Source organism: Bufo bufo, chromosome 7, assembly GCF_905171765.1.
Source record: "Bufo bufo chromosome 7, aBufBuf1.1, whole genome shotgun sequence".
In the NCBI taxonomy this organism is placed as follows: Eukaryota; Metazoa; Chordata; class Amphibia; order Anura; family Bufonidae; genus Bufo; species Bufo bufo.
In genome coordinates, this window is record NC_053395.1 from 208515554 (window position 1) to 208659732 (window position 144179).

Consider the following 144179-nt stretch of genomic DNA (forward strand, 5'->3'; position numbering starts at 1 on the left):
GACAGATAGATAGATAGATAGATAGATATGAATAGATACATTAAAGAACAGTAAAATACCCTAGGCAGTGGTGACAACAAGAGGTCCAGTCCAAATACCGTATAAAGTGAAGCAAATATGAGATAGAAATTACCTGGTAGATAGATAGATAGATAGATAGATAGATAGATATGAGATAGATAGATAGATAGATAGATAGATATAGATGATAGATAGATAGATAGATAGATAGATAGATAGATAGATAGATAGATAGATAGAAATTAGCTGGTAGATAGATAGATAGATAGATAGATAGATAGATAGAGAGATAGAAGATAGATAGATAGATAGATAGATAGATAGATAGATAGATAATCAAATGCATGCTCTATTTGCATAAATTCCATTAGAAATGCATTGGGATGTAGCATGTAACACTGATGCGGCAGAAAGATAACATAAAGTATAGCAATGGCAATAATATTGCTGCGAGTTCCATGTATTTCGGTATAACATTCATAAGTGTTTAGTCTTCCCTGTAATGTAGAATTATGTCTTTACCTTTCAACATATTCTCATTTCAAAGAAGTCATCTACTGCCCCCATCATTTTCTTTAATAGTCTGCCATGGCATCATCCTTATTAATTTCAGAATTAGTCCATTATGAGCACATATTCTGCCTATGTGTTTGAAAAATCATGTTCATTATTGAAGCAGTGCAGTGACAGGTACGCCGGGGTTAGCAGACACTCCATCTCTTCTATTCAATAGGGAGCAGATGGGGACACGCTTTATTGCAAAGAATTTATCATAGCTTTGTGGGAAAACTGCATTCCAGGTAAGGTGACTATTGGCTTTACATTTTATGCAATTTTATGCCCAGCGCATTTTGTCCTATTCTTTAAACATCATCTCAAATACAGGGAATGGCCATAATCTATTGACCAGAAATAATCTTTATGTCAACATGGAGAAGACCACAGGCATTTTATGGGGAAAATGACATCTTCCTTTTTTGATAGTCACCTCATTGGTAATGGCGCTGCAGTAACCAGCTTCATCCACTGGTGGAGCTGTTCAGTTTTGGTGCCAGAACTACTGCAGAAGAGCTCATCAGTAGGAGTACAGGGTGTTGGACCCCCACTGATCAGATAGCTTATCCTGGGGATAGACCATCAATAGTAAAGGAATGGGCAACCCTTTTAAAGGGTTAATACCAAGCTAAAAACAGATCCCTTATTCATATGAGCACAGGGGTCCCGGCGCCCAGAATGAATAGAATTATAGATGAGCATGAGTGCTGCCATTCAAATCATTCTTTATGGGGAAATTGGGACCCTTTCTCATGATGGGTAGGGGTTTTACCTTGGTACAATCCCTTTAAATTAATTCAAAAAAAGCCAAAAAAGCAACAAACAAACAACTAACGTTCATTGAATAACAAGGCCTCCGTCAAGTGTTGTACATAGACAAAGGGAGTCCAACTGCTTTGATTAAAATTGGACCTTAAAATGGATTCCTTTATGGTGTCATTGGCATTTTTTCCTCTCCTTGCTGCTTGAGTCATTTCTCTTCTCCTTCTTTGCTAACAAAGCCTAGAGAGCGAGGAATCCGGATCTCGTCACCCAAAAGCAACCTACATAGGAAAAACCAAGCCTTGTCTCCATTCCTCAGTGGCACTACACACACTTGGCTGGACCGGTAAAGGGAAGATGACTAAGGCTACTTTCACACTAGCGGCACGGACCTCCGGCAGGCTGTTCTATCAGGTGAACAGCCTGTCGCATCCGTCCTGCCGCTAGTGACTGTGTGCCCCCGGACTGCTGCTCCGTCCCTTTTGACTATAATGGGGGCGGGGTTCCGGCGGAGGCACGGCAGTGCACGGCGAGAGAATAAAACTACGACATGTCCGACATCTATTCCGACAGCCTCTCACCATGCGCTGCCGTGCCTCCGCCGGAACTCCGCACCGCTCCCATTATAGTCAAAGGGGACGGAGCGGCAGTCCGGGGGCACATGGTCACTAGCGGCAGGAGGGATCCGACAGGCTGTTCACCTGACGGAACAGCTTGCTGGAGGTCCGTGCCGCTAGTGTGAAAGTAGCCTTAGTCATCTTCCCTTTACCGGTCCAGCCAAATGTGTGTAGTGCCACTGAGGAATGGAGACAAGGCTTGGTTTTTCCTATGTAGGTTGCTTTTGGGTGACGAAATCCGGATACCTAGCCTTACCTGCTTCCCAACAGAGATGAGCAAAGTTTTGAAAAATTTGATTCAGCAGCTTCGCTAAAGTTCCCCACGAAATTAATTTTTTTTACTAATTAATTTGTCACGACTCACAATAAATTAGGTATACCCAGGCCACTCTGCCTTTGGGTATGGCTTGCGGGTTGCGGCCATGCTGCGGTGAAGAACTGCACGGCCAATTAGCCCACAGCTGCCTTTCATTTAATGATCAAGATCGCACTGTATAGTCCTTCTTCATTGTTAATGGCTGAACTGCACCTTTAAATAGGGGATGTTGCTGGTATGGAGTTTGGCTAGTTAGGTGAAGGCACAATATGCATATTATTGCTGTTCTTGCCTGCAAAGGCTGCAATCTCCTGCAGGTTATTTGACTGTAAACACTGAATATTAATCAGCTGTGGCATACCCACTTCTCCAACCCCAGCGCTCCCTACAGGTGGGAGCCCTTCTTCTGCCATCTGCTTTTCCTCCTTTTCCTCATCATTTAATATGGATGAGAATATGTCGTTATGAACATCCAGCTCCTCCTCTCTCCGCATTTTGCTGACTTTTCTAGGACATGGAGACCAAGAAGGATGTCTTGGAAGAAGTAAAGCCAGCAAATGATGAGGATGGTCATCAACAAGACCTGGCCCCCCTAATGGGTGCAGACTTGATGGTATTGGTTGGCACGCTGCGCACTGGTATTAAATTCCTCTATTAATCGCTTTCAGTAACACTTTTCCTATCACATGAGCATTTGCCACGTCTCTCCGTATGCTCAGCTGACAGAACAATGGTGAAGACTGCATGGGATGACTGTTTTATAGAGCTGTGACATCATAGCAATGGCGTACTAAAAAGGGGGAGTGGGGGGGCGGTCCGCCCAAGCGCCGGTTCTCAGTGGGGTGCCAGAAGCAATGAGAGCTTCCATCAATACAGATGGAAGCGCTCATTGCTGGAGGGCTGGGAGCTGTGGTCCTGTCACTCACCGCTCAGCTCCCCGCGCTCCTCCGCTCCTTCAGGCCGGCGGCACACAGAGTGGTGAAGCAGGAAGACTTCTCCCCACTCCACCATTCAGCCTGTGTGGGTGGAGCCTGCAGCCTGGAAATCTGCATAAGCTCCGCCCACACAGTGCTGCAGAGCGATCTGTACCTGCAGGGAAGAGAGGACTGTGAGCTTCAGGAACGGGACAAGGTGAGTAGTTAGTGTGTTTTTTTTTTATTTTTTGGGGGGTTTTTTTAACAGAGGGGGCACAGAGGGCTTTATTACTATGGATGGGGCACAGAGGACTTTATTACTATGGAGGGGGCACAGAGGACTTTATTACTATGGAGGGGGCATAGAGGGCATTATTAATGTGAAGGGGGCACAATTAGCATTTCTACTATGCAGGGGGCACAGAGCCAGGGGGCATTACTACAATGAAGGGGGCACAGAGGGCATTATTACTGTGAAGGGGGCACAGTGCACAGTGGGCATTATTACTGTGAAGGGGGCACAGTGGGCATTATTACTGTGAAGGGGACACAATGGGGATTTATACTATGGAGGGGGCACAGAGGGCATTACTAGCACAGTGGCCATTACTACTATTAAGGGGGCACAGTGGGCATTATTACTGTGAAGGGGGCACAGTGCACAGTGGGCATTATTACTGTGAAGGGGGCACAGTGGGCATTATTACTGTGAAGGGGACACAATGGGGATTTATACTATGGAGGGGGCACAGAGGGCATTACTAGCACAGTGGCCATTACTACTATAAAGGGGGCACAGTGGGCATTATTACTATAAAAGGGGCACAATGGGGATTATTACTATGAAGGGGGCACAATGGGGATTATTACTATGAAGAGGGCACAATAGGTATTATTACTGTGAAGGGGGCACAAAGAGGGCATTACAACTGTGAAAGGGGCACAGAGAGGGCATAACTACTGTGAGAGGGCACATTGTTGGCATAACTACTGTGAGGGGGCACAATGTGGACATAACTACTGTGAAGGTTGTACAATGAGGGCAATACTACTGTGAGGGGGTACAATTTTTTCGAAGTATTGGGGGGGTACCAAAGATAGGCACCCTAGGCACGCCATTGCATCAAAGGGGGCAGCTATCGGCGTATTTGCTGGTTGCACAGCATTATGGTTGATCTTGTCTCCTCTGTACGTAAAATTTGGATTCATTGCAAATCAAAGTTTTCCTAAACTTCAGACCAAATTCAGCTTCGAAAAGTTTGGCTCAACACTACTTCCCAGCACTGGCTCCTCACTCTTTCTCATCCAGGCCTGGGCTGGTCCCCGGGGCTTCCTCGCTGCAAACATCTGGTTTGACCTGGCCAGAGCTAAGACCGCATTCCCGTCCGCCACGTGACCATTTTCTATGACGTAAGGGGAGCCGTCATTGCCAGTGTTTAGCTGCGGCATTATCAAACCGGATATTTACAACAAGCCCAACGGAGCATTGCAGGCCGGGAGGAGAAGAAGCCAACGGTAAGTAATCAAGCAATGCCTGATGGATGGAATAGCTGCATTTTACACCATCCGTTCTTTTCTATCGGTTTGATTGTTAAGGGAAGGTCTAGAGACTCTAGAATATTCCAAGTTAATAGAAGCCGTGCTATTCATTTTACCAGTTTGCAGACTGCAGCTTTAAAACTCCGCCGATGCAGCCCGGGTCTCTGACTAAAGCCAGCCATGCAATCTCTTTCCATTCTCCCAACGTCACCTGAGAACTGTGATGAATTCTTTTGGGTGGGTTCCTCTGCAAATGATGAGGATCAAAACCGAAGTGACCTCACTCTCTGGAGTGTTTAGGCGTTTCCTAGGCGGGTGACTTTCAAGTGAGGTAAATCTTCTTTCCGAAAGCTTCATTGTGAAATCTCTGCTCTAAGAAAATGTAGCCCAAATAATATATTAGGTTCGAGTAATTCCCATTTTCATAAATAATAGAAAACAGGACAACCTAGAAAACCCGCATTGTACGGTGAGTGGGCAACAGGTGGAAAAGGTTGAATAAAAGGAAATTATTAAAGAATGCAAGCTATTAACCCCTTGATCACCAGAATGCAGCTTGGCATGGACTCTAGGGGAGAATAAGATCATGCAACAGCGTACAGCATGCCAAAGTGTTGGTTATAGTGGCCAGTTTGGACTCCATGTTCTGTTACATAGGGTCCATGCATATAGCTACTTGGTAGCACGAAAAAATGTACCTCCCCTAGACTTCACCTCTTGATGCACACTATGAGATCTGCTGCTGGGTGCAGGCATTATGGCTGTCTGCCAGCTGTGGGTGACATCATTGCAAACTAGGTCCCTACTTTACTTGATGACATCATCATCAATGACTTCATCCCACATTCTGGAGCATTAAAAGGAACTTATGTCTCCGATATTACCGATCATGGCACAATCACCAGGTGACATTTTCAAACCTACAATGTCCTCATTTGCATTGCATCGTTGGAGGGGACTACCCTACAAAACTATATGCCCATCTGCTCTGCTCCTCCTGCTCTATAAGATGATGCCTGTAGCTCAGGTATCACATTAAATATGACAGGTTCCCTTTAAAACAGCATCAATTTTTAAAATCCTAAAAACGGACGATTGATTATTTTTCATGATGTGCTTACAATGATGATTAGTGATTGTTTCCACAAACCCTCAGCTCTGATTCTATCAGTGGAATTATCTGCGTCTATAAGAGAACTGTACGAATGAAAGATTAGGACAAGTCCACCATTTATCGGTAACATAATCCGGACCGCGAGCTGAAGGTAAAACTCTCCTGCCATACGATAAATGAAATTCTTCAAGTGAAGACGGCAGACAGATAAAACAGTTCTTCGGTCGGCTCCTTGTACAGAGAAGCGTATTCCCTATACTCGGATTTTTCCTTATACATATTAAGGAGATTGTACATCAAAAGGAGCGGTGACCGGCCAGGCTGCATGTCTTTATAGTAATTAAACCCAGTATAGCCCCCTGTGTATCGTTCCTCTGCTCTAGTGGACGCTCTGCAGAAATCAGCACTGCCACATGGGCACCGCCATAAATGACTATATTAAGGAAAGCTTTTTATCTTTTACTTTTTTTTCTCTCCTTTTTTCTTCTTTATCCTCTACACTGATGTTTCCACCTTTTACCTTCTCGCAAATTTATTGATTCCAATTTCTCAATATACTAATTTTATTCATTATGATGATAGGCAAGCAAAATCCTCCACAGGCTGCAATTCACATCACAGCCACTGGGTGGCCACACACAGACACATACAACATAAACAACTCCCAATGGAGTATCTCAAAATCATTTTTTTTTTTAAGTGTTGTGCCCCTCATCTTAGGATATGTCAAGCCAAGATCAAAAGTAACGAAGGACAGATCTATATAAACATTCTTCTAATAAAGACTAAACATCATCTCGTCACAACCGTAATACATACTGTAAATTATGAGGATGTTGCAGCCTTATGAAACCAGCCTACTGTAAGTGGTCACTGAAGTGAAGGGGATTTTTAGAATTCACATTCTCTCATGACTAACACCTAATGCATTTATCCTCTTCCATTAGATATAAACCCTTCCCTTAAAGGGGTTGTCCAGGATTAGAAAAAAACATGGCTACCAAAAATAGCCCCACACCTGTCCATAGGTTGTGTCTGCTCCATTGAAGTGAATGAGCTCAGTGGTAATACCAAACACAACCTGTGGACGGATGTGGAGCAGTTTTTGGAAGAAAGTGGTTATATTTTTCTAGTCCTGGAGAACCCCTTTAATAACAGAAATGCCAATAAATTGGGGGAAAAAATGCCTATTTTGGGGCACTTTTTCATCCACCCCGCTCCACATGAAGTCCATTTTGCAGGACTATCCCACCAAATTTGAGATATGAAATTTTGATCGCCGAAAGGCCGTCGCAACCATCTTAATTGAAGACACCACACGAAATCTCACGCGGTGACTTGATGACATCATCACCGGGCGCGGTGACGTTATCACTGATGACATCACCTCGCCCGACCAGCAAGGTGATGCGCACGTCACCCCGCAAGATATTTTGCGCAGTTCCTGCAATGAAGAAGGCGGCTGCAGCCTCTCCATGATCAAATGGATGAGGTGGGTATGTTTTTTTTTTTTCTTTTTACCGCCATTTCAAAAAAAATAATAGATTCACTACCACGAAACGCTAGGAAATTCGGCTTTGCGGCGAATCAAATTTTTCCTGAAATTCGGATCGACGTCCACTTCGGATACTTCGACTCGCTCAACACTAAATATAAGGTTCGGCCCGAACGCTATTCTTTTCAGTTCAAATGTGACATAAAATATGGTGACTGGGAACTTTCCGCAGTTCTGTGAACATCGGGGTGTTTTGCAGCGTTCATTCAGTAATCGGCTTTTCGTATTTTTGCTGTTTTGCAGCATTCGCAGCTTCTGGTTTCATTGTAAGCAACATCTGTATGAGGTTTGTATGAGCTCATGTCCTCATGTGGATTATCTCCAGGTACTGCTGTTTTCTTTCATAGTCTAAAAACATGTGGGTAGGTTTATTAGTGTGTTCTGAAACATTTTCAGTGTGTTTGTTTATATCAGCGCAGCATTGGGTAACATGTGTGCGCCACAGAAGGAATAATAAAACATCAATGATACTATTAATAATAACTAACAGCAATCATAATACAAGAATGTGAAATCTGGATTTTCTGAAATAGATAGATAGATAGATAAATAGATAGATAGATAGATAAATAGATAGATAATAGATAGATAGATAGATAGATAGATAGATAGATAGATAGATATGAGATAGACAGATAGATAGATAGATAGACAGACAGACAGATAGATAGATAGATAGATATCAGATAGATAGATAGATAGATAGATAGATATGAGATAGATAGATAGATAGATAGATAGATAGATAATAGATAGATAGATAGATAGATAGATATGAGAGAGATAGACAGATAGATAGATAGATAGATAGATAGATAGATAGAGAGATATTAGATAGATAGATAGATAGATAGATAGAGAGATAATAGATAGATAGATAGATAGATAGATAGATAGATAGATAGAGAGATAATAGATAGATAGATAGATAGATAGATAGATAGATAGATAGATAGAGAGAGAGATAATAGATAGATAGATTTAGAAAATAGGCAGACAGATAGGTAGATAGACGGATGGACGGACAGATATAGATAGATATGGATAGATAGATTTAGAAAATAGGGGTATATAATTACCTGGACTCTTCTATATGAATAAACCCACTGAGGAAGAAATAGGGATCTATTTCGAAACGCGTCTGAGACCTAAAGTTTTATTCACACTGGAGATAGAGACAGGGCGGCACAGACAGACATGGAAGCCCCGGGAGGAGAGACTGTGTAGACATTGTGACCAGGGGGCCCTGGAGGATGAGACCCACTTCCTGCTACACTGCAGCAAATACGCACCTGTGAGAACTGCCCACTTCCAGAGACTTTCCGCCCACATCCCGGATTTCACCTCCACAGATGAGGAAAGGAAACTCTACACCTACTGGGGGAAGAGGAAACAACCGTGCAAATAGCCACACGATACGTCGCTACCTGCCACCAACGGAGAGGAACATGATACCCCATGCACTGTATACCCCTTTTACTGCCCCCTATACCCTCCTCCCCTATGGACTATATATCCCAGCCCCCCATACTGTCCCATATATCCTCCACTCCCTTATGGACTGTAATACGCTAACTCCCTATACCCTTCCCTTATTCCCACAAACGAAACCCCCCCCCCCCCCGTTAATGCTTTGTTTTGCTCTGGCAATGCTAAATGTATTTGGTCCTCCCAATAAAGCTTTTGGATTTGGATTTGGAGTCCAGTATTTTAGCATGGCCATGCACTGTTGAAAGAATATCTACGAAAATACCTTCACTATAAAACTAGTAAAGACTCACTGTGGATCGAATTGACCTACGGCACTATACGAAAGTAAGGTAATTTCCTACTTCCGCGATAAAAAGATCGAAGATTCACTGCAATTTTCAGCCTTTTTAACTTAACTTACGAAAGAAAGGCAACAGCTCATCTCGCGAGAACAAGAGCAACTCATCGGGGCTCCGATCTATGTTATCAGTGAGCAACTATATTCTGCCGTATGTACCTGATCCATTCCACATGGAGGTAAGCGCTTTGACACGTGGGACGCCACTAGTACGCGCACTACCAAACAGTGAGTACCTAAGAGTCATATCATGTGATCGATTGCTACGAACTTTCACCAAATAGGATTTACCAGCATAATAGGACTTACCAATATAGCGGGACGTCATCTTTATACCTGCACACCATACTCGGTATATATCAAAGCAGCTGCAACAACGTACAGATTAGTATGCGGCATTGTGGATTCCATTTATGAGACAGCTCTTCTACGATCCCATATAGGAGACTGCGCATTTAGTATCCCACATTGATATTAATCTATGTTTAATGCCAATGGGTTTTATTGAATAATAAATTGCATCGTATTTTTATCATATATCCACTTACGTGAACCCATATGTTTGAGTGCCGGTCTATTTCAGTAGATTTAGAAAATAGGCAGACAGGTAGGTAGATAGAAAGATGGACGGACAGACATAGCTAGATAGATAGATAGATAGATAGATAGATAGATATGGATAGATATGGATAGAGATAGATAGGTAGATAGATAGATTTATAAAATAGGCAGACAGGTAGGTAGATAGAAAGATGGACGGACAGACATAGCTAGATAGATAGATAGATAGATAGATAGATAGATAGATTGATAGATAGATAGATATTATAGATAGATATGGATAGATATGGATAGAGATAGATAGGTAGATAGATTTATAAAATAGGCAGACAGGTAGGTAGATAGATGGACGGACAGACATAGATAAATAGATATTGGTTATCTTTGCATTAAAGATTTTGCACGCCGTGCAGCAGTGAGAATCTCCCTGAAGCCCATTTGGCTAGTGTGGCCGGGTTGCAGTACTGACGAGGGCCGCCCCGCCCTGGCATTGCTTCAGGTTACAAAAACACTTTGCCATTATTGGCTGTAAACTCCAATTTTATATTTTTCTAGAGTCACATTTTAGGTTCGGAAGTTCTCCCTGAAACAGCGTGTCCTAAACGTGAAATTACTATGAAGATTATTTACTCAGCTCCAGGAACCCTGCCATTACTTTCATATTATTTTTAAATAAGATCTTCTCAATTCGCAAAATATTTGGTTGACATCATATAACTGGCAGCTCAGCTCAGTTTGGGAAGTGTCACTTATATTCCCCGAGGGCCATTAAAGAGTGTAAAGTGGAATGATCCATGTCATAAAGTATTTTGAGATATTATACACCCTGTGTAAGGTATGATGTCAGACAATTATAGATATGCTATGCCAGTTCGAGGATGTTATGTGACGGTATTGTGCACTAATTAGGGTAGTATTTCACCCCTGTGGTTGGAATTCTGGATGCTGCTCTATTTACTTAGGTAGATGATATATCATTCCTTAACACGACCTTTGTATTATCAGCTCTCAGGATCTTTGCAAAATTAAATTTTATTCTTGGACTCTGTCTGGTCTACACAATGAGCATAGATGTATTTGAAGTGTTGCAATACTTTCAGATAACTTTTCAGAATACACCGCCATCTTTGTATACATGAGTTACTGACCATAAATAATAGGACTTGTCTCTGTGATTGTTTAGCAGTTTTCTCCCTTGTATCCGTCATCTACACAGTCGAGTCCCATTATTCTGACCACTTCCTACATTCGAGGTTGGCAGGGCGTAGCTGATGAAGAAAGTCGCATATGCTGAGCGGGCACGGTGGGTTTATAAGGTGTGCTGAGCTGGCTCGGTGGGTATATAAGGTGTGCTGATCGGGCTCGGTGGGTATATAAGGTGTGCTGAGCGGGCTCGGTGGGTATATAAGGTGTGCTGAGCTGGCTCGGTGGGTATATAAGGTGTGCTGAGCGGGCTCGGTGGGTATATAAGGTGTGCTGAGCTGGCTCGGTGGGTATATAAGGTGCGTGTGTGATAGGCTGTTTGCACACATATCTTTCATTGCTGTCATGGGTAAAAGGGCGATTTATCAGAGTTGTAAAAAGGGATGATTATTGGCTTTCACATGGCAGTATTTTTGAACCTGCGCAGTGTGAACTGTTCTTGCGTTATTGTGGTGAAAGTGTATGGTGAGTGGACAAATGGTACCATTGTGAATAAGTGACTTGGAAACTGCAGAGCACAACGCGCCATTGATGTGAGAGGTGAATGTCAGATATGATAGTGCTTGTGGATGGAAGTTGGCGTGTCAGACGAGAAACATCAGAGAAACACCCTTCAACTATTGCTGGAGGAACACAAGCTGGTGGTGGCAGCGTTATGGTCTGGGGAATGTTTTTGTGGCATTCTGTGAGTCACTCATCCATATGGAAGGCACTCTCAGCCGATTTGGGCATGAATCCCTCCTTTCAGATCACGTACACCCATACCATACATCATACGTCTAACTTTACCCCACATGACAGCACTTTCAAAACTGTAAATGCAAAATTGATATATTAACTAATAAAAAAATATCATGTTCTTAGTAAATATATCTTGATCAAACAATTTCTGCCACCTACCGGGGCAAGTTGACCTCATTCCAGGCAGGAACCTGCTCTATTTAATACCTATCTCTATGCCAGTGGGCATCTACAAATTCAGGAGAGCAGATCACGCACATAGACTGCAATCAAAGGAAGTGACATCTCAGCCATATGTATCGGCTAATGTAAATGCCCACTGGCATAGAGATAGGTATTAAACAGAGTAGGTTATTGCCTTGAATGAGGTCACCTTGCTGGGGTAGGTGGGCTAAGACATTTTTAAACAAAATATATTTAGAAGAACCTCATATTTCTATCAAATGCTGTATCAGTTTTGAGAGTATTATTGTGTACTTTCTTTAATTGTGGCATGTACATCTGTATATTTATTTGTCATAATCATGCAGAATGTTTTTATCACTTTTGAGTGTGTTTTTAACTCTATGCCACCTATAAGTTGGCATATTTGTATTTTAGTTTTATTTTGGCACACAGAGGCACATTAGACCACTCCCCTTTCTACCACCTTGTCAGACGAGGCGTAAAAAACTTAGAAAAGTGTGTAAATGTGATGCAAAGCATGCACGCCAGTTTTTTTAAGCAAAATGCGCCCAAAAACTCACACATTTTCAATAGTTAATGTGACCCAATATGACTTAAATCATGCATGCCCTGTGGATGCAAATATTGTACTTGCATTCAGATAAAAGGAGCGGTCTCCTTATAGACGGTCTCCTTATAGACATTCGAATTCGCGATATTTCACGAATATTTGGGCAAATGTTCATCATATATTCGAGAATTCGAGAATTTGCGATTATTTTCTTGATTGCGAAAATCGCCAATGTAATTTGCGCGTATTGAGCGCGCAATACAGGCGTGGGTCACTATAGCTGCATTTTGCAAGCTGCTAGAAGTTTCCTGAGACTGGAAAATGACAATAGCTTTATATGCAGATAGAGTGCTCCAATATATTCGCGATTGCGCAAATTGGCAATTAATGATGCGCATATTTTTGCACAATACGTGCAACTTCACATTTTAGCTGGTCTGACTACATATTACTGATTGGTGGACTAAGTATTGTCACACTACCTAACACCCTGCACTGGAACCTATCAGCTACACTGTATCAGGATATAACCTACACTGACTATCTCCCACTAACTATCTGTATTATATATAAGCTAACTATCTAACTAACTATTCTAATGTAATTAAACAGTAAAGCACAGGGCACAGCAATGACAATAAAACTACAGAAAAGGTTCTGATATAGTAAGGGGTAGGCAACTTTCCTATTAGTTGCTAGGGATGTTGCTAAGCTCAGACAAAGACATTGCAGCCTTCTCATTGGCCCACAAGCAAGAAGGGAGGTTACTGATAATAAAATAATCTAGAATATTCAAGAATACGAATATATTGCACTATATTCTAGATCTTTGCGAATTCTCGAAGTGGCGATATTCGCGATTAAAATTCGCAATTCGAAGTAAGGAAATCAGAATATGTTAGGCACTGTAAACCGCTTTAAATATCAATTTGGGTCTGATTCCACCAAACTGACCATCCAATTCAATTTGGGGCCAAATAAATTCTACTCAAATCAAAACTGCTCTGCTTTTCTTTCTCGCTATCACTCTCTTCGATTCTCAAAAATTGAATCACACAAATGCCGAATTTGATAAAATCAGAACTTTTTGAACAATTCCGATCGAATTTCCAAATTTTTGAATAAATTTGCTCATCTCTAATTAAGACCTGTTGACATCCTTCATCTTCTTATAGACAAGGTCTGCATGGCGACAAAAACGTTTTCTTAAACTGCGTCTACCTTTTTCTCAAACTGTTTTTCTAACCTTAAGCTGACCCAAGGCTCTTTGAATATATTACCCGTATAAATTACACCTCAGCTGTTGCTCATAAGTAAGTTACAGTACCTGGAATCTGTCTCCAAATCTCCAGTTGGGCAGTAAAACTGGTCACAGTTGCAACGTCCCCGCAACCTCTGTTTCGACTCACCAAGTCTGTAACATAAACCTAACAGCCCATTAAATAACTTGTCTATAAACACGTTCTAGATTTCTGAACTTTTTAAATACCCATCGTTCAAGGAAAAAAAAAAAATCAACAGTACACATGGTAAGAGGAATGGGGAAGGTGGAGGGGGTAAAGGGTTCAGAATCAGAACAACATGAAGCAAATGAGATTTTATGAGCTAACTCATTAGATCGTTTCTCGTAATTCCTATTTACTAACAACCAGCGCTACAAATTGTTTTCAGGGTACACACAGAGAGACTGCCATTCTACTTGCTTGTCTTAAAATCTGTTTTTGATTTTAAAAACTTTTGACATTTTATTTTTCACAATTAGTTTTCTTTTTTAATTTTGGTAATATATGGATTCTGTAACTGTAACTAACCATATGATAATGGTAGGAGCAATTTCCTTTCATTGTGTCTGATTATCGTCTGTGAAGGTTCTCATTCATCCAGGTCATGGTATATCAAGTAGTAATAACTCAGAGCAACTGGACTTGAAGATGTTTAGACTAGAATGGCTTGTGCGAGAATTCTCCTGCATTAAATACTGGTGACTAGGGGTTATCAGAACCCTACACCACCTATCTCAACCAGCATAGAGGCTAAGACAAGGGAATTTGAGCACATCAAAGGGGCCTTTAGAACTTGTGGGTATCCATACCAGGCTTTTGTCGAAACTGAGAAAAGTAGAAAAAAGAATGTCAAGAGTGCCATTGAAAGTGTGAAGAAGGTTCTTCCATACATAGCTAGGGTATCTGAAAAACTCAGATTTTTTTATAAACATCCCATCCCTGTCTGCTTTAAACCTGGAAACAAATAAACTACGGCTGGTACTGCTTCACCCAACAGACCCTACACCACAAAACACAAAAAGAGTCATATTGTGTGCGAAGTCCAGTGCAGTGAGGAGTTCCAAAAATATGCATACGGCCCAGCACAGAAGAGCCAGTACTTGTCATCAGGACTCATCATTAGTGTTGGGCGAGCATGCTCAGCTAAACACTAGTTCTGCTCGAGCATCGCGATGCTCGGCACATCGCAGTGTTCGGCCGAATACTGCGTGTGCTCGAGCGCGATGCTCGAGTCTCCTCCCCTCACATTTGTTGACTGCTACGCAGCCAATAAGCGTGCAGGTAAGTACTGCCCTCACTGTAGTGCCGTAGCCATGTTGACTGCTGGCATTACAGTGATTGGCTGGCCGGAACATGTCATCGGCTGCTATACAGCGATAACACGTGTTCGGCTCAGTATTAGTCAGGGAGAGCTGGAGAGCAGAAGGGAGATATAGTGTAGGGAGTGAAATAGGAATATTTTAGTTTTTATACTTGCTATAGACCCAAAAGTCATTTTAAGGACTATAGTTGTATCTGGCAACAATATATATTTTTAGTGCAACCTGCGCTAAATAGCTTGCAATTGTTTGGCCTCTGCAGACAGCGACATTATCTGCGCTACATCTCCTTTCTAACGTGTGCGCAGCCTAAAAATATCGGCCCTGTTACTTGCGCTATACCTCCTGTATAATGTTTGTGCATCCTAAATATCAGGATGCACAATCAGGATGCGCTATACCTCCTGTTTAACGTGTGCGCATCCTAAAATTATCTGTGACATTCTGTGTACTTTATTTGGGCATACACTTACAAAACCTGCGCTACTGTACGTGTGACATACAGTAGGTGAACCCGATTTTGTGTCAATCTCGCTGTATTTCTCGGCGAGATTGAGCACATCCGAGCCCCATCGCGGGAGCCAGCGCCGAGCTGGCTTGCCGCAATGGAGAGCAAGCGCGTCATAGAAGCGACGGGAGATCCGACTTGGATTCCCGCCAATTCTACACGTGTGCGGCGTTTGTTATGAATCCTGAGGGGGAAGTCCCCGCCGGATTTTAAATAAAAATCCGACCTGGGTCCCGCCCTCAGGAGCATACCGGGCCCTTAGGTCTGTTATGGGTTGTAAGGAGAGCCCCCCCTACGCCGAAAAAAACGGCGTAGGGGGTCCCCCTACAATCCATACCAGACCCGTATCCAAAGCACGCTACCCGGCCAGCCAGGAAGGGAGTGGGGACGAGCGAGCGCCCACCCCCCTCCTGAGCCGTACCAGGCTGCATGCCCTCAACATGGGGGGTTGGGTGCTCTGGGGCAGGGGGCGCACTGCGGCCCCCCCACCTCAGAGCACCCTGTCCCCATGTTGATGAGGACAGGGCCCCTTCCCGACAACCCTGGCCGTTGGTTGTCGGGGTATGCGGGCAGGAGGCTTATCGGAATCTGGGAGCCCCCTTTAATAAGGGGGCCCCCAGATACCGGCCCCCCACCCTAAGTGAATGAGTATGGGGTACATCGTACCCCTACCCATTCACCTGCAAGAAAAGTGGTAAAAACACAAATAAACCACACAGTGTATTAAAATATTTTATTTTTCTGCTCCGGAGGCCGCCCCCTGTCTTCTTTATTAGCTCTTTTACCAGGGGGGCTCTTCTTCTTCCGATATCCCGACGGGTCTTCTCCGCTATCCGGGGGGGTCTTCTCAACTCTCCGGGGTTCTCCTTCTGTCTTCTCCTTCTGTCTTGTTGTCTCCTTCTGTCTTCTGTCTCCGGGGGGGGCTCTTCTTTTTCCGATATCCCGACGGGTCTTCTCCGCTATCCGGGGGGGTCTTCTCAACTCTCCGGGGTTCTCCTTCTGTCTTCTCCTTCTGTCTTCTCCTTCTGTCTTGTTGTCTCGGCGCACCCCGATTCTTCGTCTTCTCTTCTTGTTTTCGCCTCTCTCTGTTGTTGACTCGGCGCACCCCGGTTCTTCGTCTCGCGAGACGAAGAATCGGGGTGCGCCGAGTCTCGCGAGACGAAGAATCGGGGTGCGCCGAGTCTCGCGAGACGAAGAACCGGGGTGCGCCGAGTCAACAACAGAGAGAGGCGAAAACAAGAAGAGAAGACGAAGAATCGGGGTGCGCCGAGACAACAAGACAGAAGGAGAAGACAGAAGGAGAAGACAGAAGGAGAACCCCGGAGAGTTGAGAAGACCCCCCCGGATAGCGGAGAAGACCCGTCGGGATATCGGAAGAAGAAGAGCCCCCCCCCGGAGACAGAAGACAGAAGGAGACAACAAGACAGAAGGAGAAGACAGAAGGAGAACCCCGGAGAGTTGAGAAGACCCCCCCGGATAGCGGAGAAGACCCGTCGGGATATCGGAAGAAGAAGAGCCCCCCCTGGTAAAAGAGCTAATAAAGAAGACAGGGGGCGGCCTCCGGAGCAGAAAAATAAAATATTTTAATACACTGTGTGGTTTATTTGTGTTTTTACCACTTTTCTTGCAGGTGAATGGGTAGGGGTACGATGTACCCCATACTCATTCACTTAGGGTGGGGGGCCGGTATCTGGGGGCCCCCTTATTAAAGGGGGCTCCCAGATTCCGATAAGCCTCCTGCCCGCATACCCCGACAACCAACGGCCAGGGTTGTCGGGAAGGGGCCCTGTCCTCATCAACATGGGGACAGGGTGCTCTGAGGTGGGGGGGCCGCAGTGCGCCCCCTGCCCCAGAGCACCCAACCCCCCATGTTGAGGGCATGCAGCCTGGTACGGCTCAGGAGGGGGGTGGGCGCTCGCTCGTCCCCACTCCCTTCCTGGCTGGCCGGGTAGCGTGCTTTGGATACGGGTCTGGTATGGATTGTAGGGGGACCCCCTACGCCGTTTTTTTCGGCGTAGGGGGGGCTCTCCTTACAACCCATAACAGACCTAAGGGCCCGGTATGCTCCTGAGGGCGGGACCCAGGTCGGATTTTTATTTAAAATCCGGCGGGGACTTCCCCCTCAGGATTCATAACAAACGCCGCACACGTGTAGAATTGGCGGGAATCCAAGTCGGATCTCCCGTCGCTTCTATGACGCGCTTGCTGGGATGTGCTGTCGCTATCCCAGTGAGTGCGAGATCTCGGCACCACGTCGCCGAGTATCAGCGCGACGCTGTCGTGCTGAAAACACAATCTCACAAACACCTACTGTACTTGCAAGCATATATACCATTTAATATGCGCAAGGCGAGCAGTAAGGGACGGGGAAGTCGCCGTGCTGCTGATGGTGCACGCCGAGGCCGTGGGCGCGGTGAAACTGTGCCTGCTGCCAGAGCACAAGAAACACACTCATCCACGATACCTAGCTTAATGTCCCAGTTTGCAGAGCGGCGCAGCACACCCAGGGCTGTCTTTAACAAGGGGCAAAAGGGGCAGCTGCCCCGGGCCCAGTTGCTCCTGGGGGGGCCCAAGGCAGCTGCCTCTTGAGCCCTGCTGGCCACTACCCCGGGTGTCAGGCTGTCAGCTACACAGGGGGTGCTGCCATGCCATGCCTGCCGTCACTCCAAGCAGCGTACTGTGAGAGCTGTGATTCTCTAGGACCTTAGATGACATCATCACCATGTGACCAGTAACCTAGCAATATTACTGGTCACATTGCTATGAGGTCATCAAAGGTCCTACCAGGAGTGTTGCTGTAGAAGTTTGCCTTAACTGTGGAGCTTTTTTTGTGAAGATTACATCAGAAAAAAGTGACAGGGGCTGTTATGCTAATATATTGTAAACTACTGTGTAGTGTGGTGCTGTATAGTGTGGGGTACTGTATACTGTGGGGTACTGTATACTGTGGGGTGCTGTATACTGTATACTGGGGGTGCTGTATATTGTGGAGTGCTATACTGCTGTACTGTATACTGTGGGGGGCTGTATAATGTATACTGTGGGTGCTGTATATTGTGGAGTGCTATACTGCTGTACTGTATAGTGTGGGGGGCTGTATAGTGTATACTGTGGGTGCTGTATATTGTGGAGTGCTATACTGCTGTACTGTATAGTGTGGGGGGCTGTATAGTGTAGGGTGCAGTATAATGTATAGTTTGGGGTGCTGTATACGGTGAGGTGCTATACTGCTCTACTGTATACTGTGAGGTGTTGTATACAGGGAGTGCAGAATTATTAGGCAAGTTGTATTTTTGAGGATTAATTTTATTATTGAACAACAACCACGTTCTCAATGAACCCAAAAAACTCATTAATATCAAAGCTGAATATTTTTGGAAGTAGTTTTTAGTTTGTTTTTAGTTTTAGCTATTTTAGGGGGATATCTGTGTGTGCAGGTAACTATTACTGTGCATAATTATTAGGCAACTTAACAAAAAACAAATATATACCCATTTCAATTATTTATTTTTACCAGTGAAACCAATATAACATCTCAACATTCACAAATATACATTTCTGACATTCAAAAACAAAACAAAAACAAATCAGTGACCAATATAGCCACCTTTCTTTGCAAGGACACTCAAAAGCCTGCCATCCATGGATTCTGTCAGTGTTTTGATCTGTTCACCATCAACATTGCGTGCAGCAGCAACCACAGCCTCCCAGACACTGTTCAGAGAGGTGCACTGTTTTCCCTCCTTGTAAATCTCACATTTGATGATGGACCACAGGTTCTCAATGGGGTTCAGATCAGGTGAACAAGGAGGCCATGTCATTAGATTTTCTTCTTTTATACCCTTTCTTGCCAGCCACGCTGTGGAGTACTTGGACGCGTGTGATGGAGCATTGTCCTGCATGAAAATCATGTTTTTCTTGAAGGATGCAGACTTCTTCCTGTACCACTGCTTGAAGAAGGTGTCTTCCAGAAACTGGCAGTAGGACTGGGAGTTGAGCTTGACTCCATCCTCAACCCGAAAAGGTCCTACAAGCTCATCTTTGATGATACCAGCCCAAACCAGTACTCCACCTCCACCTTGCTGGCGTCTGAGTCGGACTGGAGCTCTCTGCCCTTTACCAATCCAGCCACGGGCCCATCCATCTGGCCCATCAAGACTCACTCTCATTTCATCAGTCCATAAAACCTTAGAAAAATCAGTCTTGAGATATTTCTTGGCCCTGTCTTGACGTTTCAGCTTGTGTGTCTTGTTCAGTGGTGGTTGTCTTTCAGCCTTTCTTACCTTGGCCATGTCTCTGAGTATTGCACACCTTGTGCTTTTGGGCACTCCAGTGATGTTGCAGCTCTGAAATATGGCCAAACTGGTGGCAAGTGGCATCTTGGCAGCTGCACGCTTGACTTTTCTCAGTTCATGGGCAGTTATTTTGCGCCTTGGTTTTTCCACACGCTTCTTGCGACCCTGTTGACTATTTTGAATGAAACGCTTGATTGTTCGATGATCACGCTTCAGAAGCTTTGCAATTTTAAGAGTGCTGCATCCCTCTGCAAAATATCTCACTATTTTTGACTTTTCTGAGCCTGTCAAGTCCTTCTTTTGACCCATTTTGCCAAAGGAAAGGAAGTTGCCTAATAATTATGCACACCAGATATAGGGTGTTGATGTCATTAGACCACACCCCTTCTCATTACAGAGATGCACATCACCTAATATGCTTAATTGGTAGTAGGCTTTCGAGCCTATACAGCTTGGAGTAAGACAACATGCATAAAGAGGATGATGTGGTCAAAATACTAATTTGCCTAATAATTCTGCACGCAGTGTACTGTCGGGTGCTGTATACTGTGGACTGCTATACTGCTCTACTATATACTGTGGGGTGCTGTAAACTGTATAGTGTGGGGTGCTATACTGCATACTTTGTGGTGCTGTATACTATAGGGTGCTATACTGCATACTGTGGGGTGCTGTATACTATAGGGTGCTGTACTGCATACTGTGGGGTGCTGGGGTGCACTGTATCGCTAGGGTGAGCCGAGCCCTGGTCTCCTTCCTTCAGAGCGGTGCCCACTTCCAGCCTGAGCCCAGCTGCCCAGAGCACTGATCCTGAGCCGCTGGAGTCTTCAGAACTGGAAGTATTTACAGTCATTCACTGTACTCTACGAGGTGTGTGGATTTTTTGTGTGTGTGTTGTGGTGGAGTGTGTGATTGCATGCAAGGGTGTGGGAAGGCGGGATCCAGGGGGCCCAAGTAAATTTTTGCCCAGGGTCCAATCAATATTAAAGACGGCCCTGAGCACACCACTCAAAGTCAGACCAGTGCGACCAGGTGGTCAATTGGATTGCAGCAGATAATGCTTCCAGTTGGTTAAGCACCACCCTGTCGTCCAGTCTCAGTAGCCAAGAGTCTGGTCAACAGAATCCTCACCCTGATACTCCTTCCACCCACCATGGAGAGTCTTGCCAAACAAGTGATCCCACACTCGGATATTCCCAGGAGCTGTTTTCATCGTCATTCCTTAATTTGAGCCTCTCGACAAGCCCGCTTGAAGAGGGACATGAGGAGATCTTGTGCCCTGATTCCCAAACTCTGGAGCATCCACAGTCAGAAGAAGATGACGGTGGGAAACGGAAATTAGTGTTTCACGAGGTGGATGATGATGATGAGACACAGTTGCCAATAAGTCAACCGCAATTAGTGTCTCAAGAGGTTCAGGATGAGGATGAGACACAGTTGTCAATAACTGAGGTTGTTGTTAGGTCAACAAGTCAGGAGGATGATCAGAGTGAGGAAGTGAAAGAGGAGGTGCTGGACGAGGAACCTGGGATGGTGGCAAGCCGAGCGAGGACAGCAGTACAGAGGGGGAGGGATCCGCAGCACTGCAACAGACTAGAAGAGGCAGTGGGGTGGCAAAAGGGAGAAGGCGGGCCACACCAAACAGGCCCACAACTGTTCCCCCGGAACCCCCCTTTTGCGATAAAATAATTGTCATTTGCAATGTGTGCTGTACCAAAATGAGCAGAGTCGTGAACACTAGCAACCTCACCACCACCAGCATGATCCGCCACATGGCATCAAAGCACCCTAATAGATGGGCTGAACGCCTGGGTCCACAATCAGTGTCTGCGAGCCACACCACTGCCTCCTCTTCCCCTGTGTTACGTGCTGGCCAATCCCCTGTCCAAGGCGCAGGCCCGGATACCTCCCGCCATGCACCTGGACCTTCGCAGGCACCATCAGCTAGCACATCCCCACTTCTGTGTCCCAGCGTACAGATGTTTATACCCCAGGCCTTTGAACAAAAGCGCAAATTCCCCCAGCCACCCACCACAGACCATAGCACTAAATGTGCACCTTTCCAAATTGCTGGCCCTGGAAATGTTGCCATTTAGGCTTGTGGACACTGAGGCTTTCCGCAGCCTGATGGCGGCGGCTGGCCCGCGGTACTCTGTCTCTAGCCGCCACTATTTTTCACTGGGTGCAGTCCCCGCCTTATACCAGCAAGTGTCCCGTAACATCACCCATGCCCTGACCAACTCAGTTATTTGGAAGGTCCACTTAACGACTGACACATGGACAAGTGTTTTTGGCCAGAGACGCTACATTTCCCTGACGAGACACTGGGTGAACGTTGTGGAGGCCACGAGCAAGTCGTAGCCTGGGATGGCACAGGTGCTACCGATGCCAAGGATTGCGGGCCCTACTTCCATCAGGGTTTCCGCCGCCACCTACGTTAGTGGCTGCAACCCCCCCTTCTCCTCCTCCGCTTCCTCCTCCACTTCCACCTCTGAAATATCTGCGTGCAGCACCAGTCAGACATCAGTCAGTAGCTGGAAGCAGTGTAGCACTGCAGTGGGGAAGCGGCAACAAGCCGTGCTTAAACCCTTAGTGACCACCCATACGTGTTTTTACGGCAGTCACTAAGGGGCCTTGGGCTGGAGCGCCGCCTTTTTACTGCGGCACTTCAGCCCAAGTTAGCAATAATATCAAGCGCTGTAGCTCCATGCCCGTAGCTCCGTGCCCGGAGGTAACTGAGGGCTCGGGGCAGTGATCAGAGACCATGACAAGCGGTCTCTGATTACGTGATCGCCGTGATACACTTTATCACGGCGATCACAGAAAATGCCGGCAGCGGAGCTGCCCGCACTAAACTTTCTCCCTCCTCTCATGTAAGAGAGGACAGAGAAAGTCTCCGGTGCAGCGATCGGGTCCCCCAGCGCTTCTGGCCCTAAGCTTACCCTCAAGAAAGATGGCGACGGCGGCCCGGCGCATGCGCAGACTTAAAGCCGGCCGCCGCCGCTCACTGCCGCTCACCGCCGCTCACCGCTGCTCTCACTAAGGTCTCTCTCCTCAGGATAGGAGAGAGAAGTTCAAATTATGCCCCGATCGGGTCCCCCAGGACCCCAATCGGGGCAATATGGCCCCCAGATGTGTTAAATAAAGTTATTAGGGCGCCCCCCCCACATCTAAATAAAGTAAAGATGTGGAAATATATTTCTGATAAAAATATTGAATAGTATTTATGTATGTATGTGAAATATTGCAGTTGAAAATAGGAAAATGTGTGAATTTTTAAAAATTTTCATAAATTTTCACTTTTTAATAAAGATACGCATATTTTATCGGTAGAATTTTACCACCTAAGTAAAGTACAATATGTGACGAGAAAACCATGTCAGAATTACTTTGATGTGCAAAACCGTTACAAAGTTATTCTTCTTTCTTTAAAAATCTTTTTATTGATTTTTATAACATGAAGTGAAGTAATACAGACACTGGTGTACAAACCAATATGTATCATGTTCGATAAGAGAATATACACAAATAATGAGATTAGATGCAATAATTAACACAGTAGGGGGGCAAAGGCAAGAGAGAGAGAGAAACTGCACGTACACAGGATTAGGGCATAATATACGACCGGGGAGACTCTCCCATGGTTATCCACCCCAGACCCAGATCAAGGGGTCTGTTCCCCCAATGTGTGGGCGTGCCGAGTCCCTCAAAACAAGCAGGCCTTTAGCGTTACATAGTTATTCTAAGCTAAAATGACACATGTCCAAATTTTGGCTTGGTCATTAAGGCCCAAACAGGCTTGGTCACTAAGGGGTTAAACTGATCTGCTTAGGTGACAACAGCACACCGCTGCAAAGCTGTGGCAGGGGATAAGAAACCAGACTGAGCTGTGGCTCTCGCCACTCAACCTAGAACCAGGCATGGTTGTGTCTGATAATGGCCGTAACTTGGTGGCGGATTTGGAGCTTGGCAAGCTCACACACATACCATGCCTAGCCCACGTGTTCAACCTAGTGGTTCAGCGGTTTCTCAAAACCTACCCCAATTTGCCTGAGCTACTGGTGAAGGTGCGCCGCATGTGTGCCTATTTCCGCAAGTCATCGACAGCTTCCGCCGGTCTGGCAACGCTGCAGCAGCGCTTGTAATTGCCAGCTCACTGACTGTTGTGCGACGTGAGCATGCGCTGGAACTCCACGTTCCACATGTTGGCCAGGCTTTGTAGGCAGCAGAGGGCAGTAGTGGATTACCAGCTGTAACTTGGTCGTCGCCTTTCTAGTCAGCTTCCGCTTTTCACAAGTGAGAAGTGGACATTGATGTCTGACCTCTGTGAGGTTTTACGCAACTTTGAGGAATCAACACAGATGGTGAGCGGCGATAACGCTATTATCAGCGTAACCATCCCACTTCTGTGTCTACTCAAATGCTCCCTGCTCACAATTAAGGCGGACACTTTGCATGTGGAATAGGTGGAAATGAGGGAAGACATTACACAGGGTGATTGATAGATCACCCTCAGTTCATCTTCTCAGCGCAAATTGGATGATGATGAGGAGGAGGAGGAGCAGGAGACGGTTGCCTCCGCTACAGAGGGTAGTACCCATGGAAGTTTTATTCCATCTGTTTAGCCTGGATGGGTACAAGAGGAGAAAGAGGATGAGGAGATTGAGAGTCATCCTCCTGATGAGGACAGCGAAGTCTTGTATGTTGGGACTCATGGCTGACTTTATGTTAGGCTGCCTTTCCTCGAGTTGTACGCATTTTGGCCAACACCGATTACTGGTTGTTCACCCTTCTCTACCCCCGCTACAAAGAGAACTTCTTATCTCTCATTCCTGTGGTGGAGAGGACGAGCAAAATGGTGCAATACCAGAAGGTCCTTGTGGAAAGATTGCTCCAAAACTTTCCAGCTGACAACGCTGGCTGCAGAGTACGTAGTTCCTTGACCAATCGAGGAGGGGAGATGAGGGGAACGCACAGCAGTTCCAACAGAGGCAGGGCAACACTCTCCAAGGCCTGTGACAGTTTTATGACACCACGCCAGCACCCTCAACCTGATGCGCCGCCTAGTGTTACAAGGAGGGAAACATTTTGGAAGATGGTGAAGGAGTACGAAGCAGACCGTGTCAGCGTCCTCAATGATCCCTCTGTGCCTTACAACTATTGGATTTCCAAGCTGGACACGTGGCACGAACTGGCGCTCTATGCCTTGGAGGTGCTGGCCTGCCCCGCCGCCAGCGTTTTGTCAGAGCGTGTATTTAGTGCTGCTGGGGGCATAAAAACTGATAAGCGCATCCGCCTGTCAACTGAAAATGCTGACCGGTTGACTTTTATAAAAATGAACAAGGCCTGGATTGCCCTTGACTTCCCTACTCCACCAGAGGAAAGCAGCTGAACATAAAGGCACTCTAAATGTGGCTTTTATGGTATATTGAATACACTGTATTCCCATGCACCTCTTCCACCACTAAAAAGGGCATATGTTTCAATCTCCCTTTTCTCGTCCTCCTCCTCCATCATATCAACATGCTTATTAGCCTCGCTCCTAATGTTTTATAGCATCAGCTCAGCAGCGGGCCCTCAACCATAATGTTTTAGATGGTCACCAGCAGGCCCTCACCCATAATGTTTTTGAGGGTCACCAGCAGGCCCTCAATTATAATGTTTTAGAGGGTCAGCTCAGCATCAGACCCTCACTCCTAAATTTTTAGATGGTCAGCTCAGCAACAGGCCCTCGGCCACAACATTTTTTAGATGCTCAGCTCGGCAGCAGGCCCTCACCCACAACATTTTTAAGATGCTCAGCTCGGTAGCAGGCCCTCGACCACAACATTTTTTACATGGTCAGCTTGGCAGCAGGCCCTCGCCCATAATGTTTTAGATGCTCAGCTCGGCAGCAGGCCCTCACCCACAATTTTTTTTAGATGTTCAGCTTGGCAGAAGGTCCTCACCCCTAATGTTTTAGATGGTCAGCTCAGCAACAGACCCTCACCCCTAATGTTTTAGATGATCAGATCTGCAGCAGGCCCTTGCCCCTAATGTTTTAGAGGGTCACCAGCAGGCCCTTTCTCCTAATGTTTTTGAGGGTCACCAGCAGGCCATCAATCATAGTTTTTCAAGGGTGTGTATGATGCCCTCCTTTATGTGTAATAAATGGTGTATTGGAGTGCCAGTTCCTTGTAATTTTTGGCAGCCCTTTCCTTTAGTGCATAGGCTTTATGAGTGTAGGAGTCCCACTACCTGAACAATTGTACCACAATGTGAATGAGGCCCTCCTTTATGTGATATACAGGTTGTATCGGAGTGCCTCTTCCGTGTAATTTTTGCCAGCACTTGCACCTTATATACAAGAAAGAATGTGCACCTTATATACAGGAAAGAATGTTTCCTAACAATTTTTCCTCTAAAAAAATTTTTATCTTCGGTTTTGTGCGTATTATTCTCAGTCTGTAAAATGCCGTACTACTCGGACAACATCGTTCCCAGCAGCGACCTGGGAGTCCAAGATGCATCCAGACATCCTCCCTATGCTGTTCCCAAACCATTTCAGTGGTGTTTCTATCAATTTCTGACCTTTTACTATGAACCAGACACCCTCCCCTCTTCAGAGCAGGGGGTCCCTGGTTTAATGCTTGGGTTCTCCCATTGATTTCCATTGTGCTCGGGTACTCGGTAGAGCACCCGAGCATCCCGAGGTGTTCTACTCGAGCACCCGAGCACTTTGGTACTCGACCAACACTACTCATAATCTTAAGGACAGAGGACACTCATATGATGACATTAACATTTGCATCTTAGACACAGGACTGGTTCAAAGGAGATATGAAAGAAGCTATTTATGTTAAGTTGGACACGCTAATCTTGAATAGAAGGGGAGTGGTGTCTATCTATTGTCTGCCACTTACAATGCAGCTCAAACACATATCATAATGCAGTTCAAACACTCCTAATAGCTCCAGTCATGAGAATCCAATTACCTCCATGACTAAACACTTCCTGAACTTTATGGCGGCCATTATGGCGCATAACAGGTAGTATTTAGTGTTAGGACCCATCTTACAGAGATCGCCTTGACGTCCGGCAGACGGGCTCAGATGGTTTTGTACGAAATGCATTTGCCAAGCATCTCACTTTATAAATAAGCGTAGCATTAGCGCTATAATATTTTTTGTGAATATGGCATTATTGTACTTTGTCTGGTTTGCAGGGTGATGCTGCATTCCCCCTTTTTTTCTCGGTTTTCAGCCATGGCAGCGTGCACCTGCACATTGGGAGGTGCTGACTAATGCCCTTTTCTTTGCAGTAAAGCACGAGTCACCATTATTTAATGCAGGAGAATTCTCATACAAGCCATTCTAATTGAGAAAGCCAGTTGGATGACTAGCAAAACTTCTTTAAGAAACAAGTGAAAAAGTCCAGTAGCTCTGATTTATTACTACTGATATGTCTGATATGATTGTTACTGCTTTTATACTGTTTGTATTATTGTATTGTATTTTACTATATTATTGTTTAGGATCACACTGTTATGTATACTTATTTTCTTTTTTATTCAGAGCAAAAAGGTTTCCATGTTCATATGGGTCTTATGGTAATTTATTCTCTTAATAAACTGCAAAGAACATGTTTAGGTAAAATTTACCTTACAATGTTTGCCAAACACATGGAAATAGTGTAAACCACTGTGGAATAAAGGACTAACCATTCAACTGTAACATTAAAACCACCTGTCTAATATGGCATATATCCTCCTTGTGGTGCCAAAATAGCTATATTTGGTTGAGGTGTGGACACCACAGAACCTCTCAAGGTGTCCTGTGATATATCTGGCACCAAGATGGCAGCTCCTTTAAATTCTGTAAATTGTGGGGGAAAGCCTCCATGGATCAGACTTGTTTTTAAGCACATCCCCGAAATGAAGATTAGATTGAAATTTGATGGATGTAGAAGAAAAGTAAAAATCTTGAACTCTTTATTATGTTCCTTATTATCCTGGTGAAAGAATCCACTGCCATGAGGAGATACTGCCGCTATTAAGAGGTTTACTTGGTCTGTACAATTGTTAGGTAGGTGAGGTGTGTCACATTCACATGATGCCTGGAACCAAAGTTGCCCAGCAGGTCATTGTACAAAACATCACACTGTCTCCACCATCTTGTCTCCTTCCCACTGGGCATCCTGGTGCCATCTCCTCTCCATGTAAGGGACTCACATGCACCCATATGATTCATCATTCAGGTCCTGAATCAATTCTATCCTAATTGAAAGTCCTCCATTTGACCTGACATTTTTTGCATGATACTCTCTTGCTTCTCACTTTAATTTTTTTTTTATATATATATATATACAGTATATATTTTTTTTACTTTCTTTTTCTATCTCCAGAATTTACTCAAATCAAATTACCATGAATTCACATCCATCTAAACTATTTACAAAATTTGTTCTTTAAATCCCTGTGTCACGCACCTCCCCTTCAGCCTCTGCACTGTGCACAATACAGTATGTTCCTTTAAAAATGTACAAATATCACCTACAGCATTACCTACTACTAGCTCCTTACCAAATCTCTTTACTAATCCCTATCCACTTATCATCACTGACCTGGCATCACATTTACCATTTTTTTGCAGAAATTCTTCTTCCCCCCATTGGGCTTTCTGTTGTGCTGCACCATTTCTCTACAACCTTTTTCTTTCTCTCAGTGGAAACGCACAAATTTTAAAAAAACGTCCCAAATGGGAAACATATAGAAAGTATATCACCTCACACTCCGTGAAATTGTTCTGCATTTTTATTATATTTTTTTAACAATTTCGAAATGTTTTTTTGTATTAGTCAACATGAATCTTGGAGGTGTAGCTGTTCTCTCTGTACATAAAGTCCAACCCTACTCAGAGACCTTGTATAAACTTTGCTGACTTGTTTTCATACACGCACACATGCTGGTGTGCCCCTGTGTTTGGCTTGACCAAGGGGTTACACACAGTTGAATCTGTGCTGTTTTTTTCTGATGAGTAATGTGGCTGAAAATTTTATTTCTAACATTTGGTGGCAACAGCTCAAACATCTAGTGCCAGATAGCGAGGTGGAGCATTGAAATCTTGGCATTTGCTCACAAATACTTAATATTACAAATGTTGAAATGAGCTCAAGTATAAGGTGAGGTACATTTTCATACATATTTAAACGGAATGACCAAATTGTTCAGATTTTCCATGCAAGGAGGTTTTACTTTTATTGAGTATACACGTTATGGTTTTCCATTGTGTTAAGGTATAATGTAAGCTAAGCTTGTGTTCCTGTAGGGTCATGGAAATTCTTGGGGGTTCTTGATTGGAACTTCTCTTCCACTTATTAAAGGCTCTGCTTATGAAACAAATTATTTTTAATTTTTTTTGCATCATGTTTCGCTGTACAGAGATTTTCACACTTGCATCAGTCTTGCATTGGGGCTCACATTCCAACTTCCATTAAACACGTGTAGATTCAAGTAAGATATGCCCATTGATGTCAATTTTGGTGGGAACGACTAACCATCTAATGTATATGAGCTTGTCCTTACTGTTCTCTGATGGAAAAGGTGATGGAAAGAAGGGTCAGACATGTTGAATTTCAAAAGGGAGACTACCAGAAGTGTCTTGCAGGGTCTTAAGGCCCTCTTACATGTACCAACAATCATGACAATTATGGGAAGGAGTGTTCAGAAGTCATAGATGTCAGCCAAATGAATGATTGGCCAACAGCTGTTGAGTGAATTTCATAGACAGTCATTTAACCTCTCAGAATATTTTGGAGTCTGGGAAAGTACTGGAAAACTTGGTGGAAATCTACAAAAATATGGGGAGATAACACCTACGCCATGCAAATGTTGCCCTTAAATTCTAAACCAGGATCCAACATGAATCTTGAAAATGGCATTAATGTCTTTAAAGGAACTACTTTAATGATGGACATTAATATTAAATATTTTAATCTTTCCAACTTGGGAACCCTTCCAAGTTATAACTTATGCTGTCCATTGAATAGTTTACCACCAATGACCAAGAAAAATTTGGAAACATAAGCTACGCAACTAATGGAGTAAATTTGATAGGCACTAACATAGACAAAACATACAAATGCAGGTTAAAAGAACTGGGAAATGTGCATGTGTTTACAGTGATTTACAATCTGGAGTGGCAGAACGGGCAGGTTTTACCCAGATGGTTTTATTTTTGCCCTCCGCCTACATACTGTATATAAAATTTTCACATAATATATATGCAAAGAAATAACATTTTGCCTTGCAGGCTAATATATCTTTACTTTTCCATATATTACTGAAGAATATTTTTTGGAAATACATCAATGAACGCAATAATGGAAAGGACTAATTTCAGCACATGTCAGAGTGTAACAAGTAATTTCCTTTGCAGAAATGGTAGGTAAAGAGGTGACCATAGACTGACGATGTTTCCGAGACTAACACAGGCGTTGTTATGGGAGAACCTTGGAATATGAAGTGTAAGCCAAAAAATGTATTGTGTCACCTGAAAATTTATGTATTATATTCCATTGAAAAAAGTCATACAAAGCACATGGTATGAACCTGGCACCTGTAACATGTAATAGTTTCCAGTTGTGGGAATCGGATGGAATATGGAGGAGACAACATTTTTGGGGTTATGGTAGATATCAAAATTTGATTATGAAAGTGGTTTTCTAGTATTAAAACATTGATGGCTAATAAATGTTTGACAGGTGGGGTCTGACTCCTGAAAATAACCAGAACAGAGGGGCCACGGAAAATGGGGCACAGCCACACATACGGTTGAGCCACTATGCTGATGAGGGAGCCACTATGCTGATGTCGTAGCTTATGTAAGTTTAGGCAATCAGTGTTTTAGTCCTGGAAATTGCCTTTAAGTAATATTTTTACTTAACTGCAGTGCATGCCATAGAATTAAAGTCTTAATCCCTTAAAGATAATTTATTTAAATTAAAGTCTTGTCTTATTCTAGATATTATTAGGTCAGCTGTCTATGTCTGCTGCTGCCCTGCTTTCCCCTGTCAGCATGATACCTGAGTTACTCACCATGCTGCTGCCTCCATGCTTCTACATTGTGCTCCAACCTCTTTCTCCCCAGGGGTCACACTCACCTCTGGCCAGTGCGCAGCTTCCAAATCCTTCCTCAGCCAACAGCCTTGGGTACATGGCTATTTATGGTGTCCTTTCCAGGTGGAGGGTGCCTGAGCTTTAGGTTCCCTGATAACCAACAAAGGTGTTCTGATAGTCTTGTGCTATTGCGATTTACCTGTGTTTACCCTGTTCCATTTGTGCCATCAGTGCTCTAGCTTGTGCCTACCTTGCCTATGTTTTCCAGCACTTCCAGTTTCAGTTCTGTTAATATTTAAGTTAATCCTATCGATCTGTCTCATATGTTTTCCTGCCAAGCATCCTGCTTAGCATGTGTCTACCACCATGTATGCTTCAAGTGTGCTGTGTGGATCTCAGAAACCTGCATTCAAGTCTTAGTGACTGTTCAGACTATATGAAATAAACATTTACAAAAATAGGTGCACTACTGTGGTGGATGCAATCAATAAAACTGATTAAACCCTCACACTGATGATAAAATTAGACTTTAGCCAGTATATCCTTATATTAAGGACATACCAGAGCCTGCACACCCCGTTAAGGTATCTCAAGTGGCACGGGACCTAACGCTAACCTACCTGTGTAATATGGGCAGTACCAGGAGCCCCCGGGTATAGATGCACAACTGCATATGGGGTTGAGCAGTTCCTGCTTTTTGAGACCACGTTATTTTGGCATGTTGTTTAGGCTATACCTGCATGTTTCCTGGGTTTTTGGTGAATTTTCTGCATCCTGAGCTTCTGGTGCTTGCACTAAAGTCCTTGACCCTGTAGTTTAGCTGCCATCTACACCGGGACTTAGTGCTGGGCGAAGCGAGCTTCGGATCATAGATCCAAAGTCGCTTTGGTCAAAACGTTGTTTGAATGATGTATGGAGATCCCACCATCACACCCCGAGATCCAGAACCATATATTATTATCTCTCCTTTTCTTAGTAAGAAAAAAGGGCAGCAAGACATTTGCCTATCTCACTTTTTTATTCTTGTAGTGGGTCCATGGAGGTGAGCAGCCATTCCTAACCATTTTGCAGAGAGTGACCTGGGCTACTCCTCACGTGAGAAAACATGAACATACCATCAAGGACCTTGAAGAAGTGACAGGAAAAAGAATCTAAAAAATTGGAATTAGAAAAACAGAATTTTATTTTGTAAGAAGGTTGAACTCATTGGGCAGTATTTCCTAGTAATCCAACCTACATAAAAAATAGTCCCAATATCTTTAAGAGCTATAAATGGAGTATCTGTTTATAACAATCAATGGATGGGGTGAGTGCCCGTAAGGGGCATGTTTATAAAATGGTGCATGTGTCACACTCTCCATTGTTATGACCTGTGGGTGTGGATCCCCTGTGCAAACCACCCAGGAGCAGTCGGTTGCTACACCACGAGGTTCAGGGACTCTAGAGTAGCAATGGCATCAGTCTAACATGTAGTCAGGAATCGTCTGATGCCAATGTACAGGAAGGCCACTGTCAGTGTAGTGACAGGTAAATGGATTAGAGTGAGAGTGACAAGCAGGCATTTATGGGGGAACTAATTAGCAGCTCATAGAGAAAAGAGAGAAAGGATGTAACCGCAGCAGCGCTGAACCTGAGGTGAGATACACTGAACTAAGCTTCTGTTCGCACATATATGTAACATCCCAGAGTTATGTTACTAAACTCTCTTCCCCGCTTCTATTAGTTGGTAACACGTGCCTTGTCATCTAATGTGATTTTATTTAATATTCCTCACAAATGTGCATTGAAAGCCTTGTTTGAATATACTTTGCTGTAATTTCCATGTACACCAGCAGGTGGCAGCAATGTTTAGCAAGGCCTTAGGTCAGTTTAGCATATCAAGACTAGAATAGTACATTCCAGTTTAGCTCCCCCCTCTTTGAGCAGAGTGGGCTGGCCCATGTCCTGCCTCATGGGGAGGGAAGGAAGTTTCAGTTAGTGTGCCAGCCACCCCGGCTAGGGGAAGGCTGTGCTGTTAGGAGCTCCCAGTTCTAGGGATCCCAAGCAAAAATCTCGTCTCGGCTGAGACCAAAGATCTTCATTCCCAGTCTGAGCCCTTCAGCCTCAGCTGGTGACAAGCAAGCAGCCATCTCCAGAACTCCAGGAAGAACCATACCCTGTGAGCACAACTGTGAGTAACATCCAGAGACCAGGAGAAGCCAAATTCCTCCTCAGCTAGTCAGTCCCCAACGCAGCAGAAGATAGACAGAGCAGAAGATATAGATTCCTGCCACATATTACAGAGCCATAAGCAGACGACTAATCCTGCAAGAGAGCTCCAGGCACATGATAGAAGCAGAAGAGATAGTGATCGCTGCCATAAATTGCCAATATCTGCTGGGACCCAAGACTATTGCTGTATCTCGTGTGGATTAATGCTGCCTCCAGTAAAGACAAGTTGAATTATATTTCAAGTCTGGATCTCATTTACTGCTACCAAATCCCTCAATTACTCCTGCTAGCAACACACTAATTTATTGCAAGTGAGCCAGGATCCAGGAGTCCAGCCGTACCAAGGTAGGAGACACCGTTGACACTATTACTACTGCTACACAGAGACATTACCCCACTCTGGCATTCCTAACCTGGTACGTGAGTTGCAACATCTTAAAGGGCCCTGAGACTGTACCCTGCGCACGCTGCAGTTGGCGTCACAAACAAAAACAATAGACTTCTATACCCATATCTGGACCCACTGCATAATTTTGGCGTCCGCCTAACCGTACCATGGTCCGGCTCATTGCATATACACAGGAAAAACAGACACATAGCGAGTGGAACAGAGGGCACAGGCTGCCAGTGTAGCAGCCATCTTTGTCTTATGGGTCAAAATGACACTTATTTGTGCTAAAAATAAACCAACATCCATAACAAAGTATTTGTGTAAAGTTTGTCCATGCCCATTTTTTGCACCATTTTCTGAAATCCGTATAAATATCACAGATGTGCAGTTAACGACTACCTGTACGAACTCTGCGGCAGGACAGGTTCTGGGGAGCTTGGTTTTTTTCACCGCGCCAGTGGCCACTCATGCGCGACGCGTGTAGACTTCTGCAGCCATTTGATGAGATCACCAGACTGGTCAGTCACAGCCAGGGCGCCATCAGTGACATCGTACCTTACGCCTTCTTTCTGAAGCGTTCATTGTGTTGTGTCATTGATCAAGCTGTCTGTCACGGGGTTCCGAAGGTGCACTCGGTCCCCCATTGCCCGCAGAACTGTTGCTTAGCTTTTGGAATGAGGTTCTGTGTTTGACCTCATTCCCAGGGCGGCTTTACTAGCTGGGTGGCTCCTTGCTCCTAAGGCTGCCTTGAGCGCCGAGCTGATCACTCGGTGCTCGACTGGTTGGTCTGTCGGTCATGTGACGCTGGCCACGTCACATGACCCTCACTCCCCACTATAAATACAGGCAGCCTGCTGGCTACAGGTTGCCTGTTAATTTCTAGGTTCCTGGTATTTGTTGGACTGCTGAATACTTACCTGATCCTGTTCCTTGTACCATCCTTTTGCCTGATCCTCCTGTACTGCGCATCCGTCCTGGTATTGTGACCTCGGCTCCCACCTGACTACTCTCTTAGGACTCCTCTTGTACTTCTCTGCTCTCCTGGTATTTATGACCCCGGCTTCTCCTGACAATTCTCTGCTTGCTCCATTTGTACTTTGCAGCTTTCCTGGTATTGACTCGGTCCGTTCACGTCCTGTTGTTTGTCTGTCTGTCATCCCTGCACTTACTCCAAGTTAGGGATTGCCGTCCAGTTGTCCCCTGTCATTAGGACTCGCGAGGCAAGTAGGCAGGGCCAGGGGTAAGGGTGGAGCGCAGTGGTCACTTCCCTTCCCCCTGTGTGTGTGTGTACGCGACCGTTACACTGTCGAGGAGCAGGAGCAGGAAGATGAGGAAATTGCAATGCTGAATAAATTCCCAGGGGGGCTACTCCATCTGAGGCAAGTCAGCAGGAGTCTGAAGAGGAGTCAGAGGAGGATGGTGCCGGGGCAGGGGAGGAGCAAGAAGAGCATGCTTTAAACTTTTCTGGGATTTCTGGTGTTGTCCGTGGCTGGGGGGAGGAGAACGAGGACAACATTATCCTAGACGATGAGCAGGAGCCAGGCCACTCAACCGCTTCCAGTTTAGTGCAAATGGGGGCCTTCATGCTCCAGTGTTTGAAGAGGGAGCCCCGTATAAAAAGCATAAAGGGCAAGGACCAGTACTGGGAGGCAACGTACTTAGACCCCGGTACAAACACAAAATGGCGGACATGTTACAAGCATCACAGAGGGCTGTCAGAATGCAGCACTTCCAGGCCTTGCTTCGAGAAATGCTGCATTCTGCTTTTGCGGGCGCTGGCAGAGGAAGTTGGAGTTCCAGCGCATCAGGCACTCACAAATCAGACGTCTGACGGGCAAGTGGTGTAGCCGCTGAACGTCAGCAAGACGAGCCATGTTGGTGTAAGATCTTCTAAAATGGCCAGAGATTTTCTTGGCCTGCCGCAAAACGTCCTGGACCCCGCGGTATTTGACAACGAATCGCTGCACGACTAAGTTCAGGACGGGGCCATGCCCGGCACGTGGGTCATTTTGCCCTGTTTCAGTGCGCTCAGCAGATTGGCACCGTTGTCGCACACCACTTTACCAACTGTCAAATTGAGCGGGGTTAGCCACTGATCGGCCTGTGACTGCAGAGCTGTAAGCAGTGCAGGACCGGTGTGGCTCTTGGCTTCCAGGCACAACAGCCTCAGCACAGCATGGCAACGTCTCACCTGGCACATCGAATAGGTTCTGGGGAGCTTGGGGGGGTGCAGCAGAAGAGGCGGTAGCAGAGGAAAAGGAGGAGTCAGCCGAGGAGCAGACGGAGGATGGAGTAGGAGGAGGAGAAGAAGAGGCAGGCATGCATGGAATCCGTGGCGGTAACACCAAATCCACATGGGTGCCACGGGTTGCATGCTTGACGGCTGTCAGAAGGTTCACCCAGTGGGCAGTAAAAGTTATGTACCTTCCCTGCTAGTGTTTGCTAGACCACGTGTCTGTGGTCAGATGTATATGGGCACCGACACTGTGTGCCAGAGATACATTCACTTTCCGCTGAACGTCGCCATATAGCTCCGGGATGCCCTTCTGGGAGAAATATTTCCTTCTAAGGACCTTCCATTGTGGTGTGCGGGCTAGCAGTTCCTACAAGCCGGCAGTCAGCCGTTGGGCAAGAGGGTTATCCGGCGTCATCATCTTTTTACACTTGAACATTTGGGACACGGAAGCCTGCCTTTTGCCAGATGAACGCAAAGACGGCACGGTGGAACGTGGAGTGGAGGACAAATAGGAGGAGAGAAGGAGAAGAGGCAGGACGTGAAGCGCCGGGATTGTGGCTTTGTGGGTTCTGACGGCGTTTCTCCCATCGGGCTCGGTGATGGGAGGCCAGGTGCCTTCTTAAGGCGGTCGTCCCTAGGTGAGTGTTGGGCTTACCGCGACTTATGAGTTGACAGCACAGGCTGCAGATGGCAACACTATTGTCAGCAGCTGAAAAGTAAAAAAAAAAGCCCACACTGCTGAGCCATGTGCTGGCGTCCTGGGAGCGCAAGATGTGACCGTGCATAGTGGATGGCTCGCTCCAGATACATTAGCAGTCTGCTTTTTGCCTCCTGTGCACTGTAAGTTCTGCTTGCTTCTCCTCCTTCTCCTCCGTATGTGCTGCTCCGTCTCTCCCTCTGAACTCCACTCCCCTTTCACTCTTTTGGGCACCCAGGTGACGTCCATCGACACGTCATCATCGTCACCTTCACACCACTGACATTAGAGATCTCGGAGTAGGCAGCAACAGCGGGGACCACCCTCCTTGGCTGATCTGGGTACTGTCGTCAGACTGCTGGGTGACAACCGTTGATACCTCCTCCTCCTGATCCGACGCCACAAATGGCTGCGCATCGGTAAGGTCTTCAAATGGATGGGAAAATAATTCCTCTGACTCGAGCGGAGGGGATATGGTGGTGGTGGTGATGTCTTTAGGAGTGCACACAGCAGAGAGTGAAGAGGGTGCAAATACAGAGGATGAGGAGGGTGCAGAAGCGGAAGGCTGAGTGAGCCACTCAACCAAGTCTTGTGCGTCTTTTGATGTAATCGCACGCACCTTCTGCAACTTCCCAATTAGGCTTCGGCCTGGTGCACCTGCCCGACCCCTACAACCCCTGCGGAATGGCCTGCCTCTTCCTCTGCCTGTCATTTTCAAAATGACCCTGTGACAAAAGTCCCTATAGAAAAGCAGTATTTGTGGAAGAAGGTATATCACACCCCTGCCTCAATAAGTTTTTTTGGGGGGCAACTGGTATATCACACCAGTAGAAATTATTTGTTCCAATAGTGTTTGTCACTCTATATAGCTACGGTATCGCAGCAGAACCGCACACAACTGCCGCACAATACAAATACACTATAATATACTTTCTATGTTAGGTATGGTGTATGTCCATGTGCTGAAACGTCTCAATTGGCTGTCCTGTACCACCTGATGGATGTGTCATGGGTGAAAGTTCTTCACAATGTAAAAGAATATGGCGCTGGCGGACATCACCATATGTTCACCCATTCAGCGAACCACGAACGAGCAAAGTGCGCCACGAAACGACCGCCGAGCGAACCGCAAGGCCATCTCTATTGCTCATCTCTAGTCCATACTGTTCCATCGAGTAGAATGTAATGTAATATTTATTTTATGCCATATTGCAGAGACACTTGGAACGTCATTGGTCAGCAATATGGACCTGAACTCTGTGTGGGTCTTTGCCGTGTGTATATGGGTAGTTTTAAACATATTTGTTTGCAGTAGGTTTTGATCCTCAGTCAATGGAAAAATACTTTTAAATTGATTCTATGTAGATCTCATAATATGATAAGACAGTTTTTATTGCAGTAATATTATATGAAGGCGTAAAAAGAAGGGTAAAGGTGACGACGAGAAGAGAGGCCAAGGGGGAGGTGGTCCTTAGAGGATTAGTAAAGTGAACATTTCTTATTGAGTTGAAAAATTCACATTATTGTTTTGTAAAACGCCTGAAATGAAGGATAAATATTGATTTGGGCACAATGCACACACTCGCTCAGGAGTGGATAATTACATCCTTTCTATGCGAAACACACATTTCAAGAAGGCTTTCAGTTACTTTCCGTGCGGTGTACATTCTTTCGAGCATTCAAAATTATATGTTGTCCTGTACAGTGTCTACTCTGTAATTCCTGATGTCTCTACACTGCTGTCAATGTGTAATTTTAAGCTGCAAAACTTTCTGCCTATTAGTAGACAAGGTTTAACTCCTTTACTAGAAGAGGCATCAATCATGAATAAACTTCTTCACCTCTGTAGAAGATTATATTTGGCCATGCTACAGACAACCAAGGATAAAAGATCCCTCTGAGATACCTACAGTATCTGCAATATGCTAAATACAAATAATAAAACATGATAACTCCTTTTTACCCAGAAGAGAATGGGCTCAGTACGGGCATCAGAATTTTCGAGTCATCATTGATACATTTGTTGCAATATTCAGCTTAATCCATGTGAATCGGCACAGCTTTGACCTGATAATGTGAGACTATCTCTCAAAAACCTGGCCTTAAAGAGCATCTGTGAGCAGGATCAGCCTGGACCCCACTGATTAAAATGATACCTGGCTTATGAAAATTAGTTGTGGCATTCCTTGTCTTTTGCTTGAAGTAGGTTTATTAAAGGGGTTGTCCGAGTTATGAAAAAAAAAATATATAGCACTGTAAATCTGATGGGCAGCAATATACAGTATAACTAAGCTAAGCAAGTTTTCAGCAAAAAATATATATATATATTTTCTAATTTCCTTGGTTCTCCTCTGGCCCTTTGTTTACCTGCTATAACAACAGTCTCTGCCCCTCCCCCTGCTCTGCAAAGGGAGTGAATAAGTCTGCCCTAAGTGACATGTCTGACTGCTGGGATACTCAGCAGTATGTTGTATGTGTAGGACTACAAGTCCCAGCTGTATGATGCCACTGCTGATACAGGATCTTCCCCCTTCCTGTTCTTGTGCAATGCTCTGCATAAATCCTCTGCCAGCTCCTATGTCTCCTCACTGCCAGCAGCTATTCAGTAAAGCCTTCAGCCATGAGTCTGTGCTGCTGAAGGTGTTAAGAATACAGGGAGAGAGCAGACAGCAGCAGATGGCAGTGCAGGGGGCGGGGGCCAGCACAGTAACATATCGTGTACAGACTCATATCTGATCTCTCAGGCTTGTGCACAAAACATCATCAAAGCAGGAAGAGAAGCTGACATCACAGGTCAAGTGACTCTCAGTGAAATCTGAGAAAGCAGCAACTGGAGATGAAGTAAGTGAATTGTAAAGTCCTTACATTTGCCTAGTACATACAAAGTGCTCGTGTGCTCGAGTAGAACCCTTCCTGATGCTCGGGTGCTCTACAGAGCACCCGAGCACAATGGAAGTCAATGGGAGAACCCGAGCATTAAACTAGGCCCCCCCTGCTCTGAAGAGGGGAGGGCGTCGAGACTATAGTTCGGCTTAGGAGCCCCTGCTCTGTCTCCATATATAGCTATGTCCATATATAGAGTCAGTGCTTGGGGACACCTAGTGTATTTAAATCTAAATTAGCCTCTATTTCTGAAAAGTTTCTGGTGGGATTCGAACTCACAACCTTCTACACTACACTATAGAGCTGTATGGCCAGTTACTAAAAAAAATATAAAAAATATGAGACTTCTGATGTATAGGAATATTCTTTTTAGTAACTGACCATGCAGCTCTATAGTGTAGTGGTTAATATTTGTGGCTGTAATGTAGAAGGTTGTGAGTTCGAATCCCGCCAGAACATTTTCAGAAATAGAGGCTAAATTAGATTTAAATACACTGACTCGCCCAACACTAACAAAGCCAAAAAAATAACTCAAACAACCCTTTTAACCCCAAAACACGTTTTGTTTCAAACAAAAATAAATGTTCTTGTTTTATACTTAATTGAAGCCATTACATCTCGTTTTCTTGGGTGACAGCACAGCCGGGAATTTTTTGTACTTGTTATTGTTTCACCAGTACACTTCTCCAGCTGGATTCTTGACTGCAGCATACTTTTCTCCTTCTATGCCTACATAAGTGCTGTACCTTACCTTAAGGCAAGCCCCTGAGGAGCTGGTGCAGAGGATGGGTGTGAGAATAACTACTTATATTATTACATTATGATACATAAAATTAAAGGTACATTTTAAGGATCTTTCATGATGTAATGTGTGAAAGTAGCCTAAGGGGTTACAGTACATTCTTCACATGTTTCTTCTGTTGACTCTGGGTCATAAAATCCTGTTCTCCCAGGGTTAGATAAGATCACTGTGCCAGATCTTGTTCTCCATGTGTTAGACAAGATCATTCTACCAGATCTTGTTCCTCAAGATTCACATACCTCACAGGTTAGGCAAATGCCAATGTGACAGTTATTATGATGTATTTACACACTATAACTATAACTGTGGTTTATACTAGTTTTACTAGTTTAATGACTTGTTACATAACTACTGTAGAAGTATAAATAAAGCTGGACTTCTGTCCTACAAGCAGAGAACTGCTCTAAGGCAGGAGGACTCCATGTCTGTCTCCTGTGTCTGTTCTCTCCAGTATACTGTAGCACCTCCATTTGGCACCCAGAAGGGGAACTATCGGGGCTACCTTTCTGCTCTCCCAAACTGCTTGATTACTTTTACAATGGGAGTGGTAGTGACCTTGATGGAGTGTTGTGTCATGATGTACTCTCTCAGGCTGTTGCTTCCTGGGGATCGGTGCAGTGGAAATGTAGTTTGAAGAATCAGGCCAGAAGTGAATGTATAAATGTCTCTTTTTACTAATTACAAAATATAACGCGTGGTACATCCAGTAGCAGCAAAGTCAAAGTGCAGTTTCTGGCATCTGTTGAGCAGGTATGATGGCAGCTTGGATGACTATATATTGGCCCTTGTGGGTATAGATGTCCACTTTAAGGTTCAGACTTGAACTTTATCTGGCCTAGTGGTGGTTTTGGGGTCTGAGCCTTAGTCCCTCTCCTTGCAGTAGTGTCTGTAAAGCAGTTTTTCACTGATCATTCTGCTGTCTGGTCTCTTAAGTGCTTTCTTGAATCTGAATTGTGTTGGTCTCTATGGAAAATCATATATTGTTCCAGGAGCAGGAGCTCAGCAGTGTGCTTCCTCTCCTCTCTCTAGCTGGATAGCAACTCCCTTTCCTGGCAGGAAAAACCCACTCCTGCCAAGAGGGGAGGAACAGGGTGGTTAGTCCTGTTCCTGCCCAACTTTGCTATCTACTCCACCTCTGCTGGAACATTCGACCAAAATATGAAATACATAACATAACAATGCAAAACATAACTATTGTGGGGATTCTCTCTGGTAGACAGGACAAGCGGACGCATTATAGGGGCAAAGAACAGTTTGTAACTCAAAAAAACTTCAGTGTTTTATTCACACTTATGGCAACAAAACAGTACGACAGTCCATTTACAGTTTTGGTGTTCGTTCACACCTAGACAGTTCATACAGCAACACAGTCACTTGTTATCCTAGGTTTTAGTACACACCCAATCGGCGTTGTTCAGGACAAAGCAGACCTCCCAAACTCAGGACTCCAGCCTAGCACACGGCTCAGATCCTAATTCAGCGATTGCCAGAGCTCCTCTGTCAGAGAGAGAGGTAATCACACCCAACTGACACTGTCGGCTGAGTTTTTTATAGGCCAGTCAAGACCCGGCCTGGAACAAGGGAAGTAGTCACCGACACAGCACTTTGACTACTCCCAGTAAGAGCCGTCCCGGATCAGCTATGCAGCTATACTAAATAGCTTGGTGTCAAACAGCAACTGCTGCTGACACATGAAAACTGTATCTTACTTCACCGAGGCCAAAAACCTCGGTGACACATACCTTCCTTCAACGACGGACCCTTGCGCCTTACTAGACACATACTATATACAATAAATTTGCAGATACTTCCAGATCTGGGATACTGCACCTTGCACAACACACTAAGGTGAGCATATAAGCTATTGCTCCTGTCTGTCAGCCAATATTACAGTACGGATATACTGCTCGATGAGGAGCTTCTTTCTTGTTTTTTTCTATCTAGTGCCAAGGGTAAACACATGGTTGCTGGGGGGTAACAAACAGCTTCTTTAAAAATAAACTACACCATAGGATTTATGTTTAAAAAAAATGCCCAAAACTGTTTTTAGGGGGCAAATGCCTGCCAATATGTTAACACACACACACACACACACACACACACACACTACCTGGGGTCCTCCTTCCTTATCTTTTCTATCTTCTGATCTGAAAAATTGCTGATGCCAGTTTGAAAATTGATAAATTGAATTTTGGATTTGACCTCAATTGGTAAAATTTGTAAAATTTGGGTTGAATTTGTTTTGTTTAAATCAATTCACTCATCTTTATACAAGAGCTCAAAATATGGCTTATGTACCTTGCTTAAGTTGGAAACATACATGAAGTTTTGGCGGCAGTTTCCTGAGAAAAAGCCAGGAAGGATTAAAAAATGAGGACAAATATAAATGTAAGGCTACTTTCACACGAACGTTTTTGCTGGATCCGTCATGGATCACCAAAAACGCTTTCATCATAATAATACAACCTTCTGCATCCGTTCTGAATGGATCCAGTTGTATTATCTCTAAAATAGCCAAGACGGATCCGGCACCAAAACCATTGTGAGTAAATGGGGGACGGATCTGTTTTCTTTTGTGTCCGAGACTTACATTGTGTGTCATGACGGATCCATCTTGCTCTGCATCATATTGCGGACAGAAAAACGCTGCTTGCAGTGGTTTTCTGTCTGCAATGGGGACGCAACCAAATGGAACGGAGTGCATTTGTTCAGTTCATTTTTGTCCCCATTGACAATGAATTGGGAAGAAAATGAAGCGTTTTCCTCCATTATTGAGATTCTATGACGGATCTCAATAGCGGAAGGGGATAGCGCAGATGTAAAAGTTTTTTAACCCATTTCTGTATTTGGTTTTAAAAAATGTGCCAAGAACTCAATGTGTCTCTGCACAGTCAGTGGTATAATCTGTGTCTTACGTGGTGCTGAGAATGTATAGTGTATCCAGCTTCTAAAAACATACACACAGAGAATTTGTCCATAGGTATAAATCTTGTAAATTCTTGTTTTTTATTTTTTGGGGTAGAAGTGGATTAGCACTCACTTTTTGATGTTAATAAAATCACTTTATTGCCATAAAATACAGGCAGATGACTGCTGATCCACTTCTACTTAGATGTGTGGGCCTGCAACCCAGGATACGAGCACCACCTTCTTCCAGAGTGCCTACTGATTATTTCTACAAATTGTTTTTTTTTGGGGGGAAAATGCTCTTTAAAACAAAAACATTCCTACTCAATGTAATGCACTATTCTGCCTACAACAAACTACTGTATTTCTCAATAAACTTTTTTTGAAGCTTTATTACTATAGGTTCCTTTTCTCCATGTGATGTCCAGGTAATTAGGTCACTATTCCATTTTAAAATGCTAGAAATAAAATAAAAAATAACAAAAATATTCTTTGTAACTGTAAAATTACAAGTCATAAATCTGAATTTTATTAGAAGTTGCGTTTTGTGGTCCAGAAAAAGAAACGACATGTAGTGGTGAGGGGTCACTAATCATGATGAACATTTTACTTTTAATCCTTTCTTGGAATGCCAAGTCCAATTATTTGTGTGAGTAAAATTACATGCTTGATTTTGTTTCAGACCACAGATTCCCCAGGGGACGTGAACAAGACTCAAGTGGTCCAGTTGTAAAAGAGGCCAAAGTTACACCCAATCCTTCATCATTAAACTTGTGCAGGCATTAAAAACTGCACTTCTCCCACACGTGGGCACTGCTGGTGATAAAATGGATGTTTTTGTAATTTCCACATTCCGTAACTGAGCAGATTGAGTCACCGGCTAAATTAAACAGTTACAAATAGCACCTGCAGCTATGCTTATAAGGCTTTAAAATAGTTTTTAACCCCTTAATGACCAGGCCTGAAAAACCTAGATGACCAGCATTTTTTTTTGTGCCTCTGCATTTTAGCATCCATACCTTTTTTCTTTTTTTTTCATTGATGTGGCTCTCTGAGTCTGAGGCCTTGTTTTATGTAGGAGAAATGTTATTATTTTGGATATTGTTCAGGGGTACATAAACGCAACACTTTCGGTTTTGCTCCTATTTTTCATGAGCTGAACTCAAAGATGTGAAACATTTTCTACATACACAAAAGACCCATTACTCTCAAATATTGTTCACAAATCTGTCTAGATCTGTGTTAGTGAGCACTTCTCCTTTGCCGAGATAATCCATCCCACCTCACAGGTGTGGCATATCAAGGTGCTGATTAGACAGCATGAATATTGCACAGGTGTGCCTTAAACTGCCCACAATAAGAGGCCACTCTGAAATGTGCACAGTTTTGCCTTACTGGGGTGGGTGGGGGGGTCAGTATCTGGTGTGGCCACCATTTGCCTTACCCAGTGCAACACATCTCCATCGCATAGAGTTGATCAGGTTGTTGATTGTGGCCTGTGGAATGTTGGTCCACTCCTCTTCAATAGCTGTGCGATGTTGCAGAATATTGGCAGGAACTGGAACACGCTGTCATATACGCCGATCCAGAGCATTCCAAACATGCTCAATGGGTGACATGTCCGGTGAGTATGCTGGCCATGCAAGAACTAGGATGTTTTCAGCTTCCAGGAATTGTGTACAGATCCTTACAATATGGGGCCGTGCATTATCATGCTGCAACATGAGGTGATGGTCGTCGATGAATGGCACAACAATGGGCCTCGGGATCTCGTCACGGTATATCTGTGCATTCAAAATGCCATCCATAAAATGCACCTGTGTTCGTTGTCCATAACATACGCCTGCCTATACCATAACCCCACAGATACCATGGGCCACTCGATCCACAACGTTGACGTCAGCAAACTGCTCACCCACACGACGCCACACACGCTGTCTGCCATCTTCCCTGAACAGGGAAAATCGGGACTCATCCGTGCCCACTCAAGTCGGTTACGACGACTAACTGCAGTCAGGTCCAGACCCTGATGAGGACGACGAGCATGCAGGTGAGCTTCCATGAGACGGTTTCTGACAGTTTGTGCAGAAATTCTTTGGTTATGAAAACCGATTGTTGCTGCAGCTGTCCGGGTGGCTGGTCTCAGATTATCATGGAGGTGAACATGCTGGATGTGGAGGTCCTGGGCTGGTGTGGTTACACGTGGTTTGCGGTTGTGAGGCCGGTTGGATGTGCTGCCAAATTCTCTGAAACGCCTTTGGAGACGGCTTATGGTAGAGAAATGAACATTAATTGCATGGGCAACAGCTCTGGTAGACATTCCTGCAGTCAGCATGCCAATTGCCCGCTCACTCAAACGTTGCAACATCTGTGGCATTGTGCTGTGTGATCAAACTGCACATTTCAGAGTGGCCTTTTATTGTGGGAAGTCTAAGGCACACCTGTGCAATATTCATGCTGTCTAATCAGCACTATTGTTGAGCGGGAGGTGCCATATTCGATTTCGCGATATTTCGCGAATATTTGCTTGAATATTCGTCTTATATTAGTCTAAATCGAATATTCGTCATTATTGTATTTATCGCGATTAATATGCGATTTAATGATTCGCATATTGTGATTTTTAAGCTAAGAATTAGAAGTTATAAATTCTAACTTCTAATTGCCTTATAACTTAATAATAAGGCAACTTTCCTATTCTTTAATCTTGGAGATCTAGATTTAACACGAATATAGCGCTATTTTCTATGTCTTTGTTAATAAAAGAATCAAGATAGCGAAGTATTCTTTATTCTACTTCAACGAAGATAGCGAAGTATTCTACATTAACGAAGATAGCAAAGTATTCTACATCAGCGAAGATAGCAAAGTATTCGACATCTTCCTCAATTTAAGTTATTATCGCATTGCGATTACAACTTAGGTGATTTTGATAATGGTGGTATTGGGAGAATTAACGGTCGGATATAACGAATATAGTACTATATCTAAGAATAGTGGATTATAAAAGTTGGATTCGCAATGCGGTTAATAATAATGGCAAATATTATCGCATTGCAATTACAAATTAGCACTGCTAGATTCCATATTCGTTAACTTCGTTAATTCTAGCAAGCTGACCCATTCCATTAGAGAGTCGAGACCCAGCAGCAGCTACAAGTTAAAATCGCAATGCGATTAATATAACTTGAATTAATCGCATTGCGATTTCAACTTAGACCTGGTTTACTAAATTACTTTAAATTAGCGAGGATGACGAATATATTTATTAGTCAAAACGAAATATTCTCCATCTTCGCTAATTCAAGAAAGTCAACCATTGTAAACCAGGTACAAGTTAAAATCGTTATGGGATTTATTCAAGTTATATTATTGGCATTGCGATTGCAACTTGATTCTCACATCCGACAGTACATTCTAGCATGGAGGCGTTCCCATGGTGATGGGGACGCTCCATGCGCACGGGAAGTAGATAGAGACGGCAACGGGCACTGACTTGAGCGGGCAGGGAGCAAGGAATCCTCTCTTAAAAGTACTGCTTTTGGACAAAGCTAGGGTAACAATAAAAAAATAAAAAATAAACGAATATTCGAAATAACGAATATATAGCACTATATTCAAAATATTTGCGAATTAGCGAAGTGCCAATATTCGCAAAAATTTTTTGATATTCTAATATTCGCGCTGAACACTAATCAGCACCTTGATATGCCACACCTGTGAGGTGGGATGGATCATCTCGGCAAAGGAGAAGTGCTCACTAACACAGATTTAGACAGATTTGTGAATTGGGTCTTTTGTGTATGTAGAAAATGTTTCAGATCTTTGAGTTTAGCTCATGCAAAATGGGAGCAAAACTAAAAGTGTTGCATTTATATTTTTGTTCAGTGTATATTATTATAGTAAAAAAAAAATTTTTTTGCTGGACAAATATAGAAAATTGTGATTTTAGTATTTTTTTTTTGCGCCTTTCTTTTTTTTTTGTTGGTCCTGTTTTAAGCTAAAGAACCTGACCATTAATTTTTTCCAGTTATTGGTTATTAATGGTCATAAGGCTACCTAATGCACTTTTTTAATTTATATTTAAGATGTGCACAATGCAATTTGTTTTGCACTAAACAATGGTGATATTTATTTGTTGGGGGGGGGCGAATTTTTTAAAATTAAAATATTTATAAAAATAAAAAAAAATACCAATATGGGATTACTGTGTTATAACTTTATTTTACTTTTATAATGTATTAGCATACTCCAGTATGGTAATACATTATGCTCTGTGTCTCTATGACACAGGCTGCTGTTAGAGGAACACTAGTGTGTCCTCACAGGAAGTCTACAGAGCGGACAGCCCTTGGGTCCTTCATAGGTCCTCAGAGCTGACTCCAAAGAGCATGATATGGCGTGATCAAAGTGTTAACAGTCAGGATTGGAGCTTCCCCTGACCCCGGCCGTGAAGCAGCAGTCTGCACTAAGACCCCAGGCTGCTGCTGTTACTAACAGACGGTTCTTAGCGCAGGAGTGCTCTGGAAGCTCTTAACCTCCCTCTACTGCATCAACGCCAAAAGAAGTCACAGCAGACTGAAGATCTGCTCTTAATATTCCTATTTTAAGCACTTCTTGATTACTTCTTTCTTCAAGGAGGTCTTTGTGACATACCCATAGTAAAACATTGAGACTGTGTCCTTGAAGGGATTGTCTTGAAGGGTGTAAAATAATAAAACAAAATCCTACTTAACTTACTGGTCCCCCGATGCTACATTCCATCTCATGGTGCTCTAATGGTCTCCTGGTCCTTCTCAACATGCAGGAGGGGGTCACCACTGTGATCAAGCGGAACAGGGGACTTGCTTGGAACAGGGATCGCAGTGCTCACTAGAGCAAATATAACTCTTTTTTTTTATACCGTGCAATTTATTTATATTTTTACTGTGTAGTAATATACATCTATCCATGATCTATCTATCTATCTATCTATCTATCTATCTATCTATCTATCTATCTATCTATCTCATATATATCAATTATCTATCCATATACCCCACTTGCTATATATGCAAAACCTTGAGATTTAACACATTTCCTGTCCTTTTCATGACCTTCTTAGTGACTATATCTATTTCTGACATTTGGGAGTAAGTATAGATCTAAGGGAGGATGATGAGGAGCTGGTGTGGGGGTTGGGGTAAGGGGTTCTGACAGCTGTGTAAATTATATGAGAAATATTTACTTGTATCACACACCTTTGGAATGATGACTTTTCCTACCAATAAATCTTTGACTCACTGAACTACTAATGTCTGCTTCTTGGATCTGTTTAGGTGATAGGATAATACTAAAGAAGACAGATTTCCATATGTACATCTTTTTTAAACTCAATTCCACTTTACATGAATTTGCTTCCCAGTTCTGACTCTCCGGCATTGACACCTATGCTGTGTCCCATCACGTAAAGGGCCAATGCCCTCAATTCTCATCCATATCCATTTTTTATTAATAAGGTTGTCTTGTGAAGAAAACCCCTTTGTAAATTGAAGCTGTCCTGATGATTAGCTGCTATCATTAGCAAAAGCTGGGGTTGGCTGCAGTGTTGGACTGGGGTACCTAGGGCCCACCAGTAAAATTTATTTTGGGGGCCCACCGTACAGGCACATTCAAATACAATAAATAATCTAACAAGTTTTTTTTATATGAACATAGGCTGGTTGAGGTGCTGTACATAGATTATATATATATGTAGTGCAGTAAGTCTACTGTGTTATGTGCCACTTGTGCAGGGGGTGGGAGACTAGGGGCCCACCTTGCTCAGGGGCCCACCGGGGGATTCCCCTGTACCCCTGTGGGCCAGTCCGAGCCTGGTTGGCTGTACATTTTCCCTGCCACCAATATAATAACCGGATCAATGATTTTAATACTACGAAGAGGGCAACAACATGTAAACTAAACTACAAACAAATTAGCAACGCCACACTTCGATAAGAAAGTGGTAAATACAACCTTTATTAAATGTAAAATATTACAATACATAGATAATTATTTAAGACAGCAGCCATAACAAAATGGAGGACGCAAAACCAAGGAGGCTGAGGGGTCAGCACACGAGAGACACTGCGAACAGCATGAACAGAATCAGGCATCCACATTCACCTGTCCGTAAGGTGCATAAGCTCCCGGACAAAACCAAGGAAAAAGGAAAAAGCCCAAGTGACATGTGGAGAAACATAAAAGTAGTAAATACCCGCCGTGTGCTGGCTCCTCAGCCGCCGCCGCCCCCCCAACGCCGTTTCGCCAGACACGCTGGCTTCTTCCGGGGATGGTGTGTAGGTGGTACTATGGTCTTTTTATAGTGATCTTAATAAGAGGATAACAGATTGGTGTGCTAAAGGAACACCCACAATGGGCGGACCAATAGACCATGTTGCCAGAAAATCACTCGTAAATAGTTAAGATATACTGTTCAATCAGATATGCAATCAAGATACAAAAAGAATAAAACTCAATAGTTAATAGTCTATTGTATAAAAACGGAGGCACACTACAAGAACACTGCAAAAATTGTGCAAAAACAGCATATGAGTTCAGAGTACAAGGGCCTTCTGACAGAAGGTAGTGGGTATGGCCAGGCCCCACATGACACAGATGATGTGAGGAGGCTTGTAGCTTCATATTGGTAGAACCTTATGACACACGTTTTTGTGGGCGTGGCCAAACCTCACATGACATGGTTTGCAGGCGTAGCCAAGCCTCGCATGCAATGTTTGTATGCCCAACTAAGCCTCGCATCACATGATCTGTGGGCGTAACCAAACCTCACACAACGTAGTTTGTGGGCACAACTGAGTCCGACATGATCTAATCGGTCACTACGAACAGCAGTGATCGCATGTAAATAGAATGCCGAACCCGGTATATACCACAGACGTAACTACACAGCGTATAATTAGGAAGAGACTCACACTATCCGTGCCCGACATTGATAAAATGAGTGTATAATATCTTACGCAAGTCTAAATCATGATCATATGTGAAAAATATATAAATGTGTAGAGAATTGACAATAATACACACAACATAAATGAGTGAGCAGATATATAAAAGCATAATACATGGGATATGCTCATTTATGTGATCCAAGGAAAACACTGTGGCTCATAGATGGGGGTACCAAGATATGTCTTGATCTGAAAACCTCCTAAACTAAGTTAACTATGGCATTAGAAGGAGAATGGGCAGATCAGTGTTCCTATAACTAGAGATGAGCGAATTATTGAAAAGTTTGATTCGATTGATTCGCCGAATTGTACAAAAAAATTTGATTCTTGACGAAATACTTCGTCACGAAGCGCATTTTTTTTGTAAGTAGCAAGTGCAATGATGGTGAGCAACGATAGAGCTGCTTCCCATCATTGTACCACTTAGATGCCGCGTTCATACATGATCGCGGCATCTGAGTGTAAAAACAGTGTAAAATTAACATAATTTGTTTTTAAAATCAAACTTACTGCCTCCATTTGATTGCGATGGGCCGGCCGCCGCCATCTTGCTTGAATACCTGGAGCAAAATCTCGTGTGGCGCGAGATGACGTCATCACACCGGCCGGCGTGGTGACGTCATACATCACCACGCACGGGATTTCGCCCGAGATCTTCAATCAAGATGTCAGCTGGCTGCCCATTGCGAGCAAATGGAGGCGGTAAGTTAGAATTTTTTACACTATTTCAGGTTAAATTGATTCGCTACCACAAAGCACAAGGAAATTTGGCTTCAAGACGAATCGAATTTATCCTGAAATTCGGATCAAATTCCATTTCCGCCTGTATAGCTACTTTGATAATATGATTTTATTATTCATATGGTGTCTTCATCATTTCTTCTAGAACTCAAACTTTAAGTACCCACCCTTTAAATAATACATATTTTACACGGTTTAATGAGAGACAAACAATCCCATTAAATGATGGCTATTAGCTATTTAATGACAACTACAAACGAATAAATTGTAGGAAGCGCATTGAGCTACGCCATGTCTTTTCACATAATATTAAACTCTTCAAGGATACATAATCTTTTTGGATTTGCATAGCTTTGATCTCAGCATTTCACAACAACAATGGTTTCAAAGGCAAGGTTTATAAATAGGTGCAATAATAAAAAATAAAAAAATTCCTCGAAATATATCCTTAATGGGAACAATGTCTTTTTCTCTTTGTGAAAGAGATATCTATGGAATACAATATCTAACTTTAAGAATTTCAAATCCTCTCAGTCTACCTTCAAGAGTCTAGGAGAGCGGCATTCATCATTCAGTATCCTACAGTATTATACGGCAAAGCTTACACCTCAGCATATTGCTATAAACTACGGAGTATTGTGCACAATTATTTTTTCCACCTACTGGAAGCACAAGTATGTATAACAGAGCCTTGAAGAAAATTGGGGGCACATCTCAATTCCCAATGTCATAACCCATTTGGTGCTGGCTAGACAAGAGTGAAGAGTCTAAGGAATTCTACCATTTCCTCAATGACTTGTGAATTCTTGCTGAAGGAAGATTTCAGGTCAAGATCACTGGAACATACTTGCTAAAAATACTGCAAATAGGGCACCAAAGTGGGCTTTTTTTAAGGAGTTCCCAGGTTCTTCTGTGGGCATTCCAAAGTCTGTCTCCGCCATTTCCCTTTGACAACGGCTAGGGACAGTGTTCAAAAAGCCTTTAATTGTAGAATATTGGATAGGGAGACTGCAGGGATAGTGTAGAGAGATTGTAGGGAGAGTTTTTACACACTGTAGGGTGAGCACAGGGAGAGAGCAGGGACAGTGCAGGCTGTGTAATCTAAAGCTAAAGGGATCCATAGGAGACAGCTCAGTTTGCATCAGTCCCTGCAGAGAGCTATCTACCGTAATTGAACTGTGTCCACCTTGTTTAATAGATAAGCAATTCCATTACTCCTTAAAGAGGATCTGTCACAACTCCTGACATGCATATTTTAATAGCTGCATGCATTCCCCATGTAATAACAATTCTGGGGCATTTATTCGCATGACTCTATTTTCTGCCATTCCTTTATTATTTCTACTAGAAGTTATAAATGAATTGCTAGAAGTCTGCAGTAAGGGTACAGAGGGGTGGTAACCAGTTGGGGGGGTATACCTGCACATTCTTACTCTATCGAGTCTGTGCTGCCATTGTCAGTCTCTGTAGCTACACCCCCCCCCAACTGGTTACCGCCCCTCTGTATCCTTACTGCAGACTGCTAGCAATGCATTCATAACTTCTAGTAGAAATAATAAAGGAATGGCATAAAAGAATATATGTTTTATAATTGTTATTACATAGCGAATGCATGTATCTATTAAAACAAGCATGTCAGGAGTGGTGAAAGGTTCTCTTTAATTCCCAAATTGGGGGTGAATAAGCTGTTGAATACTGCTGTTATTGGGGTAGCCACCTTGTTTAATAGAAAAGCAATTCCATTAAGCCTTGATTCTCAAATTGGGGTGAATAAGCTGTCTATTTCTACTGTTATTGGGGTGTCCACCTTGTTAAATAGATAAGCAATTTAATAAGCTGTATAATACTACTGTTATTTGGGTGTCCATATTGACAATGAATAGCTTATTTTACATATACAGTTACAGTTACAGTATGTGGGATCTGTGGGCAGAAGGTGAAGGACAGCCAGGGTGCCAATGTTGGCACCAAGGTCCTGAGTCAACAAATGGAGAGTCACCATAAAGCTGCCTAGGAAAACCGTGGCACTAATGTAGTGGTACAGCCTGACAGATCTCACAGCGGCCCCCCACCGCTTCTCCAGCTGTCAAGGCTCCACCACCTCAGCAGAACGGAGTTGTGTTTACTTCCCATCATCTACTGGTCCTGATGCTGCCCCTCTTACTCCTCATCACGCATTTCGCCAGCAATCGATCACAGATGCGATTGAAAAAGACAACAGTATGCGTGCACTCATCCAAGAACGCAGAGGCTGAACATGCTCCTTGCCAAGTTGCTGGTCCCTCTATTTCCATGTGGTTGTGCAAAGCCAAGGTTGAGAGTCCCAAGCCCCCACTACTTCTCTAAAAAAGCTGTACCAGCCCTGCATATGTACTTACAGCAGAAGGGAGGCCCGACCTTGAGCCTGTTGGTGTCTGGTACAGTTCATGGCAGCGCTGACATGTGGAGCTGTAACTATGGTCAAGGACAATATATGTCCTTTTATGGCTCACTGGGTAAATGTGGTTCCTGCCCAGCCAAACCAATAACTTGGCCAGGTGATAGCAATGCCTCCTCCGAATTCTCATGCTGTGATTCCGGCGCCAATGTAATTCTCTGCCTCCTCATTCTCCACCTTGTCCTCAGCCTCCACTGTAGGCACAGTTTGGAATGGTCCTCCAACTTACCACCTATGCAGAGCAAGGCAGTGTCACGCTGTTATGCACCTGGCTTGCCTGGGCAAATGGAGTCACACCGGGGAGGAACTGCTCCGCGTTATCAACCAAGAAATCGAATCCCAGCTGTCTTCTCACCAACTGAAGATCGGAACCATGGTCACCGATAACAGGAAGAACATTCAGTCGGCATAGCATACAGTTTTAATCTGGTTGTAATTCGGTTCCTCAAGTCTTCCACCCAACTACAAACGTCTTGAAAATGACCAGGAAACTGTGCATGCACTTCAGCCACTCTTACTGTACAAAACACGCCCTCCTTGAGCTGCAAAGACAGAATAGTAATCCCCAACATCGCCTCATATATGACGTTTCCATACGTTGGAACTCCACCCCCCACATGTTGGACTGACTATATAAGCAGAGGAAGGCTGTGAATGATTTCTTGATGATGCAGGCAGACAGGGATACTCCCCTGTGACATTAGCCAGTGGCAGCTCATGTGTGACACCTGCAGTTTGCTCAGGCCCTTTGAGGAGGCCATTATATTTGTTATTCACATATACTTTTCCAGCTCACCTATCCGGTCTTTGTTCCTCCCGTATTCTGATGCCTTGGGTGAGTCCCAGGTACAGCAATGCAAAATGAAGAAAAAACGGCTTCAGAATGGAATGAAAATCCTCATAAAACTTCTCCTTTATTGCCATATATAACAGCAGACACATTCACATTGTATGAAGTGATCGTTAACGTGTTTCAGACATTTCGTCCTTAGTCGTAACAATGTATCATGTTGGAGAGCTATATTTAAATGTGTGCTAACCCTTCCTCTCAGAAACCGAGGGGAGGGAAGAAACTACTCCATTGGTCACTCCATCATGATAACACCTGTTACCTATATACACATTAGATTTCAGGTGCTCTTCACACTTAGCTCAGGTTTCCTGCCAGGTTAACTCTTGCCTTCAATTTAATCTCTGAGACATGACCTGCAGCCTCCATGTATGTATACCAATGATTTGAAAATAAATGCAAGAGAATTTGTTCCAAATTGGTTATATGTATCCACATGTGATTTTATATGGTGTAGACTTAGACCATTGAAGAGTTAGTTACTATGTTTTTTATTATAGTATTGTATGTTTCTGTTCACACTATGCGATTGTTTTTCCAGCCAAGGTATTGGAGCCCGAGTGTGGAGGCTGCAGGTCATGTCTCAGAAATTAAATTGAAGGCAAGAGTTAACCTGGCAGGAAACCTGAGCTAAGTGTGAAGAGCACCTGAAATCTAATGTGTATATACTGTAGGTAACATGTGTTATCATGATGGAGTGACCAATGGAGTAGTATCTTCCCTCCCCTCGGTTTCTGAGAGGAAGGGTTAGCACACATTTAAATACAGCTCTCCAACATGATACATTGTTATGACTAAGGACAAAATGTCTGAAACGCGTTAACGATCACTGCATACGATGTGGATGTGTCTGCTGTTATATATTTCAATAAAGGAGAAGTTTTAAGAGGATTTTCATTCCATTCTAAAGCCGTTTTTCTTCATTTTGCATTATATTTGTTAGTCAGGACCACAGGATAAATTATGTCATTCTATTCCTTCACGTCCTGCAGCAGATGCTGACAAATTTGGCTGGCCAGGGGACAGGAGAAATGGTGCCTACATACCACGGGTACCGGAGCCCTGAGAGCACTGAAATGGAAGATGAGGAGGTCAAGGACGCCCAGGAAATTTGTCACTATGTTGACTCCTCATGCTGTTGCCACCCTCCCCACTCTGTTACTGGGCCACTATGTTGACTCCTCATGCTGTTTCCACCTTCCCCACTCTGTGATTGGACCACTACGTTGGCTCCTCCCACTGTTGCCACCCTCCCCACTCTGTGACTGGGCTACTATGTTGACTCCTCTCGCTCTTGCCACCCCCATAATCTGTGATGGGGCCACTAGTCTCCCTGTTTGCACTTGTTTACATCACAATTTATTTTACCCTGTCTTTGGAGCATCCATAAGGCCTCTATCACATGGTCAGCATTTTGCATCATTATTTGATCATAATTTGAAAGTCAAAAGCAGGAATGAGCCCAAAACACAGAAGACGTGCAAATATTTCCATCACGTGTCTTCTCTGTTTTGGACCCACTCTTGTTTTTGCCTTACCAATACTGATCAAATACTGATGCAAACAAATGACAGACTACTGACCATGTGATAGAGGCCATGAAAGTCCTGCATTCAGGACTTCTTTTCCATCTGAATAAAACCAATTTCAGAGGCAAATGGCCAAAACTCATGCAAATTGAGCATGAGACCTCTATCACAAGGTCAGTATTTTGCATCAAAATTTGATCATGATTTGGAAGCCAAAAGCATGAGTGGGTCCAAAATACAAAAGATAATGAAATATTCCCTTCATGTGTCATCTCTGTTTTGGACCCACTCCTTTCTTTGGCCTTACCAATACTGATCAATTACTGACCAAATACTGACCATGTGAAGGCGGATGCTCAAAAGACAGGAATTTTTTTTTGGGGGGGCGAATGGGGTTTCTTCTGACTGATCAGTAGAAGGGTAAAATAAGCAGTGACGTCAGCACAAACTTACAGCTGACACCCTCCCCACTCTGTGACTGGGCCTCTACATGTATCAGTGGCTAACAAAATAGGTTATCTATCAATCTATGTGAAAGCAGCAGACAGTGTAGAATGAGACGGCTCTTTCCCACTATATTAGAATCTTGGGCCACTACACGGTTAAGTACATTATACCTGATGCTAACATTGACCTGTAAGGCTGAGTTCACACTTCAGTTATTTGGTCAGTTAATTCCAGCAGTTACTGTATGGTAAGCCAAAATCAGGAGCCAATCCTACTCTCAGATAAGGTGTCATGAAAAGATCTGCACCTGTTCTAGGTTTTTGATCCGTAACTGACCAAATAAGTGGCGTGTGAACTGAGCATAAGAGTGACGCCTGTCACTTGTATGTCATACTGATGCACAGTAACTGTTTTACTACCAGAAAAGACTAACTATGCATGTTGCTGCAATGCACAGTGATGTACACTGAGATACACTCTATATGCATGCCGGGATATAGCTGATTTAACGCACTTTGTGACAAATTAATATGGACCGAAGCAAATTTTTTGGGAAAAATTCGGCAAAGCATCCAAATCGAATTTTTGAAAACTTTGCTAATCTCTAATCATCACTTACACTGCATATACAGTACTTTTAGATCATCAATAAATACAGAATATTGCACATACCACTGGGATGAGAAGTGACGTAGTCGAATACCGTACTTGCCTAGGGAGTAGGGACTAAATTCTATTAACTATATTAACATGTAGTCACAGGAGGCCATCCGGGTTATTCTGGAAATGAGGAAATTAGTATCCTATACATGTATACTGCTCCTCTATATTATTTGATGTATGGTGATCCTCAGCATTGAGCAGCCCTAGACTATCAGTGGGGTGCCCTAATAGATTTTGGAGAGCTACAAACAGATGCTGTAAGTCTCACCATTGGAACATTAAAGAGTACACTGGCTGAATACCAACTCTTGCTATTAATTGGAGCGGTGTGTACATACCTTCAAGACTCCCAATGCATTTCACTGAAAATATAACCCATAAATGGTCATCAATATGTCTTGAATTAAACCCGTGAATTTGCTAGAATGTGTTTCGCCTTGAAACAGAAATTAGATTTATATTTCATTGTTTTCCATGACAGGATCGTTAGCCACAAAAATTCACACATTGAAACTATTTTCAAAGAAGCTGATTTGGAGCCTAATTTCTCATTTACAGTTTCTGTTTCATCTCAGTTACATTGTGTCACTTGCCCTTAGAAGCCATATTAAGGAGAACTTAAGAGCAAGCTTCTAATGGGAAGAACAGTCCATAGCTTGATAGCGATCAGTCATTCTGTAGCCTATAGAGGTCACCAATGGAAGTTGCTTCCCAACGGTGACACCATCTATATAACAGCATAGATAGGATGGACTCTGTCATGATTTCAGTATACAAAGACTCATCAAAGAGTCTGAGGATTTGTAGGGGTAAGGTTTTATCCAGAAGATCAAAAGAGCTAAAATCTGGGAAGATTTAGCAGTGAAACTAAAACACCATTGGAAGAACTATTCTGAACATCTGCAATTGTTTGATAAAATCATCACTCTCCTATTGTTTTATTCTTATGGAAATTTTCTTAGACCAATAATTTTGTATTTTTTCTTCTTGTGGTGCGAAGAATACCTTAAAGGAAAGTTTAAGATGAAAGATGATGAATAATATTGGTGATGGTGGCAGTACTTATTCTTCAATTATCTTCATAATGTGGCAATGTATTCTACAGCTCTGTATAATAGCATACAGCAATGTACACAGCTAGGTCACAAAGCAAATGTTGGTTTATGGGATTATGACACTAAGCATGTGCAGATGAGCGGCCAGGTGGCAGGTGGTACATGGGCTGGAGATTTGCAGAAGGATCATATGCTGCTAAGAGATTCAATTAGCAGTGACCTGATTCTGGTATTATCTGTTTAAACAGACTGCAATCTGGCCTTAAAGGGATTGTCCAGTTTCAACAGCTCCATTTGACATTATAAGGCCCTAAAACTGTAGCAGGACCATATTTTAGGGCAGTACCACAGATGGAACCCTTTGGGGACGAAAGTTTGGTTCTGTAGAACTATAAAAGTCAGCATTAGGTCAGTGACATTGACGGTATGGTTGTGTGATGGTTGGGCAGTACCACAGAATTGTTTATTCTTATTCAAATGTTATTTCATGTTCTAATATATATTGTTGCACCTGCATAATTTTGTATAGATTAGTTAGGGTTAATGATTCTGACTCTGCTCCTGTAGGAAGTTAGGTGAGGGACTTAGGTCTGCCCCTCGTTCAGTCAATGTGTAGAGCATTAGATGAGGAAATAACAGAAGCTTCATGTGCTCACTCCTCAGAGAAGTAGGCTGAGAGATCCAAAGAGAGAAAACCATCTCTACTCCACAGAGCTCCAGAGAGAGAATGAAATACCTAGAAGGTCCACAATTTGCATGGGCAAGCATGGAAGTCAGTCAGTAAGGTACAGTATTGTCTGTTTAAGGCTGATTAAGACTTTACTGCACTGAGAGGGACATTGCTCATACACCCTTCTACATTTCGACATGTTTCTGACCAGACATATCTTAATCCTGTAACCCTCATCTTGGAATTACAGACAAGTTTGCAAAAACTTTATTGCCAACCTTAGATTCTGCAGAAGGAGACTTTGGAAAGACAGAGAGAAGGAGTACTACAATCCTTGCTTATAGCCATACATTGCTATCAGGGAAGATTTGCACTGTGAATTGTTTGGAACTGTGTTTTTATATTGTTAGATGTACTACAACTAATTTTCTGCAACTTGCCTGGCTACTGACTTCAGCCCCATTTGTCGGCCACAGCACCTACATCTTCTGCCTTGCACCCGTGAAACTCATAACTAGTGTTTCTCTTTGCCCCCTGTTGCCACCTCCTCCTACTCCGCTTCCTCCTCTACCGCCTCCTCATCCGGTCAGCGTAACACCTTCACCATCAACTTCAGCACCGCCAGGGGGAAACGACAGCAGGCCGTTTTGAAACTCATCCATTTGGAGGACAAACCCCACACCGGGCAGGAGCTGCGGACGGGCATGGAACATCAGACCGATGAGTGGTTGGTGCCACTGAGCCTCAAGCCCGGCCTGGTGGTGTCCGATAATAGGCGAAATCTTGTAGCAGCTCTGGCCCTAGCCGGTTTGACGCACATCCCTTGCCTGGCGCATGTGCTGATTTTAATGGTGCAGAGATTCCTGAAAAATTACCCCAATATGTCAGAGCTGCTGCAGAAAGTGTGGTCCGTCTGTGCATGCTTTCGGCGTTCTCACCCTGTTGCTGCTCGCCTGTCTGCGCTGCAGCGTAACTTCGGCCTTCCCGCTCACCGCCGTATATGCGATGTGCCCACAATGTGGAACTCCACCTTGCACATGCTGAAGAGACTCTGCGAGCAGCAGCAGGTGATAGTGGATTTTTTGCTGCAGCACGCACGGGTGAGTCGCTCTGCGGAACAGCACCACTTCACCACCAACAAGTGGGCCTCCAAGCGGTACGTGCGTTGTTTCGAGTACTCCACCAACATGGCCAGTGCTGATGGTGCAGTCCTCAGCGTTACTATCACACTTCTATGTCTCCTTGAAAAAACGCTTCGGGCAATGATGGAAGAGGATGTGGCACAGGAGGAAGAGGAGGAGGAAAAGGGATCATTTCCACGGTTATCAGGCAAGTCATTCACAAGTGGCTCGGAGGAAGGGTTCCTGCACCAACAGGGGCCAGGTACACAATTGTCCAGCCATGGCACAGTTCTGGAGGATGAGGATGAGGAGGAGAATGATGATGAGGAGGAACCGTGTTTACAGCAGGGTGGCACCCAAATCAGCTCATGGGCATCACTGGAGCGTGGCTGGGGGGATACATGATACACCTCCCACAGAGGACAGCTTGTCGTTGTCCCTGGGAGGCCTGGCACACATGAGCGACTATTTGCTGCAGTGCCTGCGCAACGACCTCCGAGTTGCCACATTCTAACTTGCGCTGATTACTAGGTGGCCACTCTGCTGGATCCCCGCTACCAGGACAAAGTGCCGTCCTTAATTCCGTCACTGGAGCGTGATCGGAAGATGAGCGAGTACAAGCGCACGCTGGTAGACACACTGCTGATGGCATTCCCACCTGACACCGGAGGCTCAGTGGAAGCACAAGGCGAAGGCAGAGGAGGAGGAAGAAGTCGCCAATGCAGCTGGGGCACCGCCAGCACCTCAGAAGGCAGGGTTAGCATGGCCAAAATGTGGAAAAGCTTTGTCAGCAAGCCACAACAACCAGCACCACCAGCTGATATGGAACGTCTTAGAAGGAGGTAGCATTTCAGCAACATGGTGGAACAGTAGGTGTGCACACGCCTACACGTACTGACTGATGGGTCTGCCCCATTCAACTTCTGTGTCTCCAAATTGGGCACATGGCCTGAGCTTGCCCTGTATGCCTTGGAGGTGCTGGACTGCCCTGCGCCCAGTGTATTGTCCGAACGTGTGTTTAGCACGGCAGGGGGTGTTATCCCAGCCGCCTGTCCACAGCCAATTTGGACAAGCTCACGTTCATTAAAATGGATCCCACATGACTTGCCCGTACCTTGTGCAGAATAGAGAAGTATGCCGGCCGCACCCAGCCATTGTTATACTCCAGCGCACTTTCTCTTTGTTTTCTTTTTTATAATTCCCAAAGTTTTGGGGTTTTCTAAAATTTATGAAGAAAAAATAAAATAAAATACAAAAATAGTGTTGGCTACCTCCTCCTCCTCCACCACCGCTTCCACCTACACCGCCACATCCACCACCTCCTCAACCTCCTACTTCACTTTGACCTCCGCCTCCTAGTTCAAGATCATTATTAAAAAAATAAACTAAAAATTCTATGTTATTTTAATTCATTTCCCTATCCACATTTGTTTGCAGGGCAATTGTCCTGTTCTTACCCCTATTTTGCTTCCTTTTGCAGCCCTCTAGCCCTTTCTATTACTTTTTTAGAGCCATTTTAGTTCCCCAAAGTTCGGGTCCCGAACCCAAACTTTGTTGTGAAGTTCGGCTGAACCCGGTGAGCCCGAACTTCCAGGTGTTCGCTCAACCCTACTCATAACATCAAAGGCATCCCAACTACTATAATGCGGGAGCCCCAACATCAGGGTATGCCTACTGAATGGCCTTGGTGTGAAGATTGTAACTGTGAATAACTGTTGCTCCTCCTGGGCTCAGTGCATTTAGCTGCAGCAGTTCCCTGCTATAGCCACGGAGTGGCTGCAGTGGTCACATATCCATGTTAAAGGGAAGCAGGAAGCAAAGACTGGGAAAGGACCCATGAATCACTGGAGAGTTGAGAGTTTGTTAAGGTGGTTATGACTAGTGATGAGCAGCAGGGGCAATATTCGAATTCACAATATTTTGCGAATATTTTGTAGAATATTAGTCATATACTCACAAATTCGAGATTCTATTCTTGATTGCAAAAATCAGCAATGTATTATTCGGGTAATGTGTGCGAAATACAGGCGTGGGTCACTTATGCTACATTTTTCAAGCTGGTATAGGTTTCCTGAGATTGGAGAAAATGGTTGTCATGGCAGAACATTAGAAAAGCTTTATATGCAGATAGAGTGCTCCAATATATTTGCACTTGCAAATTTTTGTCAATTAATGATGCGTGCAACTTGCGACATCACAGCACTATGTCTGTAGCATGTATGTATGGACAGCAGAACCTATCACACTGCCTAACACCCTGCACTGGAACCTATCAACTACACTATAGATTAATCTAACCTACACTGACTGTCTCCCTCTAACTATTAGTGATGAGCGGCAGGGGTCATATTCAAATTCGTGATATTTCACGAATATTTTGTAGAATATTCGTCATATATTCGCAAATTCGTATATTCGTTATATTCTACATTTTTTTTACGTGAAAATCGGCAAGGTAATGATTGCGTAATATGCAAATATTGCGCGCTCAATACAGGCGTGGGTCAAAAACTAATATATAGCACTATTGAATATAGTGCTATATATTCATTTTTATAATATTCATGATTTTTTCCATCTTTACTCATGATTCCTCTCTGCTTAAGTTGCTTGTGGGCCAATGACTCATTGGCCCACAAGCAAGAAGCAGGGAGGAATCATGTTTTCAGATTTTAAAAAATGACGAATATTCGATATAACGAATATATAGCACTATATTCTAAATATTAGCGAATTCTCAAAGTGCCGATATTCGCGATAAAAATTTTCTTTTCGAATATTCGCGCTCAACACTAGTTATTTTAAAATTTAAAGTAGGGATGAGCAAATCGACTCATCTCATCAATCAGAGTTCTTTATCTGTAAGGGGCTGACCCTGTTGGTGAAGTATTTCCCTCTGCCACTTGATTGAAAGGGTTAGACATCTCGCTCAACGCATGCACGGTTGCTGCTCCGGTAGCAGAAGCAGAGCTTATGTGCTTCTGCAGCGAATCAGAGCAGCAGTGCAAGTGCAAGGTTGTCAAGGATAGGTGAGATTCTTCACTAGCAGGGACAGACCCTCCCCCGGTGAAGAGCTCTGGCTAATGAGACTAAGCAATTTGTAAGGATCGATTATTTTTCAAAATGGTTTTCCATTGCCGGGCAACTACTTTTACTAGTCCAAACCTGATGCCTCCCCTCAGACATAAGTGTTGTCAGAGGTGTCTAGCAGCTGCTTATCTCCCTTTCCTATAAAAAAGAAACATGAATGGTCCACGAATCTGAACGGGCATCTTTATGGAGCAGTTGGGTTGACAGCTACATCCAAGTTTATAATCTTTCAGAATCTATAGTGAATTAAAGTGGCATTCTTGGATTATTATGGTTTCTTAACAGATATTCTCATGTAGTTGCTTACCTCATGTACATCTTCCCCAAGCTTTTTCATTTTCAGTTTAGACTCTAATGACCTGTTTTCACCATGTAAACCGATTACTCTGGTTTGTTTCTATCCTGCATGCAGCACTTCCTGTTCCTGTATCCAACAAGACCCATGATGCACTTCACTTTTATCTGCCACAGCTCCATCAGCACCACCCCTAAGAAAGCCCAGTTAGTTTATAGCTCCTCCCACCCAGCTAGTTACATAGACTTTCCCCTATCACTGCCCCTAACACTCAGCTAGTTTATAGCTCCTCCCACCCAACTAGATACATAGACACTCTCCTAACACTGCCGCTAACACTCAGCTAGTTTATATCTCCTCCCACCCAACTAGATACATAGACACTCCCCTAACACTGCCCCTAACACTCAGCTAGTTTATAGCTCCTCCCACCCAACTAGATACATAGACACTCCCCTAACACTGCCCCTAACACTCAGCTAGTTTATAGCTCCTCCCACCCAACTAGATACATAGACACTCCCCTATCACTGCATGGACATAACATAACAGCAACTAGGAAAAAGCTGCACGGACATGGTCATGTGACCACAGCCCAGAACGGGAGATACGAGCAATAAAGGTAAAAAAAAAAAAACATTACAAAATTACAGTGACTTTCATAAACTATTATTTTAAAGGATGCAAACTAGAAAACCCCTGTAATGTGTTAGATATGTGACCATCAGGCTATAAACTAAACTACAAATCCCTTATTGCTTTCATTAGGTAGTTGAAATTTGTTTCAAAAAATTCTCTGCTGGAATATTGATTAACTTCTTATTAACAGAAGACTAAATAACGTAGAACAAAGCGTTAGCTTGTTGTCTCAGTATCCTTCAGATCTTTTTTTGTCTCCCCCCTTGGAACTGTCATTTTGATATCCCCGAATAATCCTCCAGTGTTTACTATGAGTCACTGGAACAAAATCTGCATTGAATAAATATGTGTGAAAATGCTTCAGTCACAAAACATCTCCACAGGCGTCACCTGAACGGTTGTCTCCTCTCTGGCCAGCATCTGATGCCCTCCAAGTAACTTCCTGTCACCACCAGGAGCCTTTGCTGGAGATTTCCTAAACCGGTCAGGCCAATGAATTGTAAATAGAGACTTTTTTTTCTTTTTTTTGGCACAATGAGACCTGCGCCTGTTCTACTGCGGGAAAATAAATACACATCTGCAAAAATCATAGATAAGTTATACATTTAGTTTGTGTTTAATGTTAAAAAGGATTGTGTTTATACTTCCTCAAACAGCGCCACTCTTGTCGGTGGGCTGTATCTGGTACTGCAGCTCTTAACTATTCAAGTTGGCGATATTTACTAGGTGTTAACCAATGTTTACAGCCTCTCCTAAAAGTTTCAATGGCAGCAAAATTGAAATTGTTTAACTGGTCACATTACTCCCCACGCTCATTCTCATATTACAGTGATGTCTCGTGTATTTAATTCTTGTTTGATTAAAAAGATTCAAGTCTGTAGAAGAGAAACAATGTTTTTGCCCTTTCTTTAAACTTTGTAGCCATTTTGTTTTTTCAAAACTACTCTGGAGGTGGCCATATTGGAGATGTACATTTCATGACTTCCACTGCAGTGGGCTGTGAATGCTTTACGGCAGAGAAATGTAGTTTTCTACAGTCTCCAGAAGGTCGGGAAGTACAGACTAAAAGACCCCAAAGACAAGGAAGCGATGGAGTAAAGACCCCTCCCACAGAGACCAGCAAGTGATGCAATACAGACTCCCCCCCAGAGGCCAGGAAGTGATGGAGTACAGACTCCTTCCCCCAGAGGCCAGGAAGTAATGGAATACCGACTCCTCTTCCCAGAGGCCAGGAAGTGATGGAGGACAGACTCCTTCCCCAGAGGCCAGGAAGTCATGCAATACAGACTCCTCCCCCCAGAGGCCAGGAAGTGATGGAGTACAGACTCCTCCCCTCAGAGGCCAGGAATTGATGGAGTACAGACTCCTTCCCCCAGAGGCCAGGAAGTCATGCAATACAGACTCCTCCCCCCAGAGGCCAGGAAGTCATGCAGTACAGACTCCTCCCCCCAGAGGCCAGGAAGTGATGGAGTACCGACTCCTCTTCCCAGAGGCCAGGAAGTGATGAGTACAGACTCCTCCCCCCAGAGGCCATGAAGTGATGAGTACAGACTGCACCCCATGAGACAAGGAAGAGATGGAGTAAATACTTCTCCTCTCAGAGAGTAGAAAGTTATAAGTACATACCTGTCACCAGAGACCAAGAAATGTTGGAGTACAGATGGGAATCAGGAAGTAAGTAAACACCCTGCCCCCAGAGACCGGGAAGTAATGAGTACAGACCCTTCCCTCAGAGACCAGTAAGTGATAAGTACAGACCCATTGCCAAGACCAGGAACTGGTGGAATGCAACCCTCTCCCTGGAAACCAGGAAGTGATGGAGAACAGATACCTCCCTCCCAGACACCAGGAAGTAATAAGTACAGGCTTCTCCCCCAGGGACAGCGACATGATGAGTACAGACCCCTCCACCAAAGACCAGGAAGTAATACAGATACCTCCCCACAGAGACCAGGAAGAAGCGAGTACAGGCCCCTCCCCCAGGGACAAAGAAGTGATGGAGTACAGAACCCTTCCCCAAAGACCAGGAAGTGATGTACCCCTGCACCCAGATGCCAGAGGAGACATTAAAGCCTTATCTGTTTAGTATTACTTTCCTGGTTTATTTAGGCCTGCAACTTTGTTCAGTCAAATAAAGCATCAGTTTCTAAACATGTTTTGTATTCACATTCATTGCATTTTTTCCCAGATATTAGATTTCTAAACGTATAGTATTACCTAGCATTTTCAGCTCCTCCCCACCATGATGCATCCACCATTCTGTGTGTTCAAGGGTTGACACATAGGCACTGTTTGTGTGCTTAGTCTTCTCAACTTTGGTCATGCAGAGGGATTCCTGCTAGAGAGAGAAGCCATGTAGTCTTCAGCATTTTTCTGCTTGTTAGAGAAGAAACTAAATATCTGCAGTGGCATCCTCCTCTTCTCACAAACAGAGAAGATATTACATAGGTGCCATTGACATATCATAGCTGAAGCTTTTAAGACATCATATACACTGGCAAATAGTAACTGTGGAAAAACATTTTATTACTCTCTGCTTGCCAGTGTAGGTGCAGATACTCAAGCCATTGTCACATATCATGTCCGTGCTTATTTGTGAGGGCAGTGGGATGAAATACTGCTGATTATAGGGGGGATCGGAATAATGTCCATGTCACGGAACCATGAACCAGACGTACAACAAGAGATAAGTGAAAATAAGAAGGCTTTATTGAAAATAAAGCTGTAAAGCAAAAGTCCAAACGGATGGTGAAACCGAGCAGAGTCTTTGCGAAGCCAGAGGTCAGGAACCAGAAGGGTAGTCAGACGAAGCCAGGATCAGGAACCAGCAGGGTAGTCAGACGAAGCCAGGATCAGGAACCAGCAGGGTAGTCAGACGAAGCCAGGATCAGGAACCAGCAGGGTAGTCAGACGAAGCCAGGATCAGGAACCAGAAGCAGCAGCAGTCTTAGAAGCATGTGAACACAAGAGGACCAAGCAAGGAACTGAAGCCACAGACCTCCTATATATATGAGCTAGGCATCCAGCTCCTCCCAGGGGAAGGAGGAGCCGCAGGGTGGAAGGCTACAAGAAACCCAGAAAACCAAGATGGCCGCCAGCACATGTCAAACGAAGGAGAGCAGCAAGCAGGTAAGACCATGACAGTACCTCCCCCTCAAGGGCCCCTCCTCCGCGGAGCACAAAACGGTTTCTGAGGGAAGCGTGCGTGGAAGGCTCGGAGCAAGGCAGGAGCATGGACATCTGCGGAGGGAACCCAGGAACGCTCCTCTGGACCATAACCACGCCAATGGACCAAAAACTGCAACCGACCGCGGACCAGGCGTGAGTCCAGGATATTGCTCACCTCATATTCCTCACGATTGCCCACTTGGACCGGACGAGGCCGAGGAACCGAGGAAGTGAAACGATTACACACCAGTGGCTTCAACAGGGAGACATGAAACACGTTGGAGATCCGCATGCCAGGAGGAAGCGCAAGGGCATAGGCTACCGGGTTTACCCTGCGAAGCACTCGGAAGGGACCAACAAAGCGAGGCGCCAGCTTGGGAGTGGGCACTCGAAGGTTGAGGTTGCGGGTGGACAACCATACACGGTCTCCGACCTGGTAGGAAGGAGCAGGCGCTCGTCTGCGATCAGCCTGGAGTCTCTGGCGCTGCGCAGAGACCTCAAGGGACTTCTGGATCTGTACCCAAGAAGCACGTAGGACGGAAAGGTGATCCTCCACAGCCGGAATATCCTGGGGAGAGAATACCTCCGGTAACACGGCAGGTTGGAACCCATAATTGGCCATGAAGGGAGACGTCCCAGAGGAAGAGTTCACCGCCGTGTTCCTGGCAAACTCAGCCCAAGGCAGGAGGTCAACCCAATTGTCTTGGTGATCGGAGACATAGCAACGAAGGAATTGCTCCAAGGCCTGATTGGATCGTTCTGCGGCCCCATTGGACTGAGGGTGGTAGGCCGAGGAGAAGGAGAGATGAATCCCCAACTGGGAGCAAAAGGCGCGCCAGAACCTGGACACAAGCTGGCTCCCCCGATCCGACACAATCTCCTTAGGCAAACCGTGCAACCGGAAGACCTCCCTGGCAAAAATCGTGGCCAACTCTTGTGCAGAGGGTAACTTCTTGAGAGGAACACAGTGGCACATTTTGGAAAACCGATCCACAATCATGAGAATGACCGTATGGCCTCGGGATGCAGGGAGGTCCACAATGAAATCCATCCCCAGGTGTGACCATGGGCGCTCCCCGGTGGCTATGGGTTGCAGAAGGCCCAACGGAAGGTGCCGAGGGGACTTACTCTGGGCACAAACGGAGCATGCCGCTACATATGCGGCGATGTCGGAACGTAGGGAAGGCCACCAGAACAGACGTGAAACAGCCCAGGACAGCTGATTCTTTCCAGGATGCCCCGCGGTCTTGGAGTTATGGTAGGTTCGCAACAACCGAGTGCGCAACTCCTCAGGCACAAAACATCTGCCGTTGGGTCTCCCAGAGGGAGCACCAGATTGAGCCGCCAAAATCTGCTCACCCAGGGGAGAGGTCAGGCTGGTGCGAATGGCGGCCAGGATCTGATTCGGAGGTATGACCGAAGTCGGAATCGACTCCTCCCTGGACAGCTCGGAGTACTGCCGTGATAAGGCATCCGCCCTGATGTTCTTGGAACCGGGTAGGTAGGAGACCACGTAATTAAAACGTGACAAGAACAGAGCCCATCTGGCCTGACGTGGTGTCAATCTCTTGGCCTCAGAAAGGTAGGTCAGATTCTTGTGGTCCGTCAGGATGAGAACCGGAACCACCGAACCCTCGAGCAAGTGCCTCCATTCTTTAAGGGCCTGCACGATGGCCAATAACTCCCTGTCACCAATCTGATAGTTGCACTCCGCGGAAGACAGTTTCCGGGAGTAAAACCCACAAGGAAGCAGAGGACCCTCTGGTGTTCTACGCTGAGACAGAAGGGCGCCTACTCCCGTCTCAGACGCGTCCACCTCGAGGACAAAGGGCAACCCAGGGTTGGGATGCGACAGAATCGGAGCCGACACAAAGGCGGACTTTAGGGCCTCAAAAGCTCGGATGGCCTCGAGCGGCCAGACCTGGGAATTACTGCCCTTCCTGGTCAGATCCGTGAGAGGCTTGGCCAGCATGGAAAAGTCCCTGATGAACTTCCGATAATAATTGGCGAAGCCCAAAAAGCGCTGCAGGGAACGAAGACCACTGGGCTGGGGCCACTGTAAGACAGCCGAAACCTTCTCAGGATCCATGGAGAACCCCTCAGCGGAAATGATGTAACCTAAGAAGGTTACCTGGGATCGGTGAAATTCGCATTTCTCAAGCTTACCGAACAGCTTGTTCTCTCGTAACCGTTGCAACACTCGTCTGACATCCAGAATGTGGGCCTCCATGGATTCAGAATATACCAAGATGTCATCCAAATAGACTACCACACACTGCTGCAACAGGTCACGGAAAACATCGTTGATGAATTCCTGAAAGACTGCGGGCGCATTGCACAACCCAAAGGGCATAACCAAGGATTCGTAATGACCGGTCCTGGTGTTAAACGCGGTCTTCCACTCATCGCCCGCCTTGATCCTTACCAGGTTATATGCCGCCCTCAGGTCGAGTTTGGTAAAGACAGTGGCCCCTTTAAGGCGATCGAACAGCTCGGAAATCAAGGGTATCGGGTAAGCGTTCTTGATCGTGATGCGATTGAGACCCCTGTAATCGATGCAAGGCCTCAACTCACCGCCCTTCTTTTTCACAAAGAAAAATCCAGCCCCTGCCGGGGACGAAGATTTGCGAATGTGTCCGCGTGAAAGCGCCTCCCTCACGTACTCCTCCATGGCCTCATTCTCCGCTACCGACAGTGGATAGACTTTGCCACGAGGAGGAACGGCACCAGATTGTAACTCTATGGCACAATCGTATGGGCGGTGCGGAGGTAGGGCAACCGCGCGCACCTTATCGAATACATCCCGGTACTCCTCGTATTCAGGAGGCAACAGAGAGTCCGAGGAAGTACACAGCAACTTGACAGACCCATGGATGCAACTAGCCCCACACTGCGGTGACCACGAGAGGATCTCGACCGATCTCCAATCGAAAGTCGGATTATGCTTCTGGAGCCAGGGGTACCCCAAGACCACCGAGTAGTGTGGAGACGAAATAACCTGGAGGCAGACCGACTCTCTGTGAACGGCACCAATGGCTATCCCCACTGGAAGGGTCTCATGAGTCACGTGTGGCGGCAGAAGGGGTCTGCCGTCTATCGCCTCAAGAGCCAGTGGGGAACCTCGAGCCTGCAGAGGAATGGAATTGGCGGCAGCGAACACACTATCAATGAACAAACCACCAGCACCAGAGTCCACCAACGCCTGGGTCGTCACCGAGCCCCCGACCCAGGAGAGGACAACAGTGATCAGTGGTTTGTCAACACGGGAAACCGGGGACGAGGAGACTCCACCCAAGATCTGCCCCCGACAGGATCTCAGGGTACGAGCGTTTCCCGGACGGTTCGGACATGCCAACCGAAAATGCCCACCGAGACCACAGTACATGCATCGGCCCTCGCGTCTCCGGAGTGCCCTCTCCCCCTCGGACAGGCGAGCAAACCCCAGCTGCATGGGTTCACCCCCAGACAAGTCATCCCCAGGAGGCGTGGGAGGAGAGGGAGGCACGGGTGGGACAGCAAACGTAGGCACCAATCTGTTAGAAGACCTCCGCAGGTTCTCCTTAAAGAAAGGTCTCTCCCTGAGTCTGGTGTCAATCAAAATCAGGAAAGAAATAAGAGACTCGAGCTCAACTGGTAGGTCCTTAGCTGCAACCTCATCCTTCAAGGCATCCGAGAGACCATGAGAGAAAGCAGCGACCAGAGCCTCATTATTCCAGCCCACCTCTGCTGCCAGGGTACGAAACTCAATGGCGTATTCAGCTACGGATCGTGAACCCTGTCTGATGGACATAAGGAGCTTCGCAGCAGAGGCAGCACGAGCCGGCACATCGAATACCTTCCGAAGAGAAGCAACAAAACCGGAAAACTCGGCAACCACCGGATTGTTGTTCTCCCATAAAGGGCTGGCCCAGGCCAAGGCCTTGTCCGAGAGCAGCGAGATCAAGAAGCCCACCTTTGATCTCTCAGTAGGAAAGGCATGTGGCAGCAACTCGAAATAAATGCCCACCTGGTTAAGGAAACCTCGGCACTGAGTTGGCTCTCCCCCAAAGCGCTGTGGAAGAGGGGCAGAACCGGTCATACCCCGAAACACCGCAGGCGCAACAACAGGTGTCGGGGTAGACTCTGGCGCAACAACCGGAGCGGCAGTAGGAGCGAGCCCAGGAGCGACAACCGACCCATCGGCAACGGGAGCGAAATGAGCCGTGCGTTCAAGCAGGGTTTGCAACGCCACAGCGAACCGACCCAACAGGTGATCCTGCTGATCAAGTCTGGCAACCAGCGCGGGTAGCGAGGATGGCCCTGTACCGTCAGAATTCATGGCTTGGTCCTAATGTCACGGAACCATGAACCAGACGTACAACAAGAGATAAGTGAAAATAAGAAGGCTTTATTGAAAATAAAGCTGTAAAGCAAAAGTCCAAACGGATGGTGAAACCGAGCAGAGTCTTTGCGAAGCCAGAGGTCAGGAACCAGAAGGGTAGTCAGACGAAGCCAGGATCAGGAACCAGCAGGGTAGTCAGACGAAGCCAGGATCAGGAACCAGCAGGGTAGTCAGACGAAGCCAGGATCAGGAACCAGCAGGGTAGTCAGACGAAGCCAGGATCAGGAACCAGAAGCAGCAGCAGTCTTAGAAGCATGTGAACACAAGAGGACCAAGCAAGGAACTGAAGCCACAGACCTCCTATATATATGAGCTAGGCATCCAGCTCCTCCCAGGGGAAGGAGGAGCCGCAGGGTGGAAGGCTACAAGAAACCCAGAAAACCAAGATGGCCGCCAGCACATGTCAAACGAAGGAGAGCAGCAAGCAGGTAAGACCATGACAGTCCAACTTTTTATGCAGCCTGTCACAAGTACAATAGCATATAGAAATAAATAAATAAATATATATATTATATCTTGCATTTACTGCTGCCCACCCAGAGATACAGTGGATATAAAAACTCTACACACCCCTGTTAAAATGTCAGGTTTCTGTGATGTAAAAAAAAATGAGACAAAGATAAATCATTTCAGAACTTTTTCCACCTTTAATGTGAAGTGGATAAGTGAACAAGTGGATTAAGGTGAGTTAAATTATTTTTTCTTTTTTTTAACCCCTCCAGCCCTATTGTACTATGCATTCTGTATTCAGAATGCTATTATTTTCCCTTATAATCATGTTATAAGGGAAAATAATACAATCTACACTACAACTAACCCAAACCTGAACTTCTGTGAAGAACTTCGGGTCTGGGTACCACAGTCAGTTTTTTATCACGCGCGTGCAAAACACATTGCACCCGCGCGATAAAAACTGAACATCGGAACGCAATCGCAGTCAAAACTGACTGCAATTGCGTTCCTACTCGCGTGGGTTTGCCGCAATGCACTGGGACGCATCCAGACCTAATCCGGACACCCTCGTCTGCAAGGGGCCTTACAGTCCCTGGCTGTCAGTAATGTGACCCTGCACGCTGCGTGCTCCGTCTATCAACAGATAGACGGACCATCCCTAGCAACCCTATTTTAAGCACAGGTAAAAATAGGCAGTACAGGGAACAAAAATGTGGAATTGAGAGGTAATTGAGTACACAGTGAAAAGTTTAAATAGGGCCACCAAGGTGATATTAATCACCACAATCCAATACTCCAAAAAAAAAAAAAAAATACGACAGTTATCCTTTAAAGTGCCTCTGATTAACCCCAAATAAAGTTCAGCTGCTCTAGTTGGTCTTTCCTAAAATTTTCTCAGTCGCATCCCACAGCAAAAGCCATGGTCACAGAGAGCTTCCTAAGCATCAGAGGGATCTCATTGTTAAAAGGTATCAGTCAGGAGAAGGGAACAAAAGAATTTCCAAGGCATCAGATATACCATGAAACACAGTAAAGACAGTCATCATCAAGTGGAGAAAATATGGCACAACAGTGACATCACCAAGAACTGGACGTCCCTCCAAAATCGATGAAAAGACGAGAAGAAAACTGGTCTGGGAGGCTACCAAGAGGCCTACAGCAACATTAAAAGAAGCTGCAGGAATATCTGGCAAGTCCTGGCTGTGTGGTACATGTGACAACAATCTCCCGTATTCTTGATATGTCTGGGCTATGGGGTAGATTGGCAAGACGAAAGTCTTTTCTTACGAAGAAAAACATCCAAGCCAGGCTACATTTTGCAAAAACACATCTGAAGTCTCCCAAAAGCATGTAGGAAAAGGTGTTATGGTCTAATGAAACCAAGGTTGAACTTTTTGGCCATAATTCCAAAAGATATGTTTGGCGCAAAAACAACACTGCACATCACCAAAAGTACACCATACCTACAGTGAAGCATGGTGGTGGCAGCATCACGCCAAGGGGCTGTTTTTCTTCAGCTGGAACTGGGGCCTTAGTTAAGCTAGAGGGAATTATGAACAGTTCCAAATACCAGTCAATATTGGCACAAAACCTTTAGGCTTCTGCTAGAAAGCTGAACATGAAGAGGAACTTCATCTTTCAGCATGACAACGACCCAAAGCATACATCCAAATCAACAAAGAAATGGCTTCACCAGAAGAAGATTAAAGTTTTGGAATGGCCCAGCCAGAGCCCAGACCTGAATCCAATTGAAAATCTGTGGGGTGATCTGAAGAGGGCTGTGCACAGGAGATGCCCTCGCAATCTGACAGATTTAGAGTTTTTTTGCAAAGAAGAGTGGGCAAATCTTGCCAAGTCAAAATGTGCCATGCTGATAGACTTATACCCAAAAAGACTGAGTGCTGTAATAAAATTAAAAGGTGCTTCAACAAAGTATTAGTTTAAGGGTGTGCACACTTATGCAACCATATTATTTTATTTTTATATTTTTTCTTCCCTCTACCTAAAAGATTTCCGTTTGTTTTTCAATTGAGTGGTGCAGTTTATAGGTCACATTAAACGTGGAAAAAGTTCTGAAATGATTTATCTTTGTCTCATTCTTTTTACATCACAGAAACCTGACATTTTACCAGGGGTGTGTAGACTTTTTATATCCACTGTATATGGATCATAGGAATGGATGGGATGAAAATGTTATATAAAAGAAGGGAAAATAGCTATTTTCAAGTAACATTAAATAATATGATTGTACTGCTTCAGCATGTGTACGGCTGCACTTGGCAAGGTAAGAAGATGAGATAACTCTTTTTACTCATTCAGCCTCTAATGATAAGATGACTCTGCTCATCTGTCCTAATCTACACAGTCAAGCTGAAAAGGGAGCTGCAGAAAACCATGTTTGATTCTTGTATCGTCTCATGTGATCATATGCAAATTCAAACATTTCAGGAATTTTTTAGACAGAAACAAAAAATTAAATAAATGACTAAAACTACAAAAAATAATAAAAAGTGTATTAAAATAAAATGACTTCAATGACATGTAATGTTCTAATGGTACATTCCCTATCCACATGATATTTAACACGTACAGAATAGTTGGCTTTGCTGTTTATAAGATATGTGAAACACATAATTTGTCAGTGCTTGCTCTTCCAGGCCACCACTGGGAAGTAATAAATTTGCCCCTGCATCATGTAGGTGTTCTGCTTTGAATCCTTACTTGCCTAAGAAAAAAAAAAGTAAGTTTTTGCATTTTTGGACAGGATCTGGTGGCTCGAGTTCCATCACCTCGTGTGTTAATCCAGCTTTGGCTAAGCTCACGTGTATCTTTTCCAACATGTCACATTGCAGATTGTCTCCCAGCAGTAACAGAATTGTGTGCCCCAAGGAAACATAAAACATACAGAATTTCCTATTTTCAGCCTGGTGTCAGGGTTTGGACAAGGCAGCATGATAGAATGATACAGAAGAAGATGGATGGAACAACAATGGAGTATTTGACATGAGTCTATTGCCTATTCTGTCTTTGGAGCATGTGAACCGTTTTTTTCCATAATGACTTGTTTTTGGTCCCATTGATTGTGTATAAATAAGAAATAACATAGAGCTCTTATCTGTTGTGCATAAAATCACGTACCCTAAATGACTTGGGAAGGAGCTGGATGGAGGCCAGAGGTGGATTCTCATAGTTATGTAATTAGGTAAGTGTACTCTGTTCTTGCCAAGTCTCAGTAGAGAAGACACTTCACTAGAGCAGATGGATTTGGCTTACCTACATGGCAGAGGATTCGGAAAGTACATGAGGAATGGACACACCAGGATAATATTGCATTTATTTGATGTGCTAGTCTGAGTGCTCAGAGTTGTGGGTGAGATCGCCCTTGAGCTAATTATGTTGTTTCTTAAGATTGCCAGGTACAGTGTGAACTCTGCTTTAAATTAGATACGAGACAGCAAGAAGACATGTTTACTATTGTGAGATTGCTCCCCAGCCTCCAGCACAATATACTGTATATTTTGATTAAAATCCCACATATGATGTGTGTACTTTGCTGTAACTACACACCATAAATTATCCTGTGGAATGAAAATATTTTTCATATGTTCCTTCATCGCACTGGTTTTCCAACAATGTAGGAGAGACCAATCTAGTTGGGTTTCTGATTTCGCACATTTTTTTTGTACGTGCAAAACTCTTCATCACAAACATTACATTTAGGCTAAGTTCACACATTGAGGATTTTCACGCAGAATTCATGCTTAAATCTGCCTCAAATCCACACACAATCATCTGTCTGCCATGGAGGTCATTGGGCTTTCTGCAACCCAATTCACCTGTAGTAGAGAAAAATCTGCATGGAACTTTATGTCCCCCTGACCATCTGCAAACCTGGTGAAGATGGTCATTATTCTCAACGATTCTGCTCAGATACGTCACAAACTTTAATGATGTCAGAAGATTATGGTAGGTCTGTGATCCCCAAAAATTCTAAAAATTAAGATCAAATTACCACCCCTCTTATGGTTCTTTATTACCCAGGACAAGAGACCAGGTTCATTCCCATTCTACTTCCATTTCCAATTTTAGGCAAATTCCACACCCTATGTGGTTCACCATACACCATGGGGCACCCAAAAATTAACAAGTGGCAAGTCTCTATGAGACTGGTGGAGATTGCCAAATGTGGCACTCAGCTATTCACGATATGTCCAATAGAGATATATGGCATGGCAGTGGCACCATGCATGCTTAACCTGTCACTGTATTCACTGGAGGACGGGGTTGGTCCTGTGGGGTATAGGGTCCCATTTTTCACTTACCTAACAATTATTCCCTATCCTGCAGTTAGACATTCAGATAATTGGATTACCCCCTAAAGGCAACGCTTCCTAAAAAAATGTATAAAAATTAACTTTCATCCCGAAAGAAGAAAGACTGTCACCTTTTGGAGGTAGATACCCTATAAATCAATGTCCATCCCCTTATCGAGCCTTGCAACATAAATGAGGATATTAAACCAGCCTTGCTACATGACCAAGGATATCCTTTGTAATGCTGCAAGGCTCATTAAAGGGTCGGGCATTAAATTATTTCTGTAGGAGGGCTAATTTGCATTCTTATGTTAGAAGAACCACCACCACTCATGATAAGAAGGCTCACCACTTCATCAAACCCCCAGCCACTGATGACCTTCGACTGGTCTCCTCTTGTCTTGCTACCTATGTATATTGCAGACTGTAGAGAGGAACAACCTTGCATGAATCACACTTTCACAAAGATGGTTATGTGGGGGACAATGTGACCTGGGCCCTTCTTTTCAATTCCATTGGATGCCTCTACCATCTTGCATACATCACAAAACACTAATCCCAAAGCGCAGATGTTCCCTTGGCCAAAAATGGAGGTGTTTATAGCTTTACATTTCCTAAGGGTCTACAATACTAGATCTTGACTATTATCTCATGTTGTTGATGTGGGGAAAAAAATAAGATATCGAAGACTTTAGATTTTTGGAAATCTTTTTTTTTTTTTTAATGATATCATTGCCTGGCCATTACCTATGCAGCACTATTTCAAGGAACGCACAAAATTTTCACTGTTGTATCATTTCTTTTGATTGACTTACAACCCCCGGCCTTGTACAAGGTTGGGTGGTGGGTAATGAAATGATTCCGAGCACTCTGCAGGCATGCTCTAATTCCCCACTATTTTATTTGTGCATGTACATGCATTTATGGATGTTTTATTTGTGCATGAATCAGTCTAATGGGGCTGAATATGCTGATGGAAGCTGTATACACAGGCAAGCACAACATATCCTCAGCTCGTAGCCGGATGTCAATCAACTACAGAGGTGCAGGTTGGTACTTTAAATCAAACTGCACATTCTCCTCGAAATAAAAGAAAATGCAAAATTAACAGTGAGTCTGAAAACATAAACTCCTGCAATCAGCAATGTGGTGCCTGACCCAAAACACGGGTTAAATTTTCATGGACATCGTGTTTTTTTGGCTTCACTTTTATTAAGCTGCTTTTTTTCCCCTACTCGGCAAATCTGCTTTTCATTTGCTACGTGCCAATAGTTTTAACAGCTTTTTCAATTCAACAAAAAAAAAAATGTTTTTCGTTATTTATTTTTTAAAACTGCTCCCATTAGTGCAACTTTTTATGCTCATTAGTGCCTTTTGAGCTGCTCATGAACCAGAAATGAAAATGGATCTCTATTTTTTATGTTGGAAATTCATCTGACTTAAAGAGGGGGTGTAAATAATTTTGTCTAACGTCTCTGCTGGTTTTGTAAAACCAAAAGTTAAAACATTTTTGTTCTATACAGATAGTCGGAAAATTTGATAATTTTAACCTGGCATTGAGATTAAATGAATTAAAGGTGTTTTCCAAGCTATTGAAAAATAAGCCGACTACTCTTTAATTCCCCACCCCTTCCAGCAATGTCGCTCCAGTTATCCCTGCTGGGTTTTGATTACATCTCAGTCATTTTGTGTCGTTTACCACTGAGGCCAGTGATTGGCTGCAGCGGTGATGTGACATATACAGGCAGCAAAATAAACAAAGCCTGGTGGGGAGCATCAGGTGGCACAAGATTGAAAGGGTTTTTCTGAGACTTTACAACCGATGTGTCATCAGTATCTGATCGTGGGGGTCAGACACCCGAGACCCAAGGGAATCAGCTGTTTGAGAAGGCACCGGCACTTGCAGTAACACTGTGGCTTTCTCTCTGCTCACTAAGCATAGCACCATCCATTTGATAGCAGCTGTGCTTGGTGTCGCAGCTCAGCCCCATTCACTTCAATGGGGCTGAGTTGCACCTAGGCCTGTGACGGCTAACCTCCAACACTCCAGCTGTGGTGAAACTATGACTCCCAGCATGTTCCATTCATTTCTGTTGAGTTCTTAAAACAGCTAAGCAAGTGTGTATCTTGGGAGTTGTAGTTTTACCACAGCTGGAGTGCCGGAGGTTAGTCATCACAGACCATGGCCATGCAACGTGACATCACAATGTCTGACCCTTTAACAAGCCTTGCAACATAAATGAGGATATCAAACAAGCCTTGCTACATGACTAAGGATATCCTTTATAATGCCGCAAGGCTCATTAAAGGGTCAGGCACTGTAGGAGGGCTAAATTGCATAATTTATTGACTAACCCCATGTTAGAACCACCACCACTCATGATAGAAGGCTCGCCACTTGTTCATACCCCCAGCCACTGATGACCTTCGACTGGTCTCCTCTTGTCTTGCCACCTGTATTGCAGTCTGTAGAGTTCCGCACCTAGGCCATGTGACATCACAATGTCTCAGTCCCGTTCACTTCAATGGGAATGAGCTGTGCCTAGGCCATAAGATCAATGAACGTGACGTCACATGGCCTAGGGAAAGCTGAGAGAAGACTGTGGCACTATTGCGAGCGCCAGTGCCTTCTCAAACATGTGATTGGCAGGGTTCCAGGGAGTCGAACCCCAACCGATCAGATACTGATGTACATTAAATTACAGTAGTAAAGTTTTGGAAAAACACTTTAATTTTTGGCTTTTTTTTATAACTTGGAAAAAAATCCACAGCCCTTTTTGGTTGTGGTCAACTTGAAGCAATACCTCCATTTCCATTCACCCACTATAATTTCCAACGGTGAAATTGCTTAGCAATGAAAAAAAAATCCAAATCGATTGGGAATACATGCAGTCATTACCATTTTCTTGCAACTTTTCCAGCTCATAATGCAACGATAGGATGACTATCCCAATTAAGTAATACAGTGAGACATCCAATTGCTATTTTGGAGTGTGATGTCTTCCTGACAATCAAAATTAAAATCATAGAAAATTTCCATAATGCCATAATGAAAAACATATGCCACTGGCAGTGAAGGAGTAGGAGAAGTTTTATAACATGCACAAAATAATAAAATATGTGTTTTTGTGAATGGGGCAGTACCACAAACAGCCCATGGACATGAGCGGCACTATTTCTGAGAGAATAAAATAACTATTCCAGGAAGCCCCTAGAGAACGCAGCAGCTCTCCTGTAATTTGTGGTATTGTGCTGTTCTAGGATTGAGCAAATGGCTTGCAGAAGCTCCGAACTCTGTTCCTATAGGTAGGATATACTGTATAGGTCACTAGTAAGTAGTACGTAGAGCAGGGGGAATTCTCTATAGCTCCAAGGGAAGAGCCAAGAAATACAGTATCTTCTTGTGAAGTTTCAATTGATATTTTGTTATAATATTTTCTCCAGAATTTTTTTTTTCTTGGTGCGCTAGCTGACAAAGTCTTTTGTCTACCATTCTACCATTAGTCATTGTCACTTGACATATGAGACCAGTGTTGGAGACCAAGACAGTTTCATACAGAATATTACAAGAATTCAGAAAGGATGACCACGACAGTTTAGGATTTAAATGGCTTGGGCAGGGAAACCATGGTTGCTTGCTTCTCACCAAAGATGGTGCTACACGTGTCCACAGGTCATCATGGGTGGTATTGCAGCTCAGGTCCACTCACTCCCATCATTGGTGCTTCCCTACCAGTCACAACCCATGAGCAAGCATCTGGAGGAAAGGAGCCATGTTTTTCTAACACTAGACAATCCCTTTAAATTTCCAGGAACTTATTTATTTTATTGACTGTAGAACTGGAGAATAACGACCATTCCCCCTCCCCCTTGATTGACAGAGCCAAGCAACAGCGGCATCTTCTCACCTGGCTCTGTCAATCAAGGGGAGGGGGAGTAGCAAGAGCTACAGAGAGGAGGCGTTAAGGTGCACCTAGAGGTTACAGTCAGCCCTTCAGTGCACTTAAACCCATAAGAATAAAAAGTATTTTCTACAAAACGGCACAACGGATCTTCTCAACAGAGATATGCTTTTAATCTGCAGGATCAGCCCGGCCAGGCTAAATAACCGATTTAAGAGGACTGATCCTGCTGATTGATCCTGCTGTTTAGAGTTAACAGGTCAGGCAGTAATGAGGCCTGAGTGCGGGTAGTGAAATTGTACTTAATTGAATTTGGTTAACCGATTGATTTAGTAGCTGAAGGGGCAATTTGTTTTTCATGTAGGGCCAGATAGGGCTTCCCTATCAACGGACGAAATCATCATTGAAAAACTGGATTTTGTGTTCACTTGGGTTTTCTTTGTCGAATATTAAAAGTAAATTGATGATGTGAACGTGTGACCAATATGCAAAAACAGAAGACATTGGGAAGGGGCCAAATCCTTTTTCCACAGCACTGTACATAGATGAATTGTTTATGAAATCGGTTCAATCGCCGTGTGTTCCTTAGTTTGGCTTCTTCACTGACTAAATACCTATACCACATAATGATGACAGTAAAATCTCACATGCATCTTTCACACTGGTGTTTAAAGGGGGTTTTCAGACTAATGATATTGATGACTTATCCAAAGGATAGGTCCTCAATATCTGGTCAGTAGGAGCCCAGTACCTCGCACCCCCACTGATCATCTGTTCCCTGCAACCTCCAGTGCTGGGACTAGCACCTTGAATGAAACAGGAAGCACAGTGCCATTCAAAGTGTAGTGGCCACTCTGGGTTACTGCAGCTCAGCTCTCATTCACTTCAGTAGTAGCTGAATTGCAGTAACCCACCACGCCTACTACACCTTGAACAGAGCTGTGCTTCCTGCTCCATTCATAAGCTAGTTCAGACACAGGATACTGAAGGGAACAGCTGATTGTTGGGGTGGAGGGATGTTGGGTCTCCACTGATCAGATATTGGTGATTTTTATGTTAGATCATCAATATCAGGACCATGGAAAACCCCTAAAAAGAAAAGAAAACAAGTCTTGGATGAACACAACAAAAACCTTTGCTGGATCAATCAGGCAAATGAGACAGAAATGACTAAGCAAACTGCAACAAAATTCTCCAGAAATTAATCCGAAGAAAAGGTTATGGTGAAAGATTACACATGATTCTGCTTTATTTATACTGAAATTATGCAATGTGTCTAATAAATCTATTGTAACATAATAATTATTTGAATAAACTATTGTCACATGAACCTTCCAAAAGATCATGAGAAGCAAGGCTTTCTGCCGCTTAAAGGAGCACTAAACCTGAATATAACATAAGACAGAACATTTATTCAATTTATTCGATTTTATGAAAAGTCCTGAAGTGAACAGTCTTGCAGAAATCAGAAAAAACTGAGTTGCACCTTATTTTGGGGTTGTGGAGCTGGGGCGAAGGGGCAGGGCTTTACAAAACAATGACATCTTCTGTCCTGGAGAGGTAGAAGCAGGAGTGGATTGGCCATAGACCGTAAAGGGAAATTCCCTGGTGGGCTGATGCCCAGGGGGCCACCTGAACCCACTTCACAGAGGCCAGTGGATGTTTTTGGTGATGTATTTTATGCTGCTGGCAGTATTTTGTGATGGACTGTGGTATTTGGCTCTGTTGGGGCGGTATAATGTGCCACAATATGGTGTTGCTGGCCCTGCCTTCCATCAATTTGGACCCTATTACAAAACGGGGCCACTTTTAGTATTTTTTTCAGGGCCACTCAAAGTTCTCAGTCCGTCCCTTGTTAGAAGGAAGGGAGTAAGGAAGGAAGGAAGGAAGAAAGGAAAGAAAGGAAGAAGGAAGAGAGGAATGAAGGGAGAAAGGAAGGAAAAGTAAAGGAAGAAGGGAGGAAAGAAGGAAGGAAGGGAGGGAGAGAGGGAGTGAGCGAGGAAGGAATTTAGGAAGGAAGAAACGGAGGAAAGGAAGGAAGGAAGGGAAAGAAGATGGGGAAGAAGGACAGTAGGAAGGAAGGGATGAAGGGAGGAGGGAGAGAGAAATGAAGAAAGGGAGTAAGAAAGGAAAGAAAGGAAGAAGAGAGGGAGGAAGGAAGGAAGGAAGGAAGGAAGGAAAAGGAAAGGAGAGGAAGAAGCGAGAGAGGAAGGAAGAAGGGAGGGAAGAAGGAAGAAAGTGGGAGAGAGGGAGGGAGGGAGGAAGGGAAGGAGGAGAAGGAAGGTGGGAAAGGAAGAAGGCAGGGAGAAAGGAAAGAATGAGTAAAGAAGGAAGGGGGGAATAAAGGAGGGAGGAAGAAATGAATGGAAGGGAAACAGAAAGGAAGGAAGACATCATAGTTACAATATACTTGAACCTGTTTGGAATGCATTTCAGCAAATTTTATCTAATTTATTGAAGGGTATGGTCACACAGGGCACATTTTCCATAGTATAATTTCTGCTGTGGATTTTTTCCTGATTTGTCACAGATTTTGCTGCAGATTTATACCTCTGTATTACAAAGAGTGAAAGGGAGTTGAAATTTACAGAAGAAACTGACATGCTGTGGATTTAACCGCTTCCCGACCGCCTAACGCACGGATGCGTCCTGGCGGCGGTCTATTCATTCCTCCTGGACGCATCCGTGCGTCATCTCGCGAGACGCGAGATTTCCTGTGAACGCGCGCACACAGGCGAGCGCGTTCACAGGAACCGAAGGTAAGCGAGTGGATCTGCAGCCTGCCAGCGGCTGTAGATGCGATTTTTTTAACCCCTAACAGGTATATTAGAACCTGTTTTGATAACAGCGTTTAATATACCTACTACCTGGTCCTCTGGTGGTCCCTTTTGCTTGGATCGACCACCAGAGGACACAGGCAGCTCTGTAATAAGTAGCACCAAGCACCACACTACACTACACCCCCCCTGTCACGTATTAACCCCTTATTAACCCCTGATCACCCCATATAGACTCCCTGATCACCCCCCTGTCATTGATCAGCCCCCTGTAAGGCTCCATTCAGATGTCCGTATGTGTTTTACGGATCCACGGATCCATGGATCGGATCCGCAAAACACATACGGACTTCTGAATGGAGCCTTACAGGGGGGTGATCAATGACAGGGGGGTGATCACCCCAAATAGACTCCCTGATCACCCCCCTGTCATTGATCACCACCCTGTCATTGATCACCCCCCTGTAAGGCTCCATTCAGACATTTTTTTGGCACAAGTTAGTGGAAATTGATTTTTATTTTTTTATTTTTTGGTTTTTTCTTACAAAGTCTCATATTCCACTAACTTGTGACAAAAAATAAAATCTCACATGAACTCACCATACCCCTCACGGAATCCAAATGAGTAAACATTTTTAGACATTTATATTCCAGACTTCTTCTCACGCTTTAGGGCCCCTAAAATGCCAGGGAAGTATAAATACCCTACATGTGACCCCATTTCGGAAAGAAGACACCCCAAGGTATTCGCTGAGGGGCATATTGAGTCCATGAAAGATTGTTAGCGGAAAGGGAGACTTTGTGAGAAAAAAAATAAAAATATCTATTTCCGCTAACTTGTGCCAAAAAAAAAAAATTCTATGAACTCGCCATGCCCCTCATTGAATACCGTGGGGTCTCTTCTTTCCAAAATGGGGTCACATGTGGGGTATTTATACTGCCCTGGAATTTTAGGGGCCCTAAAGCGTGAGAAGAAGTCTGGGATCCAAATGTCTAAAAATGCCCTCCTAAAAGGAATTTGGGCCCCTTTGCGCATCTAGGCTGCAAAAAAGTGTCACACATGTGGTATCGCCGTACTCAGGAGAAGTTGGGGAATGTGTTTTGGGGTGTCATTTTACATATACCTATGCTGGGTGAGATAAATATCTTGGTCAAATGCCAACTTATTTCTCTCACCCAGCATGGGTATATGTAAAAAGACACCCCAAAACACATTGCCCTACTTCTTCTGAGTACGGCAATACCAGATGTGTGACACTTTTTTGCGGCCTAGGTGGGCAAATGGGCCCACATTCCAAAGAGCACCTTTCGGATTTCACAGGGCATTTTTTACACATTTTGATTTCAAACTACTTCTCACACATTAGGGCCCCTAAAATGCCAGGGCAGTATAACTACCCCACAAGTGACCCCATTTTGGAAAGAAGACACCCCAAGGTATTTCGTGATGGGCATAGTGAGTTCATGGAAGTTTTTATTTTTTGTCACAAGTTAATGGAATATGAGACTTTGTAAGAAAAAAAAATAATAATAATTTTCCGCTAACTTGTGCCAAAAAATAAAAAATTCTAGGAACTCGCCATGCCCCTCACAGAATACCTTGGGGTGTCTTCTTTCCAAAATGGGGTCACTTGTGGGGTAGTTATACTGCCCTGGCATTTTAGGGGCCCTAATGTGTGAGAAGTAGTTTGAAATCAAAATGTGTAAAAAATGCCCTGTGAAAACCGAAAGGTGCTCTTTGGAATTTGGGCCCCTTTGCCCACCTAGGCTGCAAAAAAGTGTCACACATGTGGTATCGCCGTACTCAGGAGAAGTTGGGCAATGTGTTTTGGGGTGTCTTTTTACATATACCCATGCTGGGTGAGAGAAATATCTCGGCAAAAGACAACTTTTCCCATTTTTTTATACAAAGTTGGCATTTGACCGAGATATTTATCTCACCCAACATGGGTATATGTAAAATGACACCCCAAAACACATTGCCCAACTTCTCCTGAGTACGGCGATACCACATGTGTGACACTTTTTTGCAGCCTAGGTGGGCAAAGGGGCCCAAATTCCAAAGAGCACCTTTAACATTTCACAGGGCATTTTCTACACATTTTGATTTCAAACTACTTCCCGAACATTAGGGCCCCTAAAATGCCAGGGCAGTATAACTACCCCACAAGTGACCCCATTTTGGAAAGAAGACACCCCAAGGTATTTCGTGATGGGCATAGTGAGTTCATGGAAGTTTTTATTTTTTGTCACAAGTTAGTGGAATATGAGACTTTGTATGGAAAAAAATAAATTAAAAAAATCTTCATTTTCCACTAACTTGTGACAAAAAATAAAAAGTTCTATGAACTCACTATGCCCATCAGCGAATACCTTACGGTGTCTACTTTCCGAAATGGGGTCATTTGTGGGGTGTTTTCTACTGTCTGGGCATTGTAGAACCTCAGGAAACATGACAGGTGCTCAGAAAGTCAGAGCTGCTTCAAAAAGCGGAAATTCACATTTTTGTACCATAGTTTGTAAACGCTATAACTTTTACCCAAACCATTTTTTTTTTACCCAAACATTTTTTTTTATCAAAGACATGTAGAACAATAAATTTTGAGAAAAATTTATATATGGATGTCGTTTTTTTAAAAAAAAATTTACAACTGAAAGTGAAAAATGTCATTTTTTTGCAAAAATTTCGTTAAATTTCGATTAATAACAAAAAAAGTAAAAATGTCAGCAGCAATGAAATACCACCGAATGAAAGCTCTATTAGTGAGAAGAAAAGGAGGTAAAATTCATTTGGGTGGTAAGTTGCATGACCGAGCAATAAACCGTGAAAGTAGTGTAGTGCAGAAGTGTTAAAAGTGGCCTGGTCATTAAGGGTGTTTAAGCTAGGGGAGCTGAGGTGGTTAAAATCCACACCACAGGTAAATATACATTGCAGATTTTTTTTTTCACAGCATGTGAATGAGATTTTGTAAACTCACTTCCATTTTGATAGTATTGTAAAACACTTTGGCGCATACAAAACATACAGTGTATACCAGGAGCTGATTAGCCATAGACTCTACAGGGAAATTTCCTGCAGAGCCATTGCCAAGGGGACCTTCTGAGTCCTCCTCACGACCGCCAGCCAGGTAAGTAATGATATGTCGCTCCTAGAGTTATTTGACGCTGGGGTTGTCAAGTAGTTACAGTATGTGCCTGGCCCTCCTGTCTCCTGAATTTAACTATATTGCCATCCTGAGGCAATTGGAGTAGGAGGACATAATGTGGCAGCTGGAGCTGGCAACTTCTGAGGAGGTATGTTGTTCTCCTGAGGCATTGTGATGTGCTTCACTGTGGTTTTTGCTGCAGCTGGAGCAGGTTATTGGTTGTACTGTGGTATTTGACCCTGCTGGGGTGGTATTGCTGGCCTGCTCACTTGTATCATCCCTGTCTTCTGTTAATTTGGGCCCGCCCACCACATTGGACTATTTGCATGAGCAGCCGCCCTCCATTCATTTTAATGGGGCCGCTGAAAATAGCCGAGCAAGTGCTCCGTCTGCCCCATAGAAATGAATGGGAGCAGGGGCCGCGCATGCGCTCCCATTCACTTGTATGGGAGCAGCGGGGAGCAATGCTTGGTGGTAGACAGACCCCGGGGTCCTCCAGCCACAGCTCTCCTCGCTCCATTCTCCGCTCCATTCTCCTTGTAGGTGCGGGTCCCACACCTACCAGACAATGGGGGCATATCCTAACGATATGCCCTCATTGTATGTGATGGGCATACCCGTTTAAGTATATCTTTAATCAGGTTTTCAGGGATCCAGCAGGTCCTTAATTGCACAGAGCACACCTGTAGGAGAAAGCTTGTAATATACTCCCCGTTCCAAAGTTGTGTCCATCGGCCTGCCAGGAACCCACTTATGTGATGCTCTTTTTCTGAGAATTCAGCTTCCTATGACATTATAGCCTTTTTGGGGTTTCCAGTCTGACCTATGGATGGATCCAGACCTATTCTCCTCTGCAAACTTCTGAACTTCTGAAGTCTGATAAAGTATATGATGTCACAGCTTGGTGGTAGTTTGCCGCAACACTTTCGCCGTGCATGATGGTTGCCGGTGGCAACGTGTTGTTTGTTATGCATGCGTGCGCACTTTCCCTTTAAGGCTATTTCCCTTCCCATTTCTGGTGTGTATGGGGTTAAGGTGTGTGCAAGGTGGAGCTGCGTGTGGCCTTTTGGCTCTTATTGTTCTGAGTTGTGAGCCTGAGGTGAGATTGTCTTCAGTGTCTTGTGGAGCTGGTGCTTTTCGATCTGCCCAGTCCTTGAGGGCCACCTTATGGAACATCGATGTCACCTGATGTCACCTCTTTGTGTCTGTTTCTGTTACCCTACCTCACTTGTTGTATGTTTGGTGTGGGTTTATGTTTGGGGTTTCTTGTTATGTTTGGTTTGGTGTTTCATGTCTGGCCTGTTTGGTGTTTCAGGTCAGCATGGATGCCAGACATATCCTTTGTATGTCCTATACCTCCAGAAAGGGGGTCCCTGGAGTTCCCCGGAGGGGGAACTACAAGAAGCTTGACCTGGTGCCGCCATGGTTCTTGCTTCATGGTGGTTCAGGTTGTCTCTACTGGATTCTGAGTTTGGTGTTTGTGCTGGGTCCTGCCTGGTATGTGTGTTTGGGCCTATGCGCATTTCTAGTATCCAGTGGTAGCGGCGTGGACGGCTCGAGTTCCTGTTGCTGCTGTGTCAGGTAGGTGTCCATGTTGGTTCTGTTGGAAGTGGTGTTTTCTGCCTCTGGACACTTACCTGTCGTGTCGTCCACTGCTGGCTGCTTTCTTCCCCTTTGTTGCTAGGCCTGTTGGAGACTCCGGTTCCTCCGTGTGGTGGAGGAATCAGGTGTCTCCACCTTTTCACGCCTTATTGCAGGGACCATTAGGGTCAGTAGGGCCCAGGTTTGAGAGTATGAGCCCCCCTACCATTAAGTGCGGCTCATACATTCAGGAGGTCAGGGATAGGATTTAGGGATACTTAGTTGGTTTCCAGCTCCATTTTCCCTGTTTCCAGGCCAAGCTCCTACCTTATTTTACCTCGTATTGTACGGTGGGGGGTTTCCCCCATTCCCCACTGTGACATGTGACGTTGGTGGAAGCTGAATTTTCAGAAGTTGAACATCACATGATTGGATTACTGGAGGCCGATCTACGCAACTTCAGAATGTTAAGGTGGTCTCATCTCAAACATTGGTGATATATCACCATGATATGCCACCGATGTCAGACAGGTGCAGGTCACACCTCTGGGACCAGCACCTATCTTGAGAACAGAGCTCCCAAAGTGAACAAAAGTGCACCTGGACCCCGTTTCATTGTTATGGGAGTGCCAAAAATAGTTGAGCTCTGGCCATTGCTCCATTCATAGACAACCCCTTTAAGTGTATTGCAAACTTTCCCTACAGGTGATTTCTGCATAATTGAGGGAAAGACTCCTTTCAGTGTATAGAATTTATTCTGTTCCTGGTATACTATATCTTTGGTAAAAGTTAATATCCATTTGAGTTTTCAGATCCTTTTTTCATTTTTGAAGCTTAGCTATTTGTCTTGACTCATGGCTGTCACAGGTATTAATCCTTTTAACCTACATTTTACATACCGTGTATAACCTAACCTTCTTATAATACAGACAGATCTGATCTTCCCTTTTCAATTAAAAAGAACAAAAAGCTTCTTTTAATATTCATACAACCGATTTTTACAAAGTAATGTCCACATTCTTTGCAAAATACATGATGCGATCAATAATTCACGTACTTTGTTCTGACAGGGAAGAATGATAATCCAGAAATGTTCTATAGCAGGATCACTTATAGCTCTGTAGAAAGCGAAAAATGGTTTAAATAAATAATGACATTACAGGGCTGATTTGGAAACTTTCAAGGAAATCACTATTTCTGAAAGAAAAAGGTAGAATTTAAACTCTATTAGATAATTTATGGAGCACCGAACCTTCTGGCTAGACCAGCGTCATGTAGATAGACCTTATATAGCTTAATGGATCTTTATCAGCCCCCTCCTTATCAGCCAGGCTGTGGTAAGCTTTGATGGTCAACAGTTATGTTCTCTGGTTCCAGCACTGGTGGCATTTCTTAAGGGTACAGCCACATAAGGTTTTTGGATGCAGTTTTGGAAGCCAAAATGAGTAGTGAATTCAAGAAAGAAGAGAAGTCCTATCTGTCCTTTATACTTTTTCTCCTTCTCTGATCCACTCTGATATTGGCTTCCAAAACTGAATTGTACGGTCATACAATAAGAGCTATAAAGATCTCAATGGTCAACTCCACCCAAGTCTTTCTCACTTATACCTGACTGATCTTCCATTATAGGAGTTGTCTTATAGCGCCAATAAAAATTTTGAGAATTTCCCAAAATTTGTATAATGTCTGATTTGGTCAAATTGGCCATCGGAATATATTTGGTCCAAATAGAGAGTACCCCAATTGTTTTGAAAAGTTATGTATGACACTTTGAGGTTTCCTAGCACTGTATCTAACTAACGCCAAGACAGCATTAGTAATGTCAAAGTGACAGTAGCATATATGACTATGGGTAAATGGATGGTAGCTGGTGGTAACAAAAAGCCTGTTTAATCACACCCTAAAAACTGTGGAAAAATTATCCATATTTGGTGGCAGATGCCTTGAGAATGTCATGTTGTGCAATGAGGTCGAACTGGCTGAGGATGTTGTATAAAATGTTGCTGACTCTAGACTTACAGTGAGACTTTCCCTATCTCTGCAAGATTCGTTAAAATGGTAAATACATCAGTAACACAGAAAAAGTAAAATTACTGATCTGGAACAAATTTTGGATACTCTCTTTGGATTGCATTGGATGTTCAGACGAACACAGCACATGGGATCCTGCTTTGCTTTAGACTCTACCCCCTTCCTGTGCTTCACAATTCTCTTTCCCTAGGAACCCGTTTCTCTGAGGCAGCACTCTCTAGCACAGACCACAAATGCATGGTGTACCCCCCCTGGCACATGGAGTACCAACCAGCCCAGGAAACAACTATAAATGACCCATTAGACAAATTTCATCTACAAACAGTTAAGCAACAAGATGCCGTCCTATATGGCACTAAATCCCCACCAAAATGTAGTGCAATGCATGAAAGGGCAATGAAAGGGTCTACAGGGCACTGCAATTAGTTTAACTGATAGCTGCTTAAGCCATAAAGTAAAAATGGTTATTTTACACTCGACTCCATTAATTTAGCACACATTGGGGCCACTTTTGTATTCCGCTAAATATGACAAGCCGGTAATAAATCTCCTGCAACCAATTTTGTAATTTAATAGGAATAATTGGAACCTGAATGTTTGTACATATAACCCATTGTGCGTTTTTTACTCATAATTAGTCGAGATATAAATTATAATGATTTATTAGGAATGTTTCCTCGGTGTTATGTTTACGGGAGATCACAGTTCTAATAATATAACAACAATTACAGGAGAATCGTATGTCATTTTGTATACATTAGGTTCCATGTGTGCAACATAGCAATGATGCAATTGAAAAATGATACATTTTCAGGGGGGAAAAAAGCCATTACTTTTCCCTCCCCCCCGTTATGACACTAAGCTTTCATTTACATAAGCAAAGAATATACAGACTAGTCACCTATTTCAAATTGGCAAGGCGCCTCTCGATTGTCATTGTTCTATCAAATACCACTCAGAGAAAGTATTTATCAAATGTAAGCACAGACAATACAGATGCCGTCGTGTTTACACGTATTTTTATGCAATTAAGATACATAGTTACATTTGAATGTTGCTCAGATTCGATGTGGTTTATATCTGCTGCAAAGTAAATGAATAAATCAAAATGTTTCAAAATGAAAAAAATAAATAAATAAAAAAATCCTAGTAAAAGATCTTAAGTTTAACAAAGATATACCGGTATTTAATTATAAATAATGACGTTGGTACATATAATATGATAAAAACACCAAATGTATTTATTATATTGTTTTCTGTATTTTTTCATTGATTTATTATTTTTCCCTTAATCTACTGGTAATTCCTGTTCCTATGTGTATCCATCAATGTATTCATATAATCTATTTCTTCTTTGATCTTTTTGCTAATTAACTAATCTATTTACCTATTTTAAACTATTTTATGTACTCATTAAGTAATTATTATGTATTATGTTTTTTTTGCATACAATGTATTATTAATTTTATAGTTGGTTTATCTATACATTTATGAGCTACCTTATTTCATTTTATGTTGTATGCATTAAGTGATTAATATTTATTTTATGAATAATTATTTATGTGTTTATTCATTACTTAATATATTTTTATCTACAAATTTCTTATTGATTTACTGATTAATTTATTACGTTTTTCATAGATGTATAATGCATAAGGTATAACAATTCAGGACACTATAATGTCTTATAGATAACATCCCCCACCACCTCCAGGCTCTTCAAATCATACCCATGGAGATGATACAGCCTCTTTATTACCTAAATTAAACACAATTTTGACCCTTTGACTGCTGAAGACAATTGGGACTTCATAAAAAAAAAATTCCAACAGTGCCTGAAGGAAGTCGTACACACCTCATAGTGTCTGGGAATGTCACAGGGAGGTAATCAGCATTCTTAAATAACAAGAGGGGCATGTAACAAAGCGTGAACTGTCTCACATTAGGTAATGAGTATATAGGCTACAATTACTTTTATTCACAAGAGAATAAGTCTATGAATTAAATAAGGACAGGAGTTTTAGAGATATTAAATTATTAGGGTTGTAATATTGCTTTCAAAGGCTTATATAAAGAAGAGAAGGCATCATAGCAAAAATCAAAGTGAATGCTTAGCCTTGGCCAGACCAAGGCTCGATGCTTGTTTCCCATTTTTATCTAATCCATTGCAGGATGATGTCATCCCTTAGACAGTTTTCCAATTTCTTGTGAACATTTGGCGCATTTGGAAAGGTGGAGTCTTGTGCAGCCCTCATCACCATTGTGCACATGGGATGTAGGAAGCTGATTTGTATCCTAATGTCTCAATTATATAATGTTGGACTGTCAGTGGAGAAGGGATTTTACTTATACCAGGTCTCATACCTTTTAGAGAAGTAAGATGGCTCTCATACATACTAAACACCTATAATTCAATTAATTGAAGAAAAAAAAAACTGTTACACTGCCCCACATTTATTAATGTGATTGCTCCTAGACCTTGTCATAACATGCAACCAACATTTGGCAGAAGTCGAAGCATTTACAAAAACCCACTTGAATTTCTTGAAATATGTTTTGTGTCTGATTTCCTAATAAAAAAATAAATATACAATTCAATTCTACACAAATCAGAAAGAGAGATAATGTGCCTCTGGAAAAGAGTTATGCAAATCTGTCCTCTTTCCAAGAAATTGGCTTAGCTAGCTGAGAGGCCTTTGTCTGTGTCTTGACAGACGGGGGGATACTCTTTCTCGTTATGGAGAGTGCCTAGTATGTGTGAGACCATGAAAAGCTCATCTGGGATTCTGGGAAAAAATATATGCAAAATTAGTATTTCTTACTTCTGCTGGCATTAGAGAGACACAGCTTTCTTTTCCTCTTGGAAGGAAAGCTTAAAAATATGCAAATTCCCTTTCCTTCCAAAAGGAAAAGAAAGCTAGGCATCTCTGATGCCAGCAGGTTTAAAGGGAACCTGTCACCTGGACTTTGTGAATAGAGCTGAGGATATAGGTTGCTAGATCACCGCTAGAATATCCGCAATATCCAGTCCCCATAGCTCTTTGTGCTCTCATTGTGTAAAAAAAAAAGATTTGATAGATATGCAAATTAACCTTAGATGAGTCCTGTCCCTAAGATGAGTCCAGCAGGAAGGAGCCCAGAACCGCCCTGCATCGTCTGAATCCCCTTGCTTCCCAACGTCACAAAGCTAGAGCGCCGTAATCTCGTGATGCGCAAGCTAGCGCATGCGCAGTTCGTTCCCTGAAGCTGAGGCCAGCACAGGGAAGGAACACTATGCCAACACTGCGCATGCGCTAGCTCGCGCAACGTGAGTTTAGGGCGCTCTAGCTTTGTGACGTCAGGGAGCAAGGAGGAGATTCGGAGGATGCAGAGCAGTGCTGGGCTCCTTCACGCTGGACTCATCTTAGGGACAGGACTCATCTAAGGTTATATTGCATATCTTTCAAATCGTTTTTTTGACACAATAAAAGCACACAGAGCTATGGGGACTTGGTATTACGGATGTGCTAGCAGTGATCTAGCAGCCCATGTACTCAGCTTGATTCCCAAAATCCAGGTGATAGGTTCCCTTTAAGAAGTGCTAATATGCATATGTTTTTTTCATAGGAGCTTTTCTTGGTCTATAATACTTCTCAGACATACTAGGTAGATCTCTCAGTTCAAGAGCATTATCTCTCTCTCTCTGTATAATTCACCCAAAATAAATCTTAAGAAGTTTGACATGACTTTTAAATTGATTTGCTCATCTCTAATCCACTGAATCTAGCTTCCTAATGGCTTTCTTTCTCTCAATTCTCCCAATTTGAATACAATGTGAATCAGAATGTTTTGAAAATTTCTGAATTTTATAATTGATTTTCACATCTCTACTGCCTGGTACAAGTTTACATCTTAGACAGGATGAGTATTATATGCCCCAGAATTATATACTTAGTAAAGAGGCCTGAAAGGAAAGAGTATAACGTTTGGTCATTGGTGTTTTTTTAGACCCTTTGCCATGTTCTGCTCCCTTAGGCCTTGTCAGGAGGGGACTAGCCATAGACATTACTGGGAAACCTTCTGCTGGACTGATGTCTATGGACCACAGAGCTGCCAGCACCCTAATCATTGCCACTGGCCAGGCACATAACGACCGGGTGCTTCCAGCATGTAGATTGTTATGTACACTAAGGTCACTGTAAACATTAGATGAATATTGACTAAATCCACAGATTTTGTTAGAACTTGATGTCCATCTAATATGTAAGGAGTTGTCCTGCTGGTGGGGAAAAGAACAACATGCTGAATCCTTTTCTCATGGGAGCCAGACCATAACCAGAATTATGAGAACACATGCATGATTGCTCACCCAAGCATGCATGTGCATGAGGGGTCAGACGGAATAGCTGTCAGCTAGTTTTATAGTATAGCCAGAATTAAACTCTGTTTGTGTCAGCACAGTAGGCAGGAAGCACACACACAGCGAGCCCTGACTGGAACCCAATCTGTTTTCCCTGCCTACTTGCGGTGCAAGCCCTAAGCTGCAAGTCCATAAATGGTCGACGTTCCCTGTTCTGCTAAGTGCAAGACAGACACAGAGACACAACCACACAGAGAAGGGACATACGGAAATAGGTCAAAACTGGAAGGACACTGGAGGGTAATTAAAATAGCCAAGCCAAAGTCAGAACCAGATGGGTATCATAGTACAAAATCACCAGACAGTGGAAGGTCAGAGACAAGCCAAGGTCAATATGCGTAACAATTCAAAAAACACACAGACAGAACCAGGACCACAACAAGGGAGTAAACCTATAACTTGCAAGGATGCATTGCCAGCAAGGGATGTAAATAGTGCCCAGAATCAAAACCTGATAGATCTGGGAGGTGTGACTTTACTGCGTGTCTCTCCCGGCGTGGTCACGTCGAAGCTGGAGATCTCCCAGCTGGAGCTCAGACAGATAAGTTAGTGACAATACGTAAGTTATTTTTCAATGTGTTTATTGTCTTATGATTAGAATGACATAAGGCTCTTGTCAAATTGCCTTCATTGCATCCATTAACCCCTTCACGACCAGCATGGCACATCTACAGCGAAGGCCAGTACTTTAAGGATGGAGCCCTCTCTGCTCGCCATAGCCGTCAGGTGCCTGTTGTTGTAAACAGCAGGCACCTGCAACTAATGTTCACGACTCATTTTGAGCTAAAAATTATTTTTTTCAATTGGTATTTATTAAATATATTCAGTCGTTCTATGACAAAGGGTTAACTGTTTGTCTAGCTGCGTGAATCCTACTTTCAGTTTGTGCCGGTCATCTAATAACCCTTATCTGTAAATTACTAAAAAAGTTATAAAAACGTATTTAAGCCATTCTTATTAGCAAGATAAGAATTGAGCTATAATGAGTGTTTATAATGTCAGAGAGCAGAGAGAAGGAGCCATCAGCTGAGCTGCCTGATGGAACCGAGAGAAAACAGACATCATGCACGTACAGAATCTCAAGGCTGCACAGAGAAAAGTGCTCCATTTTTCTTTAATAAAGACCAATTGAAATAACGATTTTTTTAGCTCAAAATGAGTACAATGCAATAATTTAAAAAAATGCCCCAAAGGTGTACATAGCCTTTAAATATGTGACAAGTTTATCAAACAACATAAAATGCTTGATAAATCTGTCACGCAAACTCTAGCAAAAATGGAAAAAAATTTGCCTCATGATAAATTATCCGCAAAGTGTTATTTGCAAAGATGCACCAAATATAACACACAATGTGTGAAGTTTCACAGTTACCTCAAAGTAGACTCAAAACTAGTGTCACGGGTGAAGTTGCAGATAGCTGGAACTTATAAATAAACGACTGACTGGCTTGATCCCAAACTAAGGATCATATAGGTGAGCCCTTTAAACCCTAAGAGCTCTCCTTGACTGCTATCCACATGCAAGGGTCTCAATGGTAGACGATTGCATACCCACGTACCTAAGACTGTGTGACACCTGAAAACCCTATAATAGTGAGGGGACATGACCACCGGCTCCCTGCACTTAATACGGACGGAGTCAGGGTCACCTAGAATCAAGCCAGCAAGGAAACACAATAAAGGAAAAGACTTATCTGAGCAAACAGCAGCAGCAGCCTCCAACAGTGAGCACTTCATCCAGGAACTAGTATAAACCGCAAAGTGAGGCAGTATGGGAGGGAATATAAAGGAAGACGATTAGTCTAAATAAGTGACACCTGGCAAAAGGAAAGGAGATGACAAAGAAACAAAACAAAGAACGTCATACAAGAGGTAGAGAAGAACGTCTATCAGACCTTCTCACAGAACTGGCAGTGACATAGAGGCTCTGCTCTCTCTGTAACTGCCGCGACTTCTGTACTTTGATTGAGAAAGGGAGGCAGACGTGTTCACATTTACACTCCCCAGCCCTGTCAATCAAAGCGCAGTGGGCGCGGCAGTTGCACAGAGAACAGAATCTCTAGGTGTAACGGCAAGGCTCCCATTGCTCCTAGAGGCTCATTCGCCTATATTAAACATCATTTTTCTAAGCAATGCAGGCACATATGAACATGGGACCCATACAGATGCCTTCAGCTGCCAAGCGCACATGTAACAGGTCAGCCAGTGTCATAGGGACAAATCTGCTGACAGATGCCCTTTAAAGAAATTTCCCTTTCTTGACATAATGATCTACAATACAGCAGTCTGTATAACAAATATTGAGGTGCATTTAAATCTAATGACATGTACATAAATTGGCCATTGGAAGGAAGCATCATCGCTGTACGGCACAGATAAGAATCCGTGAACTTTTTCGTTAACTACAAAATTTTACAAGCTCGAAAAAACATTTTATTATTTTGCTCTTTTGCTCACCTTTTATCATTAAAATAAAGGACATGAGTTGTAAAAAAACAAAATAAATATGCACATAATTTTAAGGCAAGAAGTGCGGGTATAAATCTTGCTCGGAGCAGCTGTACTATAACAATAATTTGCGCACTACAGCTGCCACAACAATATCAAATTTTATAGGTAAAAAAACTGTGGAAAGTTTAATGGAAGAGTGGAGTTTGATATATATTTTGCTATAAATAAACATTATCTAATGAAGGAAGGCTGCGATTATTTCTCGGCAGCAGATCATTTCACATAATATATCGTTTCTCTTGCAAGGAGCTGAAATTGGCAATCATACTTAAGCATCTATAACAATACAAATCTATATATGCTAATACCAAGGGCTCTCATTGCTATGTATGATGTTGCTTTAACAGTCAGCTGCCTGCTACAGTAAATCTTCCCCCCTAATTGTATGACATCATAAAAAAAACAAAATGCAAAAAATAAAAATCATTTTTTGTTTGACAATAATCCCTTCACGTTTGAGGTTTTAATGACAATTATTGTAAAACCTTTAAAATCAATACAGTTAAGCAGACTGAATAACACACACTGGGAATCACAACATCTCCTCAGTCTAAACTTTACACACATTAAAATTCTAGATAAAATGCAAAAATAAGCAGTGGGATACTTTATTCATCGATGTCCATGCAATGTTTAACCCTTTACAAAAGGCCCTATGAGGGGCTGAAGCATTGCAAAGGTAAGGAAGAGTATATGTATGGAATATTGTACAGCAAGAGGTCATGAGCTCCGGTAGCTCATCGACGCTGTGCTACGTTTTTCCTTTTATTATTCTACATATTAGATAGAGATAGATAGATAGATAGATAGATAGATAGATAGATAGATAGATAGATAGATAGATAATAGAGATGAGCGAATCGAAGCTGATGAAGTGGAATTCGATCAAAATTTCAGAAAAAATTTGATCCGCAACGAATGCGAATTTCCTCGCACTTCGTGGTAACGAATCAGAATTTTTCCTAAATTGGCTGCTACACGTGTGAGGACTGAGGACATGGGGCAAGGAACTCTGGGAAGGCGGGATCCCCCAGATTGACATGCAGGTATGCAGCCAATCAGCAGCCAGCCAGCCTGGTGATTTCACAGCCCTATAAATATGGCGCCCATCTTAGAGTCAGACATTTTCCATCATTCAGAGTACAGGGACAGAAGTGAGAAGGCGCTAGGGACAGCAATAGGAAAAACCTCCTTGTGAAAAAACCCCATAAAAAACAATTTATAAGTGCAGGGAAAGGATAGGGAAGAATCATTTCACAGCATATTAGTGCAGGGAGAGACGTCTGAAGTTGCTTGGGACAGTGCTAGAAAAACCTCATTGTGAAAAAAAAGTGATTTACAAGTGCAGGGAAACATTATTTGGGGATCCAAACAGTCATTATACAGCTCTGGCATTCCCGCAATTTGTTCTTGTTATTGGGGTGCAAGTGCTTTGTTGAAAAGCCTTTATTTGGCTTATATCTGTGAAAAAAGAAAAATATATACGCATTTCACTTCTGCAGTTATATTTGTTGAAAGGGTTCAGTGTCCTATTTCAGTATAAAAAGGAAAAAAATATACGCACTTCACTGTTGCATTTATTTGTGAAAGAGTTTAGTGTCCTATTTCAGTACAAAAAAGGAAAAATATATACGCATTTCACTTCTGCAGTTATATGTGGTGAAAGCGTTCAGTGTCCTATTTCAGTATAAAAAGGAAAAAAATATAAGCACTTCACTGGTGCATTTATTTCTGCTAAAAGTTTACTGGTCTATTTCAGTACAAAAAGAAAAAAATATTCTCAGTTCACTTCTGCAGTTATATGTGGTGAAAGAGTTCAGTGGCCTATTTCAGTACAGAAAGAAAAACATATACGCACTTCACTGGTGCACTTATTTGTGGCAAAAGCGTTTAGTGGCCTATTTCAGTACAAAAAGAAAAATATATTCTTAGTTCACGTCGGCGGTTATATGTGTTGAAAGCAGAGTGGCAGTAGTGGCAGGTTGGGAGCCAAACGTGCCCGGGGTAGACCACCTGCTTCGCAGAAGCCTACCTACCGGGGAAGTAGTGGTGCAGGGGTCCACGGAAGTAGCGGCGGTAGCAGTCAGTCAGTGCGGCGGTTATATGTGTTATTTTGTATTTCAGTGCAAAAAGAAAAATATATTCTCAGTTCACGTCGGCGGCGGCGGTTATATGTCTTGAAAGCGTTTAGTGGCCTATTTCAGTACAAAAAGGAAAAATATATACGCATTTCACTTCTGCAGTTACAGTCAGGTCCATAAATATTGGGACATCGACACAATTCTAACATTTTTGGCTCTATGCACCACCACAATGGATTTGAAATTAAACAAACAAGATGTGCTTTAACTGCAGACCGTCAGCTTTAATTTGAGGGCATTTACATCCAAATCAGGTGAACGGTGTAGGAATTACAACAGTTTGCATATGTGTCTCCCACTTGTTAAGGAACCAAAAGAAATGGGACAGAATAATAATCATAAATCAAACTTTCACTTTTTAATACTTGGTTGCAAATCCTTTGCAGTCAATTACAGCCTGAAGTCTGGAACGCATAGACATCACCATAGACATTTCACTATAGACATTTCATCTCTGGTGATGCTCTGCCAGGCCCCTACTGCAACTGTCTTCAGTTCCTGCTTGTTCTTGGGGCATTTTCCCTTCAGTTTTGTCTTCAGCAAGTGAAATGCATGCTCAATCGGATTCAGGTCAGTTGATTGACTTGGCCATTGCATAACATTCCATTTCTTTCCCTTAAAAAACTCTTTGGTTGCTTTTGCAGTATGCTTTGGGTCATTGTCCATCTGCACTGTGAAGCGCCATCCAATGAGTTCTGAAGCATTTGGCTGAATATGAGCAGATAATATTGCCCAAAACACTTCAGAATTCATCCTGCTGCTTTTGTCAGCAGTCACATAATCAATAAATACAAGAGAACCAGTTCCATTGGCAGCCATACATGCCCACGCCATGACACTACCACCACCATGCTTCACTGATGAGGTGGTATGCTTAGGATCAGTTTCTTTTCTTCTCCATACTCTTCTCTTCCCATCACTCTGGTACAAGTTGATCTAGGTCTCATCTGTCCATAGGATGTTGTCCCAGAACTGTGAAGACTTTTTTAGATGTCGTTTGGCAAACTCTAATCTGGCCATCCTGTTTTTGAGGTTCACCAATGGTTTACATCTTGTGGTGAACCCTCTGTATTCACTCTGGCGAAGTCTAATCTTGATTGTTGACTTTGACACACATACACCTACCTCCTGGAGAATGTTCTTGATCTGGCCAACTGTTGTGAAGGGTGTTTTCTTAACCAGGGAAAGAATTCTTCGGTCATCCACCACAGTTGTTTTTCGTGATCTTCCGGGTCTTTTGGTGTTGCTGGGCTCACCGGTGCGTTCCTTCTTTTTAAGAATGTTCCAAACAGTTGTTTTGGCCACGCCTAATGCCATCTCTCTGATGGGTTTGTTTTGTTTTTTTAGCTTAATGATGGCTTGCTTCAATGATAGTGACAGCTCTTTGGATCTCATCTTGAGAGTTGAAAGCAACAGATTCCAAATGCAAATAGCACACTTGAAATGAACTCTGGACCTTTGATCTGCTCATTGTAATTGGGAGAACAACACATACTTGGCCATGGAACAGCTAAGAAGCCAATTGTCCCATTACTTTTGGTTCCTTAGCAAGTGGGAGGCACATATGCAAACTGTTGTAATTCCTACACCATTCACCTGATTTGGATGTAAATACCCTCAAATTAAAGCTGACAGTCTGCAGTTAAAGCATATCTTGTTTGTTTCATTTCAAATCCAGTGTGGTGGTGTATAGAGCCAAAAATGTTAGAATTGTGTCGATGTCCCAATATCGATGGACCTGACTGTATACGGTATGTGGTGAAAGTATTTAGTGTCCTATTTCAGTACGAAAAGGAAAAAAAATTACGCACTTCACTGGTTCATTTATTTCTGCTAAAAGCGTTTGCTGCATTTCACTTGCAGTTATTATCATTTCAGTACAAAAACAAAATATATTCAGCGTTCACTTTTGCAGTTATATGTGGTTAAACCTTCAGTGACATATTTCAGTAGAAAAAAATATATATTCAGCGTTCCCTGTTGCAGTTATATGTGGCAAAACATTTATTGAAGTATTACGGTCGAAAAAAATAAAATTATTCAGCAGTCAGCGCTGCGGTTATATGCGGTAAAATCTCCATGATGTCTCCATGATAAATCTGCAGTGTGGGGGCCCCGTGTGGCTTCTACACACTTTCAAAATAATCCTCCAGGGGAGCGAATAGATGCCGGATGACCGGGACACTCCATGACCTTCCCAGGAGCTGCTGTTGGGAGCAGCGGTTCATTTCTGAGATGTCCGTATAGTGCTTGGGGAATTCAAAGACCATCTCCGTGCTCCGTTATATGTGTTAAAATCTTTATTGACGTATTTCGGTCGAAGTTATATGTGGTAAAACCTTTTGGGACGTATTTCCGTCGAAAAACAAATTTTATTCAGCGTTCAGCACTGCAGTTATATGCGGTAAAATATTTATTGAAGTATTTCGGTCAAAAAACTAAATTTATTCAGCGGTCAGCGCTGCAGTTATATGCAGTAAAATCTTTTGTGACGTATCTTGATGAACTTCGCGACACTTCCGGACTCAAAGCAATCTTGACGCTTTGTCTTCTTATTGTCTGTAGCTACTAGAGGCCTGTTCGTGCCAGGCAGGTTCCCCCAGAAGTATCTGGGTCGATGAGCAGCCGATACCGCACTTGCATCAATCTTAACAGGATTTATCTCCAGGTGGAGAGAAATTGTTTTTTCGAATGCTTTCTCCATCGTAACCACCTCGTTGAATAAACAGAAAACTGGCGGATTCTCTAATGTCTTAGGAAACACTTAATTTTTATTATTAAATTTATTAAATATTGAATATTAAATTGAACCAAAACTTGAATAAAATTACAAGAAAGTAAACTTAAATTCGCCATTATATTATCCCAATCTTCGAGGGAAATTCACGGACAATCAATTTGCCAAGCCTTTTGGGCCGGAGAACGTGTATTATTAAAAGTTGAGAAAATTTTACTGTAGGCCACTGGACTACAGGCCCCCAAAAATTCGGCATTCACCGGACAAAAAAGATCAAGTGATTTTGTGGCCGGAGGTATATTACACGGTCAATGGATATCAATTTTACTGCAGGCCAGTACAAATACAGGTCAAATACATACCGTATTTTTCGCCCCATAAAGCACACTTTTTCTCCCCCCAAAATGGGGGGAAAATGCCCCTGCGTCTTATGGGGCGTATGCTGACAGTACGAGCGAGCGGGGAGGGACTGGGAGGAGCTGGGGGCCGGCAATAGCGGCGGGGCCGGCAATAGTGGCGGGGCGGTGCAGTCACTGTACTATAGCCCCGCCCCGCCGCTCAAGTGCTGCAATATTCAAATATGTCTTATTCAATTAAAAGTGTCTTATTCAATTAAACGTGATTACACATGTCCCCCAACTCCTAATAGTACCGTACATCCTAACAGCTTCAGTAGAATACTGGCAGGCAGGCCGGGCGGCAGCGTAAATCCGTGATGTCACTTGCTGCGCCGCCTACTTTATGAATGAAGCAGGCAGCGCAGGCAAGTGAAGTCAGTGAGTGATGCGCCGGCCGCCCGGCCTGCCTGCCTGCATTGTACAGAAGCGGTTAGGATGTACGGTACTATTAGGAGTTGGGGGGCATGTGTAATAACTTTTAATTGAATAAGACACTTTTATATTTGTATAATCGAGCGGCGGGCGGGGGAAGGAGGGGAGGGGGGATCTGTCGATGGCACAGTTAAGGGGTGGGGGGTCTGTGGATGGCACTGTTATGGGCTGGGGGGTCTGTGAATGGCACATATATAACAGTGCCACCCACAGATCCCCCCTCTAACAGTGCCACCCACAAATCCCCCCTCTAACAGTGCCACCCACAAATCCCCCCTCTAACAGTGCCAGCCACAGATCCCCCTGTAACAGTGCCAGCCACAGATCCCCCTGTTACAGTGCCAGCCACAAATCCCCCTGTAACAGTGCAAGCCGCAGATCCCCCCCATAACAGTGTCCATCACAGATCCCCCCCATAACAGTGTCCGTCATCCACAGATCCCCCCATAACAGTGTCCGTCATCCACAGATCCCCCCATAACAGTGTCCGTCATCCACAGATCCCCCCATAACAGTGTCCGTCATCCACAGATCCCCCCATAACAGTGTCCGTCATCCACAGATCCCCCCATAACAGTGTCCGTCATCCACAGATCCCACCATAACAGTGTCTGTCATCCACAGATCCCCCCATAACAGTGTCCTTCACAGATCCCCAGTAATAGTGCCATCCACAGACCACCATTAGTTCCAAACCCACCAAAAGCACACCTTTTGGTTAAAAAAATTTTTTTCTTATTTTCCTCCCCAAAAACCTAGGTGCGTCTTATGGGCCGGTGCGTCTTATAGGGTGAAAAATACGGTATGTTTAAAAGAACTAAAAATATAAAATTGGATTAAAAACATGGCTAACGAAATACCCCCTCTTGAATAAAACCCTAATGATAATAGTTGAAATTCAATAACACTTGATCATCACTGGTGTTGAATTCCTCCGAGGCCCCAACAATTATTCATTCACCGTACAGAAAAGAACAAGTAAGTATGTGGCTGGAGGTAGATTACACGGTCATTGGATATCAATTTTACAGCAGGCCAGTGTACTACAAGCCCCAAAAATTATGCATTCAGCGGACAGAAAAGAACAAGTAAGTATGTGGCTGGCTGGAGGTAGATTACACGGTCATTGGATATCAATTTTACAGCAGGCCAGTGGACTACAGGCCCCAAAAATTATGCATTCAGCATACAGAAAAGAACAAGTATGTGGCTGGAGGTCTATTAGATGGTCAATGGATATCAATTTTACTGAAGGCCAGTACAAATACAGGTCAAATACATATGTTTAAAAGAACTAAAAATATAAAATTGGATTAAAAACATGGCTAACGGAATCCCCCCTCTTAAAAAAAAACCTAATGATTATATTTGAAATTCGATAACACTTGATCGTCACTGGTGTTGAATTCCTCCGAGGCCACAACAATTATTCATTCACCGTACAGAAAAGAACAAGTAAGTATGTGGCTGGAGGTAGATTACACGGTCATTGGATATCAATTTTACAGTAGGCCAGTGTACTACAGGCCCCAAAAATTGTGCATTCAGCAGACAGAAAAGAGCAAGTAAGTATGTGGCTCGCTGGAGGTAGATTACACGGTCATTGGATATCAATTTTACAGCTGGCCAATGGACTACAGGCCCCAAAAATTATGCATTCAGAGGACAGAAAAGAACAAGTAAGTAGGTGGCTGGCTGGAGGTAGATTACACGGTTATTGGATATCAATTTTACAGAAGGCCAGTGGACTACAGGCCCCAAAAATTATGCATTCAGCATACTGAAAAGAATAAGTAAGTATGTTGCTGGAGGTAGATTACACGGTCATTGGATATCAATTTTACAGCAGGCTACTGGACTACAGGCCCCAAAAATTATGCATTCAGCGTACAGAAAAGAATAAGTAAGTATGTTGCTGGAGGTAGATTACACGGTCATTGGATATCAATTTTACAGCAGGCCAGTGGACTACAGGCCCCAAAAATTATGCATTTAGTGGACAGAAAAGAACAAGTAAGTATGTGGCTGGCTGGAGGTAGATTACAGGGTCATTGGATATCAATTTTACAGCAGGTTAGTGGACTACAGGACCCAAAAATTATGCATTCAGCATACAGAAAAGAATAAGTAAGTATGTGGCTGGAGGCAGGGCCGCTGATAGGCCAGTACAGCTGGCCCAGTTGTACCGGGCCCGGCTGGCAGGGGGGCCCGGGCTGCCGACTCCCGAGCCATTTTAATTTTTTTGCTGTCAGTGGGCTGGCTCCAGTAACAGCAGGCAGTGTGGGGGCGGCGCTCACTCACTGACGTCACACGCCTGCTCCTCCCACTAGGCGGCGCAGGCGCGTGACGTCAGTGAGTGAGCGCTGCCGCCCGCACTTGTTACTGGAGGCTGGAGGCAGGGCCGCTGATAGGCCAGTACAGCTGGCCCAGTTGTACCGGGCCCGGCTGGCAGGGGGGCCCGGGCTGCCGACTCCCGAGCCATTTTAATTTTTTTGCTGTCAGTGGGCTGGCTCCAGTAACAGCAGGCAGTGTGGGGGCAGCGCTCACTCACTGACGTCACACGCCTGCTCCTCCCACTAGGCGGCGCAGGCGCGTGACGTCAGTGAGTGAGCGCTGCCGCCCGCACTTGTTACTGGAGGCTGGAGGGTGGAGGGAGGAGGCAGGAGCTGAATGTAAGGTAGTATTTTAGTAAAGAGATGAGCGCTGTGCCTGTGCTAAAATTAAAGTTACTGTCTGCAGCCTGCACGGCTGCACCGATTTATTAATGTATACTACTGTGAGTGGCGGGGGGGGATCTATATGGATGACGTCATGACGGCACTGTTATAGGGAGGGCGGGGGATCCGTGGATGGCACTGTTATGGGGGGGTGGTCTGTCATGTGGATGACACTTATGGGGGGGGCCGGTGGGTCTGTGGATGACACTTATGGGGGGGATCTGTGGATGGCACCATTATGGAGGGGGATCTGTGGATGACACTGTTATGGGGGGGATCTGTGGATGACACTGTTATGGGGGGATCTGTGGATGACACTGTTATGGGGGGATCTGTGGATGACTGTTATGGGGGGGATCTGTGGATGGCACTGTTATGGAGGGTATCTGTGAATGGCACTGTTATGGAGGGGTATCTGTGGATGACACATAGCATAAGATGCTATATACGGTATGTGTCATCCACAGATCCCCCTCTATAACAGTGCCATCCACAGATCCCCCCATAACAGTGCCATCCACAGATCCCCTCCATAACAGTGCCATCCACAGATCCTCTCCATAACAGTGCCATCCACAGATCCCCTCCATAACAGTGCCATCCACAGATCCCCTCCATAACAGTGCCATCCACAGATCCCCTCCATAACAGTGCCATCCACAGATCCCCTCCATAACAGTGCCATCCACAGATCCCCTCCATAACAGCGCCATTCACAGACGACCCCCCAGCGCCATAAATATCACTTGTAGACAAATCTGCATGTTGTTTCAAGGCGGCGTCTGGGGAGGGGCCAAGGGCGGGGCCAGGGGTGTGGCTGAAGGAGGGATCAGGGGGTGGAGCTGAAGGGGGCCCCGTCATGTATGCTGTACGGGGCCCCATGATTTCTATCAGCGGCCCTGGCTGGAGGTAGATTACACGGTCATTGGATATCAATTTTACAGCAGGCCAGTGGACTACAGGCCCCAAAAATTATGCATTCAGCATACAGAAAAGAACAAGTAAGTATGTGGCTGGAGGTCTATTAGACGGTCAATGGATATCAATTTTACTGAAGGCCAGTACAAATACAGGTCAAATACATATGTTTAAAAGAACAAAAAATAGAAAATTGGATTAAAAACATGGCCAACGAAATCCCCCCTCTTGAAAAAAAAACTAATGATAATAGTTGAAACATGTGGTCGTCACAGGTGTTGAATTCCTCCAAGGCCCAAAACATTAGGCATTCACCGGACAGAAAAGCCCTTTTATGCACTGTATTTATCTAAGACAAAGACCATTATTTGTGATGGGTGGTGGCGGTCACTGGCGGATATTTGTGGGCTGTCATGAGGAAATTCAATTAAACATGGTTGACTTGTCACATGTGTTGAATTCCTCCGAGATCCATGCCTTATTCATTTTTAGAAATGTGAGGTAGTCCACACTGTCGTGAGCTAGGCGAGTGCGCTTATCGGTCACAATCTCCCCTGCTGCGCTGAACATCCTTTCGGACAGGACACTGGACCAGGGGCAAGCCAAGAGTTCCATGGCAAATTGTGCCAGCTCTGGCCACAGGTCAAGCCTGCACCCATAGTAGTCCAGGGGTTCCTCGCTTCTCAGAGCATCCACATCAGCCGTTAACCCGATGTAGTCGGACACCTGTTGGTCTAGGCATTCCCTGAGGCTGGATCCGGAGGGCGGCTGTCGATGGGTTGGTTGCAAGAATGATCTCATATCTGAAGTGAACAACACATCTTCAAACCGCCCTCTTCTTGCATGCGCTGTTGGATTGGTACCCGTAACTGTTTCTCTGTGAGTGGAAATTCCTCTGCCAGTTCCCGCAAAAGCAGAATGCAGCATTTCTCGAAGCAAGGCCTGGAAGTGCTGCAATCTGACAGCCCTCTTTGATGCTGGTAACATATCCGCCATTTTGTTTTTGTACTGGGAGCGCCAAATGTAACCGTGCATGGTGGATAGCTCGTTCCCGATACATTAGCAGTCTGCTTTTTGCCTACTGTGCACCGTAAGTTCTGCCTGCTTCTCCTCCTTCTTCTCCCTATCTGCTGCTCTGTCTCTCCCTCTGAACTCCCCTCCTCTTCCTCTCTTGTGGGCACCCACGTGACGTCCATCAACACGTCATCATCTTCACCTTCACCACCATTGACATTAGAGATCTCAGAGTAGGCAGCAACAGAGGGGACCAACCTCCTTGGGCTGATCTGGGTACTGTCGTCAGAGTGCTGGGTGGCGACCGTTGATACCTCCTCTTCCTGATCCGATGCCAAGAATGGCTGTGCATCGGTAAGATCTTGGAATGGATGGGAAAATAATTCCTCTGACTCAAGCGGAGGGGATATGGTGGTGGTGGTGTCTTTGGGGGTGCACAAGAGGGTGCAGATAGAGAGGATGAGGAGGGTGCAAAACCGGAAGGCTGAGTGAGCCACTCAACCAACTCTGTTGCGTCCTTTGATGTAATCGCACAAACCTTCTGCAACTTCCCTCTTAGGCTCCGGCCTGGTGCATCTGCCCGATCCCTACCACCTCTGCAGAATTGCCTGCCTCTTCCTCTGCCTGTCATTTTCAAAATGACCCTGTGACAAAAGTCCCAATAGAAGAGCAGTATTTGTGGAAGAAGATATATAACACCCCTGCCTCAATCAGTTTTTTTGTGGGGCAACTGGTATATCACACCAGTAGAACTTATTTGTACCAATAGCGTTTGTAACTCTGTGTAGCTGCATTATCACAGCAGAACCGCACACAACGGCTACACAATACAAATGCACTATAATATACTTTCTATGTTAGAAAGTATATTATACGTATATCACACCCCTCAGTAAGTCACACCTATCGATAGCACACCTATACCAGTCCTTAAAAGGACTTTTACGGCCCTAATAGCTAGCGTTTAGTGTCCCTAACAGTCTGTTCCTGCTCCACACAGAAACCTCTCCCTACACTGGCAAAAGACTGAATGTAAAATGGCGACCAGATCGTTTTTTTTTTATAAGATAGGGGGTATGTCCATGTGCTGAAACATCTCAATTGGCTGTCCTGTACCACCTGATGGATGTGTCAAGGTCAAATTTTTTCACAATGTAAAAGAATATGGTGCCGGCGGACATCGCCATATGTTCGCCCGTTCGGCGAACCGCAAACGAGCAAAGTTCTGCGTGAAACGACTGGCGGTCGAACCGCAAGGCCATCTCTACTCCTGATGCTGTCGCCACCTCTACACTCAGTCATTGTGCCACCCTGTGGCCTTCTCCTGATGCTGCTGCTGCCGCCACCTCCAGCCTCTGTCATTGTGCCACTCAGTGGCCTTCTCCTGAAGCTGCTACTGCTGTGCCACCACCTCCAGACTCTGTAATTGTGCCACTCAGTGGCCTCCTACTGATGCTGCCGCCACCTCCAGACTCTGTCATTGTGCCACTCGGTGGCCTCCTCATACTGCTGCCACCTCCACACTCTGTCATTGTGCCACTCAGTGGCCTCCTCATACTGCTGCCACCTCCACACTCTGTCATTGTGCCACTCGGTGGCCTCCTCATATTGCTGCCACCTCTACACTCTGTCATTGTGTTACTCACTGGCCTCCTCATACTGCTGCCACCTCCAGACTCTGTCATTGTGCCACTCGGTGGCCTTCTCCTGATGCCGCTACTGCTGCTGCTGCCACCTCCAGACTCTGTCATTGTGCCACTCTGTGGTCTCCTCATGCTGCCACCACCTCCAGACTCTGTCATTGTGCCACTATGTGGCCTCCTGATGCTGCCGCAACCTCCAGACCCTGTCATTGGGCCACTCTGTGGACTTCTCATGCTGTTCCCACCCTCCCCACTTCATGACTGGGCCACTATTTTGCCTTTCGGCCTGGCTAACATCATCATTTATTTGACCCTTCTTCTCATCTGTCAAAAGGAAGGAAAATTAAGACGCACAACGGATCCTGTCTGTGTAGAAGCTCTAAGGCCTGTATGGTCCCATCAGAATTGGCTTATGATTTGGTAGCCAAAAGCAGAAGTGGGTACAAAACACAGAAGACATACAAATATTCCATTCACGTGTCATCTCTGTTTTAGATCCACTCCTGTTTTATTTGGCATTAGCAATACTGATGGATTACTGACCAAATGTTGACCAAGTGAAGGTGTATGCTGCACAGACAGGATCCTTTTCTTCTGGGTTATTGTTCTGACGGATCAGAGGAAGGGCAAAATAATCAGTGACGTCAACACAAACTTACTGCTGACACCCTCTCCACTCTGTCGGGAGAAGGGGGGGCTCTACTTGTATAAGCGTTTAATAGAACAGGTTCTGTAGACATCTATGTGAAATCAGCTGACAACGGTGTAAAAGGAGTGCGCTTCTTCTTGGCGCAGACATTGACCTGTAAGGCTGAGTTCATACTTGAGTTATTTGGTCAGTTTTGGTCCCGTGACTGCCCAAATAAGTGAAGTGTGCAGTGATTCTAAGAGTGACTCCTGTCATCTGGATGTCATACTGACTGACAGTAATATTTCACTACCACAGCAGACTCCCTATGCGTGTTACTACAAGGCAAAGTGTTCTACACCACTATAAAGGCTCTCTGCAGCCAGGAAATAGCAGTTTTTTTAAGTAACTTGGTGCAAATATATGCGAACCGACGAATTGAATTTTTAAAAAATTTGCTAATCTCTAATAGATAATAAATAGATAGATGATAAATAGATAATGAAATAGATCTGTCATCTATTAATACTTATCATTTATCTATCTATCTATCTATCTATCTATCTATCTATCTATCATTATCTATCTATCTATATATCTATATATCTATCTATCTATCTATCTATCTATCTATCTATCTATCTATCATTATCTATCTATCTATTTATGTATCAATCTAGAGGATTTTCCACTTTGGAAAATCCCTATACAGCAAAATATAACATGGCCTGGCATTGAGTAAAATTTTTTTCCTCAATAATATTCAGTTTTTCAAAGCCAAGCTTCATTTCGATTGGACAGTTCCCTTTATTACATTCCTAAAACTCCACCATTGAGTTTATTAGATTAGCCATATTGCTACTCTCCTCTCTTCCAACTTCCTTCTGATCATAGACAAACATTCAACAATAGGTCACCCACTCCTGCTGCTACAGAGGCGTCTTACATTGAAATAACGACTCGTTTACTATATTAACTACATATACAGTGGATATAAAAAGTCTACACACCCCTGTTAAAATGTCAGGTTTCTGTGATGTAAAAAAATGAAACAAAGATAAATCATTTCAGAACTTTTTGCACCTCAAGGCTCCATTCACACGTCCGCAATTTCGTTCCGCATTTTGCGGAAATGAATTGCGGACCCATTCATTTCTATGGGGCAGCACATCGTGCTGCCCGGACACGGAATCGCGGACCCGCACTTCTGGGTCCGCACTTCCGTTCCGCAAAAAAATAGAACATGTCCTATTCTAGTCCGCAATTGCGGACAAGAACAGGCATATACTATTAGTACCGGCAATGTGCGGTCCGCAAAATGCGGAACGCACATTGCCGCTTTCTTTGTTTTGCCACTCCGCGGCTCCGTGGATCCGCAAAACACGTTGCGGACGTGTGAATGGAGCCTTAATGTGACCTATAAACTGTACAACTCAATTGAAAAAAAAAAAAATAATAATAATAATAATGTGGTTGCATAAGTGTGCACACCCTCTTATAACTGGGGATGTAGCTGTGTTCAGAATTAAGCAATCACATTCAAAATCATGTTAAATAGGAGTCAGCATACACCGGCCATCATGTAAAGTGCCTCTGATTAACCCCAAATAAAGTTCAGCTGCTCTAGTTGGTCTTTCCTGAAATTTTCTTAGTCGCATCCCACAGCAAAAGCCATGGTCCACAGAGAGCTTCCAAAGCATCAGATGGATCTCATTGTTAGAAGGTATCAGTCAGGAGAAGGGTACAAAAGAATTTCCAAGGCATTAGATATACCATGGAACACAGTGAAGACAGTCATCATCAAGTGGAGAAAATATGGCACAACAGTGACCTTACCAAGAACTGGACCTCCCTCTAAAATTGATGAAAAGACGAGAAGAAAACTGGTCTGGGAGGCGACCAAGAGGCCTACAGCAACATTAAAGGAGCTGCAGGAATATCTGGCAAGTACTGGCTGTGTGGTACATGTGACAACAATCTCTCGTATTCTTCATATGTCTGGGCTATGGAGTAGAGTGGCAAGACGAAAGCCTTTTCTTATAAGGAAAAACATCTAAGCCAGGCTACATTTTGCAAAAATACATCTGAAGTCTCCCAAAAGCATGTGGGAAAAGGTGTTATGGTCTGATGAAACCAAGGTTGAACTTTTTGGCCATAATTCCAAAAGATATGTTTGGCGCAAAAACAACACATCACCAAAAGAACACCATCCCCACAGTGAAGCATGGTGGTGGCAGCATCATGCCAAGGGGCTGTTTTTCTTCAGCTGGAACTGGGGCCTTAGTTAAGCTAGAGGGAATTATGAACAGTTCCAAATACTAGTCAATATTGGCACAAAACCTTCAGGCTTCTGCTAGAAAGCTGAACATGAAGGGGAACTTCATCTTTCAGCATGACAACGACCCAAAGCATACATCCAAATCAACAAAGGAATGGATTCACCAGAAGAAGATTAAAGTTTTAGAATGGCCCAGCCAGAGCCCAGACCTGAATCTGATTGAAAATCTGTGGGGTGATCTCAAGAGGGCTGTGCACAGGAGATGCCCTCGCAATCTGACAGATTTGGAGTGTTTTTGCAAAGAAGAGTGGGCAAATCTTGTCAAAATGTGCCATGCTGAGACTCATACCCAAAAAGACTGCTTCAAAAGGTGCTTCAACAAAGTATTAGTTTAAAGGTGTGAACACTTATGCAACCATATTATTTTATTTTTATATTTTTTCTTCCCTCTACCTAAAAGATTTCAGTTTGTTTTTCAATTGAGTGGTACAGTTATTAGTGGTACATTAGAGGTGGAAAAAGTTCTAAAATTGTTTATCTTTGTCTCATTTTTTTACATCACAGAAACCTGACATTTTAACAGGAGTGTGTAGACTTTTGATATCCACTGTATATATATTAGAACCTGTGCTCATTTTCTAATTTTATCTCACCCCCTTACAGACTAGCAATTTGTGTTCATGTTCAGCTCACAGAGCATTGCTGGATACAATAGAATCCACTTCTTTGTGGAGAGCAGGGTCAGCTACATTACGTACACATTTACCACCGATAATTGTAAACAAGTTGGACAACCCTTTAATTAGAAAAAATTTAATTGTCTTCATTTTTTTTAGTTTTGGTAGAAGGCAGAGCTGTTCTTTGGATTTGTGAATGGCCTCGTTCTTTAATGATATCATGGGGCAGCCATGTTACCACGTTGCAGTCATCTGAGCATATGAGGCAGTGTGAGATTAACGTTTGAAAGAAAACACAGGTTTTAGATTAGAAGCGGCATCATGATAAACATTTATACCTCACAACCACTAATGCATTTTTCTGAGACTCCAGAGAGACTGCCAGCCTGACTTCATCGCAGGTGGTCTGTTCCTTATTCCGGGACCAAACAGCACATTAATCCCTTGTGCCAGATGCCATCATTGCTCTTACATCTGTGTGATCTTTCCTATTTATCTGAACATTATGCTCACCAGGAAAGCATCCAAGCTCTTGAAATAAATCTGGGAATTCCGTAAGTGTCTCGCCATTGGGTTCAGCACAATCTATGGTTCCATTAGTCACTCATTTCACTCTGGCATAGAATAATACACAGAGTTGATTAGTAGCTCACTGGAAATTTACACCGTCTTAAATCATTAGAGAGAAAGTCATTGCACTACCCGAAATAGGAATAAATACCAACCTAGCATCCGATATGTTAATGAAGGTGTTCCGTAGGATAGACATTTCTTAAGGTGGCCAAAAACTGAAGATGGAAAGATAATTGGCGGTCCTGTGGTGTCATTATGGAACCTGATCAACAATTTCTTCTTGGGATAGGCCAATACTTTACAGTATAGGGGTTTTTCCCACAATTGCTGGGGTCCCACCACTAGTTCTTCACTAGAACAGGAGCACCAAGTGCCTCATAAGTCCTCACATCATAACTATCATCCGATAGACTTTAAATAGAGTGGTGGTCGAGCTTATATTGCGCTGTTCTATGGGAACTGACGGCAAAAGCCAGGGGATTGGCCATAGACCTTAAAGGGAAATTTCATGGTAGGCCAATGTCCAGGGGGTCGCCTGAGCCCTCCTCATGGCCGGCCAGTGGAAGTTTTTGGGGATGTATTTTGTGGTGCAGGCGGCAGTATTTTGTGATGAACTGTGGTATTTGGCTCTGTTGGGGTGTAGTGATGATTAAGCACCAAAGTATTCGGGTGTTCGGCCCAAAAACATTGCTATATTCGTGTGCTAGACCGAGCATCCGAGTATAATGGAAGTCAATGAGAGACAACCAGGCACCTGCTCTGAAGAGGGGAGGGTGCCTGGTCCATTGGAAAAAGTCAGAAAGTAACAGAAACACCACCGAAATGGATCGGGAACAGCATGGGGACGATGTCTGGATGCATCTTGGACTCCCAGGTCGCTGCTGGGAACCATGTTGTGCGAGTTGCACGCCACTTTTCCAGACTGACAAAAATACGCACAAAAACCCCCTTAAAAAATCAATTTTACAGGAAAAAGTGTTAGGAAACATTCTTTCCTGTATATTCAATTGTATATAAAGTGCAAGTGCTGCTAAAAATTACAAGCAAGAGGCACTCCGATACAACTTGCATATCACATAAAGGAGGGCCTCATTCACATTGTGGTACAATAGTTCAGTTAGTGGGACTCCTACACTCATAAAGCCTGTGCACTAAGTTAAAGGGCTGCCAAAAATTACAAGGAACCGGCACTCCAAAACACCCTTTCTTACACATAAAGTAGGGCATCATACACACCCTTTAAAAATTATGATTGATGGCCTGCTGGTGACCCTCAAAAACATTTGGAGCAAGGGCTTGCTGATCTAAAACCTTAGTGGTGAGGGCCTGCTGACACTAGATAACCTCTGGGCGATTGCACGTCCCCGTGATGGCGACGATCCATTTGGATGTCTGCCCTATCAACTTTCGATGTTCATTTCTGCGCCTACCATGTTGATCACGGGTAACGGGGAATCAGGGTTCGATGCCGGAGAGGGAGCCTGAGAAAGGGATACCACATCCAAGTGAGGTCAACGGCTGAAATCTGATTGGCTGTTGTTGCCTTGCCCCTTTTTTTTCCTAATTGTGAACCACTCAGAGAGGGTGGATCAAGTTATTAAAGCACAAGAATCCAAGGAAGGCAGCAGGCGTGCAGCAATTACCCACTCCCGACTTGGGGAGGTAGTGACGATAAATAACAATACAGCACTCTTAAGCGGCCCTGTTATTGGAATGAGTACACTTTCCGTTAAGGGCAAGTCTGTTGCCAGCAGCCAACTTGCTCCCGGCCTCCACAACGTTCACCCAGTGTGCCATCATGGTGAGGATTGTGTTGACCAGATTCTTGGCTACTGAGACTGGACTTGTAGGTGAGGACCTTCTGCCGCTTTGTTGACTAGATAACTTATAGGCGATCGCACATCCCCGTGACGGTGACGATCCATTTGGATGTCTGCTCTATCATCTTTGGAGCAATTTTTCAACAAGGACCTTCTGGTATAGAACCGTTTTGCTTGTCCTCTCCACCACAGGAATGAGAGATAAGAAGTTCTCTTTGTAGCCGGGGTCGAGAAGGGTGAACAACCAGTAATCTGTGTTGTCTAAAATTCGTATAACGCACGGGTCTGGGAAAGGAAGCCTAACATGAAGTCAGCCATGTGTGCCAGAGTACCAACAGGCAAGATTTTTCTGTCGTCATCAGGTGAGATGACCCTGTAAAAGATTGTAGGTGAGGGCTTGCAGGTGAGCTGACCCTGTAAAACATTATATGCGAGTGCATGTTTTTCAAATGACGCTCTAAAACATTATATGCGAGTGCATGCTGTACAGCTGATGCTCTAAAACATTATTTTCAAGTGCATGTTGTTCAGCTGATGCTCTAAAACATTATTTGCGAGTGCCTTCAGGTGAGCTGATGCTCTAAAACATTATATTCTAGTGCATGCTGTTCAAATGATGCTCTAAAACATTATATGCGAGTGCATGCTGTCCAAATGACGTTCTAAAACATTATATGCAAGTGCATGCTGTACAGCTGACGCTCTAAAGCATTATATGCGAGTGCATGCTGTTCAGCTGACCCTATAAAAAAAAATTTGTTGAGGGCCTGCAGTTGAGCTGACCCTATAAAAGAATTTGAGTTGATGCCTTTATGTTCATCATCAGCTCAGCTCTCCTCTGGTGGAGTTGAGAAGTCAGGGGCAGTCCAGGCCTTGTTCATTTTTAACTGAGTCAACCTGTCAGCATTGCCAGTGGACAAGCGGATACGCATTTCTGTTATAATGCCACCTGCAGCACTAAATACACGCTCAGACAAAACGCTGGTGGCAGGGCTGGCCAGCACCTCCAAGGTGTAGAGCGCAAGTTTGTGCCACGTGTCCAGCTTGGACACCCAGTAGTTGTAAGGCACTGAGGGATCATTTAGCACGCTGACACGGTCTGCTATGTTTTCCTGCACCATCTTCCAAAACTTTTCCCTCCTTGTACCACTAGGCTGAGCTTCAGGGTGAGGTTGCTGGCGGGGTGTCATGAAAGTGTCCCAGGCCTTGGAGAGTGTTGCCCTGCCTCTGTTGGAACTGCTGTGTGTTCCCTTTGTCTCCCTTCCTCGCTGACGGACTCTGCTGTCAGCGTTGTCAAATGGAACATTTTGGAGCAATCTCTCAACAAGTACCTTCTGGTATTGCACCATTTTACTCGTCCTCTCCACCACAGGAATGAGAGATGAGAAGTTCTCTTTGTAGTGGGGGTCGAGAAGAGTGAACACCCAGTAATCCGTGTTATCTAAAATGCGTATAACGCGAGGGTCACGGGAATGGCAGCCTAACATGAAGTCAGCCATGTATGCCAGAGTACCAACAGACAAGACGTCAATGTCGTCATCAGAATGACTCTCCTTCTCCTCATCCTTCTCCTCTTCTGCCCATCCACGCTGAACAGATGGAATTAAAGTTCCATGGGTACTACCCTCTGTAGCAGAGGCAACTGTCTCCAGCTCCTGCTCCTCCTCCTCTTCATGGTCGAATTTGCGCTGAGAAGACAAACTGTGGGTGGTCTGGCTATCACCCTTTGTAATGTCCTGCCTCATTTCCTCGTCTGCCACATTCAGAGCGTCGTCCTTAATTGTGAACAGCGATAAGTGGGATGGTTACGCTGATAATAGCTTTATTGCCACTAAACATCTGTGTGGATTCATCAAAGTTTTTTAAAACCTCACAGAGTTCTGACATCAATGCCCACTCCTCGCTTGTGAATAATGGCAGTTGACTCGAAAGGCGATGACCATGTTGCAGCTGGTATTCCACAACTGCCCTCTGCTGCTCACAGAGCCTGGCCAACATGTAGAACGTAGAGTTCCAGCGCGTGCTCACGTTGCACAATAGTCAGTGAGGTGGAAGCCACAAGCTCTGCTGCAGCTTTGACAGACCGGCTGAAGCTGTGGACGACTTGCGGAAATGGGCACACATGTGGCGCGCCTTCACTAGTAGCTCTGGCAAATTGGGGTAGGTTTTGATAAACCGCTGAACCACTAAGTTTAAGACGTGGACTAGGAATGGGATGTGTGTCAGGTTGCCGAGCTCCAAAGCCGCCACCAAGTTACAGCCATTGTCAGACACAACCATGCCTGGTTGTAGGTTGAGTGACTAGAGCCACAGCTCGGTTTGGTCCCTTATACCCTGCCACAGCTCTGGGGTGGTGTGCTGGGTGTAATGGTTGCGGCCTGTTTGGTTTTGGCCGAATTCTCCCTTTTGCAACCCCACTGCCTCTTCTAGCCTGTTGTGGTGCTGCGGATCCCTCCCCCTCTGTACTGCTGTCCTCGCTCTGCTTTTCACCTTCCCATGTTGGGTCAGTGACCTCATCGTCCACCACCTCCTCTTCCACTTCCTCACTCTGCTCATCCTCCTGACTTGATCTAACCACAACCTCAGTGATTGACAACTGTGTCTCATCATCATCCACCTCGTGAACGAATGATTGCCGTTTACCACCGTCATCTTCTTGAGACTGTGAAGGCTCAAGAGGTTGGGAATCAGGGCACAATATCTCAGGTCCCTCTTCAAGCGTGCCGAGCGCAAGGGCCAAATGTAATAGTGGCGCTGGAAAGAGCTCCTCGGAATATCCGAGTGTGGGATCACTCGTTTGGCAAGCCTTTCCATGGTGGGAGGAAGGATGATCAGAGTGAGGATTCGGTTGACCAGACTCTTGGCTGCAGCGACTGGACTTGGTGGAAGAGAGGGTGGTTCTTAACCGACTGGAAGCATTATCTTCAGCAATCAAACTGACCTACTGTTTGCACTGGTCTGACTTGGACAGTGTTGTCCTGCTCCGCCCCGTTGGACATGAAGCTGGGTACGGTGGATGTTTTTTTTTTTTTTCTGGTGCACTGGCAGCAGGCAAAGTTTCATTGCGCCCAGGGCCACAGCCTCTGCGTGCACCATCAGCATCACGCCCACTTCCGAATCCCTTAGTGCTCGGCTTCTTCATAATAATGGTTTTGTCACTAGATGTGGGTCAGATTGTTTTACTGTCCGCTAAAGACACAGTTTTCGGATGCAGGACAGTATATGTCACAGAAACCCACAGAATATGGACACTATATTACGCCCAGATTATTGGAATTTGCAATACAGACACAGTTTTTGGATGCAGGACAGTATATGTCACAGAACACCACAGATTATGGACACTATGTTAAGCCCAGATTATAGGAATTTGCAATACAGACAATGTTTTCTGATGTAGTACAGTATTGGTTACAAAACACCATAGATTATGGACACTATATTAGGCCCAGATTATTGGAATTTGAAATACAGACACTGTTTGCAGATGTAGTTCAGTATTTTTTACACAAAGCCACACACTATGGGCACTAGATGTGGCCCAGATTATTAAAGACACAGTCTGCGGATGATGTACAGTATATGTCACTAATAGGTATAAAATAAAAATATCTTGCTGCTGTGAAACACACACAGTAGTCCTTAAAAGGACTTTGGGGTCTTTGAAAAGCTTTTAGTAGTAAAAACAGCAAATTTCTCTCCCTGCACTATCTGTCCCTTCCTCAGCACTGTCCCTGAGACTGCAGGTAAATAGATTGCTGCTCTAAAACACACACACACACACACACACACACACACAGTAGTCCTTAAAAGGACATTTGGGTCTTGGAAAAGCTTTCTCCGAATAAAAACTGTGAAATTCGCTCCCTACTCTGTCTTTCCCTTCCTACGCTCTGCTCTCCCTGTCTACGTCTGAGCCGAACATGCGTCATCGGGTGCTATATAGCACCCGATGACGCGTTCCGCCCAGCCAATCACTGTAATGCCAGCAGCCAACATGGCTACTGGCATTACAGTGAGGGCAGTACTTACCTGCACCTTTGGCTGCTTAAAACCCGCGAAACATGCGGGGAGGAGACTCGAGCATTGTGCTTGAGCACATGCGGTACTCGGTCGAGTACCGCCATGTGCCAAGCATAGCGATGCTCGAGCCGAACAGATATTCGGCCGAGCATGCTCGCTCATCACTAATGTGCCACAAGATGGTATTGCTGACCATGCCTACTTGTGTTGGCCCTGCCTTACATCAATTTGGACCCAACTACAAAACAGGGCCACTTTTTGTATTTTTTCCAGGGCCACTTTAAGCTCCCAGTCTGCCCCTGGCAACAGCCAAGTATTGAGCTCAGCTGTGAATCCAAAAGTGACAGCCGATAGAGTTGCACTTCCTGTTGCCATTTTCCCAAGTTGGCCACTTCAACGAAAGAAAAAAATTGGAATTTCCCTGTAAATATAAGACACATTATATAATTATCATGCTTATCTGCTTCTCCAACCCCTGTTTGCATATGTATTGTGGTTTCTGTTTAAATGGAAGCTATGATGTTGTGCTGGATCTATCGTTACAACAGATACCAATGGTTCCTGACAGAACCCATTGACTTCAATAATCAGCTTGACAAGCTTCTATCATTATGATGGCAAGAATAACTTTTCAAGCTTTGCTAAATTTGCCACAAAATATGATGAAATTGCCAGAAACTATAGCCAGACTCTATTATTAGGGGTACAGAAAGGGCAATCTGTCACAAAGACCGTGATCGCCAAACAGTATGTTGTATTCTTGGCGCTAGAGTTCGACACATCTCGGATCGGGTTGACAGATTACTGGGAGGGGCTGGAGAAGACCCAGCGGTCGTGGTCCATATCGGAACCAATGACAAAGTTAGAGGAAGGTGGAGAGTCCTTAAAAATGATTTTAGGGATTTAGGTCAAAAGCTTAGGGCAAGGACCTCAAAGGTAGTGTTTTCCGAAATACTGCTGGTACCACGAGCCACACAAGAAAGGCAGCGGGAGATTAGGGAGGTTAACAAGTGGCTCAAGAACTGGTGTAGGAAGGAGGGGTTTGGGTTCCTGGAGAACTGGGCCGACTTCTCTGTCAGCTACAGGCTCTATCGTAGGGATGGGCTGCACCTCAAAGGGGAAGCGGCAGCTGTGTTGGGGAGAAAGATGGCTAGAAGGTTGGAGGAGTGTTTAAACTAGGGAATGGGGGAGGGTAATTACACTATAGGAGGGGAAGATGGTGCAGATAGAGACCGGGGGCGAGGTAGTGGGACTGGGGGAGGAATGGAAGGAGGGACTAGAACAGTTCAGAAGGAAAGGTGTAGGGTAAAAAATATACATAAACCTCTTAATTGTATGTATACTAATGCCAGAAGCCTGACTAATAAAACTGGGGAACTGGAATTAGTGATGTGTGAGGAGGACAATGACATAGTGGGAATAACTGAGACATGGCTGGATGATAGCTATGACTGGGCAGTTAATGTACAGGGTTACAGTCTGTTTAGAAAGGATCGTCAAAACCGGAGAGGGGAAGGGGTCTGCCTTTATGTAAAGTCCGGTCTAAAGCCCACAGTCCGAGAAGATATAAGTGAGGGACATGAACTTGTGGAGTCACTGTGGGTAGAAATACATGGAGGCAAAAATAATATAATAATAAATTACTAATAGGAGGTTATTATAAACCACCTAATATACCAGAGTCCACAGAAAATCTACTACTAAACAAGATAGACAAGGCGGCAAATCATAATGAGGTGGTTATTATGGGGGAATTCAACTACCCAGATATAGACTGGGAAACTGAAACTTGTATATCTCATAAAGGAAACAGGTTCTTGGCAATAAACAAAGACAATTACCTTTCCCAACTGGTTCAGGACCCAACTAGAGGGACGGCTATACTGGACTTAGTATTAACCAATAGACCTGACAGAACAACAGATGTGCAGGTTGGGGGACACCTGGGAAATAGTGACCATAAAGTAATAACCTTCCAATTAGCCTTCAAACAAGCGTTTCTACAGGGAGGAACAAAAATACCAAACTTCAAAAAAGCTAACTTTAGCCAACTAAGAGAGGCCATAGGCCTAACTAACTGGGATAAAGTCCTCAAAAATAAACATACAGCCACAAAATGGGATATTTTTAAAAGCATCCTAAAATCTAATTGTGAGAGGTACATACCTTATTGGAATAAAAGGTTAAGGAACAAGAAGAAACCAATGTGGATAAATAGAACTCTAAAGAAGGCAATAAATGACAAAAAGAAAGCATTTAGATCACTAAAACAGGAGAGTAGCGAGGAAGCACTGAAAAATAGGGTTGAGCGAACCCGAACTGTAAAGTTCGGGTTCATACCGAGCTTTAGGATTTTGGGACCCCGGACCCAAACCCGAACATTTCTGTAAAAGTTCGGGTTCGGTTTTCGGCGGTTTCTTGGTGCTTTTTGAAAGGCTGCACAGCAGCCAATCAACAAGCGTCCTACTACTTGCCCCAAGAGGCCATCACAGCCATGCCTACTAATGGCATGGCTGTGATTGGCCAGAGCAGCATGTGACCCAGGCTCTATATAAGCTTGAGTCACATAGCGCTGCACGTCACTCTGCTATTACAAGTGTAGGGAGAGGATGCTGCTGGACTTGTGATTTCAGGGATAGCATAGGAGAGAATCTAACTCAGCGATCTACAGACAAATAGTTGTGTGGGTGCAGGGCACTATCGTTTTACCCTGCCCTGAGCTCATTGACCAAAAAATACTAACTTTTAGAATTCTGTTAGTTAGGTGGGTGGCAGCGGCGGCCATTTTATGCATGCTCAGTGCACCAGCACTGCATCTGAGCTTTTGGGACATTGCAAATCACCATTTTTTGGGGGCAAACTACAACATCTGTATTAGTCAGTGTGCAATTTAAGCTAGAAATACACCCATCATTTTCTGGGGTTTGAAAAACACACCATTTTTTTCAAAAAACTGTATTTTCCAGATCTGCAAGTGTTAAATTCAAGTTTAATATATACAGCTTTTATATTCTGTTAGCAAAAAAAGTCTTTTGTGGCAATCGACAACATCTGTATTAGTCAGTGTGCAATTTAAGGTAGAAATACAACCATCATTTTCTGGGGTTTGAAAAACACACTTTTTTCTTTTCAAAAAACAGTATTTTCCAGATCTGCAAGTGTTAAATTCAAGTTTAATATATACAGCTTTTATATTCTGTTAGCAAAAAAAGACTTTTTTGGCAATCTACAACATCTGTATTAGTCAGTGTGCAATTTAAGGTAGAAATACACCCATCATTTTCTGGGGTTTGAAAAACACACTTTTTTGACAAAAAACACTATTTTCAGGCCTTACAGGCTTATATACTGCTGTCAAATTCAGTTTTTAAACAAACACTCATTTCGGCACAAAAAATGTAGTTGGCAGCCTTTGATGCAGATGTCATTGTGAGATACACCCTTAATACATTTGGGTTACATTCAGAGATTTTAAATTCTGCCATTTGGTGCACCAATATTGAATTCAGGCCTACACTGATTCAGGGCGTGTGTGAACCCCACTATACATACACGGGTTTGAATTAGGCATTTGAAATACAGCCATTTTTTGCAAAGATATATTTACTTCAGGCCTACAGAGGTTCAGGCCCTCTGAGATACCACCTCTACATACAGGGGTTTGAATTAGGCATTTGAAATACAGCCATTTGAAATACAGCCATTTTGCACAAAGATATATTTACTTCAGGCCTACAGAGGTTCAAGCCCTCTGAGATACCACCTCTACATACAGGGGTTTGAATTAGGCATTTAAAATACAGCCATTTGAAATACAGCCATTTTGTGCAAATATATATTTACTTCAGGCCTACACTGGTTCAGGGCATGTGTGATATCCCCTATACATACAGGGGTTTGAATTAGGCATTTGAAATACAGCCATTTGAAATACAGCCATTTTGTGCTAAGAAATCTTTAACTGAGGCCTAGTCTGGTTCAGGCCGTGTGAGATACACCCTGTACATACTGTCGTTCTTTTCTACTATTAATTAAACACTCATTTAGGGCAAGATTCTAAATTCAAAAAAGATGAGGAGATCGTCAAATAAGGGACGTGGCCCCGGTCGTGGTGCTGCTGGTGGAGCTCCTGTTGCAGGGAGAGGACGTGGTCGATCTGTGCAAGCTACACGCACAAGTGAAACCCCTTCCTCAGGTGCGAGTAGGCGACAAAACCTGCAGCGGTATTTGGTATGGCCTAATGCTGCTCTACGAATGGTGAGGCCTGAACAAGTACAGGCGATAGTAGATTGGGTGGCTGACAGTGGATCCAGTTACTTCACATTGTCTCCTACTGAAAGACCACAGTTGGCACCTGCAGCCAATGTCCATCAGTCTTTCACCTCACCCCCTTGCAAATCAGCCAAGCAGTCTGAGCCACAAGTCATGCAGCAGTCTCTTCTGCTTTTTGATGACTCTGTTAGCAGGGTATCCCTGCCGCAGAAGTGGAAGAGATTGAGTGCACCGATGCCCAACCACTTATTTTTCAAGATGAGTACATGGGAGGACCATCGCAGCACATCTCGGATGATGACGAAACACAGGTGCCAACTGCTGGGGCTTTTGAAAGTGTGCAGACCGACAAGGAAGTCAGGGGTGAAGACTGGGTGGAAGATGATGTGGAGGACGATGAGGTCCTCGACCCCACATGGAATAAAGGTAATGCGAGTGACCGATGTAGTTCGGAGGAAGAGGCAGTGGTCGCACAGAGCCACCAGCACAGCAGAAGAGGGAGTAGGGTGCAAAAGCGGAGCGGCCGTCCTCTAGACAGTACGCCTCCTACTGTCCACCGCAGCAAGGGACCTAGCACACCAAAGCCAGCTCCAAGGAGTTCCCTGGCGTGGCAGTTCTTCAGACAATGTGCTGACGACAAGACAAGAGTGGTTTGCACGCTGTGCAATCAGAGCCTGAAGCGAGGCATAAACGTTCTCAACCTGAGCACAACCTGCATGACCAGGCATTTAAGTGCAAAGCACGAGCTGCAGTGGAGTAGACACCTCAAAAACCAAGAAATGTCTCTGGCTCCTCCTGCTTCCTCTTCTGCTGCAGTCGCGGCCTCTTCATCCACCTCTGGAGTGACAGTGCCACCTGGCACTCCACAAACAGAGGATCTGCCAGCAACACCAACACCTGGGTCACCAAGCATTTCCACAATGTCCCACGGAAGCGTTCAGCTCTCCATATCCCAAACGCTGGAGAGGAAGAGGAAGTACCCCCCTACCCACCCGCGATCCCTAGCCCTAAATGCCAGCATTTCTAAATTACTTGCCTGTAATGTAATTCCGTCTGGTGAAGACGGATAGTTTTAAAGGCCTTATGGCGGTGGCTGTCCCACAGTACGTCGTGCCCAGCCGCCACTACTTTTCAAGGCGAGCCATCCCTTCCCTTTACAACCAAGTAGGGGACAAAATCAGGTGTGCACTGCGCAACGCCATCTGTGGCAAGATGCACCTGACTACGGATACGTGGACCAGTAAGCACGGTCAGGGCCGTTATATCTCCGTAACAGCACACTGGGTAAATGCAGTGGGGGCTGGGCCTGAGGCGGATAGCAGTTTGGCGCATGTCCTTCCACCACCGAGGATTGCAGGGCGCTTCAGTTTGCCTCCTGTTGCTTCCTCCTCTTACTCTGCTTTCTCATCCTCTACCAGCTCCTCATCTGGTCAGCGTAACACCTTCACCACCAACTTCAGCACAGCCAGGGGTAAACGACAGCAGGCAGTTTTAAAACTTATCTGTTTGGGGGAAAAAACCCACACCGCGCAGGAGCTGTGGACGGGCCTTGAACAACAGACTGATGAGTGGTTTGTGCCATTCAGCCTCGAGCCCGGCCTGGTGGTGTGCGATAATGGGCAAAATCTCGTAGCAGCTCTGGGACTAGCCGGTTTGACGCACATCCTTTGCCTGGAGCATGTGCTGAATTTGGTGGTGCAGAGATTCCTTAAAAATTACCCCGACATGTCAGAGCTGCTGCATAAAGTGCGGTCCGTCTGTGCGCGCTTTCGGCATTCTCACCCTGCTGCTGCTCGCCTGTCAGCGCTGCAGCGTAACTTCGGTTCCTGCACCCACAAACCCAAGGTACACAATTGTCCAGCCAGGGCACAGTTCTGGAGGATGAATATGTGTGCACACGCCTACACGTACTGAATGACAGGTCTGCCCCCTTCAACTTCTGGGTCTCCAAATTGGGCACATGGCCTAAGCTTGCCCTTTACGCCTTGGAGGTGCTGGCCTGCCCTGCAGCCAGTGTATTATCTGAACGTGTGTTTAGCACGGCAGGGGGCGTCATCACAGACAAGCGCAGCCGCCTGTCCACAGCCAATGTGGACAAGCTCACGTTCATTAAAATGAACCAGGCATGGATCCCTCAGGACTTGTCCGTACCTTGTGCAGAATAGACATGTATACCGGCACTAAGCAGCCATTGTTATACTGCAGCGCAATTGCTCATGTTTGTATTTTGGATATTTCACACTCTTTTGGAGTGTGTTGGCTATCTCGTCCTCCTCCACCGCTGCTTCCACGTGCTCCGCTACGTCCACCGCCTCCTCAAACTCCTACTCCATATGGAACTCCCCCTCATAAATCCATTTTTTTTTTTGTACGTGTTTTATTTTATATCATTTCACTACTTTGTAATTTAAATTTTCGGGTGAAATTCACCAATTTTTGGGTGTTTAGTACCACTGCTATACCTAGTAGACCAGTAAAAAAAAAAAAAAAAATTGTCAGTTACATTTTATGGTGAAATTAACAAATGTTTGGGGGTATAGTACCACTGCTATACCTAGTAGACAGGTTAAACAAAAAAAAATTGTCATTTACTTTTTCGGGATAAATTAACCAATTTTTGGGTGTATAGTACCACTGCTATACCTAGTAGGTCGGTTAAAAAATAAGTAAATTGCAATTTACATTTTAGGGTAAAAATTCACCAATTTTGGTGTGTATAGCACCACTGCTATACCTAGTGGATCGGTAAAAAAAATAAAAAAAATTGCCAGTTACATTTTCTGGCGAAATAAACACATTTTTGGGTGTATAGTACCACTGCTATACCTAGTAGACCGAAAAAAAATAAAAAAATTGTCAGTTACATTTTTGGGTGAAATATACCCCTCCTCTACCTAGTTGACAGCTTAATAAATTTCAAAAAATTTTCTGTTACATTATTGGGTTGACATTATACAATGTTAGACGTGAATAAACACCTGCTATGCATAGGTGACAGGGAATAAAATTTTATAAATTATTCAGTAATTAACGCGCACCACATCCTTTCATTCAATGCTTAAACTTTGAAAAGTTGTCACACTTTTATGCTTTAATAATTTCTCCCATATTTCAACTCTAATTTTATATTTGAAAAAATGAATCCTCCCATGGATGTGGTCTCTCTTTCTCATGCTCCCTCTCTGGCCTGGAACCCTGATTCCCCACCACCCGTGATCACCATGGTAGGCGCATAAAAGAACATCGAAAGTAGAGCAGATATCAAATTGGATCGTGAACATCACGGGGACGTGCGACATGGTGGGGCAGTAAGTGTGCACACGCCTACACGAACTGACTGACAGGGGTCAGCCCCTGCAACTTCTGGGTCTCCAAATTGGGCACATGGCCTGAGCTTGCCCTTTACCCCTTGGAGGTGCCGGCCTGCTCTGCAGCCAGTGTATTGTCTGAACGTGTGTTTAGCATGACTGGAGGGGGTTATCACAGGTTATATTTCCCAATGTTTTGGGGTGTACCCTAATTTTTAAAATAAAATTTAAAACCAAAAACCAGTGTAGGCTACCTCCTCCTCCACCGCCGCTTCCACCGACACAGCCACATCCACCGCCTCCTCAACCTCCTACTCCATATGGACCTGGTCCTCCTAGATCAAGATTATTATTTTTTATTTTTACGTATTTTATGTTATTTAAAGTCATTTCCCTATCCACATTTGTTTGCAGAACACTTGCCATGCTCTTAACCACATTTTGACGCCACTTGCAGCCCTCTAGCCCTTTCCATGACATTTTTACAGCCATTTTAGTGCTCATAAGTTTGGGTCCCCATTGACTTCAATGGGGTTCGGGTTCGGGGTCAAGTTCGGTTCAAGTTCGGGTCCCGAACTCGAACTTTTTTCCGAAGTTCGGCCGAACCCGTCGAACCCGAACATCCAGGTTTCCGCTGAACTCTACTGACAAAACTATAAGGAAAAAAATTGAATATGTAAAAAACAAACAAAAGCCGCCAAACTAGAGACCGAGAGATTAATTGCCAAAGAGAGCAAAACTAACCCTAAAATGTTCTTCAATTATATAAATGGTAAAAGTATAAATCTGAAGGTGTCGGCCCTCTACATAGCAATAAGGGAGGAGTTGCAGAGAGAGATGAGGAGAAAGCAAAGCTATTAAATATTTTTTTCTCCACTGTATTCACTGAGGAAAATAAACTGTCAGATGAAATGCAGAATGTAAAAGTAAATTCCCCATTAAAAGTGTCCTGTCTGACCCAAGAAGAAGTACAACAGCGACTTAAAAAGATTAAAATAGACAAATCGCCAGGGCCAGATGGCATACCCCCTGTATCCTAAGAGAATTAAGTAATGTCATAGCCAGACCCTTATTTCTGATATTTAAGGACTCTATACTGACAGGGAGTGTTCCACAGGATTAGCACATTGCAAATGTGGTGCCAATATTCAAAAAGGGTGCAAAAACAGAGCCCGGAAACTATAGGCCGGTAAGTTTAACCTCTGTTGTGGGTAAACTGTTTAAAGGTTTTATAAGAGATGCTATCTTGGAGGATCTCAATGAAAACAAGCAAATAACATCATATCAGCATGGCTTTGTGAGGGATCGGTCATGCCAAACTAATTGAATCAGTTTCTATGAGGAGGACAGTTCTATACTTGACAGCGGCGAATCAATGGATGTCGTATATCTGGACTTCTCCAAAGCATTTGACACTGTACCACATAAAAGGTTAGTATATAAAATGAGAATGCTCGGACTGGGAGAAAACGTCTGTATGTGGGTAAGTAACTGGCTTAATGATAGAAAACAGAGGGTGGTTATTAGTGTTGACCACGAATATTCGAATTGCGATATTTTTTGTCGCGAATATAGGTACTTCGAAACATCGCAAATATTTAGAATATAGTGATATATATTCGTAATTTCGAATATTCGCGATTTTTTATTGCAAATTTGGCCCACAAGCAAGAAGCAGGGAGGAATCATAACTTTAAATGAGAAAAATGATGAATATTCTAGAAAACTAAAAAATATATAGCACCATATTATATTCGTAATATTCTAAAACAAGAATATATAGCAATATAGCGAATATTCGAAAAAAACGAATATAGAGCAATTTAGCTAATATAGTGCTATATTCTTCATTGTCTAATAGTTGTAATTTTTTTCTCATCTGAAGTCCAGATTGGAAAAAAATTTCAACTATTGAAAAAAAAGACTCTAGCACTATATTAGCTAGATTGCTCTATATTAGTTTTTTTTTCGAATATTCGCTATATTGCTATATATTCTTGTATTTGAATATTACGAATATTTGAAAAAACGAATATATTCGATATAGTGCTATGACTCATCGGCCCAAAAGCAAGAAGCAGGGAAGAATCATGTTTTTGCTCGGCAATTGAAAAATGTGCGATAAAAATTTGCATTATGAAAATTTGCATATTATGCGATCATTACCTTGTCGATTTTTCAAGTAAAAAAAATGGTAGAATATAACGAATATTCGAATTCACGAATATTCGGCGAATACTCTACTAAATATTCACGAAATATCGCGAATTCGAATATGACCCCTTCCGCTCATCACTAGTGGTTATTAATGGTACACACTCAGATTGGGTCACTGTCACTAGTGGAGTACCTCAGGGGTCAGTATTGGGCCCTATTCCCTTCAATATATTTATTAATGATCTTGTAGAAGGCTTGCATAGTAAAATATCAATTTTTGCAGATGACACTAAACTGTGTAAATTAATTGACATGGAAGAGGACAAGTATATTGCTACAGATGGATCTGGATAGATTGGCGGCTTGGGCAGAGAAGTGGCAGATGAGGTTTAACACTGACAAATGTAAGGTTATGCATATGGGAAGGAATAATGCTAATCACCTTAAAATGAGAATGCTCGGACTGGGAGAAAACGTCTGTATGTGGGTAAGTAACTGGCTCAATGATAGAAAACAGAGGGTAGTTATTAACGGTACACACTCAGATTGGGTCACTGTCACTAGTGGGGTAACTCAGGGATCAGTACTAAGCCCTATTCTCTTCAATATATTTATTAATGATCTTGTAGAAGGCTTGCACAGTAAAATACATTTTTTCGCAGATGACACTAAACTGTGTAAAGTAATTAACACTGAAGAGGACAGTATACTACTACAGAGGGATCTGGATAGATTGGAGTCTTGGGCAGATAAGTGGCAGATGAGGTTTAACACTGACAAATGTAAAGTTATGCACATGGGAAGGAATAATGCAAGTCACCCGTACATACTAAATGGTAAAACACTCGGTAACACTGACATGGAAAAGGACCTAGGAATTTTAGTGAACAGCAAATTAAGTTGTAAAAACCAGTGTCAGGCAGCTGCTGCCAAGGCCAATAACATAATGGGTTGCATCAAAAGAGGCATAGATGCCGGTGATGAGAACACAGTCCTACCACTTTACACATCACTAGTCAGACCACACATGGAGTACTGTGTACAGTTCTGGGCTCCTGTGAACAAGGCAGACATAGCAGAGCTGGAGAGGGTTCAGAGGAGGGCAACTAAAGTAATAACTGGAATTGGGCAACTACAGTACCCCGAAAGATTATCAACATTAGGGTTATTCACTTTAGAAACAAGACGACTGAGGGGAGATCTAAATACTATGTATAAATATATCAGGGGTCAGTACAGAGATCTCTCCCATCATCTATTTATCCCCAGGACTGTGACTGTGACGAGGGGACATCCTCTGCGTCTGGAGGAAAGAAGGTTTGTACACAAACATAGAAGAGAATTCTTTACGGTAAGAGCAGTGAGACTATGGAACTCTCTGCCTGAAGAATTCACGAGGATGTATTTTTGGAGTGTAATAATATTACACGCTATAGCTACTAGAGAGGGGTTGTTGATCCAGGGAGTTATTGGTTCCTTTTTTTTTAACATGGGCACCTATGGGTGACATATGCCACTCAATGGCATCTGTGAAACATATGTTCCCAAGGTTTCTGTGGAGAAATCCTCATGATGGAAACTTCAGACAGATACTGCAATGCAGTGTAAAAAGATTCTACGTTTTCAGCCTGGCCATCCTGTACAGTAGGGTTGAGTGAAGCGAAGCATTCGAAGAAGAAAAAGGTCCAAAGTTTAGGAAAACCTCGATTCACAACGAATCAGATTTTTCTTGCGCTTCGTGGTAATGAATCAGGTTTTCCTAAAATGGAAGTTAGATGTGTTACAAAGCGAAACTAAGTGTAGAGGAGACAAGCCTGGGAACGCAAGATCACCCATAATGCCGGGCAGCCACCCAATCTATAGAAAGCCAGTCACCCAGTGATGTCACAGCCCTGTAGAACCCTCATCCTGCATGGTCTCCGCCATTATCCTGTGAGTTGAGAATAGGGAGCGACGTGGCAGGCGCTCATGCGCTAGGGACAGTGTTGCTGAAAACAATTAATAAAAGAATATTGGAGAGGGAGAGTGCAGGGAGAGTGCAGGGAGGGTGCAGGGAGAGCTGAGGGAGACTGCAGGGAGACTGCATGGACAGTGCAGGGAGACTGCAGGGAGACTTATGGTGCATCAGTTTTATTTACTTATTCCTTCATCAGCCGTAAATGTATTTCATTACCAATAAGATAGAAGCCTTTATTATTCCACTGCCAGTGTACCAACCAATACCATTCTGTCTGTACCTCTTAGGAGTGGTAGGTCTTGTTGATGACCATCCTCATCTTTTGCTGGCTTTACTTCTTCCAAATGATCCTTGTTGGTGTCCTAGAGAAGTCAACAAGATGCAGAGAGAGACTGAGCTGGATGTTCCTGATTACATATTATCATCGATATTAGATGATGTGGAAAAGGAGGAAAAGCAGATGGTAGACGAAGGGCTCCCATCTGTAGGGCAGGACAGTGCTGTGGTTGGAGAAGTGGGTGCAGCTGCTGTTTAAAGGTGCATTAAAAGTTCTGCACGGTCATTAACAATGAAGACTGACTATACATACATAAATCAAAGGCAGCTGCGGGCTAATTGGCCACACGGTTCTTCAGGCGTTCCGTGTGGCCATACCCTAAGGAAGAGTGGCCTGTGTATACCTGATTTATTGCAATTCGCGACAAATTATTTCTTAAGGAATCGAATTTCTTGGTGAACTTCGTCAAAATTGCAACATCTTTAATGTACAGTTTCTGGATGGTTCTGCTCTTCTGGGTCCTCATGCAACTCTTTCCTTCAGTTTTGGATTGTTAAAAAAAAAAAAAAAAGAGTTTATAAAATTTCCATGTCTTTACATGAGGGAATATCTTTATAAAGCGAGCATAATTTGAAATTCAAAACAAAGCTGCCTTTAAAGATGTTTTTGGGGGAAAAAGTTCTTTTCTTTTCAAATGTTAGTAAAAAAAAACTAATAAATCATAAAACGGAGCTCATTTACATTAAAAAGGCTTTTTATGACCGTATGTTTTTGTATAATTTGTGTTTTGTTTGTTTGATCCAGTAAAGAGAGAATTGCAAATCAATTTATAAAGAAAAAAATTAAACGATTGACAGTTCATTGCAAGTAAACTTTATTCACTAGGATGGAGATTTACAGGATATAAGACTGAACAGTACTGACTTCTTAATGTTCGGCTATTGGTGCATCATGTGTAGCCATTTAAGGAGTGCTGTTTTACTTAATGGTATGGTGAACTGGTCCGGCCAACAATTGTTCACGTGGCCATTGGCTGCCATGGGCAGGAATGTCTTGCCATGTGCGGGCGGCCAAACTGTTTGGCCTTACCCGTATGGTTTAGCTTTTTTGGGGGCATCGTAAAGATTTCCTAATTCAGTAGCATTTTCCCCTATAAATATTTTAATGGTTTTAATGGTTTGTGCAGGATTTTTTTTTTTAAAGTAGGCAATATAAAAAAAATATATATCCCATGTTAAATGCAAACACTATGGTTCTTCCTGTTTATCTTTGTTTACTTAACCTGCAGCGAAGACATAATGTACATCCATGTGACAACTGAGGTCAATCACTATCCTCAGTTGTCTTGTGCCACGAATGCAAGCATCACTACAGAGGCCAGTGATTGGCTGCTGTGGTCACGTGGATGTATGGCACATCAATGCTACAGCAAAGCATATAGGGTCCACCAGAGTGTCAAAGCTGGAGCAGTGGAGGATTTCTCAAGTGAGTAATGTTTTTTTTTTGTTTGTTTGTTTTTTGCCTCCTTTCAGGCTGTTTTTTTTTTAAATCCAGGACAACCCCTTTCAGTTGACTCTAATTCTGTCATAGGGCTCTACACTGTACCCCTAGGACACTTGTTATAGGAATGAACATCCAACATGTCCAATCCTTTTGTTCAGAGGTGTCCATCAGTGGCTTGTCTCCCTCTACCGACTGTAATGAACATCCACACCCGGTCAATCATGGATATCAATGGGTTGATTGAGGGAGATGGCTGTTGCCTGACTGAATGCTTGTCCAACAGGTATCCATTGTATATGGACTGCCTTAGTAATATCTCTTTCTTGGCTCCAAATAGGGTTGTCCTTCGGTTTTCTCGCACCTGTAAAAATCAAGCTGACCTGGTTATCAAGGTGCCAACAAAGATGTAACTTGAAGTGTAGTGCCCTGGAGCATGGGTACTTTGAAATCTGGACATTTGTGGACATTTGCCTTATGCAAAGTTATGAACTGCTTACTTTATTTCACTTAAAAGGGTTAACATGCACTGTTTAATACTGTTTAACTGTATGCTATATGTATGTTGTAATATATATCTTGCTCATTTGCACTGTATTTGCGAGGCTCTGTGGAAAGGGTTAATGAATACTGAGAGACTTTTAGGACTTTGAATAAGAAGCTGATAATTTTCCACAGCTGCCATAGGGTTCAAAGAAGACTATGTTTTGGAGGGAAAAAAAACAAACTTGTTTACCACCAAAACCAGACAATCTGGCCTTTTGAATGTCTGGTTTAGCGCTGTTGTTTTGCCTGGAAACTTGTTTTTGTCTGGAAAAACTGCTGTGTCATTGCCATTGAGTATCATTGAAGCTCTAATGTAAGTCTATGACAGACAAGAGTGGTAACTTTATAATTGTTTGTGCTGAGTTTCTCCACTCCACCCTCCCACTAGAAGGTTCCAGTCTAGCTAGAAATGGTATATAAGGAGAGCAGTCAGATCCCCTAGTGTTGTGCAGCTAGGGAACAGTGCTTGGAAGAGGAGACTGTGCCAGACTACTGTGACCAAAATAAGATGCTGAGATGGGAATACGCTGCCACAGACCCTGGATCACCAGCCTTTGACCAGGGTACCAGCCTTCTGAGAGGGACAGCTAGCTCAGGCCTTTCCTCAGCATCAAGCCCTTATTCTGCCAGGAAGGAGATTGGAGAAGCCAGCCCTACGCCTCGCCTGTATTGTTTTGCACCTGAATTCCTCCAGTAAAGAAACACCCTAATTTACTGCAGACCCTGACTCTCTGGACTTAATTCCCATTGTTCTGCACCATGTCTTACTATCCCTTCTGGAGAGCCTCAACATGTGTAACACCTCAACGGTATCCGGGGGACCCAGAGTAGCGTTGGGGCCACTCCAAACACGGCCACTGCAAAAGCTGTAGGGCTCCAATGCAAAATCTATAACCTTCCATGTGCCATTGATAATGTCTTCTTATGTAGCAGAGGGGAATTTGGATCTTTTATAAACACCTTTAGGGCATTTTTTATCATTGCATTCTACTTATTTTGGTCTAAAATATATATATTTTTTGTCTTTATTGATAGTTCTTAATTTTTTTCCTCCTACAGCTTTCAGTTTCTGCACATATACAGACTATAGGGCTCTCTGCTTCACACTGGATCCATCAGAGAGCTGCTCTGACAGAAGGATCTGTCTGTAGACCTTATCGCTGAACTCCTGACAACTCCTAAACACTCATGTAAGCTAAATTCTTATCAAACTAATAAGAATTTAGCCATAATGAGTGTTTATGAGCTGTAAGAAGTTCAGCGATAAGGTCTACAGACAGATCCTTCTGTCAGAGCATCTCTCTGATGGATCCAGTGTGAGGCAAATGCACTGGAACTAAAAGCTGTAGAAGAAAAAAAACTGTTGAAAACTTTTAACAAAGACGAGTTGAAAAAATGATTTTTAGCCCAAAATAAGTAGAATGTAATAATAAAAATGTCCCTTAAGGTGTTTATAGTCTCTTAGGTAACAGGGCAAGTGTCTAAATCCCCATAGCTATACCACTGGGTGTCATTCATAGTCTTGGCAAAAGTACAATAATGTGTGATCTAAAATTATATTTTTTTTAATATATATTTTTTTGTTTGTTACCATTTTCTTTAAGTGCCCTCTAGTGAAATCTCCAATGGTAATTCTCAGAATGGATTGATAGGAAAGCTCCCCCTCTCCATTTACTCCTGCTGTGATATGGTCGTGGTGTTTACTATAGCGTTGTATACCTGTTTCACATCTCCCAGACATTTTGGTCTTTTATATACTTCTCAGTCTCTGCTTCAGAGCCTCGGCACAGTCCATATTGATATGATTCTTAAACAAACAGGAGGACGCAGTAACTCATGCGGTGACCTTTTAATATTTCTGCCGCTTGTTGTCACAGTCACTAACCACTTTCCTCCCCAAGGTGATGGATTATTTAATTAACGCCTGACCTTTCCAGTAGTACTTGTTGACCACGTATATTTTGCTCTGTGCCTTCAATATCATTTAGTCACTTACGTCGTATTTTGCAGGGTTACTTGGGCAAAAATGTGAACAATACCGAGCAGACAAGAAATAGATCCCACTGCCGATTCATCTAGGCGGCTAGGCAGCTGCAACCAGACTTTGAGAAGCTTATATCATTAGGTTGTAAGTTCCATTGCTGAGGTTATCGTACCTAATGGTTAGCTATGGAAACACCAGCAATTCTAAATGATTGGTTCTATGGTCCTACCATGTTGAAGTCCTACATGTCCAGGTCTATATGTTACTGTGGAGATATTTCTTGGCATGTGGTATTATTTTTGTTGGGACCATTGGGTCTCTAAGGGCTTTGGCGAACAGGGGAGTGAAGTCTAAGGGATTGCAAGTTCTTTACCCTTTTACTCCTTCACAGAGGTATAGAGTATGCTCCATTAACTGAACTATAAACGCCAAGTTGTGGTACCAAGGCAGTGGGCAGAAATCGTAGTCAGGCGGAGCAGAGGTCGAATAGGCAGAGTTGGTTGTCTACCGTAAATAGGCAGAGGTCAGGATGGTTGTTGTCCTGCCTGCCGGAAGGCTATAGCGAACATGTGAAAGTAGCCTTAGCAGAGGTACAAGAATCTTGTAGACCCAAGCAGAGGGCATACAGAAGAACAGCAATGGCCATAAGGAGGATTCTGGGCACCGGTGCAGTTAAGTCCATGGATCAGAATTGTTTTGATGGAGTTAGTTAACTCCATCAAAAAAAAGGGGGGGGGGGGGTCCATTAAATTGTATAGATTTTACACTAAATTAGGTGGTATGTGAGAGTGATATATATGGTATTTGCCACCTTAGTGTGACTTGTGGTGCAGAGCCATTCAGCTTAATAAGGTTGTTCATTTAGGACAACCTCTTTTCCTAAGGCTGTTAATCCAATAGAGAGCTCATTTAGGTGGAAAATGAGCTGAGATTGACAAAGCATAAACTGCTAGTGGTGCTTGGTCAATGATCACACAACCAAGGTGGTGCACCCTTTATTTTGGGTTCTGCAGCAGGATATTTCTTGAGGTCACATTAACACTGGGTGGCGTCTCCCCTTACTGCAGTGCCTTGTTGGCATGGTAATGGTCATACAGATGCTGGATATCCTCCTGTGGTATATCATTCCAAGCTCTTTAAGAGGGACAGAATTTTTGAACTGGGGCACCTTGGTTTATCACTACAGCAGATCAGCACATGCCTAGGCCGAGATGTGAGCTCTAATCAACATTGCGTGCCCCAGTGGTTGGAAGAACAATGTCGAACTGGAATGAAAGCAAGAGGTGCACAAGACTAGTGTATTCTAGTGATCCACTCTGTACCACTGGTGAATTTGGTGGTCACATCCCAAGCCTAGGCCAGCAACAGTGTCTGCACAAACCATCAGAAGGTGTTTTCACCACAATGGACTATGAGCCTGCCAGACATCTAGCTACAAGTGTTTCATTGGCTATAATGGTGCACAGCAAGACGGCAATGGAGGCTGGAATGGAGGTCTATCCTTATAGCGATGAGGCCTGCTTTTGTCTCTGATTCAGTGATGGCCGGAGATTGGTCTAGAGACCATGTGAGCAATGCTATGAAGAGGCCTTCACAAAGGAACGTCACACTGGTCCTATTCCCAGGATTATTGTGTGGGGAGGCATAATGTACAGTAGGCGGACCATTCAAGTCTTCAATTCAAGTACACTAAACAGCTCGGCGTCACATTGATTCTCATGGAACCAGTGGTATAGCCATTGCTCCAAAGTGCCCCAGGAGCTGTTCTTTAAGACCATATGTTGCTCTACTGTGAGCAGCCTACATGTCCTAAACGCTCTACCATGACCTGCAGCCTTTCCAGACTTCTGGGACGTCATTGGTCAGCAATTGCAAACAGAGCTGCCAGCAGATCTTGATGATTTGCGTGCCCAAGTGCATTCTGCATGGCAGAACATTCCTCAAACAACCATTAATAACCTGATTGATGGCATGTTAAGGCGTGTATTTCTGCTCGTGGTGCTCATACTCGATACTGAATAAATTGAGATGTTTTGAATATTTTTTTCCCACTTTTTATCATCTGCATATCATTAAAGTGTCTATCGATCCTGTGATTGCCATAATTCCATGACTTTTCCTTCTTGGTGTTCCATTTTCCATGTCGAGGAAAGGACATTCACATGTCATCAGTATGGACTGAGTATTTCAAAACCTATTTTTTACTGTATGTGTGCAACCAGTTTTGGATGCCAGAACCAGGAGTGGATCATAAAAGAAGAGAAAGTAAAAAGGAGAAATACGACTTCTCCTCTTTTTTGGATTCACCCTCGGTTTTGGCTTTCAAATCTACGTGCAGAAACCTGACCGTGTGGCCGTACCGTTAGATCACTGCACCTCATGTTTAACCTCTCGTCTCCTTCAGTACAACCACTTTGCAGGACATGGCAGGCGCTTTGCAGGTTTCTCAGCCCTGGTACTAAGATACATACACCCGTCAATGGCTTTTGACAGCGCCTGATGTCCTTTTCTCCGTGTCAGTCTAGAGAAAGATCACGAGGACGTAAACAGTGACAGGAGAGGGCTACACCAATTATGGTTGAAGGGATAACATCCACTCCCACTGCCTGATGTGATTCCATCGACGTCGCCGCTGAATTTATAAGACAGCGGCTTATGAAGTGACAAATACTCCTCCATGACACTGACTGACTTATCTGATCAATTTCACTTGTCTAGAACGTGGTTATAAATGGCTTCTTGCTGTTGACAGACGGTACAAAGGCTTCATACGTCTGCTCATACAAATAATACTCATCGGCCGATGCGGCCGGGATATGCCGGGGTTGCACCATCCGGTTGCACGTCGGAATTTCCAAGGAGGGAATTGTTAGCTCCTCAGTCTGAAATCTGGCACCTGTTTCATCAAAGGTTCGAGTTGAGGCTTGATCCTCCACTGTGCTTTACACTGCAGCTCTGCTTGTTCAGCTTGGCTGTTGTCCATCAACAAGAGGTCAGCACATGGAGTGTTAAGACTGCAGAGCGGAAGCAATTGAATGATTGTTAGGAACATTAAATTATTAATATACTGAGCTAAGGGGGGATGTGGGGCACGTGGAGGTCTTCATTAAAGGGGCTATCTCACGATTAATGTCAAAAATGAAAATCAGACATAATATAGTACATGACGACCTCTTTCTAACAAAGCTAAAACCAGCCCTGCACCTCACATGAATCCAGAGATCTCCACAATCATTGCTCCAATTTCTCCAACTGTCAGCTTAGGGGGTGTGTCCTTTCTGCTACAACCTTTGGCAGTTGAAGGATGGAACTGAGCATGTGCGGCCATCTCAGTCAGCAGGACGGAGAAATAAGAAAAAAAAGCAAACAGCAGGTGGCGCTGTACAGACAGATTTCATTGAATAACTCCGTAGTACAAAAGTATTCAGATCCAGGCTCTGGTTTCGGAACTGCAGAATATTTTTCGTGGGGCAACCCCTTTAAGATAATACCTGCAATTCTGTGCAAAGCCACATTGCAATATCCAAAATTGAGATGGCCTTGCGGTTCGCCCGGCGGTCTCACGGCGAACTTTGCTGGTTCGCGATTCGCCGAACATGCGAACATATGGTGATGTCCGCCAGCGCCATATTCTTTTACATTGTGAAGAGCTTTGACCGATGACACATCCATCAGGTGGGACAGGACAGCCAATTGAGACGTTTCAGCACATGGACACACCCCCTACCTTATAAATAAACCTGATCTGGCCGCCATTTTACATTCAGTCTTTTGCCAGTGTAGGGAGAGGTTGCTGTGTGGAGCAGGGACACTAAACGCTAGCTAATAGGGCCACAAAAGTCCTTTTTAGGACTGGTATAGGTGTGCTATCGATAGGTGTGATATACTGAGGGGTGTGATATACTTATAATGTACTTTCTAACATAGACAGTATATTATAGTGCATTTGTATTGTGCGGCAGTTGTGTGCGGTTCTGCTGCGATACTGCAGCTACACAGAGGGACAAATGCTATTGGAACAAATAATTTCTACTGGTGTGATATACCAGTCGCCCCCCAAAAAATCTCATTGAGGCAGGGGTGTGATATACCAATAATATACTTTCTATATAGTGCATTTAGGTAGTGCAGCTACACAGAGTGACGAACGACATTGGAACAACGTACTCCTGTGGCCTAAAATAAAACATTTCTAGGCTCCATCAGGGCACATTTCAGAGAATTTCCCTTTAAGACGCATAAAAATGTCCCCTGATTAAAATACATATTTTTTGTAGGACTTTTTGCCATTGATCCCCGTCTGGTATGTCACTGTCCATATTGTGGGACTATTTGTGCACTTCTACTAAGTATTTGGGGGCTGCAAATATGAGCTGAAGGTTTTTCAGGTTCGCCTGCCATTAAAGTGAATGAGGCCCGCCCCGAACTTACGGTTCGCGAGCATTTGATATCGTTCGCGCGATCGCGTTCGCGAACCGTCCCGGCCGATGTTCGCCCATCACTAATCCTAAAGCTTTGTATAAAATCACACTTTCGACTCTGCTGCATCTGTTTTACTGGGTTGTTCCAAGTTTGCAAGTTTACTAGCTGATCATTGCAGGTCCAACTACAGGGACTTCCAGCGTTCTTGAGAACAGGGGTCCCATCCCCCCTATCTGACGGAGTGTCAGGTCGGTCATTCGTCCTGAAGCTTAATTCATTCTCTATGGCACTGGCAGAGAGATAACGGAGTACAGCGCTCGGCTATTTCCGGCAGTACCATAGAGAATGAATGGAGCTGTGATGCGCCGCTTGACCAGATCGGGGGAACGAGAACCACATTTTTGGGATCGATGGCGGTCCTAGCGGTCGCACCCTCAACGACCAGCTAGTTAGCCCCTATCCTGTGTGAAAGTCGGCACAACCCCTGGTTAACTACCGTAAAACTGCTCCTTATATCAACAATATGGATCTGAAGAGTAGAGAACATTTTCAAGAAGATGTAGTAGTATTGCACTGTGCATCAAAACGCGTCGTGCCAAATGACAAACTCAGCTCTGCTGCATATGTATACTCATGTATGACTGAGTCATGTAATAAAATACTAAGGTTAATTCTAATGTGGGAAATTCTAAGTATTCACTGTAGTCCCAGGAGGCATACAAGGAACACATCCTATAGGATTATTATAGGATGGGAAGACACAGAGTTAAGATATCCTATGGGAAAGGATTTGGAGGTGGCTAGACATAGAGGATTGGTGTTTATCTCCAAATGATTTCCTGACTGCAGGGCAGAGCCCAGGATGACTTCTAAGTGCTGGCCCTCATCTGTACAAACATATGTGGCCCCTGCTACCCTCAATAGCCCTCCTCCACTTTAAGGAGAGGCACCTGTAAAGACACGCTACCACCCAAAAGATAAATCCCAGGATCATATAGCGGCTCTGACCATCCTTAGCCGCTCCCATGGGGTATTTTACTACCAGCCTTACCCGAGACCGGTATTACTGCCAAAAATATCTCCAAAGTGGATGCCAATGAGATTACAGAGGGGGCCATAGTGACGATTGGCATGTAAGGGGTTAAACGGCTGGTATCAAAGGGTATGTTACAGCTGGATGGTGTCGGCCCTGCTCCTGAGCTCACACCGTACCTGCACCATAATGCATGCTGTGGGAATTGCTATCTCCATATGCCGCACTTATACAGAGCAGTGAAGGGGTTAAAGAGAAGTTGATCTCCGTTTACGTGTCTGTTTTAGTGAACACTTGTTTCCCCCATTAAATAACACATATTCAAGCAACTTTTCTTAAAAAATAAAAAAAAATAAAAAAAAAATAAAAAAAAAATTATATGGTTCCTCTGTAATCCCTCCTGGAAGTGTAGGCTGTTACCATTTTCCTTGTCAAGGTGGCATGTTCCTACACGCTGCCCAATCAATGCTGACATTGTCAGACTATGTAGGGACAAGAAGAATGGCAGCGCCCTCTTGTCTATATACTCATCCATTTCCAGGATGAATAACTGAGGAACAACACAATGTAGAATTTTATGCTATTTTATGGGCAACGTGTTTACGAAATCAGACATGTCAGGAGAGCAAAAAAAACTTCTAAAATGATCAACATTATATTTTTCGGTTGGCTAAGACTCCATCACAGTGTACAAGGTGGCAGTACAATAGGTTCCTTGGGTCAGGCTCAAGATTTCGTGAGGTTTTGAACAAACTTTGGGAAAATTGATTTTGCTGCTATTGTAAACACTAAAAGGTAAAGTGTAAAGATAAATAAATAGAGCAACGCCGGAGAAAGAGCCGCCACTGACAGAGGAGGGGAGCGGGCCGCGCAAATAAACTGCAAGCTGAGCTGTTACTTAACGCCGTGATTTCCTGAACAGAGTTCTCTGATCTCCAGGGTTCACCTCTAGACACCTTGGTTTGATTTCTACCCTCAGGCGAACATGTTGGTGGTCTTCACACAGTCCCCTGTAAGCCTCAGAACAATGTGGGTGCGGGGACAGAAGGAACTTAGATGGTGGAAATACAAAGTGTATGAGGTCTAATGGATGAGAACAAGTTCTTCTCACTGTATGAAGGGGAAAGAAAGAAAGAAAGAAAGAAAGAAAGAAAGAAAGAAAGAAAGAAAGAAAGAAAGAAAGAAAGAAAGAAAGAAAGAAAGAATAGATAACTGAATCTGTTTCTAATCTGTGACCAGGAAGACACATGGGGGGTCATTTATTATGAGGGTAATATTTGAGGTTATTTTTCAGCTCATATTTTGTTCCTAATTTGACAATTCTCGCACACCTGTTCTTATCTTTGGCGCATGTTTTTTTTTCATATATTTATTACGGTTTCATCAGTTTCTGTTCCATCAGGACACTGCGGCGCCACTTGCAACTTTTCTTGCGACATGTCAAAATGTTCCGTGTAATAAATCTGGCTTAAAAAGTGACAAAACATCTGTGAATCCATCAGCGAATACAAAGTGCCAGGAATGGTGCAAAACCTTAAATGTATTTCCTTCTCCACAGCCCAAAAATTCAAATACTCCACTTTTCTGGTGCAAAGCATGGTGGTATTACCCGCATAGCTCGGCATAGGAGCTGCATACACAAAACTGTAGGGTATTGTTTGTATCAGAACAATTTTATATTAGATTCAGCACAAAATGGCTGTATAAATATAGAAAGCATTTGGAGCAGAGGTGAGTCCCAGCAGGTAGGTGTTCCTTATTACCATAAGGCCTCATGCACACGACCGTTGTGTGTTTTGCGTTCTGCAATTTGATGACCACAGAACGGAGCCACGGATGCAGACAACACACGGAGTGCTGTCAGCATCTTTTGCGGCCTCATTGAAGTGAATGGGTCCGCATCCGAGACGCCAAAACTGTGGACCAGAACAACGGTCGTGTGCATGAGGCCTAAGGCTGATAATCCATATTTCACAGAGGAGGATGCAGACACAATGTGCTCTGATGTATCTCTGGACCAGGGGCCCTGCATCTACCTGTGGGGGCCCCTTTCTGAACATGTCAATTTAGGATTTTGGTGGCTAATGAGAAACAAAACATTCCTTTTGACAAATCCAGCTCTTTACTATAAGGAAAAGAACAATAAACTAGACTTCAGGGTGGCTTATATCCAGCGGACAGAAAAGCGATCCTGACAGGAGAAGGAAAGATTTAACCCTTTATATCTATTCTGTAAACTGGGTGTGATACAGAACCATGGAAGCCTAGGAGGTAAAATACAAAGCCCAGCATAAGGAAACCAAGAGAGATAGATAGATAGATAGATAGATAGATAGATAGATAGATAGATAGATAGATAGATAGATAGATAGATAGATAGATATGAGATAGATAGATAGATAGATAGATAGATAGATAGATAGATAGATAGGAGATAGATAGAAAGATAGATAGATAGATAGATAGATAGATAGATAGATAGATAGATGGGAGATAGAGAGATAGATAGATGATAGATAGATAGATAGATAGATAGATAGATAGATAGATAGAAGGATAGATAGATAGATAGATAGATAGATAGATAGGAGATAGATAGATAGATAGATAGATAGATAGATAGATAGATAGATAGATAGATAGATAGATAGATGGGAGATAGAGAGATAGATAGATGATAGATAGATAGATAGATAGATAGATAGATAGATAGATAGATAGATAGATAGATAGATATGAGATAGATAGATATTGAGATGTGGGGGCACAAATCATAGAGAAGAAGAAAAAAAAAAAGAAAGAAAGAAAAGATAGATATTAGATAAGCTTCTATACCCCACCGTATATGCTTCCCTATACTGATTAGACATCCCTACCCAATTATTTTCTGCTTGCTTTTAAAATATATATTTAATCCTGCCAATAAAGCTTATTTTATTTTTGGATAGGTGATAGTTCTAAGAGACAGTCAGAGATAGATAGATAGATAGATAGATAGATAGATAGATAGATAGATAGATAGATAGATAGTGTATTATTATATTAGCGTCTGGAGGAACGACATAAGAACATCCCAGAAGCTGACAGTATACCAGAGCCTGCAGAGGGAGCACAAACTGGCCACATATCTGGAGAAACTCCCCAATCCAAAAGACCGACAGATCCTGAGCCGGTACAGACTGAGCGCCCACAGCCTGCTCATTGAATCCGGGTGTCACCGACAGAGGTACAAGCCCAGGGAGAGCAGACTGTGCCCGTAGTGCGACCAGGGGGCCGTGGAGAATGAGGTTCATTTCCTGCTGCGGTGCCCCAAATACTCAGCAGTGAGGGAGACTCACTTCAGGAGACTGTCTGATCTCTGCCCAGACTTCACCTCCATGGAGGAGGAAGAGAGACTCTCCATACTGCTGGGGGAAGAGGAGAACACAACGGCCACAGCAGCACAATATATTACTGCCTGCCATAGACTGAGAGGAGACTGATATACCATGGACTACTTTATCCCCACCCTGTATATGTCCCCATCCCCCAACCCTACCCAATTATTTCCCATTTGCTTTGGCAATGCTAAAATGTATTTAGTCCTGCCAATAAAGCTTATTTGATTTTATAAATAGATAGAAAGATAGATAGATAGATAGATAGATAGATAGGAGATAGATAGATAGATAGATAGATAGATAGATAGAAAGATAGATAGATAGGAGATAGATGATAGATAGATAGATAGATAGATAGATAGATAGATAGATAGATAGATAGATAGATAGATAGATAGGAGATAGATAGATAGATAGATAGATAGATAGATAGATAGATAGAAAGAAAGATAGATAGATAGATAGATAGATAGATAGATAGATAGATAGATATAGATGATAGATAGATAGATAGATAGATAGATAGATAGATAGATAGATAGATATATAGATAGATAGATAGATGATAGATAATAGATAGATAGATAGATAGATAGATAGATAGATAGATAGATAGATAGATAATAGATAATAGATAGATAGATAGATAGATAGATAGATAGATAGATAGAGAGATAGAGAGATAGGAGATAGATACTAGATAGATAGATAGATAGATAATAGATAGATAGATAGATAGATAGATACAGATAGATAGATAGATAGATAGATAGATAGATAGATAGATAGATAATAGATATATAGATAGATAGATAGCTCATGAATATACGGACAGATTTACCATAGAATAATCGGTCGTAGAAAAGATAGATTACGGAAAGGGTTTTACCTCCCAGAGACTGACGTGATGTAGATGCTGCAGATTATATATACAATATCTTTCATATACGTCTACATACTGTTCTATAAGTGTATATCATAAAGTCGCCACCTAGAGACCCCCCCCCTCCCCCCTCCGGGCCTGAATTATTCCCATTTATAAAACAATAATTCCCATTTGTTTGACA